The sequence below is a fragment of the Zootoca vivipara genome, chromosome 7, assembly GCF_965207765.1.
Source record: "Zootoca vivipara chromosome 7, rZooViv2.hap1.1, whole genome shotgun sequence".
NCBI lineage: Eukaryota > Metazoa > Chordata > Lepidosauria > Squamata > Lacertidae > Zootoca > Zootoca vivipara.
Genome location: NC_142590.1, coordinates 82,589,085 through 82,733,263, shown reverse-complemented (window position 1 = coordinate 82,733,263; position 144,179 = coordinate 82,589,085). Strand labels below are relative to the sequence as shown.

The 144,179-nt window shown below is 45.7% G+C and overlaps 2 protein-coding genes across 2 annotated transcripts; one reads left to right on the top strand and one right to left on the bottom strand.

The window, feature by feature from the left end:
* The first annotated feature begins 40,968 nt into the window (after positions 1-40,968).
* Positions 40,969-85,147, top strand: APCDD1L (APC down-regulated 1 like). Its single transcript, XM_035122457.3, has 4 exons — positions 40,969-41,386; positions 74,354-74,528; positions 76,834-77,392; positions 81,694-85,147. Exons 1-4 carry the CDS (start codon positions 41,350-41,352, stop codon positions 82,462-82,464), a joined length of 1,542 nt encoding a protein of 513 aa, XP_034978348.3. The 5' UTR covers positions 40,969-41,349; the 3' UTR covers positions 82,465-85,147.
* Positions 85,148-89,708: 4,561 nt separating this feature from the next.
* Positions 89,709-138,725, bottom strand: VAPB (VAMP associated protein B and C). The gene is made up of 6 exons (XM_035122520.3): positions 138,095-138,725; positions 112,059-112,211; positions 100,149-100,252; positions 96,158-96,238; positions 93,739-93,915; positions 89,709-92,461 (listed from the first exon to the last, which is right to left on the bottom strand). Exons 1-6 carry the CDS (start codon positions 138,150-138,152, stop codon positions 92,303-92,305), a joined length of 732 nt encoding a protein of 243 aa, XP_034978411.1. The 5' UTR covers positions 138,153-138,725; the 3' UTR covers positions 89,709-92,302.
* Between the last annotated feature and the right edge of the window lie 5,454 nt (positions 138,726-144,179).

The following is a 144,179-nucleotide window of genomic DNA, read 5'->3' as shown; positions in this document are numbered from 1 at the left end:
TTTGTTGCTGTTGTTTAAAATGGGGTTGTATAATTTTGTAATGGTTGCACTGCTTAAGCTGCTGAAGGGATTTTGGAACTGTAACAAGAGATTCCAAAGACACCTAGGGAGCTCATGATGCAATCCATGGTGTATGCAAACCCCTCTAAGGAAGACATCTGTATTGCTGCAGGAGAAACATTTACAGAAGTGAATGCTCACTGTGGTTTTCCAAGATCCGCCCTGTCTGGAGGAACCCACACCTCCAGAAGACTTTGATATTTTGAATATAAATGACAGGCACTTTATATATAATTTTTGGCAGCACAAAGAGCTGGAAGAGGCTGTTTCTGGCTGGCAACCCTTAATCCCAATGTAGTTTGATTGGCACTTCCTGTTTCCATTTGAACGCAGCCATGGGACAGCAACTGGTGCCATACCCAAAAGGTCTTGGCCATGCAGATTTGGGATAGAAATGTTTCACCCTACATGCATCATGGCCCTAACATCCAACCAGCAGCTTTCAAATGCGAAGAACACACAAGGGCTGCTTGTGTGTCCCTTTACTCTTAGACCCAAAACTTCTGGCCCAAACAACTCATGAACAGGAGGCAGATTTCCCTGGGCTGGACTGCTTGTTGACATTTCTGCTGGAAACAGAAATGAGACTGATTATGGAGGTTATGTTCATGCCCTACCTTTAAAGCACATTTGTAGCACACCCCCCCCCTCAAATAATTATGGGCACTTTGTTAAAGGGCTGCTGGGAATCCCATCTGTGGGAGGGTTAAACTAGAATGTCCAGAACATCTTGAGGGACAGAGTGTACAGGCGACTCTCAACTTACGCAGGGGTTACATTCTGGCGATAGGGCATAAAGCCAAAATCGTGTATAGTCAACAAAAAAAACCCCACTGGGTGCAATGGAGGGTGGGATTGCCAAAGCTTTCCCGCTCAGACACATGCCTCCTTTTTGCTCCCCACTTTTAAAAAATAATAATTTTTGCCAAGCACATAAAGCTGAATGTGCACAAGTTAAATTAGAGTTGCGAGCTACCTGTACTTCAAAGGTATAGCATGCACACAGACACATTTTGGAAATCATAGCAGGTTCAAGCAGAATACAGCAGTTATCAACTGACCTGAAAGCAGAAACACTGTGGAGTGGCAGGGACAGTTATCAACTAAATGGGACAAGGGTGGCAACTGTGTTTTAAACCACTGAGCCTCTTGGGCTTGCCGATCAAAAGTTTGGTGGTTCAAATCCCTATGATGGAGTGGGTTCCCCTTTGCTTTGTCCCAGCTCCTGCCAGCCTAGCAGTTCAAAAGCACACCAGTGCAAGTAGAAAAATAGGTACCACTGTGGTGAGAAGGTAAACAGCGTTTCTGTGCGCTCCGGCTTCCATCACAGTGTTCCGTTGCACCAGAAGCGGTTTAGTCATGCTGGCCACTTGACCTGGAAAGCTGTGTGCGGACAAATGCCAGCTCCCTTGGCCTGAAGCGAGATGAGCGCCGCACCTCATAGTCGCCTTTTATTGGACTCAACCATCCGGGGGTCCTTTTCCTTTTCCTTTTTTTTAACCTATCTGAAGCAGGATGTATGACTACATTGACCATAACAATTTCCTTACCTTTTTTTTTTTACAGCCACTTAAGGATGATTAATAGAAGGTTTAATCTCATAAAAGATCTGGTTCCACTTTCTAAAGTGCTGCAAGATTGTGGGTGGACAGGAGAGGGTTAATGGAGCCAAGAAGAGCTCTGCTGGCAGCTTTCTCCATGGTCCTAGCAGAGATTATGAGACCCTTCCTTTTATTAGGTAAATAAATAGCCTATCCATCCCTCTTGGTGGGGATGATGTGATCTAGAGGTTACAGGTAGGTAGCTGTGTTGGCCTGTGTGACGACCGGTCCCACTCTCTCTTACTATCACTGCGGCACAGGAATCCAGAGGGGAAAACACCCACCCTCTTCTCCTGCCGCCTCAAAAATAAACCCCTTTTACTAGTGGGTTTCTTAGTAAGGAGAGCCTTCCAGCTTACGTGGCCTGGTACCCTAGGGAACTCTAGGCTGTCCGATGGAATAACCTCTTGCCTACAGTAAAGGGTCTCCCTCAGTTGGATTCCCCACTGTAAAAGTTTGCCCTTTTCACTCTGGCAACTTCCTGGCGCCTCAGGTTACCCTACAAAGCCTCCCCCCGTGTAACCCCAGGACACAAACTGCCACCTCCCTGCCTGAGGTGAGTTTTGCCCTCTCTTGAGCCACCACGGCTGTGAGTCCTGGTACCTCACTGGACAAATAAAGACGGACCTTTTTGGCAAAACAGAGATGAAGTTTTATTGTGTTAAAAGCATAAGTGTTTCTTTAACATGTCATTTATTTATTTGCCTTGTTCCAGTTGTACAAGAAAAAAAACTCAGTCAAACATTTAACTTTAAGTTTTCCTAGCCTCTTCACTTTCTTCATACAAGCCACCACACCCTCCTCCCTCTCCCTCCTAACTGACCAAACACTCCCTCCTTTTGAACCGGGCACAGTCCCGCCCCCCATCAGAGTTCTATGTCAGTCAGGCTGGAGGTGGGTTAACTCTTTGCCAGCCGGGTAGGAATAAACATTCCAAAAGTGCTTCAATTTGTCACAGCCTGCCGTAGTCAAAACAAAATTAAAAAATTCCTTCCAGTAGCACCTTAGAGATCAACTAAGTTTGTCATTGGTATGAGCTTTCGTGTGCATGCACACTTCTTCAGAGATATTTGGTATAAGGAGACAACAATAATAGAATCATGGAGTTGGAAGAGACCACAAGGGCCATCCAGTCCAACCCCCTGCCAAGCAGGAAACACCATCAAAGCATTCTTGACATATGCCTGTCAAGCCTCTGCTTAAAGACCTCCAAAGAAGGAGACTCCACCACACTCCTTGGCAGCAGATTCCACTGCCGAACAGCTCTTACTGTCAGGAAGTTCTTCCTCATGTTTAGGTGGAATCTTCTTTCTTGTAGTTTGAATCCATTACTCCGTGTCCGCTTCTCTGGAGCAGCAGAAAACAATCTTTTCCCCTCCTCTATATGACATCCTTTTATATATTTGAACATGGCTATCATGTTCAAATGACAAAGGGAGACAGACTGCAGTTTGAGACAAGTCATGGCTGCCAGTCTGTTGCTGATTTCGGATGGGATTCAGTCGCACGCCAGCCAATTCAGATTGTGCAACAAAGGTTGATTTGGAGGTGTTGCTCTGAAGTTCTTGCACAAATAGCCCACTTTGCCACCCTACCCTCCTAAATCAGACATTTTGCAATAAGGAAAGGGATGAGAAACTGCCCTGCAGAGTTTAACACAATGCCATCTGCCTCCCCACAAACAGATCAGAATAAAAGCTCAGAAAACAGCTGATGTCCTCTCATCTCCCCGCAAACTGTGTGCAAGCAAATCAGGATGTTTGCTCAATAAACATGTTATCTGGAAGTGGCCATAGACAGGAAGAGATGAGAAGGCACGGAGAGATGGTTTTGAGCTCTGCAAGCATCTCAGTGTGTTGGCTGCCTTCCCAGAGGTCTGATATGGCAACAGTGAGCTTTGGCTACTTAGAACCTTAGAGTTGGAAGGGGACCCAAGGAATCTCAGCTAAGGCATCCACAACAGATACTTGTTAGGGCAGTTCAAGCTGTGCCTCTGCTTAACCGGGAAGATCAGACCGGGAAGATCAGAGATTAAGAAGACAGTAAATTTAATTAAGAATGGGAGAAATGTATAAGTTACTTAAAAAAACACTGGAAACAGTTAAAAACTATGGCAGGATTCTAAAAAACAACAACACTTGCAATGTAGTGAGAATTATAGTGAGAATTGAGTATTAAGAAAATAGGGAGAGCATCATAGGATGCAGTTGGAAAAGAATAACGATGGAAACCATGGAAGAGTGGAGGGAAATCCAGGGATTCAGAGAATCCTATGTGTACATGATTATGATTTATTTGTGGTGGTAATTGTTAAAGGTGAAAATGAATAATAATACTTTTTTTAAAAAAAGAAAACGCATTGATGTGAAGGCTTAGCCCTGAAAGATGTCTAATAAATAACTGGAATAAATAAGCAAATCACATCCACTAAAACAGGAGGATAGGGAAGCACCAGCTTGAAATTCCCTACTGGTCTCAAAGTTAGAAGTCACGTGAAAGGCCGCCTACGTGATCCTCTATAAATGGAGGTCTCTGAGCTTCCTGCTGTTCCAGTCATAATGAAGCCCAGCTTGAATTGGCTTTCAGTGGCGCAAACAGCAAGGGAACATGGGATATGCTGGGCTTATGGATGGATGGCCTTTTCCCACTGATTGCTGACACCCGGTTTATGAGCTATAAGGAAGCCGCAGTTCTTCCAAAAAACGTGCGCTTTTTTATTAAATCTGAACTGAAAGTCATTAGCAGCACTGCCAATGTGCAGACGGGGGGATGGAAGAAAGCAATAGAATTACGGCAGATTTTTTTTAACTTCGCAAAGCATGGCGTCGTAGGCTGGAAAGCCTGGAGCTGCTTCAGGACGACTGGAGCTGTGGTCATAACACTTGAGTCATAACTGCAGGTTGCAATAAAAGTGTCCAGAATGATATGCTGTGCTCCAGCTTGCCAGACGAGAAAGCAGAAGACAGTGACTTCCTGCTATCCAGCCCTGGGCTAGAGTTCAGATGCAAAATATTCCATATGACTGCAGGCGATTGCCTCGTAGCCGCTCAGGTCCAAGGGCTATCCAGTGTGCAAGCTGCTGCGGTGAAGTGGTAAGAGTGCATTTGAACTATGTCTGGTCCTCCTGAGTTCAACTCCTCACTCAACTCACTGAGTGACTGTGGGCCTGCCCCTCTTTCTCAGCCTAACGCCTAACCTACCCCACAGGTTTATTGTGAGGATATAGTGTGGGGTGGTGAAGAACAGAACCAAGTGTCCCTATTTTCCAGGGACAGTCCCGGATTTACAGAAGCCGCCCCGGTTTCTGATGTGAACCTGGAATGTCCCGCTTTTCCTATTTTCACTGGAGAAATGTGGGAGGGTATGAAATAGGACATCCCTAATTTCCTTGGGATGCGGGTGGCGCTGTGGGTTAAACCACTGTGCCACTTGGGCTTGCCAGTCGACAGGTTGGTGGTTCAGATCCCCGCAACGGGGTGAGCTCCCGTTGTTTGGTCCCAGCTCCTGCCAACCTAGCAGTTCAAAAGCACGCAGTGCAAGTAGATAAATAGGTATCGCCCCAGCAGGAAGGTAAACGGCGTTTCCGTGCGCTGCTCTGGTTTTGCCAGAAGCGGCTTAGTCATGCTGGCCACATGATCCAGAAAAACTGTCAATAGAAGCAGACAAACGCTGGCTCCCTTTGCCTGTAAAGCGAGGCCCCAGAGTCTTTCACAACTGGACTTAATTGTCAGGGGTCCCTTTACCTTTACCAATTTCATTGGAGAAATGTTGGAGGGGACTTCCCTAACTTTATCGGAGAAATGTTGGAGGGGACATCTCTATTTTCATTGGAGAGATGTTGGAGGGGTGTCCCTATTTTCATCAGAGAAATGTTGAAGGGGGCATGTACGCTGCCTTGAGCGTCTTAGACAGGGGTCAGCAAACTTTTCCAGCAGGGGGCCAGTCCACTGTCCCTCAGACCTTGTGGGGGGCCGGACTATATTTTGAAAAAAATATATAAACAAATTCCTATGCCCCACAAATAACCCAGAGGTGTATTTTCAATAAAAGGACACATTCTACTCATGTAAAAACATGCTGATTGCCGGACCGTCCGCGTGCCCGATTTAGAAGGCGGTTGGGCTGCATCCGGCCCCCGGGCCTTAGTTTGGGGACCCCTGGTCTTAGAGGAAGGGTGGAAGTATACATGCAATAAATAATAAGCACATCTAGCAAGTTAAGGGATCTCCCTCACAATTAAGTTCTCCCAGGATGAGGACATGCAACAGACATGGGTTATATATCAAACAGGGGACACTCCAGCCCAGGAGATTGCTTGAGGACTGTTGACTTTTCTAATATTTGCATGTATTTACAAATGTGCAGGCTGAGCATAGGGGGAGGCACAGCTTAAACACCCAAACAGGCAGCCTGCTGCTCCCACATCAGTTTTCTAGGGAGAGAGCCAGCACCCTAAGCCAGTTACAAAGTCTCAACTCAGCTCTCCGTGTCCTTCTCAAGACTCACTCAAGCTGCGGTTTCTCTTAGGTAGGCTTTACACCTACCCACTTCCTCTGCCGAGTTTACTTGGTGGGTTTCTCCCAGAGACAAGCATATTCAGTTGGCAAGGCAGAGCACCAGCGAAGAGCAGCCCAGGAGGCAATATCACCACCCCTGCTGTGAAATAAGTGGCAGCACTTTCCCCCTGCTTCACTACACCACTGAAGATGCCTTTGGATCAATACTTCTAGATCAAGCTCCAGAAATTTAATAACATCACACCTCTCTTTCGTTATCCTGTTAACAGTTATCATAACACGTAGTCTCAGACCCTTAGCCTTTTGCAGTGGAATCCTGAATGCATTGACTCAGAGGTGCCTCTGTGTTTCATAGGAATTGCTGCAATCCTTTCCAGGCTTGCCTGCGAGTAAGTCCCATTGATCTCACCAGGGATTCCTTCTGGGCAGGCAGGTGGGCAGGCAGGCACAGGCTCGCCCTGTTAGCCTTTGATTTGCTACTGCTTGTCTGCTGAGTTTGTATTTGTATTTATAAGCTGCTCTGATGTTTTAGCACCTTCCCGTATTTGGGTATTATTTTTGGCTTTTATTGAGCCTGTCTTGAAAAACTCGTGGAACTAGAAGATGTTGCTGGTGGCAGCAGCGGGGGTGGTGGTGTAAATAAATAAAGAAAACAGCAGATTTGCAGCAGAAATGTAGGAAAATGCCTTATACCAGGGATGTCCAACTCCCAATAGACTGCGATCTACTCACAGTATATAAAAACTAGCAGTGATCTACCCAAAGTTTTTGAGCTTTTTTGGGGAAGCAAAAGTTGTTGGAGCTTCTTTTAGGAAGCCACAGTTGCGGAGCTTTTTGGAGAAAGGCAAAGTTGTGGTTTATTTGCTTTTTTCTAAGGAGATCACTGGGGGGGGGGCAGAGATCAACCAGGATCTACCAGGAACACCAGTAGATCATGATCTACCTGTTGGATATGCCTGCCTTATACAGATGCAGATCATTGGTTGATCATTTTCAGCAGCGACTGGCAGCAGCTATCCAGGGGTTTACGTAGGGGACATTCGCAGCCCTGGCTGGAGGTGGTAGCAGCGGCGGAGCAAGCCAATCGGGCGCCTGGGGCGGCGTGCATGCCCTGCGCCCGGGGGCGGGGCCAGCCGTGGGGCCTCTGAGGAGCCTGCCTGCCTCCTCCCACTCAGCCACCCTACAGCTGGGGGGGCGGAGGCAGTGGGAGGACCGTTTGGGCAGCACGGAGCCTGCAGGCACTCAAACCACTGAGTCACTCCCAGGAGAGACTTGTGGCTCGGGCGCGCTACAAGTCCCGTGGTGAGTGCCGCCCACCATTTTGTCACCCCCCTCAGTGGGGATACCCAGGGTGGACCGCACCTACCGCACCCCCTTGCCATGGCCCTGGGTGGTAGGGATTGAACCTGGGGTTTTCTGCAAGCAAAGCAGATGCTGTACTGCGAAGATGCAGCAGAGGAACAAATCAGATTGGGAAACTAGCAAGGGGGGGAAGGATTAACACCCTCTCGCCTCCATCAGTGATCAGTGTTCTGAAAGTAGTTCAGCTACTTTTGAAAACAAGTAGGAAGGTTTTGAAAACAAGTAGGAAGGTGGTGCTATGGGATAAAAGAAAATCATATGAAAATGGTGCATAGGTTGTCTCTGACACCCAGAAAATGAGCAAAAATGTATAAGTCAACATCCAGTATCTGTTGGAAGTGTAAAGGAAGGTGCCTTTTTCCATATGTGGTAATCTTGTAAGGTTGTTGAAGTATTATGGGAAATGATACTGTATTGGCCTGAATATAAGTCTCACTTTTTCCCCAAATTCTGACCATGAAAAGTTAAAGTGTAGCTTAAATTCGTGACCTTACAACAACTTGCTTTTACGATATCGCTGCTGAAACAGACATGCGGTAAAACGGAATGGGTGCGAGTGCCTGCGGAATTTTAAGGGAACGGCTTATATTCAAGTATTGTCTTTTCTTTTCCCCCTTGAATTTTAAAGGTGCAGCTTATATTCGGGTACGGCTTATAATTGGGACAATACGGTATATATAATGAGTTGAAAAAATGTTTATTAACTTTTATTAAGAAACCAGAAGCTTTTCTTTTAGGAATAATAGGAACAGAGGTACAAAAAGAACAGAAAAAAATATTTATGTATTGCAACAACGGCCGTTCAAATGATATATGCCCAGAGATGGAAAGAAAAGAATTGGCAGCAAAAACTGTTGCAATATGCCTTAATGGGTAAACTTACCAGAAGAATAAGAAATCAAGAAGAGAGAATTTTTAATTTAGAATGGGGAGAATTTAAGGACTATTTGAATAATAGGAAGGTGAGATGCTCAACTCATATAGCTCCTCCATCATGGGCTGCCATCCTATATTCATTTACCTAAAAGATACAGGTGCCCTGTGTTCTTTTTCACTTGGCTATCCTACCTAAGGCCTCCAGCCTTAGCATCCTTTTGCAAGCAGTCAGGCGAGGGAGACAACATTACAGATGGCAGGGACACACATGATACAGGGGATAATAGCTTCAACTGAATAGCTCAGTGTCTTTATAAAAAAGAGGCTGGGAGGATATCATAGAATCATAGAGTTGGAAGAGACCACAAGGGCCATCCAGTCTAACCCCCTGCCAAGCAGGAAACACCATCAAAGCATTCCTGACATATGGCTGTCAAGCCTCTGCTTAAAGACCTCCAAAGAAGGAGACTCCACCACACTCCTTGGCAGCAAATTTCACTGTCGAACAGCTCTTACTGTCAGGAAGTTCTTCCTAATGTTTAGGTGGAATCTTCTTTCTTGTAGTTTGAATCCATTGCTCTGTCTCCGCTTCTCTGGAGCAGCAGAAAACAACCTTTCTCCCTCCTCTATATGACATCCTTTTATATATTTGAACATGGCTATCAAATCACCCCTTAACCTTCTCTTCTCCAGGCTAAACATACCCAGCTCCCTAAGCCGTTCCTCATAAGGCATCGTTTCCAAGCCTTTGACCATTTTTGTTGCCCTCCAGCATGGTGTAGTGGTTAAGAGTGGTAGACTCATAATCTGGGGAACCGGGTTCGCGTCTCCGCTCCTCCACATGCAGCTGCTGGGTGACATTGGGCTAGTCACACTTCTTTGAAGTCTCTCAGCCCCACTCACCTCACAGAGTGTTTGTTGTGGGGGAGGAAAGGAAAGGAGAATGTTAGCCGCTTTGAGACTCCTTTGGGTAGTGATAAAGCGGGATATCAAATCCAAACTCCTCTTCTTCCTCCTCCTCCTCCTCCTCTTTGTCAGGATCCTTCTTGAACTGTGGTGCCCAGAACTGGACACAGTACTCCAGGTGAGGTCTGACCAGAGCAGAATACAGTGGTACTATTACTTCCCTTGATCTAGATGCTATACTCCTATTGATGCAGCCCAGAATTGCATTGGCTTTTTTAGCTGCTGCATCACACTGTTGACTCATGTCAAGTTTGTGGTCTACCAAGACTCCTAGATCCTTTTCACATGTACATGTGTCTTTCATTTTTTAAAAAAAATTCCTTCAGTAGCACCTTAAAGACCAACTAAGTTTATATTTTGGTATGAGCTTTCGTGTGCATGCACACTTCTTCATTTTTTTATTACCCTAGTGTAGTATTTTACATTTCTCCCTCTTAAAATTCATCTTGTTTGCTTTGCCCCAGATGTCTAATCTGTTAAGGTCATTTTGAAGTACGATCCTGTCCTCTGGGGTATTAGCCACCCCTCCCAATTTGGTGTCGTCTGCAAACTTGCTCAGAATGCCCTCAAGCCCATCATCCAAGTCATTGATAAAGATGTTGAATAAGACTGGGCCCAAGATAGAACCCTGCGGCACTCCACCCTTTGGGTTTGGTCAGCCAGCCAGCCAGATATATGGTAGTCATCTTCAAATATCTATTTTTTAAAAAAATACTTTTTATTCAATTTTCCAATTAAACAATACAAAAACAAAACAACATACATACACACAAACACACACAAAAATAAAGCTACTTAATTATATCATAACTTTCTCATCTCATCTCTTTTTCCTCTGCCGAGCTGTGACCTCCCTCCCTCCCTCCCTTCACACGGCTTTGTTATTCTACTTCTATCTCGCAGTTCCTTTTACACATTCAATCTCAGTTCGTAGGATTTATTTTAGTCCTGCAAGTGTCTTTAAACTTGTACAGTTTTTCTCCATTTAGTCAATAAATTTACTCCACTCTCTCTGGAACTTTGTCTCTCCCTGGTTTCGTATCCCACAGGTCAACTTTGCCAGTTCAGCATAGTCCATCATTTTTGTCTGCCACTCCTCAATAGTTGGTACCTCTTGTGTTTTCCACTTTTGGGCTAATAACGTTCTCGCCGTGGTTGTGGCGTACATAAAAAGTCTCTGGTCCCCCTTAGCGATCTCATCTCCCGCCATTAGTCCCAACAAAAATGCTTCGGGTTTTTGGGTGAAAGTGTACTTAAACATCTTTTTCAACTCATTATATAACCTTTCCCAAAATCTTTTCACTATCTCGCATGACCACCCTCATCTTCAAATATCTAAAGGGCTGTTACATGGAAGATGGAGCAAGCTTGTTTTCTCCTGCTCTGGAGCGGAGGATTCTATCTAATGGATTCTAGTTACAAGAAAGGAGATTCCTTTTAAACAGAGGTTGGGTGGCTATCTGTCAAGGATGCTTTTGTTGAGATTCCTTCATTGCAGGCGGTTGGTCTAGAGATCAGACATAGGCAACCTTGGGTCTCCAGATGTTTTGGAACTACAACTCCCATGATCCCTAGCTAACAAGGCCAGTGGTCAGGGATCATGGGAGTTGTAGTTCCAAAACATCTGGAGAGCCAAGGTTGCCTATGACTGGTCTAGATGAACCTTGGAGTCCTTCCTACAATTCTATGATTCTATGAGGGAGGGAGAGTGGGGGGTGGGTTGGAGCCATCCTTTAAATGCAGGAGACATGAAAAGACAAGTAAATAACTATTTAAGCAAAGAGCGTGTGACACATCTTTTAGACCAATACTTCACAGAATGAGTGGGATGTTTCTATCACATGGACACAGCTTGTTTTAGCATGATTTGAGGCTTGCTTCACGTTGTTAGTAACAATGGCCTGCCTTATAGGCTTGTTGAAAGGATTGCTGAGATCATGTCTGCAAAGTTCTTTTTAGCGCTCAGAAATCACTATATAAATTGTAAGAATGCTGCAACCCTAATGCCCACATTCCTGAGAGTAAACTCAATGGGGCTTATTTTAATTTTGTATAGGATTGTGCTGTAACTATTTTGAAAAAAATAACAATAACAATGAAGTGTAGGTAGGTTCCGTGAGGCAAGACCCAGCGATAACAGCAAGAACCTTTTTTGAAAACTACATAACTGGGAAACAGGGGCAAAGCAACGGCTTATATACATTCCTGAAAGCCTGGGCCACTCTCACTCCCAACGTGATTGGCTGTCTAAACTTCCAAGCTGCGAATCACGACTCAGAATTCAAGGGTCAATGGCAGTGGCTCAAATCCTGAAATGTTCTGTGACTAGACATCATGTATCGAATCAGAACACAGGAGCTCAGAATTCTTAGTCCAGACTCAAGCTCAGGCAAATACAGACCACTGAATACATAACAAACAATAACAACAATAACAATAATGTTTATAATTGAGATTTGCTGCAAGTCAAGCTGCCTTCTTTTGAAGCTGCATTCATTTTTAATCCTTGCTCTCCCCAATTTTCCACTGGATTCTCTTTGCAGACAGAATACTGGCAATTTTTCAGATTAAACAACCCAAATAAATCTGCTTGGCTCACAAGGAACCATTTTTGTGTCAAAATGTAGTGGAGGATGCTATTTTTCCACCTGTTAATGTGAACAGAGACAGTTTCATTTTATATTTTTCCTGCTCTTGCCAAACCCATCAGCTTTTTTTTAAATGATCGTACTGAAGTGAGAAAGGCACAGCCAAATTATTTTGGTCATTACAGATGTCTCTGTCTTGTAAGTGCAAGCCTTCTTAGGGGGGAAAATGCTTGCACTTTCCTACAATTATCTCTCTCCTATAAATTTGTACAATATTGTCGTCACAGTATAATTTGCATGGCTGTCAACAGATGGTTCTGGCCCCGTGAACTACGACATGATGACAATAGCCCCCTTTGCTGATTTCAACTTCCAAAACTGGAATTTGGAAGAAGCTGTGTGGCTTGCAAAGAACTAAGTCTGGCTGCCCCTTTTCCTGTCAAGAATGGGTGAGGGTGGGAAAGCTTTGACTTCCCTCTCACAAGCTCACCATGCTTAGGTGGGATTGCCAAGCAAGGTTGATCTCCCTCCTACATTGGCTGAAAACCTTTCTTTCCCCCTATGCTCTGGGGATCCTATACCCACTTACCTGGAAGTAAGAACACTTCCACACTAGATGTTTTAATGTGGAATTGCCACCCTTCCCCCTGTGAAAAGGAAGGGAGAGCAGACATATTGGAGATTAGGGGGATGCACCTGCCTAAGCATGGAAAGTAATGTTGTTTACAGTAGGAGAACAAGGAGGTGGGTAGAGTTAAAACCTCCAGAACTCTTTGAACTTTGTAAGGATTGCACATGAGTAGACGTGTATAGCATTGCACTGTCTAAATCTGGTCTCTTATGAAGGCTGCAAACCTATGCATGGTTTCCACTGAATGCAGTGGGTGAAATTTGACATTGTTTCGACAGTGCTGGCTACCAATTAGTTTCCGGGCCCAATTCAAAGTGTTGGTTTTGACCTATAAAGCCTTAAACGGCTCAGGACCACAATACCTCAAGGACCGCCTCTTTCCATATGAACCTACCCGGACCCTGAGATCATCTACTGAGGCCCTTCTTTGTGTGCTGCCTCCTCCTCGAGAGGTCCGGAGGGTGGTAACACGAGCACAGGGCTTTCTCTGCAGTGGCTCCCCGTCTGTGGAATGCTTTCCCCAGGGAAGTACGCCTGGTGCCTTCATTATACACCTTTAGGCGCCAGGCAAAAACGTTCCTTTTTAACCAGGCTTTTGTTAGATTTGATTGACATCCTTTTAAAATGTGGGAGGTTTTCTTTGAGAGGGGTTTTTTGAGTTGTTGTTTTTATTTTGATTATATTTTTTGTGGTTTTATATTTTGATTTTGTTCTGTGAACCGCCCTGAGACCTCTGGGTATAGGGTGGGATATAAATTAAATGATGATGATGATGAATGCAAATGGACTTCCGCTCATGCAACAGGCCTTCACCTTCCTCACCTCCCCCTACAGCCCCCAAATCTGTTCCATAGGCTCTCACAAACCTCCCAATGAGGTTTTGAGGGGGCTTGGAGAGATGCAGGGGGCAGAGAGGAAGGTGAAGTCCTTTCATGCAAGAGAGAGTCCATTCTGTTCCCTCACAGACGGCACTGGGAACAGCCCGGTGGGATCTACTTCCAAGTCAAACATTGACTTTCAGTATTAATTTTTCAAGGCATAGGAGCCATGAAAACAACCAAACAGCGCACATCAATAGTCAACTGTTTGTTGCAGAGTTGATGAAAGCATGCAAATATCACATGAGTGCAGTGAAAACAGATTCATCTGATGTTTTAAAAGGGCTGTGCCAGAAAAGGATAAGAGTAGATGCCAGGCAAGTAAGAGTCAGGAGCATCTGAGGACGTTCCCCCAATGATAGGGAACAGACAGGTAACCTCATCCCAAGCTGTATGGGGATTTAACATTCGGTCCCGGCAGTACTTTGAATTGTGCTTGGAAATGGACTGGCAGCTGTTTGAGACGCTGTTTCAAAGCTGGCAAGATCTGCTCCCTTGTTGGGCCAGACCCATTTAGCAGCCAAGCAGCTGTACTCTGGACTAGATGAACTTTCCAAGATGTTTTTAAAGGCACCCTCGCATATAATGTATTGCAGCAATCTAACCTTTAGGTTAACAAAGGCATCGATCAGTGTGGCTAGGCTCAGAGAAGTTGCAGCAGGTGCACCGGGGTTTACTGGTGGAAAGGCCTGGGAAAACTTAGCGTTTAAATAAACAAAACCCTGCTCTATGGGGAGCTGGCTTCCGGCACCAGGCCAGTTGGCAGGCCAACTCTGTGTTACAACGAAGTCTGCAAACGTGACAGGAAGCCTGGCAATGTCAACCTAGAACCTAGTGCCCATAGACAGGCAGTCAGGTCATGTATTCATAGCAGTGACCAGAAGAGGGATGATCGCTGGGTGGGAGGGCAAAGGGAAGAAACGCCATGTGAAACTGCAGCAACACAGCTGGAAGTCTTCATCTGCTGCAGCTGCAATGACACATGTCTCTCCTGCATCGGTTTCCAGAGCAACAGCAGGTACTGCAACCTTTCAATAGCTTGACCTCACCCCAAAAGGCATAGAATCATAGAGTTGGAAGAGACCACAAGGGCCATCCAGTCCAACCCCCTGCCAAGCAGGAAACACCATCAAAGCATTCCTGACATATGGCTGTCAAGCCTCTGCTTAAAGACCTCCAAAGGAGGAGACTCCACCACACTACTTGGCAGCAAATTCCACTGTCGAACAGCTCTTACTGTCAGGAAGTTCTTCCTAATGTTTAGGTGGAATCTTCTTTCTTGTAGTTTGAATCCATTGCTCCGTGTCCGCTTCTCTGGAGCAGCAGAAAACAACCTTTTTCCCTCCTCTATATGACATCCTTTTATATATTTGAACATGGCTATCATATCACCCCTTAACCTTCTCTTCTCCAGGCTAAACATACCCAGCTCCCTAAGCCGTTCCTCATAAGGCATCATTTCCAGGACTTTGACCATTTTGGTTGCCCTCTTCTGGACACGTTCCAGCTTGTCAGTATCCTTCTTGAACTGTGGTGCCCAGAACTGGACACAGTACTCCAGGTGAGGTCTGACCAGAGCAGAATGCAGTGGTACTATTACTTTTCTTGATCTAGACGCTATACTCCTATTGATGCAGCCCAGAATTGCATTGGCTTTTTAGCTGCTGCATCACACTGTTGACTCATGTCAAGTTTGTGGTCTACCAAGACTCCTAGATCCTTTTCACATGTACTGCTCTCAAGCCAGGTGTCTCCCATCCTGTATTTGTGCCTTTCATGTTCCTCCATTGTCTCCCAAGACAGAAGGATGCCAGCTTATGAGTGCCTTGGATGTCAAGATTTCTTGCAAGGTGTCTTGCATGGGTAGAAAAGCTCCCACCCACCCCAATTCTTCAACTTTCTCTCTTTCTGCACACACACACACTCCACCACCACGCCACATCCCATGCCACTTCAGAAGGACTGGAGCTCAGTGAGAAAGCATTGCCCTTGCATGCAAAAGGTCTCGGGTTCAATTCCTGCCATGTTTTGGTAGTGCTGGGCAGGACCCCTGTCTGGAACCCTGGACAGCAGCTGTCAGTCAGTGCACTGCAGACAGTGCTGAGCTAGCTGGACCAACACTCTGATTTGGTATAAGGCAGACTCCTATGTTCTGTGCTCAGGTGTGACTTTTGGGGGCATACAGGGAGCTGCATTTGGGAAAGGAGTCAGGAAATCCCCATTGCGTGAGAGGAATTTCACTCAGTCTTCCCTGGATCCCCAACCCATTGTTTCAAGAATCACAAATAGATTCTTTATAAACAATTCAGGAATCTGGATTGTAGAATATATGCTATTTGTATATGTTCTTCTTATCAGGGCCAGAACTAAGAGTTTCCAAAAGAGCAGATTCAAATTCATTCATTTTCTATCCTCTGATTGATTGGGAGTGGATTGGTTTAAAACTGCAGGTAAAATGTTGTTAGATGAATCCACTAATTCATTCAAAGTTTGCAGCCCTATTTCAAACACCTTGTATTATTCCTAGGTAGAATTTGCAATTTTAGCATGCTCCATCATCATACATTTTTTAAATGGAGAGGTTTATTAACTTTAGGCTCGTTTCAGTCAAAATGACTTCTCCCCAACTTTAGCCTGAAATGATACAGTCTACACTTAGGACTATTTAATTGCTCATCTTCTAACATTGTGTATGCCATCAAATGCCAACAGTGCCCTTCAGCTCTCTATATTGGACAAACAGGCCAAACCCTACGCCAAAGGATAAATGGATATAAATCTGACATCAGGACTCCGCCCCCCCCTACGGTAGAAAAAGAAGGTTCCAGTTCTGCCCCCTCAAACCATTTGGCTGTAAATTCAAACCCGGGTTGGCACTTCCTCTCCTTGCAAACAGAGGATACAGAGAGGAGAGAGGAGAAGAAGTATGAACGGATGACTAGGAAAGGGGAGCAATATGCCACTGAGGCACTCCTATGAATAAAAATTGCTTCTGAATAAAACTAGAAGCAAGAAAGGTCCAAGATGTATTCACATAATCTCTGCTGTTCATCTAATATGCACGCTGGCTCAAATCCTCCATGTATTATCCTCTTGGTTTTGCTTGGTCTTTACACAGGAAAGCCTCCCACAGAAATAAAAACTGAGCAAGAAACCTCAAAACTGGATGCACTATTAATTTTCCTCAGATTTTCATACAACTTGAAAGATTGTTTTGTTTCAAGCCTGCTCTCTACCCACTTCCCCAACCCAGCGGGGCTTAAAAAAAATATTTTTAGCATGTGACAGCTAAGTTGAAATGCATTGATTCTTTTTTTAAAAGGAAAACCTGGGTCAATTTGCTACAATTATATTTATTTTCGTGTAATTGAGCAAATTGTGGTGTCCAACTGCTGGTTACTGATTAAAGCATGCAACTGGTCAGATGGCAGAGATCAGAGCAGCTAAGGAAGGATAAATGCTGGTGTTTGATCTTCTATTGCAGTGGTATTTTGAACTTTCGGGGACCCCTTTTTCACAGCTCAGAAATGAAACCCTGTGGAGGATTGTCAGAGAATGTTCCAGATGGGGACCACAGGATTGGCTCAACCATTTTTGTTGGTTAGAATGTAGCACCTCAGAATCCTCTTCAATATCTTTTAAAAGTCTGAGATGAACTTGTGAAATCATGTAGGCAGTGAGTGTGCCCTATCACTTGGTTCCTTATAGAGAGCTCCTGCACAGGTATCTATCTCCCTATTAACGTTTAGGGATCTTCCTGTCTGTTTCACTTCAGACTGATCACACAGGCACACACTTGTCCTCAGCAGTATCCCGAGAAGCCTCTCTCAGCAGCCATTCTCCTCACAAGGAACAGAAAGCAGTTAAAAAACAAGAGTTACTGGAATAACAGTCACAACAGAATGGAATGCCTCTCTCATGTGACTCACAGTCAGCCAATCACAGGAGAGCTACTGCCAAAGGAAAAAACCTCATGTTAAAAATACACAGCAGTTCAACATAAGCAAACATCCCCATTTCTGGAAATTAAACCATTTCCCTTAACATGATGTGCTTCCATTGCTGAACTTGGTTGAAAATGGCTTCTCCATGTGAACCAGGAAGTGATCTTGCCAGGCAATGGAATGACTCTTCTTTTCTTATCAGTGTGGCTGTGATCTTCTGGGTGGCATGGACACAATTAGGCAGTTGAATGTACATGTTTACATGTTTAATCCATCCGTTTCCCTCCCTTGCACCCCCACTTTGCGCAGCCCCGGGCTCCGGCAACCCACACTAAGCCACTGACTTGTAGTCCAACAACTTGTGCATAGCTTAGCTGCTTCTGCCTCCAAGGGAAGCCATTGGTATCTCCCAACAGAGAAGGGGCTGATAAGCTTCTGTGGGACCCTAACCTCCCACCCACCTCACCAGCCTTCCTTGAAAAACTCACTGTCCTTCCGGCTGCCTTCCAGGCGAAGCTTCCAACAACAGCAACTGCCTGGTGGGTTGTACGACAAGGGAGAAGGAGAGAGGGAGGACAATAAAATAAGCAAGACAAACATAAATGCACCACGGTAGTTGGGCCAAAATCAGACATGGACATCTGGACCACCCGGACCCTGCTTAAGAAATGCAGCATCAGTCACGCCTCCCGAGTGGGAAAAATCAATTCCATGTTGTCGCCTGCAGATCTAACATTAACTCGCCCATCCAATGTCTTGGTAAGATAATTCACTCTTCTCCGCGGAAGGGTGCATCAAGCCTTTCCCCTGAAAATTGATATTCTCCACCTGTCAAGGCTGTATTTATGATGAGGATAAAAATAATAATGTCTTCCTGCAGGGGAATAATGAGGTGTGGAGCATTCAGAAAAGCTGGCAGAGAAGTGCAATTTTGGAACAGTGGAGGGCACTTCTTCATTCGCTGTAATACCAGAAGCTGTAGCCCACTTTGCTGAGGTAAGCAACAGTGTTTTATCTGAACCCAGAAGGTTCGGGCTTCTTATTGTAGAACCAATGTGAGGTAGTGGTTCGAGCTATCGCATTAAGAGCTGAGGAAACTCTACCTGAGCTCTCCATTCAGCTTCAAAGCTTCCTGGATGCCCTTGGGCTAGTTACTATTTCTCAGCCTAAGCTGCCTCACAGGGTTGTTGTGAAGAAAGCATTGGGGAGAGAACCATGTACTCTGCCTTGAGTTCCTATGGGGAAAGGGGGATATATATTAGTTGAGGAAATCCGACAGAAATGTTTTAAGACAGATTCAGTTATGTGTCACACTGAAACAAGCAAGTGGACCTTGAAAACAGTAAATTCCACTTATCGCCGAAGAATTGATGCTTTTGAATTATGGTGCTGGAGGAGACTCTTGAGAGTCCCATGGACTGAAAGAAGATCAAACCTATCCATTCTGAAGGAAACCAGCCCTGAGTGCTCACTGGAAGGACAGATCGTGAAGCTGACGCTCCAATACTTTGGCCACCTCATGAGAAGAGAAGACTCCCTGGAAAAGACCCTGATGTTGGGAAAGATTGAGGGCACAAGGAGAAGGGGATGACAGAGGATGAGATGGTTGGACAGTGTTATCGAAGCTACAAACATGAGTCTGACCAAACTGCGGGAGGCAGTGGAAGACAGTGCCTGGCGTGCTCTGGTCAATAGGGTCACGAAGAGTCGGACACGACTAAACGACTAAACAACAACAACCAGGGTTGGAGAGAAATGAATGCAAGCCTACCTAATTTACTTTATGCATGAACCAAACGCAAACCAAAACACAGGTATCTCTCAGAATCTGTGCTTCTCTAAATTTTGCAGTTTTCTCCAACCAAAAATATGCATTAGGGAAACATGTGCACAAAAATACATGTGTGTGTGTGTGTGTGTGTGTAAATTTCCAACATGCAGTATATTAGATGAAAATGTGTATGTCAGAAGAAATATACACAAAAAGTACAAATTTGAATGTGGACTTTTTAAAGGAAATTCATATACTGATGCAGTAATGGGGGGTGGGGGTGGAGAACTGAAATAAAAAAACTGAAAAACTGAACGAACCCAAAATTGACAGATCTGTCCACCCCTAGAAAGAAAAAGACTTGGCAGCAGCGGAGTTATCTGACCATGGTCCTTTTCTTCTAGTGGGGAAATCTTGGGCTTCACAGTAAAAACAATCTCTCTCTTTCTCTTTGTCCCGTTGAGAGTTGCTCGAGGCCCCTATTAATGTGGTCCCACACTGCTTTTGGCTAAGACCCATCTCTGTAGGCCAATTCAGCAAAGGAAGGGGATTGAAAAGAGATCTGGGGAGGAGAAAGCTCAGAAGGCCTGCCAGGGGGAAGGAGGAGAACAGAGGCTTCTCTTCTGCCTTCGGGGGGCTGCTACCTGTGTGGGTGTTTTGTGTGTGAGAGCGTTTGAGCGCATTCAGATGCCAGCCCATGCATCTCACTGCAGGGAGGCGATCATATGCATAATGAGAGAGGCTGGCATTGCAAGCAGCTGAGTGAGAAAGAAAGGGCATCTGTGGGCACGGCCAGCGCCATTGCAGATCGGAATGCTCTCCGATATAGCAAGGGTTGCCATTTGTTGAAACAGTGAGGGGAATGAATAGGGCATCATATTATAGGACCCTACAATGGATCCCGAGTTCAGGTTGCAACCTTTTCATGGATAAATATGGAACTGGACAGCAGGAAACTGGTAAACTGGACACATTCACACCATAATTTTAAAGCACTTTGAACAGTCGTGTCTCCCACCAAAGGATTCTGGAAGCTGAGGTTTAAAGAGAGTGATGAAAGTTGTTAGGAGAGCCCTATTCCCCGCACAAAGCTACAATTCCCGGAGTCCCTGCGAAGAGGGATTGATGATGAAGCCACTCTGGGAATTGCAGCTCAGTGAGGGGAACTGGGGTCTCCTAGGGGACTAGAGCCAGTGTGGTGTAGTGGTTAAGAGCGGTAGACTCGTAATCTGGGGAACCGGGTTCGCGTCTCCGCTCCTCCACATGCAGCTGCTGGGTGACCTTGGGCTAGTCACACTTCTCTGAAGTCTCTCAGCCCCACTCACCTCACAGAGTGTTTGTTGTGGGGGAGGAAGGGAAAGGAGATTGTTAGCTGCTTTGAGACTCCTTCAGGTAGTGATAAAGCGGGATATCAAATCCAAATCCAAACTCTTCTTCACAGCAGCCTTACCAAACTACAGCTCCCGGAATTCTTTTGGGAGAAGCCATGAAGCCATGACTGTTTAAAGTGGTATAATAGGGCTTTAAATGTATGGTGTCAATGTGGCCTTGGTCTTCTACAAAGCAATTGCCCTGCTTAGCAATTGCAGTCTTCTTGGGGACTGGCAAACAAAATTACAACCTTATGCACTACCACCACAAAGCAACTTACCTTTCTTGGGCATTTCAAGCACATTTACAGTGCATAACATTCAATGAGTGTACAATCTATGTGCCTCTGTTCACAGATAGTGGAGCTGCAGAAATAAACACAAACGCTTGCACATGTGTAGAGACAGCTTGTACCTGTGTTTAGTGCAATGTGTGAACGAACCTTTACTGTTGTGCTTTGATGTCTGCAGAATTCCCCCTCCTTTTTGCTGTTGTTAAAAGCTATTAACCATGACAGTTGATAGAGCTGGCTCAGTTCGTAGATCAGGAGAATCTTAATCTCAGGGTTGTGGGTTCAAGCCCCACATTGGGCCAAAGAGTCCTGCATTGCAGGGGGTTGGACTAGATGACCCTTGTGGTCCCTTCCAACTCTATGATTCGATAATACTTGTAAGATACTTCCAATTTAAATGGAACTAACAGGCTCTGAGCAGTATATGTCAATTGCAAGTGACACACAAGTTGTACTTGTGTCCTGCTTCTGTCTGATCTACAGGGCCCTTATATTTTTGAAACTGGAGACTGCACAATTTTGCCTTCAGGGAGAATATGGATGAACTTCATCCACAGCTATCTCCATGTACTTGGACAAAACTCCTGAAACACAAGCAGACCATAATAATGATGAATGAGTTGGGGATATCCTATTTCAAGAGTAGAGAACCAGATGGTATTGGACTCCAGTTCCCATCAGTCCCTGCCAGCATGGCCAATGGTCAAGGATGATGGAAGCTGTAGTCCAGAAACATCTCGGCGGGGCAGAGTTTTCCCCATCCCAGCCCTAACTGGATCTATTTCACCTGCTTTAACCTGCAATCCTCTATCCACGTACTCAAGCATAAGCCCTACTTAATAAAACTTACTTCTGAGCAGACATGTCCAGGATTGCACCGTGAATTAGTTTACAAATTGAGAAGCAGCTCTTGCTGTTTGCTGCCATGGCTTATTGTTATGTCTATCAGGAAGGGGACCTGTGTGTTCCTAAACAAGGTGGGAAGAGATGTCCCTTCGTCCCAAGTGTCTGTTCAATTATAGAGATGACCTTTGAAAGCCCCGAGCAACCAAGCTGAACGGAAGAGGATGTGAAAGGTTTGGGATTCTGTTTATACAAATGATCACATTTCAGATCCCACATGAACCAGGAGGAGGAGGGAAATAGATGACGCAAGAGGAGACTGAGGGGAGATGTGATAGCCACCTTCAAATGTCTGATGGGCTGCTCCATGGAAGATGGAGCAAGCTTGTTTTCTCCTTCTCTGGAAAGGTAGGACTTGACCCAATGGCTTCAAGTTACAAGAGAAGAGATTCCGACTAAACATCCATTTAGTTCAGTATTGCCTGCACTGACTGGCAGGGGCTGTCCAGGATTTCAGGCAGGGGAAATTCTCACCAAGCTGAAAAACAACAGCATGGCAATAGATCTAGGACCACAGAAAGATTTGGATTTTTAATATATTTGGATCTGTTTTAACAGCTGCTTTATGGTTAAACACAGCCAAGGAGCAAACACGGAGAGTTATTTTACTGTTTCATTATTGATGGCTAGATTGCCTATGAATTCCTTTCTTTAGGCAGACTGGCAGTGGCAGCGCCTGGGACCACAGCTCAGCCCAGGCTCTTTCTGGCTAGCTGCACTGCAAAAAAAAAAAAAGTATTTCGCTGGAACGGTATGTCTGCATGATGCCAGCTCGAGCTGGGAAGGAGCAATGGAGTCGACTGATGGTCATCATTGGCAAAACATCCATCAAACTATTAAAAGGGAGCCAAGAAGGTGCCCTTTGTCCATGACACTGCCTTTCTTTGTCCTATGCCATAGTCCAGAAACAAGGCTTAAGCCCTCCCTCTGAGACTTGTCACTATCTGTCGGTGATATATAATTCTTTTTGATGCGCAATTCTCAAGTCAACCTACCAATGCTGTGTGTGTTAAGTATAATTGTTTACTTGACACTGAAATGGGGAATGACTAAATGTGTATGACTAAAGGCTTTAATGTGGGGAAATTCCACTGAAGTGTACTAAGTGGTCTCTCATTGATGGATTGATAACTAACTATTGTTGTTTTCTGCTAGCTAAAATGTGGGTGTTTAACCTTAGATCAGGTGACAAAGGTATTTGGTTGCAAATTGCCATCTTGGAAGAGTAGTGGCTAAGTCTTTGTTCTCAGGCTCTGTAAGAATAAGATGTGATAATGGAGTTCACTCAGGAGCACGCAGCCTCAGAAAAAATGGAGGATGCAAGGATAGAGATCTTTGATTCTAGGTCTGTTTGGAATGGTAGAATCATAGAATTACCTTTTATTTCTAAGAAGATGAACCTGTGCTGGACTTGCACAAGATATGGTATTATATGGATGTATCTATTTTTGATGTTTTTGTTCCATTTTGAAGACAGTTCTGCAAGTAAATCTTTGAATTCAACTTAAGGGCCTTCACAGTGTTTTATTTCCAAAAGGAGTCAGTTTTTATGCATACAGTCACTTCAAGCTGCACAATATTAATATCTGCAACAGTTTGGAATGAGATTTTGGAGTAGTTGGGTACAGTAGTGGTTTGTTGTTGTTGTTGTTTAGTTGTTTAGTCGTGTCCGACTCCCCGTGACCCCATGGACCAGAGCATGCCAGGTACTCCTGTCCTGCACCGCCTCCCGCAGTCTGGTCAAACCCATGTTCGTAGCTTCGAGAACACTGTCCAACCATCTCTGTCGTCCTAAGTATCACCAAATCTGCACAGTTAGATCCAGCACACACAGAAAGAGGGAAATCCAAAATGGGGCAGGCTAAAATTTATTATTTGAGAATCCAGATTTGGGTGAATTTTGAGCAAAGGGCTCTCTTCTTCAGATGAATAAACAAATCCTATACTCTTCTACAACGAAAGCTAATAAAAAGAAACATGCAGTTCTCAGTCACAGCCAGCATGGATTTTCAATGTTTTACCTGCTGGGTTTTCTGCCTCTCGTGCAGAAAGGCAGCAGTTAGGTGAAGTAGCATATCTGGATGCCATTTTTGTTTATGCATCTGAAATGTTTTTATACCCCTTTACTTTAAAAGGTGGCTAATACCACTGTCCAAACAATAACACCGTTAAAAAGCCATTTACAAAGCTAACAGTGCAATCTTACGCATAGCTACTCAGAAATAAATTGAGTTCAGTGGAGCTTATTCTTAAGTAAATGGATATTAGGATTGAAATCTAAACAACACAAAGCAGCAGGCTAAAGCCTATTTTATAAAAAAAAATAGCAGTGGAGGCAGGGGGGAAAGGCATCAATTAACATCAATTAACACCACGTGTTAACAACTTTAAGCAGTATTGACCAGTCTATCAAAGCAAGATGTAATCAGCAGGGCTGGCTGGTGCCCATTGTTAGGGTGGAACACTGGGAGGCAGACAGCAGGTGGCGCCAGAGCGAACAATTGTTGTTGTTTAGTCGTTTAGTCGTGTCCGATGTAACAAACCTCTCTTCTCTATTACTAACAGTGTGCTGAAGGAATTCAGTTGAGGATCAAACAAACCTCTATTCCTTCTTCCTCCCAAATAAACTCCCTGTTTATATATGGGTTTGCTAGTACATAGAGTTCACTTCCAGCATCACAGTTAACGTGGCCATATATCTTTAGAAACTCTAGGCTGATTTGAAGGAATAATCTTGTGTCCACGGTAAGGGTTTCCCTCTCAACTCAGGTTCCCCTCAGTCGCTGTTTGACTCCACACTTTGGCTACTTTGTGGCACCCTTTTCCTTCCCTTGCCTCCTCTGTGCGTGACCTTGAGATACAAACTATCCACCTGTCCCTCAGGTATAGTATTGTCTCCACTCTTCAGTCACCACCTTTTTGAGTTTAGATATATATCGCTGGATCAATGAAGACCATCCTTTTTTTGTTTTTGACACAACATAGATGCAATTTTTATTTCCTGGAGAACTTATAACTCTTTATATTTTCATTTGCTTAAACTGTTAGTTCATAATATTACTTAAAGCTGTAAAACTAGTACATTCGAATTTACTAGCATCACACTCAACCTCCCACTCTCCTGCTCTTTTTTTCTCTCTCTCTCAACTGTCATAACCTCATAGAATGTCAATAACCCCGCCCCCACAAGCATGTGCTGTCACTCAAGGTAGGAGGTGTATTAACCCTTTTACATCCAGGTTGTAACCAAATATATCATCTTAGGGTTATTTCATTACATCCGACTCTTCGTGACCCCATGGACCATAGCACGCCAGACACTCCTGTCTTCCACTGCCTCCCGCAGTTTGGTCAAACTCATGTTTGTAGCTTCAAGAAAACTGTCCAACCATCTCGTCCTCTGTCGTCCCCTTCTCCTAGTGCCCTCAATCTTTCCCAACATCAGGGTCTTTTCCAGGGAGTCTTCTCTTCTCATGAGGTGGCCAAAGTATTGGAGCCTCAGTTTCACGATCTGTCCTTCCAGTGAGCACTCAGGGCTGATTTCCTTCAGAATCAACAATAGGTGGAATCAACAATAGGCCAACAAGAGGTGGAGTCAACTCATTCTAGTTCCCCCCTCAACCTTCCTCCCTGCCAAATTCTACAAATGAAAAGGTGGTAGAGTGATCCGGTCACTCTAATCAACCAGCCTGCAGTGGTTCTTGGCCACAGACCTTGCTGAAGATCTTCGCCTTAAATGATTTCATAAGGGAGCGAGCAAGGCGAACTACGCTCAGAGACTTTGTGTGGCTAATGAATGCATCTCCCTCCTTGATCACAGACAGACAGACAGACAGACAGACAGACAGACAGACCTTGTAACACCTCAAAGGGCCTCCAGTGGTGATATTCTATGTGGGTCAGTTTTGCAGTGGTCAAGCTTGCAGTGTAAGAAGCGCTAACTAAGTGATTTGTCTGAATCCACTTCCATGAACACTATGGCAAAATCCTTTGCTCAACTGTGGGAAAGCACTTGCGAGAGAGATGTATTACTTGGAGCGATTTTCCCTGTCCCACTCCTGCCCCCCCCCCAAGCAGGAAGCAGAGGTGGTCTTGGACGTACCTCTGGAATAAACCAACTCGTGATTGTTATTCTTCTCTATGGACGGAGAGTGGGGAGCCGAAAGCAAAGACAAATGAAATTGCTGCCGACCTCAAAAATCCAGCCCAATGCATGAATTGAAATCAGAACTGCTCTTTGGAGTCTTGTAAGGAAAGAGGCTTTCTTAAAAAATGGGGGGGGGATCATTTCTAATTGCAGTTCTTTAAAAAGTTTTTTTTTTGAAGCACTTCAACTGAAAGCACTTTAGCTGAGTGTTCAGATGGGAACAGTGGAAAGCATTTTTAAAAGAAGAACCAACAGCACCCTTTCATCATTGGCCAAGAAGGGGACTTCATCACCCAGGCAGTTTCCCATTACACTTAGCATATATGTTTAGGCTAAATCCAGATGACATCCCCTCCCACAAGCTGATCTAGCACAGCAGTGCTAAACTGGAAATATGGGGTATGTGTGTGGGGGGAAAATATCTCATAAAAGGCTTCTCTTTCCTGTATAATATTTTTGAACAGCACACAATTTAAAAAGAGGAGGAGGGGAAAGCCTCATTAGTTTTCGATGGCTAAATTGGAGCAAACAGCAATCTGGGGGAAACCCAAATTGCCATTTGTTCCGATTCAGCGGGAAAGAGTGAGTTTTCCTAGGGAAAGCGCTGGGCAAAAGAAAGAGAAAGAAAGAAAGAAAGAAAGAAAGAAAGAAAGAAAGAAAGAAAGAAAGAAAGAAAGAAAGAAAGAAAGAAAGAAAGGTAGTCCAATGTGGAGCTTAAAGCACAGGGCAAAAGGTAAGTGGGAATGAGCCTGGGGTCTGCAGGAGCCCTCCACCGCCGCCGCAAAGCGCAGCGATCAGTTGGCTATTTCTTTATTTATTAAATTTGCACTTAAGGCATGCACAGCTACAGCCTTCAGCAATTCAGTTGGAGCTTTAACGCATGCAAAATAACCACAGCAAAATAACTGATGAGAACACATCAGCGGCTACAAGTCAAACCTCTGGCGTCCAGGGCAGTGTGTCTTTGAATACCAGTTGCTGCATAACAGGAGTGGGAGAGGGCTATCTCAGCTGTGCCCTGCTTGTGGGCTCCCCCTAGGCATCAGGGGTGGACACCGTGAGAACAGAGGGCTGGCCTACATGGGTCTTTTGGCCTGATCCAGCTTAATATACCGGAGTTTGGACTAGATGACCCTCAGGGGATACCCACCCCACTCTACGATTCCGAGATTCTAAGCACAACTAGAGCTTGAATGTAATCCCACAGAGTGGTTTTGTCCGAACTCTAAATCTGTTGGACGTAACACGGATTACTTCATTCAGTATGCTAATTTAGTACAATTTAGGGTACTACCCATGGCAGCTTGATGTCAACATATCTGCAGTAAAAGTAACGGCCTCTTTGGGGCTTGCACATAAACAGTGTGCTAGATCCCGCAGGCTGAAGTGCTGAGCACCTAGCGAGATGTTTGTCCAGCGTGAACATGGCGCTTAGCCCAAATTTGGACTGACATCTCCTCTGCCTCTCCAGCGCCTTGCTCCCTAGCACCAGACCACAAATATCTTTCCCACTCTCTGTTGCAGTGGAGGACGCTTCGGTTTTCGAGCTTGGAGAGATGTGGTGAGCTAAGGCCAGGAAGGATCTGTCATTCAGAAGAAAAACAAGGCTAGAGTTTCCAGATCTATTTTAATTTCAAATTAATTTTCTTAATATTGATTGGGGGGGACAGAAGAAACCCCCCCTCTCTCTCTGCTTGTTGCTTCCAAGCCAGGAATGTGCAGTTGACATTTTTTCCTTGCACAAAATGAACAACTTTAGTCCTTTTGCTAGGCATGCTTCCTCTCGCTTCCCAATAAGAGATGCATAGAAGTAATGCACACGCCAGATGAAAGCTGCAGTTTTCAAACAAACTGGGCCGCTTTCATGATGGCCAGCAAAGCCTGCAGCGTGTTTTTAAGCACAAGAAAGAGGCAAAGGGAAGAAGAGGAAAATTCGCTCCCTTTTACGTGGTAAGTCAATGCTGCAATTATCCCTGGAGATGCACATGAGTGATGAACTTCAACGGCTAGGAGGCCTTTTTCTTGCAATTATAAAATGTGCCAGCACTGGGGAGGGGAGAGCGAGCGAGCCGTTAACCTTTCCTTTGTGTGGTTTCGTTCCCCCTCATTGCATTTACATTGGCCTTGAAGAGCTGGGACATTCTGCAGATGGCTTAGGGTCTATAAATTCTTATTGAAACCAGGACAAGCCAAGTATAACAGGTAGCCATCCAGACTTGTCTAAGACGGGATAAACTCCAGCTAAGCATGTAAATAATATTTCAGGTCCTTTTAAGCATGTAAACACAAGACGTTGAGCCAGGTATCCTTCAAGCCCTACTCGCTTTCCCCCTATTGTTGTTCTGTAACGGCCTCACTCACAAATCACAGTAAACTGTAGTTAATGGCTTGCTGTGAACACATTGATCTGGCCATTTTGCTCCTCCCCACTCGCATGAGGGAGAAATAAACCATGATCCCTGGCTTAGTGTTATGTCTGAACTGGGAATCGTGGTTTGTTTCGCTCCAGACAAACTGCAACCTGTAGCCAAAGTTTGTTTTTGGCTTACAGTTCATAGTTTGAGTGAAGGAATCCCTGGTTTGGACATAAGGTTAAGCCAGGGATCATGGCCTGTTTCTCCAGTGCGCTGGCAGGGAGGAGCAACTTGGCTCAGATCAGCACGGAAAGCTATTAACTATGGTTTACTGCGATGTGGATTAATGCACAGAATCGTAGAGTTGGAAAGGACCCAAGGGTCATCTAGTCCAACCCCCAAACCTACAAGGAAGGAGAGTCCATGCTTGGAACGAGGGTGGGTTGCTTGAATCTATTTTTTTTTAAAAAAAACATAACATAATGTCAGAGGGTCATCGTGGCTACTCTAGAGTAACTCCGCTTGAGTCCAGTTTGTCTTTGAAGACTTTTATTGTGCAAGATATTTACAGTGCAGAGACAGCTTAAAACATGACCTCTCATTCCGAATCAGAATCTGGCAATGACGTACACCAGCAAAGTAGTTGGGGCACCCCAAAACGCCTCCCCCTTGACCTGCGTCGCGGTGCTCTCCTTAACTCTTGCGCCGGAAGGAGCGATGCCCTCTCAGTCTCATCCCTGTCAGGGTAGTGGAAGGGCTCTCCAGCATCCTTGAGCCCTTGTCTGCATCTCTCCTCCCCTGAGCCTTCCCCCTGGCTGCTTCAGACCCAATACTGCTCCCTGTGCTTGGAGAGGTGGACGTTAGGATGATGGGGGCTGGCTCCCTGTAGGGAGTCACCCTTACACATAACATGACATGACATGACATAACATGACAATGAAGAGGAAACTCTGACTTAAGAAATTAAGGGATTGATCCAGTGGACATCCCCCCTCTGCAGACACTATGCTTAAGAGCAGCTCCCATTCATTTCAATAGGATTTGCACGTCAGTTTCTTGATCAATTCTACGGAATAACAAATCCAAGATCGGGATTTGTTTGCTGCTCCTAAATCACAGGTTTGAGGCAAGAAACAGAGTAACTGGGACATGTGTCGAAACAAAATACAATTTAAAAATTCCTTCCAGTAGCACCTTAGAGACCAACTAAGTTTGTCATTGGTATGAGCTTTTGTGTGCATGCAGACTTCAGATATTCTTCAGGTATTTTGTTTCGACTATGGCAGACCAACACAGCTACCCACCTGTAACTGGGGCATGTGTGTCCAACTAAGATGCAATGCAGTGCTTAAATTGTTGGACTAGGTGGGCTTAAAACTCTGCTCAGCCATGAAGTTGCCCATTGGGCAGTCACTGCTTCTCTTAGCCTAACCTGCATCATTGGGTCGTTGTGACGACAGACTTCCCAGGTCACACTGGTTCGCTTAAGTGCATCTGAATACCACCCGCTGGAGAACGCATGGGGAAGGTTGCTATTGAACTTGTGTCTTGCTTCTGGAAATCTCAAATGCATCTAGTTGACCAAAGATGCTGGCCTGGGGGGGTGGGGCAGATCCACACCATGCAACCTGGGAGACCAGGGTCTGAATACCCACTCTGCCATTGGGCTCAGTGCTTGGCCTTGGGCCTCTCAGTGTTATTTACCTCACAGGGATGTTGTAAGGATGAAACGAGGAGGGTAGGACTCACCAGGAACAACTTTCTGACAGTAAGAGCTGTTCGACAGTGGAACAGACTCCCTCAGGAGGTTGTGGACCCTCCTTCCTATGAGGTTTTAAAGCAGAGGTTGTCATGGATGTTTTAGCTGAGATTCCTGCATTGCAGGGGGTTGGACTAGATGACCATCGGGTTCCCTTCCAACTCTACCATTGTATAGCAAGCTGCAGATTCTTTGGGGGAAGCCATGCACTATAAATGCAGTGTTAGGTGTGCTTTAAAAGTATGGTGCGGATCCGTCCCTAAATTCAGCAGGGCTTTTCTTATATTCCTACCATGACATTGGTGGGGGGGGGGGAGGAAGCGGTGTAATCTGAAACTTTCTGTGCGTGTGATATCTGTAGGGTCAGAAACGCAACCGTCCAAATTTGGGGACTTCCACACACCCACAATAGGGAGCCAACGATTTCACAGATTTCACGACCTGCGCTGCTACACCTGCTCGGGTGAGGCAGGTGCCGGATGAAATCCTCCATGCATCTGGAATAGGTTGGACCAGAAGTACAGGAGAAATAAGGAGGCAGAGTCCTCTAAATTAGAGCCACTGAAAGGCACAAAACCTGCTGCAATTGTGGATTCGGTGGCAATCTGCAAGGAGGGAACGGCAAAACGCTGCTGTCCTGGCATGTTTCCAGATGGGAAAGCTATATTCTCCTCAGTTAAATCCCTTCTCCAGTTTTAATTGGATGTGGAGTTCTTCTCAGCCGTCGGTCTGATGTGTTATGGGGCAGCTGGCATCCCTCAGTCAGACATATCAGCATTATATGGCGGGTCCGGGTTTGGGGGAGAGAGATGTTTTCCTCCTCATAAAATTTCCATATAGCTTTCTGTTATGTTTGCAAAGTCCTCTGGGGGTATCCCACGCGATGAAAGGACCCATGCAAATTAATTACCTTTTAGGCGTGTGCACGTTAAGTTTTTCGCTCCTTGTAATACAAAGCACACAGGCTGCCTTGCATGTGACGGCAACCATTTTCAAACACCTGCGGTTTTTTAACCACTTTGATTTTTGTCTTTGAGAATAATATAAATAATGGGAAAGGGGAGGGGTGGGGTGGTTGCAAGGAAATCTGACAACTGTGAGGCCCAATTAATGGAGGCTCACGGATCTTATTGGAAGCATTGTAGGGGGAGGATCAGACGCAGAACTTGAAAGTTAAGATTGTTGTTATTATAAAACCATTTACTCTGTAATGCTTCAAGTTGATGTGCTTATTTTCTGCTGCATGGATCCCATTAAAGCCTGGGAACACTCCAAGAGGAGAATGCTGTGCTTTCTTTTGAAAGCGACTCCATTTTCTAGTTATACTTTAAACGGGTATTTTGGGGGGGACAGGAAAAAGCAGGTAAAAACCCCAAATTTAGTTGCTTGGGAGAATGACTGCAGAAAATCAGCAAATTTCTGAGCATTTGGTTATTTTAACTCTGAGCATTTCAGCACAAGGTATTTACTATTATGTAGCAGTGGTGGGACTGATAGGGTAGGAGGCAGGGAGGCAAACAGTAGGTGGCGCCAGAGATAACGGCAGGCAGAGCCAACTAATTCTAGTTTTGTCGCCATCCTCCTGCCTGCTGAGGTCTACAAGGGCTTTATGAGATGGAGGAGGAAGCTGACAGGCAGAGACACTTGAGACCCGCAATCCATTCCAGCGACTTTGCTGCTAGCGCAGGCCTGTTGAGTGTGGCTCTCAAGCCAGCTAGTTGCAAAAATGTGGGGCTTTCATGTGTTTACTGGGGTCCTCAGTGACAAGATCGTGGTGGACAATGGTGAAAAATTTACCCTGACAGACAGCTTGTTCAACGCTAGCTGTCGTCCTCCAAAATGTGCAGCAGCAGGGGCTAGGTATTCTCCAGGGCAGGGCTGGGGGAGGTTTTCCATGCCTAAATCTACATACTCTTAGGGATAGTCTTCCAGGGTCTTCATGCAAGCAGAGGACAGGGCCAAAGCAAACACACACACAGTATATTGGTTTTCCCAGTAGTGATGTATGGAAGTGAGAGCTGGACCATAAAGAAGGCTGATCGCCGAAGAATGGATGCTTTTGAATTATGGTGCTGGAGGAGACTCTTGAGAGTCCCATGGACTGCAAGAAGATCAAACCTATCCATTCTGAAGGAAATCAGCCCTGAGTGCTCACTGGAAGGACAGATCGTGAAGCTGAGGCTCCAATACTTTGGCCACCTCATGAGAAGAGAAGACTCCCTGGAAAAGACCCTGATGTTGGGAAAGATGGAGGGCACAGTGTTCTCGAAGCTACGAACATGAGTCTGACCAAACTGCGGGAGGCAGTGGAAGACAGGGGTGCCTGGCATGCTCTGGTCCATGGGGTCACGAAGAGTCGGACATGACTAAACGACTAAACAACAACGACTGTATATAGAGGGGGCAAAGCCACCTCCACCCTCAAAGGACACACCCCAGTTTCACGCACATTTATATGCACAGGCATTCCCCTCCCTGCGACAAGGAAACAGGAAAAACCATCATTTTTGTTGTCGTTCAAACATCATAGGCAAATTGAATGCCATGTCTGCTAGAAAGTGTGCAGCCAAGGAAAGAGCCCCGGAATTCAGATTCAAAATGTTTTGCAAGCCACAGGTTTAAATGTGCTCTAAATATTCCCCAATGCAGCTCTAAGGTGCACTCATGGTTCACTCCCAGAGCAATGGCAAGGTCCAACAGACCTGTGAGTGGATGCATACAGCGCTTCCCACAATCCCTTGCAATACCCAGGGATTCCTTGGCCAACAAGCAAGGGGTTCCTAGGCAGCGGGGCAAGTCTGTGGCTGCGGGGTGGACCTGATCTGCATCTTACTCCAGATGAAAACATGCTGCTGCTGTTTTCCTAGTAGCTTGTGTCATAACTTACGCTGTGTATGCATTGCTGGCTGAAAGCACAGTGTGGTTCTCCACACACACGCACACCCCGAAAAACCCTAAACTGCATTTCCAGTCACATTTGCACTCTGCTGTACACATCAGTATGCCTGGGTGTGCTTCCAAGTCACCTGCTGCCTGTCCACACCAGTTGCTTACATTTTCAAATCGGATTAAAGCTGGTTTGTGGGGGAAATGTATCAAAATGCAGAATTTCTCAAGAAACTGTAGGGTAGATGTGGATTGTGGCTAACTGCTAGCTTTGTGGGTGTAAGAGAAGTTTTTAATGTTTGATGTTTTGCTGTGTTTGGTGTTTTCATTTGTTGGAAGTCTCCCAGAGTGGCTGGGGCAATGCAGCCAAATGGGCCTAATAATAATAATAATAATAATAATAATAATAATAATAATGTTGTGTGTACACTAAAAAAAAGCAGTAGGAGTGCCCTAGATTTTGCATAAAAGTAAAGGGTAAAGCGACCCCTGACCGTTAGGTCCCGTCGTGGACGACTCTGGGGTTGCGGTGCTCATCTCGCTTTGCTGGCCGAGGGAGTCGGCAGGTCATGTGGCCAACGTGACTAAGCTGCTTCTGGTGAACCAGAGCAGTGCATGGAAATGCCGTTTACTTTCCCGCCGGAGCGGTACCTATTTATCTACTTGCACTTTGACATGCTTTCGAACTGCTAGGTTGGCAGGAGCAGGGACCGAACAACGGGAGCTCACCCCGTTGTGGGGAATCGAGCCGCCGGCCTTCCGATCGGCAAGCCCTAGGCTCTGTGGTTTAACCCACAGCGCCACCCACATCCCTAGATTTTGGGTTCACAGTTTAAATAATGGTTTGAAAGATGTATAGTTTAACCTCAATAATCAATCTGACAAACATAATTTACTTTGTTTCAGGGGACGAAAGACCCCTCATTGTGAGGAGTGCTACTTAATTTTCAGCATTCTTACCAAACTTTCTGTGGCAAGGAAGAGAGTTTGCCACATAGATAGCCCCCCTGAAATAAATATATCTACCTCACTAAGTTTCTGTGAGAGCAAAAGACCAAAAATACAGGTTTTTTCCCTCTCCACACAAATTTCCAAGAAGCACAAAATTATTTTCCACCAAGTGATCCTCAGCATGTTTACGTGGAAGTAAATCCTGCCAAGTCCCACAGGACTTACTTTCTAGTACGTTAGCTTAGGGTTGTAACCTTAAGGTGCTGAATAATTTTTTAAATAGCAAATCCAGGATACCCAGTCAAGAGGTGGATAATTTTCAACAAAATGCTTCTTTTTATAGCATGTCTAAATCGATTTTTCACATACAGATGTCTGCCTATTTTTCTGCTTCAGAAGCCCCATTAAACTCAGCCTGTAGCTTAGACAGCCGAATGAGTATTAAACTATCAAAGTCATTATATTTTGGCATCCGCCCCTCTTCTCTCCAGCAGAAAACGTCGGGTATGAATTATGACACTAGCTGTTTTCCTTTATTTGAACAGTGGAAAATTGCTCCACATTCACCCTTTCGTCAACATTTTGTTTCTTGCTCATTGCCAATATGAGATATAAATGAGGAAATGCATTTATTCCTCTTTCCCTAGAGATCTTTTTCATTTCTTTTTTTATGATTAAAAAGCAGAGACACAGGGACCCGTTTAGCGTCATGCCTCTAGCCGGTGACAGTCAATCTATCAATCAGTTATCTTTTAAATGAGGCTGTCTTGGCAAAGAGGAAAGAAATGGAGAAAGCAAGCTCTGAATTTCTGTCCAGTTCAATTTGTCCATCAAAAGTGGCATTAGATGGTAATAGAGGATTTTGGAGGTGGCCAACGGGCAGGGCCCTATTTAGGTTTGATGAGGCCCTAAGCTACGGAAGGTAATGGGGCCCTTTATATGTCCAGCTGTCCTTTGTCAACAACAAATTGTTGCTGTTTTTTGTGTTGACTATATGCTATATGGAAATGTATGGAGCTAATAGGTACCAAAAACCATTTGCACATGCAGAATGTAGGCACCCTATATACAGAAATGAGCAAACCAGTGATATTTTACAGAGCAGGCTAGCAGGCGGGGCCCATTATTTACATCATAGGAGCCTACACAACACAAAACACTGTTGCTGTGTGTAGGTTTTATTTTAATTGTTTTTTATCTTATATTTTGAAAATGCACATCCAGTTTTTTCCCCTTTAAATTTTTTTGGGGGGCCCAAGAGAGTGGGGCCCTAAGCTATAGCTTGTTTAAGGTAAAGGGTAAAGGGGCCCCTGACCATCAGGTCCAGTTGTGTCCGACTCTGGGGTTGCGGCGCTCATCTCGCTCTATAGGCCGAGGGAGCCAGCGTTTGTCCGCAGACAGCTTCCAGGTCATGTGGCCAGCATGACAAAGTTGCTTCTGGCGTACCACGGAAACACCGTTTACCTTCCCGCCGGAGCGGTCCCTATTTATCTACTTGCACTTTGATGTGCTTTCGAACTGCTAGGTTGGCAGGAGCTGGGACCGAGCAACGGGAGCTCACCCCATTGCAGGGATTCGAACTGCCGACCTTCTGATCAGCAAGCCGTAGACTCTGTGGTTTAACCCACAGCGCCACCTGGGTCCCATAGCTTGTTTAGCTTATACATAAATCCATCACTGCCAATGGGACTCTCCACACATCTCCCATTCAAGCGTCAGCCTCGATTCAGCTCAGTGATAATATGCTGGGCAGACGAGGTCATGCAAGAGTTGCCTAGAATTGCCTACCCAATGCCAAGGTCAAAGCAGTCCAACTGGAAGGCTCATGGTAGGAAAACATATAATGCCCAAATGCCTCTGGAATGAATTAGCTTCCCCCAATACTGTTCCTATTTCCAGCCAGCCACCATTGTGGGGCTTACCAAGCTTCTCAGCATGTTTATTTGTCCGCCGTTGTTGCACAACAACGCCCGAATTGAGATTCGTAAGAGGAGAAACAGAGCCTGGGCTGGATCCTGTCCCAGGTGCCGTGGGCCCAGCCGAGAACACTGTGCATATTTTGTTGGGAATATTTTGAATAAATTTAAGGAGATCTGCTGATGCAGAGTGCTCTGTTCCTGCCAGAGTTATAGGGCTGCTGTGTTGCTGCACACCAAGTCCCAACGGAACAGCCGTCACCATTTTTGGAGCTGTTTTGGACTGCAACCCCTTAAAAGGGCAGCAGCCAAAGCAATCAAGGAAACATAGCAACTGCCCTATGAGGAAAGGTTACAGCGTTTGGGGCTAAGCTGGTCAGAGCTGATATTAAGATTTTGCTTCTTTTGATGGAAAAAAACATTGCCCAGTTATGCAAAAGTGTAATACATCTGTACCTTCTGTGCTAGAACTCTAAGGGCTTTTTCGTATAGGCACATAAATTTGTTTGTGCTTAATGTTGGCTAGAAATGTGTGCATGATTTCTCCTTTGTGGTCTATACCACATTGTGGACATTAACCAGGAGAGAGCCTGAGAAGTGAATCCTGTCATAACTTTCCTCAAAATTGCTGGATCTAGCTAGTGAAAGAATTAAACTAATGCTTAGATTGATAAAAATGTGCTAGACCTGTGGGTATTTAAACTGTGTATTAGACACTTCAAATCATCTGGAATCAGCACGTGTCAAAAGCTAATTAAGCCAGGACTAGCCTCCTGCATTAGGGACCCAGGTGGTGCTGTGATTAAACCACTGAGCCTAGGGCTTGCTGATCAGAAGGTCGGCGGTTCGAATCCCTGTGATGGGGTGAGCTCCCGTTGCTTGGTCCCAGCTCCTGCCAACCTAGCAGTTCGAAAGCACGTCAAAATGCAAGTAGATAAATAGGAACCGCTACAGCGGGAAGGTAAGCGGCGTTTCCATGTGCTGCTCTGGTTTGCCAGAAGCGGCTTTGTCATGCTGGCCACATGACCTGGAAGCTATACGCCGGCTCCCTCGGCCAATAATGCGAGATGAGCGCACAACCCCAGAGTCGGTCACGACTGGACCTAATGGTCAGGGGTCCCTTTACCTTTACCTTAGCCTCCTGCATAGGTGATAGCCTGGGGTCAATGAGGCATTAAGACATCAAAGAATCAAAGGAACTGGGGTGAGATGCCAAATGAGTAGACCCCCCCTCATCTACAGATAAAGAGAGCTTACAATAGAGAGGGTGGAGGCAATAGAAGCAATGGAGGCTGGAAGCTTAGAGTAGGTAACACATACAGTAAAGCAGCAGGCTGAGAAATAGGAAATTGTTTTCAATATATGCACATTTGAAATTGTGATGACCATGATCCTAGATCACTGGAGAAGACCAAGGTATGGTTTAAATGCTACATAACATACATAATGTGTGCTTGCTCACAGGCAAACACATAAATGTGCATAATGTTTGTCATGTACAAAAGGTTTTAGATTTGTTCATTCCAGTGATGCATCACTTTTTAAAAAATACAATACTTGTGGCCATAAATTTTGTGTTCTATCGTTGAAGATGCATGTTATTTTATAGAATTGCACACACCCCAACTTAGTTATTTCCCCCCATGAAGTTTTTGTTGTGGGTTTGATTTCCTTCATTCCTCCCTCACCCACCCCAAACTAGTAATCTACATTAACTCATCTTGACTAGTGTGCATTTAAAGGGTTGGCTAGCGATAACTACCAATACTGCCTGATAAATAAGTACAGTATGCAGCCTGTTTTAGAAGCGGTCATGATGCTACTTGGCTAATAAACAGCATATTTGCCCATATGTTCCCCAGTCTCCTATAGCTTCAGGAAGCTGTTGCTTTCAGAAAAAAAAATTAGGGGGGGAAACTGGCTCCCCCTTCCATGCACTTGCCCCAGTTCCCTGGAAACACAAACAAACCACACAACATACCCTCCGAAACACCAATTAATATATTAAGAGAAACTCTTGTCTAAGGCTTATGTCCCTGGCAGAAAACGCCACTTCTCGTTTATTGTCCTCAGGCCCCAGCTGGCTGCAGAAATGCTCCTTCTGGGAGATACGAAACTATTGAATAGTGGGTCTCTCAAAGCAGCCTTGGTGGGAAAGGCATGCAATGGCAGGAAAGTGAAGCAGGACGGGGAGGAGGTTTTCTTGGCAGTTTAGAGATGGCTGGTTTCCAAGCCCAAAGGGCACGCCACTTGGCTAGGGTGATGCTCAGCTGAAAAGCCCTTCCCTTGGGCAAACTCACAGCATCGTTTGCCTCAACACCCACGAGGGCTGATTCACACGACCCTGGAGCCTGCTTGTTTTCAGCCCAGAGGACACAAAAACGGTGCCAGCAGCAGCTGTATCGGCGGCTGCTCTCCTGCAAATCCTTGCAGTATCTGCCCCCGTTTTTAAAGTTCTGCTTGCACAGTCCCCTGGGTAGAAAGATGGTGGCATCAGGGAACACATTGATATGGATGCTGTCCCCCTCAGACCTTATCATCATGTGCAGAATTTGACTCTTAGCACACACAGTGTCTGTGGCACGCTTCCCAATGGATGCTGAAATCATACACATGCCAGGGACTTGCCCCATCAGGCAGAGGGAGGCAGCTGCTACAGGCAATATATTTTGGGTACTTTTAAAGAGCTACAAAGAACACAAACAGTTCCTCATTATATTTTTGCTTCGGGTACACACAGGACTGGTTGGTTTCTTTGCCTTGGGCACCAAAAAAATGCATTAGACTGCTTTGCACTCAGCACAGGCAAGAGACCACGAGTTTGCTATCAGGGTTGCAAAGGCTTTCCTTGATGGCGAAGCCTGTTCCTTATGTTCCAACAGCCACTGAGTGAGGTCACAGTTGATACCCCTTCTTATGAAAAATTGCCCCTAAAATGCGCAGCCTTTTAGGAAGGACAGACGCGGGTCGGAAGCTCCAAAATTTGCACTAAGTTCAGCTCCGCCGGGAAATGACAGAGACCACACGATGCTGTCAGGAAAAACAAACTGATCCTTTCATTACAGAAAGAAAGAACTACAGCTGTAGGGTCCCTGCCTCAAAGAATGTAGGAAGGACCCCCGGGAAATGGTGAATCTCCCTTTTATAACTTTCTGTCCCCACATGGAAATCCCTGGACTGGGAGGGACAGGAAAGACAAGGAAAATGGGTGCTGATGGGATTAACTGGGTGTTGATACGGCTATTTCTTCATAAGGTGAGATGTCAATCGCTCTCCTCCCGTTGTTGATGGGTTTCCCTTTGTTTTATCAGTCTAGATGGGAGTTGAGGTGGGGCCGTTCCTGGCGATTGCCAAGGGGTTGGGGTCCATCCGGCAGGTGTTTTCCCCCAGGTCACACAAGGATGATCCCTGGGATTATGTAAAAGGTGACACTTCTGGAGGTTTGAATAAACTGTCCCAGTTAATCCATCTTTGTCCATGTGTGTCTTTTGAATCAGGATGGCGATGGGGCAAGGTTCAGGTGGGCTGGGGTCATACACGGTCCATGCAGCGTTTCCTTTTACAGGAGACATATCTAATACAGAGAATTCTATGCAAAAGGTAGTAGTCCTGATATATAAAGGTTCTGAGACATAAAACAGCAATTCTAATACAGAGAGAATTATGGTGCTGGAGGAGACTCTTGAGAGTCCCATGGACTGCAAGAAGATCAAACCTCTCCATTCTGAAGCAAATCAACCCTGGGTGCTCACTGGAAGGACAGATCGTGAAGCTGAGGCTCCAATACTTTGGCCACCTCATGAGAAGAGAAGAATCCTTGGAAAAGACCCTGATGTTGGGAAAGATTGAGGGCACTAGGAGAAGGGGACGACAGAGGATGAGATGGTTGGACAGTGTTCTCGAAGCTACGAACATGAGTTTGACCAAACTGCGGGAGACAGTGCAAGACAGGAGTGCCTGGCGTGCTCTGGTCCATGGGGTCACGAAGAGTCGGACACGACTAAACAACAACAATACAGAGAGATCCTAGCATACGTCATGAATAAGACAGCAATTCTAATACAGAGAGAATCTAGCATAACGTAAGGCAAAAGGTTCTGTATTGATAATCTAAAGGAGTCTGGGGCGGAGGGGAAGGTGGAGAAGGGAAATGTGTGAGCTTATGCTAACGTTGAGATCCTTAAGCGTTCTTTCAGGCAAGGTCATGTCCTAGCGGGAGGGGTGAGGAGATGGGGAAGATGGCATTGAACAGGATTCTGGGTAGTTGCAGCTGTAAAATTCTGTCACCCCTCTCTGTTCATTAATAATGGTGTCCTGCTCCCCCCATATAATTTTTTATAACACCCCTCTTGCCTCATTCAGGTGAGGCAATCACATACCTGCAAATTCAGGTTGCACAATCAATAGTTGACTGGGAGGTTCTTGCTCCAGAAAACTGTGTCTCCAAAAGATCAGACTTCTTACTGTAAGGAAAGTGACGGGGAAATGCACTGGAACACCATCTAACTGTCCTGCAAAGAAATCGGGATGAATGCTCAATAAAGAAGTCATCTGGAAGTGAGCGCAGAGGCCTGATTTTGCTCCGTGCCCAAAGCTATGGCAGTGAGGAAACTGAATTTGAGAGTGGCAGAGCGCAAACTAGTAATAATAATAACCATAATAATAATAACCTAATATTTATATGGATACCAACTGAGAACACCCATAAAAAGCAATCATGCAAAAAATGGATTTTTTGTGAAAATAAGAAATATTTAGTGGCGCCAAATTATGTCCTTGCTCAGGGCCCCATATTACCAAGCTCACTTATCTTTGAGCTCTTTGGAGGAAAAGCTGGGCTATAAATGTAATTATCAATAATAAAATAAAAGAGCCAGCCGCTGGCATTAGAGAGGCAGGCTGCCTCTGACAGTGCGCAAAGCCATCGTGGCTAGCAGCCCTCGCCTTCCACGAATTTCTCCTCTAATCCTCTTTTAAAGTGATTTTGGTCTGTGAATGGTGGCGTGGGGGGAAAGACCGCAAATAATTTCTGCTGGGGGTGGAGTGGGGAAGTCGGCGAAGGGACTCGGCCAGGGCTGGGCGTGACCGAAATGTGCGTGGAGGGACGTGGGGACACCCCTCTCCTCCCGGCCCTCCCTCGCTCCCCCCCCCACACCACTTCCCCAGTCTCCACCTCTTCTGGCTGGCGAACCTGGGATCTGCCGAACTCCCTTAAAACTATCGGCAGCCAGGCGCTGCGGCTCCGAAGAAGCGAACGCGCCGTGCGCTGCGGGAGCGGCAGCAGGAGAGAGGAGCGCGGCGTGTTTCTCTCTCGATCTCTGAAGCAGCAGCCACCGCCAAACTCAGCCCGTCGGGGCCTCCTTTGCCCGTGGGCTGCCTCTCCCCGCTTGCCCGGGACTTTCGCTTCTCAGCAGCACATGGATCCCCGGGGATTCCCCGGCACAGGCGGTGCGCGCTGAGCCAAACAGCACCGGAGTTGCCTCCTCTCCGTGCGCGCTTTGGTTTTTTCCCTCCCCGGCTGTTTCCCAGGGACAGGTTGTTGCAAAGGCACCTCCGCGTGGGGCTTGGACCTGGCCATGTTCGGCTCCTGGTGGCTCGTGGGGCTCTTCGTAGGTAAGCAGTCGCGCGATATTTTTATTTTTTAATGGGCGCGTGGGTTTGGGCTTGCATCTGCGCCTGGGGTCCCTGACTGCCGCTTTGGAGCGTGGAGACTCGCAACTCCCTCGGCTATGCCCTGCTGCTGCTGGTCTCCAAGGAGCTGGGTTGGCCGCGGCACCGTTGCACCCATAGAGCGTCAAGGGGTAAAGCGGATTCCCACGTTTAAAATCAAAGCGCGGCTGCAGTCGGGAACGTCTGAACGGCTGGGGATGGGGAGTTGCGTGGGCAAGAGGATTTAGTGCGCGCCGAACACCCTCGCAGAGGCGACAACGCTTAAAATGGATTCGCAATGCCCTTTAATTGCTCTGTTGGCCTCGAAGTCAGAATAATTAGGATAGTAGTAGTAGTAGTAGTAGTAGTAGTAGTAATAAAATAAAAAAATAAGGAGTGCAATCCTACACGTGCCTACTCAAACGCAAGCCCCGTCAGTATGCAGCAGTCCCATACATGAGTGTAAGCTGCACTGAAACCAGCGGGATTTGCTGAATAGGCACCCGTAACAATTGCGCTGTAAGGGTTATTGAGTGTGAATGATTAATAGGAAGCGGTGGCTACTCCAGATTAATGCGGAGTTCACGGTTGTGACGTTTTATGTGTGAGTTTGTGTATTTAAGTACAGTCGAAACTGGAAGAAGTTGAACCCTCCCATGCAGCAATATTGATTCTGATTGGTATTTACACCATATACACAAATGTGCATGATTGTGGCACCACTTACTCCAGTGTCCCGAACCTCCGACACCCATCAGTATGGATTGAAAAGCGGTTGGTGAGGGGAGGGCTGAAGTCTTTCTGAATAGGTCAGGGCAGTAAAGTTGCATTAATGGGACAGAACAGAACAACCAAGATGGAAGTTTAATCCGCCCAGAACACGAGGGATTGATATTGTGTGAGCATTTTCCAGAGCGGATCTTCTTTTGGGGATTCCTAAAACTTACACTTCCCTGCTGGGTCGTGTCCCCCCAGATCCTGGTACTGTGGCTCCCTGTCTTTCAGTGCTTGAGCCTGTTTTGAAAGGATGCAATTTTGCACCAATGTGGGGAGCCAAAGTTGCAAGTTGCAGAGGATTTTTTAAAAAATAAATCTGTCTCCTATGTAGACTCAGCCACCTGGTCTTCCTTCTGTAATGAAAGGATAGGGGAAATAATTAGGGGTTGTGTACAGGCATCCAACCCAACCCCCCAATAAATGTGCTGTGTGTGTAAAAAGACTTGCCCCTTGTGCCAGATGCACAGTTACATGAGGAACAGGCACTGCCACACACAAAGGAAGCCCTTCTCTCCTTGCTTCCCATGTCCTGGGGACGGGCAGCAGGTTCTCCTGCTAAGCCCCAATGAGCCCTGGCTCAGTTTTAAGTCCAAATGGTTCCCCTGAGCTTGCCTGGCTCATCTGGGACAAATTCCAGAGAAGTGCTTGCAGTAGCCCATTGCAGCTAACGCGGCAATAGTCTCCTGCAGCAGCTTAAAAGCTAAGCCAATATATTGCGGCCTGATTTTTATTTTATTTTATTTTTGGGTGGAGAAGAGCCTGCTTTGCCAGATGTGTGTCTCTCAGCTCACTCAGTTGAGGAGGGTGAACATGTGGGTTTGTGCATGCGTGCACACACTCTTTTGTCAATTTTGGTGTGGTGTCGTCCCCCGTCCCCCCCCAGAAGTCCCAGGTTGCCGATCTGTCAGCTTGCAGATATTTTGCTGCAGCGAGAAAGGGTTACACACAGACATGTACATGTGTTTGGGATCTGCTTCTGTTTGCCATGGCAGGGAGCTTGCCTGGAGGAGCCAGCACCAGTCTCTGACAGCTAATAAAAGATCACAGCTAATAATGAAGAAGAGACTTTGCTGGCTTCAGCCAAGCACCTGAAGGTGGTGGTGCCGATCTCGATTGCAAAAGGAAGGCGGCTGGGAGGGAAGGGTTTTTCTTGGCTCTGCTAGCCTCCCCCTTGATTGTCCAATATTGGTCAAGCTTAACTCGCCGGGCAGTAATCTTCAGGAACTGGAAAACTTCCATCCCGTTTGATTTCGGGATTCGTTCCACCCTCTCCCTTCGCTTGAAATGCTTTCCACAGCTATTTGCAGCATGGTAGCTTTTTTTTTTACTATATTTTATTAATATTCATGTGGCACATATTAAATACAGAGGGAATGGCCACGATCTGCAAACAGTGGGCCAGACCTGTAAGGAGCGCTTGTTCTCTTTTGCATATCTTAACAGGGAAATGTGCACCTATTGAGGAGTGCAAGTTCTGTGATCGTCTGAGAAGTTGCTTACAGGTGTTAAGTCTGGAAAAATGGGGAAATGCATTTTCGAGCCCTTGTGAAATTTGACGCCTTTCCCACCTTGAACGACAGCCGACATTTGCCACATTTTCAGAAGTTATAGTTCAGGGGTCTGCAACCTGCAGCTCCGGAGCCGCATGTGGCTCTTTTACACCTTTGCTGCGGCTCCGGAGCGGATACGAGGGGAGGAGGCATCCGAGCCATGCGCCGCCTGAGCCATGCGGCGGCGGCCGCCACACCCGCCAGACACTCGCGCGGTGCCCACCGCCGCCGGAGCACACAGCTGCGGCGGCGCGCTGTGCGCCTGCACCCCGCACGGCGCCCGCCGGAGTCCACAACTCCGCTGTGCAAAAAGGACGCAAGGTGACGTTAGCAGCCCGGGGAGCGTGGTCGGCCCCCTCCCTGCATCAGCCCCTCCCCGCCGCATTTCTGCAGCCAATAGGCTCACGGGGGCGGGGGCGGAGTTATTTATTTTTTAAAACGGGCGCGCTTCTTCCCGCCCAGCAGCAGAAAAGGCTTGCGGGCTCGGAGCGCGTGTTTGCTGCTGCTGCTGCTCCTGCCTGCGGCCTGCCTGTGGCCTCCTGCCGGCCTGGTCAGGAGATTGAGGTAGATGTATTAATCAATGGGTTGATTCAATATGAGGAAATTTTATAAGTTCACTTGATGGGAGCAACACACATGAAACCATACAGGTGTCCTAATGAGGGAGCCAGAGTTTTGCCCATTCCCAGTAATCAAGGCAGCCCAAACTCAAAGTTATTTTTATAATGACGAGGATGACATTGGGCCCTCATTATTAATTATTATTTACATCAGGCACTGATTATGATTTATGGTACACTGGGGCCCTGATTAATTTTCTATGGCATTTTGGGGCATTGATTATTGGGCATAGCAAATTTTGCTATGGGGCCCTCTGATTTCTAATTACGTCCCTGTTTTGCGGCTCCCAGTTTATTTTTTTTCTTCGGAAACGGGTCCAAGTGGCTCTTTTTGTCTTAAAGGTTGCAGACCCCTGTTATAGTTAATGTGTCCTATAGCGTAGGATGTTTTGGACTACAGCTCCCATCAACCTCAGCCGGGACAAACAATGATTGAGAACAATGGGAATTGTAACCCAGAACATCTGGAGGGCAGCCGTTGGCAAACACTGATATAGTGAGAGAAGCCATAGTTTGGCTGCACCCTAAAGTATGGAACCCCTTTCCCCATTAAGAAAGGTTGGCTGCTAGACTGTTTTATTCCAGCAGGTTTTTGCTGCATACAAGTAACTCACAGTTCATACACATTCAACTTCTGCATATTCAACTTTACATGCTAGGCAAAAAAAAGTTTTTTAATTAAAAATGGGGCTGAGCATCGGGGGGGGGGACTTGGGGAATCCCACCTGCCATTGCACCCGGTATGTTTTGACTATACACGATTTTGGCTTTATCCCTGGAACGCAACCTCTCTGCAAGTTGAGAGTCACCCATATGTGGCAGATAGCATTTTTATGCTTGACTTTAAACTGCAGGTGCTGTCTCCTTGGTTGATAGTTTTATACTGTTGTTTTAATGAAATGGCGAAGGTAAAGGTTGCAAGCTGCCCTGAGTGCCGTTTTTGCCCCAGGACAGTAGGATAGAAATTACATTTGTAGCTGAAATGACATTTGTAGCGGGTGGCGCTGTGAGTTAAACCACAGAGCCTAGGGCTTGCTGATCAGAAGGTCGGTGGTTTGAAGCCCCGCGATGGGGTGAGCTCCCGTTGCTCGGTCCCAGCTCCTGCCAACCTAGCAGTTTGAAAGCACATCAAAGTGCAAGTAGATAAATAGGTTCTGCTCCGGCGGAAAGGTAAACGGCGTTTCCGTGCGCTGCTCTGGTTTGCCAGAAGTGGCTTTGTCATGCTGGCCACATGACCTAGAAGCTGTACGCTGGCTCCCTCGGCCAATAACGCGAGATGAGCGCTGCAACCCCAGAGTCAGTCACAACTGGACCTAATGGTCAGGGGTTCCTTTACCTTTAGCTGAAGAAACATGACAGGCGAAAAGCTGAAATTGTCCCAAATGGAAAGGGCATAGTACGGGAAGAAGGATATGGAGGCATGAGAGCAATTTTTATTGCATTGCTGTGGCCTAGTTCTCGCAAATGGAAGATGACTCAGTAAACCTGTATCTCAATTGGATCACTTAGAACACGGTTGTCAAACCCAAGGCCCGCGGGCCAAATGCGGCCCGCCAGACCTTGTCATGCGGCCCGCGCAGGCCCAGAGCGAGGAAATGGAAGAGGCGCTGGACAGCCCGCCCGCCGCCGCCGGCAGGGCTGTCTCTGGGCCCGGGCTGGGGAAGGAGGACGACGCGGGAGGCGATCCTCCTCTGAGGCCGACGCTGCTCCGCAGGAAGGAAGGGGCGGCGCCCAGAGGCGCCCGCAGTTTCTAATTGGCTGCAGGAGATTCCTGCAGCCAATTAGAAGCTGCGGGTGCCCCTGGGGGCCGCCCCTTCCAGCACAGCTTCTGATTGGCTACAGAAATCTCCTGCGGCCAATCAGAAGCTCTGGGCGCCGCCCCCTCCTTCCCGCTGAGCAGCAGCGGCCTCAGAGGAGGATCCCTCCTGCGTCGTCCTCCTCCCCCAGCCCGGGCCCAGAGACGGCCCTGCAGGCGGCACTGGGCGGCGGCGGGCGGGCTGGCCAGCGCTGCTCAGCGGGAAGGAAGGGGTGGCGCCCAGAGGCTCCTGCAGCCAATCAGAAGCTGCGGGCGCCTCTGGGCGCCGCCCCCTCCAGCACGGCTTCTGATTGGCCACAGAAATCTCCTGCAGCCAATCAGAAGCTGCGCAAAGAGCAAGAGAAGTTTTCCCATCCCTCGCGCTTTCACTAGCTTTGCGGGCCTCGCGCGCCCAGATTTGCTCCCCTCCACCTCGCTCAACTCCAGGAACATTCAATTCTGCCCAAACAACCTTGCAAAGCAAGCCCGCTTTCCTTGCTCCCGGCTTCAAGGCCAGAGCGCGAGGGTTGCCTTTGTTGCCGCTCCAGGTTACACACAAGCAACCTCGTGCGCGCACGATCCAACAAACCCCCGGGGCCCAGAGCCGGCGCAGACCTTTTTCCTCGCGATTACGGTGGTCTTCTCTGTTCTCGGCGAGAATCCGTTTCCAGGCAGCGCGCCGAGCTAGAATGCAAAGCAAGTAGCTACTACTCCGGAGACCCCTCCCAGTTCTCGGCCCCTGCGGCTAACGGAATATTTTTAACTGTTTGAATAAACTCTGATCTTTCTCTGCGACGAGTCTGGGTTGCCTAGCGGGAGAAGGCGATCATTGCCCTTCAGTTAGGCGGGGCAGAGAAGGCTTGAATTCTAGTCCTCAATCAGGACTAGGATTGTAGGAGCGACTGTTCTGAATGGAGGCGGGTTCCTAGTATAACTGGATTCTCCAAGGGCGTGGCTTGTCAATTATTTTTAAAATTGCTTTCTAAGCCCACCTCTTTAGGGTGCATATACCCAAGGTGAGTTACAGCAACTCACATGAAACACAACATTTAAATTCTAACATTTAAAATAGCAGTAAAAACATTAAAGCAGACAAAAAAAATATGTGGCAGACAAAAAAAATATTCCAGCACGGCTTCTGATTGGCCACAGAAATCTCCTGCAGCCAATCAGAAGCTGCAGGCGCCTCTAGGCGCCGCCCCTTCCCGCTGAGCGGCCGAGAGCGGGAAGGAAGCGGCAGCGGCATGGAGACTGCCTTCACCGCCCATGCCAATTAGCTACCTCCGCAAGGTAAAAAAGGGGAAGCCCCTTTTCTTTCTTCCCCCTTCCCCGAAGCTGCTGGCGTGTGTGCGTGCGTGTGTCAGGCCCCGTTTCTTCGGCTTCAAGAGGTTGGATAGGAATCTGTCGTTGATGCTTTAGCTGAGATTCTTGCATTGCAGGGGGTTTGACTAGATTACCCTTGGGGTTCCTTCCAGCTTTACAACTGTATGATTTTATGCTCATTTAAATACCAGGGAAGCCACACATGTGATGTATCAACAGCAATCAAATGTGGGAGTTACAAAAGCATGGATGATGGTCTCCAAATCTTAGTACTGTACTGCAACTTGTATTGTTTAATGGTGGTTTTACGCAGACTTTTGTACTGGTGCTGCTTTCATATTGATTGTATTTAGTTGTTAATTGCATCTGTGTTTTATTGTTTCTAATTTGCAAACTGCCCAGGGAACATGGTTAATTAGGAGGTATATAAATGCCACAGATATCTGAATAAATAAAGCAATGAAAATATGGAGTTGATAACTGCACTTGTGCCTTTGGCTATTATCTGGCAGCAAGCCATGGCCCTAGAGAATGCTAGCCTGTAAAAAAATATTCACAAATTGGAGCAAATAATATCCATGCATCTTTATTAATTTATGATAATAAAGAGTGGACACATAGTCCTACAGATACAATCGGCCCTTTGAGGGTGACCAAACTGCTGATGCGGCCCCCGATGAATTTGAGTTTGACACCCCTGACTTAGAACTACAGGCAGGGACTCCCAATGACTGCCAGGATTATATTTTACCGTCTCCCCAACCTTGCCACACATGGGAAACTGTCATGCCAGGTGGAAGGGTTTAGCTTAGCTAGGCTAGCTAGACCCTTCCTGGTGGCTTTCTCTCCATAGTTTTTTTTAAGCATAGCCTTCTGTGCTGTGTGACAGAGCGCATGGCACTTTGAGCAACCCAGATTCAGGTTCTTCCTCTTATTCTCCTGCTTGTGCAAACTAGACATGTGTTTAGGGTACTAGGAGGAGGCCATAGGAACACTGCCTTCTATTTGAGTGGTCAGTTCAGCTTAGTATGTTCAACACTGACTGACAGCAGCTTTCCAAAGTTCAGACAGGAGTCTCTCCCAGCCCTACTTGGGACCTACTATATTTAAAGCACATGCTCTGCCACTGAACTATGGTCACCTTACTTCTGAAAATAAGTCCTGAAGTTTTCTGTTGTTTTTTGTATGTAATTCTTTCTCTGGTGGGCAGATGCACCACAGCTGCATTCCGCCTCCTTCAGCCGAAAGCTTGCATTTTGGATTCCTAATTTTGAGCTCCTGGTCTTTTCGGTCTTGTTTCTTATGCACAATAACACAGCAAGTGTCTTATGGTGGGATGGGGGCTGCAGTAGTCTCCCTATAGATGGGGCACTTGCCACTTTAAGCACAGTCTGTGACGATGGGCTAACAGAGAGCAAAGTTTGGTTGTTGGCCAGCTAGAGCGAATAGCTAAATGCTGTTGCTAAGCCTGCTCTGGTAGAAAGCTACAAAATAAGAATTGCCTTTGTTCTGAAAAAAAGGGGGCATCATTTAGGAAATTGTGCTGTTGTTATCCAGATCATTTAAAAATAATAATGGGACTGTTTGAAAAGCTGTGAGTATTCTAAAACAGGGTACCTAAGTTTTGCTTGAAGTGTAGAGCTTCATAGCTGCGCTGCAAAATTTGAGAGGCTGGGAGGACTGAGACCCTCCCAACTGTTGATGCTCCAGAACACATATAGTGCAGAAACAGTCTGAGTTAATGAGGATTACTGGAAGGCAGATATGAGATGAAGAGTTCTGCATAGTCTGAAAGCTTGCATAATCCGACTTGACTAGAAGTTACTGTGATAAACTATTGCCATATACCGTATACAACTGTTCAAGCTGTTTGACAGTGGAACAGAGTCCTTCGGGGAAGGTTGTGGACTCTTTCCTTGGAGGTTTGTAAGCAGAGGTTGGATGGCCATCTGTTGTGGATGCTTTAGTTGATATTCCTGCATTGCAGAGGGTTGGGCTAGATGACCCCAAGGGTCCCTTCCAACACTATGATTCTATCTTTCTATGTATTAACGAATCTCAGGGAACAAGACAGAAATAGCCTTAAGGTAAGAGAGAAAATTGATTGAAAATGTAAAATAGCCCTACTACGCCATAATCATCACAGTTACAACAAATGAAGGCTTGACATATCTCGCTTTGCAGGTCATGAGTCTATCCCCTATATTGGTTTCACCTTTTAAGTTGAATTACTGAAATAAATGAACTTTTCGATGATATTCTAATTTTCCGAGTTTCACCTGTATTTAAGTACAAAACAAATTCAAAACAATAAATTTAAGTAACACAATCCTATCCTATATAATAATGTCCATGTTGTCCCTGCGTCCAGATGTCCCGTGTGTCCCTGGGTCACTGCGCATGTCCCCCAGAGACACAGGGATTGGACGGAGGGACAACCAGGGACACAGGGATTGGACCCGTGCTCTCGGGACACAGGGAACAGCCAACTGCCGCTCTGCCAACCGCCGCTCCGAAGCCCAGTCTCATGCTGGAGGTGCGCGGTGAGGCGGCGGGGGAGAGAAGCGCTCCCCCCCCCGGCAGCCTTGCCGCACACCTCCGGCATGGGACGGCGCTTCCTCGGGGAACCCGAGGAAGCCGAAGCGGCAGCGGGCGCGGAGGGAGGCCCGCTTTGGCTTGGCAGCGGCGGGAAGAAGGGGAGGAATTCCTCCCCTTTTTCCCGCCGCCGCCAAGCCAGTCCCGGAGCCGAATTGCGGCGCGGCGGGGTTTTTCGCCGTTTGCCTCCCCCTCGAGGGAAGGCAAACGGCGAAAAGCCCCCGCTGCGGACTGGCTTGGCGGTGGCGGGAAGACCCGCCACCGCCAAGCCAGTCCCGGAGCCGAATTGCGGCGCGGCGGGGTTTTTCGCCGTTTGCCTCCCCCAGGGGAAGGCAAACGGCGAAAAGCCCCCGCTGCGGACTGGCTTGGCGGTGGGGGGAACATCCCGCCACCGCCAAGCCAGTCCCGGAGCCGAATTGCGGCGCGGCGGGGTTTTTCGCTGTTTGCCTCCCCCAGGGGAAGGCAAACGGCGAAAACCCCCCGCTGCGGACTGGCTTGGCGGTGGCGGGAAGACCCGCCACCGCCAAGCCAGTCCCGGAGCCGATTTGCGGCGCGGCGGGGTTTTTCGCCGTTTGCCTCCCCCAGGGGAAGGCAAACGGCGAAAAGCCCCCGCTGCGGACTGGCTTGGCGGTGGCGGGAAGACCCGCCACCGCCAAGCCAGTCCCGGAGCCGAATTGCGGCGCGGCGGGGTTTTTCGCCGTTTGCCTCCCCCAGGGGAAGGCAAACGGCGAAAAGCCCCCGCTGCGGACTGGCTTGGCGGTGGCGGGAAGACCCGCCACCGCCAAGCCAGTCCCGGAGCCGAATTGCGGCGCGGCGAGGTTTTTCGCCGTTTGCCTCCCCCAGGGGAAGGCAAACGGCGAAAAGCCCCCGCTGCGGACTGGCTTGGCGGTGGCGGGAAGACCCGCCACCGCCAAGCCAGTCCCGGAGCCGAATTGCGGCGCGGCGGGGTTTTTCGCCGTTTGCCTCCCCCTCAGGGGAAGGCAAACGGCGAAAAGCCCCCGCTGCGAACTGGCTTGGTGGTGGCGGGAAGACCCGCCACCGCCAAGCCAGTCCCGGCAGGCCGCTTCCTCTAGCGCCCGTTTTTAAACGGGCTAAAATCCACTAGTTAAGTAATAAGCGGCCTTGGGAAGAGACATTCAGTTGGTAGTGCAGGGGTTAAGGAGCCTCTCCCTTTTGCCCCTGTCATTTCCAGGACTGGACCTTCCTTTCTGGGCTTGATGCCACAATAGGACTGAGCTCAGTTGACATTCTTAGTTTGATGACACATGTGGATTTTTACATCAATTAAAAACCGATTTCACTCTTAAGGATTTTTTTAAAAAATGCAATTAGTGTAACCAGTTTGGCACGGGTTTGGGGGCACTCAGAAAGAATGATAAAACTTGTGGAATGTGTATGCTTCAGGTTTCCTGTGTGTCCCAGCTTCTCAATGCGATTTTTAAAGGTTGCAGAAGGTTATATACCCAAAGAGAAACGTGTGTGGACCCACAAGATCAAAGACTCCACTCCACTCAGCCAAATGCATGGCTTGGACAGTATTGATGGGGGCTGAGGCCTCATTTTGAGCTTTAGATTTCTATTGGATTTTAAGGCAAACATTTTTTTTTGAGAGTAGCAGCTTACTGGCCTTCTCTGCCTGCACATATGCTAACCCTAGAGGAAAAAAAACAACCTTGGTTCCCAGGACCTCCATCTTCCTGCTAAGCCTGCTTGGAGGGTCTTTGATTTGTACGGCTTGGAACTTAACATTTTCCATCTTGGCTGAAGGCTCTTACAATCTTCTCCAAGTTTGGCGAAGGAGTTGTTGGGACACCATGACCTGTTTTCAGTTATTTTGCAGACTCAACTCACCCGCCACCCCCAGCTTTACAGATTGTTGTCTGTGACAGAGTAAGTAGATGGCAGGTCTTCAAACCAGGTTCTAGGACGAAGACGAATGGGTTGTAGAAAGCTCCTTGGTCCATTGGAAGGGGAGGTGTAGTGGTCGAAGACCCATTACAGTTTCCGTGACAGGTTTTCCGTCTCCAGTGTCCCAGAGCCACCCACTCAGCATGGAAAGGGGTCTCTTTAGCCGCTGAGAAAGAGTCTCTACCTTTGTGCTTCTTGGAGCTAATAAAATCCAAACTCAAAAGGGAAAGGAAGCGAGTCAGCCATTGTGGGCCTTCTTCCATGGTCACTCTGGACTCGCAACACTGGGGAGTTGGTGCTTCGGTTCCAAAAACGGTGTGCAAGTTACGTAAAACTTAAGTCACACTGAAAGATGTTATTGGTGCACTTGGCACTCCCCCCCCCCCCGGAAAAATAGGTGCCGGAACTTACTCGCAGTAAGTCGCTGGGCAACTCGGGGCAGCCCTGAACAGATGCCGGGTTAACAACAGCCACGTTCATCGCCCGCAGAAGCACTAAAAACTATGGCAAACTGCTCCCTAGCTGGTTTTGGGGTTGCCCCTGGTTCTGGTGCAGGTCAAATAAATGTGCCCCCATCTCCCTCATCATCTTAGATACAGGAGGATGGCTAGGGCAGCTCGGAAAAGCCCTTGTGCAAACACGCATGTGTGCAATGGGAGAGGCCTGGCTGGAAAGCTTAAAGCCCGCCTCTTCTACATGGGAGATGGATTCAAGAAAATACAAATTAGTCCAGCCCCGTAGCTTGACCAGTCGCGACTAGGAGCTAGGTGAAGTCATAGATCTAAAAAACGTGTAGACTGATACAGGCTGGCCAGCTTCCGTTTTGACTTGAAATAATTCGTTTGGGGCTTCTCAGAAGTACGTAAATGCAAGAAGCGGTTGGGGGGGGCACCGGCCCACAGTGGCACTCACCTGAGAGGTGCCAGAATTGCGCCCCGGCGTATTCTGGCTGCAAAAATGCACTGGGCATGCTCCAAATCGTACGCCCTTGTATGTGCTCAGAATACAGTGGAACCTCGGTTTACGAACACCTCGGTTTATGAGTTTTTGGTTTACGAACGCCGCAGACCCATCTGGAACGGATTAATTCACTTCCCATTACTTTCAATGGGAAAGTTTGCTTCAGTTTATGAACACTTCAGTTTATGAACAGACTTCCGGAACCAATTACACCCATGCTTCGGGTTAAGTACGCTTCAGGTTGAGTACTCCGCGGACCCGTCTGGAACGGATTAATCCACTTTCCATTACTTACTTCAGTTTATGAATGCTTCAGTTTATGAACAGACTTCCGGAACCAATTGTGTTCATAAACCGAGGTACCACTGTATAGTAGATCTAGCTAAAGGCTTGGAAAGCTTGAAACAGAAGCTTGAAAGCTTATGTTAGCAAAGCTTGGAGAGATAAAAGGAATTACAGTAAATAAAAAAATGTTCTGTGTAGCCAAGGAGGATGGGATTATTCCTTGAATAGCTTCTTGTCCATCCCCATACCCACCAGGAGCTAAGTAAGTCAAAAATTCCCCTGATTTGCATTAACTGGTATAGGTTACAGAATTAAGCTTTCCTTGGTGGAAGATTTGGAATATCCCGTTGCAGAATGTGGAGTGGTTTTTTTTAAAAAAAAAATTAAATACTTTTTTCAACACCGATAATACGCAATCTTAGCCTCTTGGTTAACACACAAATTGCAGATGATTTAAGAACTGGCTGGAGCTGGTGGGAGAGTTGTTTAAAACATCTGGAGGGCACCGGGCTGGGGAAGGCTGCGAAGAATCCTCTCAGCTGTTTTTCTGATCCCAGGCATGTGCATTTCATTTTCAAGTGCTGGCAACACCACCAGCTTCAAAGAAGCAGATCATAGAACAGATACACTTTATTGGCTGTGAATCTCTCGGTTTCATTGAAACGCTAGTACATTTTATTAGAATTTGGAGACTGGAGATGTTGTTGTCATCGGCATCCTTCCTTCGCGAGAGAGCAGGCAAAATTTAGGGGGTGCGTCATTTGGGATGCCTCTCAGCCTGGGATTAATTTGTGCAGCAGTTGTCTTCTCTCCTGGCATTCCCAGTCCAATTTATTGGTTTAATAATCAATTAAACTGTTGCAGAAGTCCTGCTTTGTTTTGTTTTTTAATTATATTTCATTGAATTATCCAAAAATTAACACATACACTCCAATACATCATGAATTTTTATTTTGTTTCATCAACTTTCCACACCATTTCCCACAGTGTTTTTTAATTTCTCCCCCTTTGCTGTACCCTAACACCTGTCTCTTAATACCATAGCAACAATTCAATGATCTCTAATTCCTTCCATTGCTCATAGTTCAAATCCTGCTCACGAGTTCATCATACTTCTAGTGTTTCTTTTAAGTAATCCGAAAAAGGCTTCTGTTCTAGAAGTCCTGTTTCATGTGGTCTGATTTTGCTCAGGTTGTCTGGAAAATGGTTTTCTTGCTTTAGCACGGGGTGGAGAACCTCAGGGACCAGATGTGGCCCTCCAGGAATTTCTATGCGGCCCTTGGCACTCTCCCCCAGACCACACCCCTTCTCCACCCACATCCTCCTTGAGCGTTTCTGCTGGGCTGGGCCATATCCTTGAACTCTGATAAAACCGCTTGCTTGGCTGGATGGAGGATAAAGAGGGATGTGTTCCATCCTATTTTGTTCCATTCTCTTTTCCCTCTGGTTCTGCCCTCCAGTCTACTTCAGAAGCTTGCCCTGAAAAGAATTCTGCCTTTTAGCTGAAAAAGTTCCCCTACGAACTGCTGCAAAGATATCCCAGGGCTTTGAGGATCAAAAATTGCATAGTGGAAGTTGCCTTATACAGAATCAGACCATTGGTCCATCTTGCTCAGTGTTGTCTACACTGCAGCATCTTTCCCGGGTTTCAGGTAGGGAATCTTGCCCAGTTCTACCTGAAGATGCTTGGCATGGAGCCTGGGACCTTCTGCGTGCAAAGAAGATGCTCGGTCACTAAGCTATTGCCCTTCCCTGTTGGAGTGGGGAGAAGCCTGTCTCCACTTGAGTAGTGCAGTGGCCTTCGAAGGCACAGCTCTATGTGCTCGCGAACTAATTGGAAGTTCTGGTCACGAGTCTCCCAAGTAGACAAACTGTATTTTTTTGCCACTGCTAGGACCCGTGTTTGATTTCGTCAGCTGTGTGTATCTGAAAGCACAGCTGCTCACAGGAGGAGGAGTGCAACAGTCTGATTCCAATTAAATGGCACTTAGGTGGAAATAGGAACGGCACATTCAGCAAAACTTGAGGCTGATCACATTCAGCAAAAATGAAAATTAAATGGTAGAATCCCCCTAGGACTATACCATTTCAGGCTGCCGATGGGAGAATTGCATTTCCAAATGCTAGCTACCCCTTTTTTTCAACCCTCCCTGCATGTAGAAAACTGACACATAAGGGGAGATAATTCCCTTTCCTCTGATATGCTAGTTTTCTACAAGCAAGGAGATCTTTCTTTGTAGGGGCGATGCTCCAAACGGAAAATTCCCACTTGCGTTCTGAGATTCTATAGTCCTGAAAAGGCACCTTTGATGTACATGATCAGCCAGCTCCCACAGATTTTATTGGAACTTCTGCAACACTATATAAATGACATGTGGTACCTGCAGCAAAATGTTACGGTGTGGGGTGGCCCATGTTTATCAGCGTGCTAGCCAACCACGCCCTCTTCCAAGACACTCCATTCCATTCCATTCTCCTCCCTTTCCCATTCCCCCTCCCAACTCACAGTCTGCATTTTGTGACTACTGAGCATGCTAATTTCTCACAGGGAAGTTTGTCCCCCCCCCCTTATCTAAAACAGAAAAATGCTTCTGCGCACCTTGAAGTTTTTTCCTGAGGTTGCCAACATTTTCTTCTTCAATGATGATGGTGCCGTTTTGGTTATATAAGCGACAGTGCTCACTGTCAAGCTGTACTGTTGGGGGGTGGGGAGGAGATTAAGAAAATCACTGCATGCCAAACCTGTTTCCAAACTTTGTTCTGCCAGACACAGCCTCCCGTAGAATAGGGTCCCAGCGCTGTTTTTCTTCCTAGCAATTTCTGGCTTTTGAAAATCTCCTTACTCATCAATTTGCGCTTGTGGAGAAAATATAGAAACCACAATATATTTCATTTCACTTGCATCTCCCTCCATCTATTTTATCTGAATCCTGTTTTTATCTGGATCCATGTACTTTGTACTATCCAAAAGCTATCATTAGAGTAAAGAACAAACGGCTTCAGATCACAGGATCCAAAAAATACATTAATCATTGGTATTTTTCTCTACTTGATTTTTTTTTAAAGTACTGTACAGAATATATGAATAAAAAAAAGACCTCGTCCAAATTAAACATGACCGGCAGCTGGAAAGTATGCATTTTGCTTATTAAGTATGATGTGTTTGTTCAGCATTGTTTCATTAAACTCTTCCCCACATGAAATAATTATGCGCAACTGTTAATCTTAAGTCGAGTTTGACCCAAATTGTTTTCAGACACAAAACTTTTAAGCGTCGTCAAGCAGCCAGTATGGATCCTTTGAAGTTAAAACAGTCTGGATTGCATCAAAAAACATTGGTGCAGTCCATTGGAATTTCAATACTTTAATGAAAGGGTAGGTAAGATTTTTGACCATGTCGTGGATGACATTTCCAAGAAATGGTGGTTACTTGGTGAGTGAGGGACCCCAAATCAGTGGCGGTAGCTTGGTGTTCAGAGAAATGAGAGTTGTTATTACTATTATATAGAATGTGTGTGCATGTAGTTTTTCCATCCATCATCAGAGAAATCCAGTACAACTCTGTCATTCTTTACCACATTCCCTCGTGAGGCTTAAAATTTGTCAATGATAAATGGGTATTTGGATTTCCAGGAGACGTAGCACAGATACGTGTTCGACTTAAACAGAAGTTAATGACTCGAGATTAGCGGTCAAAAGGAGAGGTCCTTTTCTGTGGGTCTGGTACCCCCACTTGCAGGACCAGGGCAGACAAAGGGGTGGGGGTGTAAGTCCTTGCAGGGTCCTCCGTCCTTGGAGGATGGGCAGGATGAGAAAGCAGGAATACCTGTGTAGGCATCCCCGGGCGAAATACGGCCAATATTGGGGTGCTCTTGCTCCTCCAGATGTTATTGGACTCCCAACTCCCACCAGCCCCAGCCTGCTTGGCAAATGTTCAGGGATCACAGGAGTTGTAGGCCAGCAACATCTGGAAGGCTGCAGGTTCCATATTCCTGGACTGCAGCATCTTCTTGAGATGTTAAACGGGTTTGGGATTGAGCAGACAAGTGCAAAACTGTTCCCTGAGAACAATTGTTGTTGGCTGGTGGGTGGGTGGGTGGAGGGAGAGCTCTAGCAGCACCAGGAAGCAAGACTGGAGCAGCCAAGCATAGTTTCTTTATTACTTCATAGTATCACAGAGCTGGATGGACCCATGGAGGCCATCTAGTCCAACCCCTGCAATGCAGGAATCTTTTGCCCAAGGTGGGGAATTGAACCCAAGACCCTGAGACGAAGTGTCTCATGCTCTACCTGACTGAGCTGAGGGGAGATACCGGGAAAGCTCTGACCCTGTTTTGCAAGCTCTTTACTTGCAGGGAGTTGTTAGCTGCCTGTTTATGGTCTTCTGCTTGAAAGATGGAGTCAGCTGGGTGCCCCTTAGTTTCCGAGTGCGATTCAGGTGCAGTTGTCATTTTCAAAGTCCTAAATAGCTTGCGGCCAAGCTACTTAAAGCACCATCGCCTCCTGTGTGACTCAGCCCATCCTTTCAGATCAGCCATTGCGGCCCACTTGCCTGCGCCATTCCTGTCGGACGCATGGTTGATGGCATGTGGTAGTGATCTGTTGTGGAACTCCCTGCTCCAAAGGGAAGGTCAGTGGGTCCCCAAACTCCCCACACATATGAGCCACTTGAAAATTTCTGAGGGTTTTGTTGTAGCAATTGCAATGTGCTATGCTAGATGCCTCTGGGTTTTGATTTGGGCCATTTTAAAATGAGGCTGCTTTTTAAAACAATTTTAAAATATAAATGGTATTTTAATCTGCAATTTAATCAAATGTTTTTCTTTCTTTTACGTTTTATTGTAACTTTATTGATGTCAGCCGCCCTGAGCCCAGCTCTCACTGGGGAGGGTGGGGTATAAATAAAATTTTATTATTATTATTATTATTATTATTATTATTATTATTATTATTATATGCTGTATGGTCTTTTTCAAATTGCATTTTTACTGACACAGCACAGACCGCCTGAATGAAGCTTGTGGCCGCTGGTGGTCTGTGGTCTGCAGTTTGGGTAGCCCTGAGTTAGGCTATCTTCCTTCCCATTTGTTTTCCACCAGGAACTGAAGACCTTTATCCTCTTGAAATGAGATTTTGATTCCTTTTGCAACTTAATTTAATGTATACTGTAGTTTTTTTAAAAAAAAAGAAGAAGAAGAAGAAGAAGTATTTTTTTATTTATTAAAACTTATAAGCTGCTTGGTGTCACCTAAGAGACCTCCAGGCAGCTTCACTGAAGAACATTTACAAACCTATAAAAGAAAACGGAAAAGAAAAAGAGTCTTACAAAATGTTAACATTCCATACAGAGTGTAAATAAAACACAAGGAGCAGCTTCTGCCCAGTAGCAGGGACAACAACATGGGCAGCGAAGTAGCAAAAATAAATAAATAAATAAATAGAGTGGTACCTCTACTTATGAATTTAATGCGTTCCAAACACACATTTGTAAGTCAAAAAAAAATGTAAGTCAAATCCCATAGGAATGCATTGGGAGAAAAAAATTGTAAGTCGAAGCAACCCTATCTAAAAATTCATAAGTAGAAAAAATCTAAACCGCATCCAAGATGGCGGATGGAGCTCCATTCGTAAGTAGAAACATTCGTAAGTAGAGTTATTCATAAGTAGAGGTACCACTGTAAATAAAATCCAAAATGATGCTCCCACCCACTAAGCAGCAGGTACAAGTAAAAGCTCAAACACTGACACACACCCCTCCCTAGCCCAGAAGTCAGCCGCATCAACATAGTGTTTTTTCTTTGTCTGTTTTTATCTCCCCACACCACCCAGAAGTCCAGGCAATTTGTGTGTTTGTTTTTGTGTTTGTGTGTGTGTTTGTGTGTGTGTTTGTATTTGTGTGATCCTCCAGGGATGAACTTGTGGCTCACCTCTCATGCAGAGATAGCAGCAGCAAATGCAGAGCAGGAAGAGGAAGTTTCACCTGCTCTGCAGTTGTTCCAGCTGCAGAGTCTCTCCTGTGTGTGTGTGTGTGTGTGTGTGTGTCCAGTTTCGACCTCTTGAGTTCTTGCTCTATAGACCCAGCACTATTATAGGCCTTGTTCCGTTCGGCATTACCCAGTGCACCATCGTGACTTAATAAATATTATTTTGTGTGATTTATCCTGCTAGAGTTGGGTGTGCCCGATCCAGTTCTTTCAGTGCGGAGGGTGCTGTGCTGGCACAGGCGGATGATATCACCAGCCTACATAAGCTGCTATGAGTGTCTCCTCTGGCTAGGTCAGAGGTATCTCTCTCTTGCTGCTGTACATGCCACCGCGTGAGCTGGTGTTGTTAATTGGCGGCGGCGGCATTTCCAGGCGAATGGCATCCCATTAAATCTGGACACCTCGGCTGGTTGGAAGCATTCCACTGGCATGAAGTCCGCATTCAACATATTGACATTGACTCCTCTATTTTGCCATTCAAACCACACCCTGGACGCTCGGCTGAAGTCATGCTTGGCAGATGCCAGTTGAGATCATGGCTCAGCTGCTTGGGATTCATCCGCCATAATAAAGCTTTAAACTGAACGTTGGTGGGCAAGACGTCAGGTGGAGGGTGGTCAGGGACATAGGTTGGAATCTCCAACCTGAGTCTTTCGGATCGTTTTGCACCTGCCACGGCAAGAGCTTTTCTGCACTGGTTCTCTCGAGCCTGGGTGAGAGAAGAAAACAAGGCGCGTTAAATGAGGAGTGTTGCATTCGTGTTAACGGCTCGGAATGTCGCGGATAATGCCACTTCCAAAATGTGGAGGGGTTGCTCAGGTTCAAGTTGAATGTGCTGCTCCCTCCCAGCAGAGTAATGATCGGATGGGAGGAATTGCTGTGAAGAAGCCCTGCCCATGGGATTCTGGTAACCACACAAGCACATACCACACTCCCCTCTTTCATGGGGAGGAACCCGATCCCATGTCAAAGGATGCAAGAGTGAAGGGGGGGTCCTGGTACCTCTCACCTGAGAAACTGATGGATGGGTTAAGCGCCAGGCAAACCCACATAAACCCCAGGAAAAGAGGTTAATAAAACAGTTCCCTGTAGACCCAGGAATTGAGAATACCTTATCTACCTTCCTATTATTGTACTGTAAGCAATGTGCACACGGATGGTCCAGTATACAACACCAGTAACAACACCCTTATAATGAAGGGTGGTACAGTTGTACCTTGGTTCTTGAACGTAATCCATTCGACTTCTGAAACGTTCGAAAACCAAGGCGTGGCTTCCGATTGGCTGCAAGTGCTTCCTGGACTCAAGCGGAAGCCGCGTCAAATGTTCGGCTTCCGAAAAACATTCGAAAACCAGAACACTTACTTCCGGGTTTTCGGCATTTGGGAGCCAAAAGATACGTGTACCAAGGCGTTCGAGAACCAAGGTAGGACTGTATATAAATCTAATAAAAATAAATTAAATAAATAACAACAATTTACCTTCTGTTAACATTCTCGAGATTAGAATACATGGTATTTGTGAATGTTCAGTTTCTGGTGCAACGGCAGAGCTCGCTGGAATAAAGTGCATTTTAGGTGATAAAAAAACCTCCACTTTTATTATAAGAAACAAGTAATATTCCAAAGTAACTTGCACAGCATAAGCACATCTAAACGGTATAACCATGTTTAACAATGCACGATAACATCAGATCCCAGGGGCAGGCAGGGAGAAGGATTTCTGTATTGTGTTTGTGCATTTCCTCGAGATGACGTAAAAATAGCATATCCCAACTCTGGAAAAAGCTCCCAGGTTCAGTCCCTAGAAGCTTTAGGTAGGTCTTGTGTCCCCCTTTGGGCTTCCTGGAAGCATTTAGTTGGCCACTGTGGGAACAAAGTGCAGGATGTTGATGGAATTTGTATCCTGCTCTTCCTCCCGAAGGAGCCCAGGGCAGCAAATATCAAAATGTTAAAACAGTACAAATTAAAATAAATGAAAAGTGTCATGGGTCAACACCAATGGGGCAGCAGTCGGAGGCAGTGGTGGACCTACATTTTTGAACCCTGAATCTTGAACCGTCATGGGGGTGCCTTCACAACCAGCAACAAGTTCTGAGTAACCACTGTTACCTTCTTCAATAGAGTTGTTCCATGACAGATCACTGCAATGTTTTTACAAAAAATGAACTGCTACATCTCAGATTTAGAATAAAATTGCTGTGCTGTACTGGATTATCTTACACGTCAAAGTCACTGGTGTGAATTAAAATTTCCTATGCCTTATATTTTTGTGAGTTATGGGAGGGAGGATGAGAATTAGGGAAATGTTATATACAGTTATACCTCGGTTTAAGTACGCTTCGGTTTGAGTACTTTCAGTTTAAGTACCCTACGGACCCGTCTGGAACGGATTAATCCACTTCCCATTACTTTCAATGGGAAAGTTTGCTTCAGGTTAAGTACGCTTCAGGTTAAGTACGGACTTCCAGAACCAATTACACTCATACCTCGGGTTAAGTACGCTTCAGGTTGAGTACTCCGCGGACTGTCTGGAACGGATTAATCCACTTTCCATTACTTCCAATGGGAAAGTTTGCTTCAGGTTAAGTACGCTTCAGGTTAAGTACAGACTTCCGGAACCAATTGTGTTTGTAAACCGAGGTCCCACTGTACACGCATTATACATCATAGACTGATTTGAGTTGTGTGACTCTAATTGGGTCTAAAATTTTAAACATGATGGACTAAAGTCACTTCTGAGATTAGGGTCCCTGAAGCTTAAACTTCATTAGTTTCATAGTAGATCTGCCCCTGGTCAGAGGCAGGGAGGGGAATTATTGGTTTGTTTTGCTTTTGTTTTCTTAGGTGTTTTACATTTACGTTCTGTATTTTTATGTTGGGAAGCACCCTGTGAATGCCCTTCGGAAGAACGGCGGCATGCAGATTTAATAAAGAACAATATATTGTCTCATGTGAAGAGTTTTTGTTGATTAAGTGGAATATAAATCTTGCCAGGTAAATAGATAAAATAAAGTTGGGTGCTGAGGGGTGGAGAAGAAAAAAGCTTGGTTATCTCTTCTGACAGCAGAACCCCATGGTGGCCGCACCAAAAAGGGGCATCCAGGATACGGAGCAATACATTGCCATGATTTACTGAAGTTCTTTCTTCTCTGGTACGAAATTTTGATGTGGAGACCTGGGAAGCGTATTCTGGGTGTTCATTTTCAGCGCCATTTCCCCTTAACACGAAACGGGGCCTTCTATTCTTCATGTTACTAAAATCAAGCTTGCCCTCCCCACTCCCCAAATTAGGCCACCTGGATACGTCAAATGAAAAATCTAAACGACAGCCTGCATTTGTGGCGAGGAAGTCCTAAGCTTTGTTATAATTTGAAGGAACACAAGCCCTGTTATTAGATTATGCAGAGGGCAGGTTGAACGTCAGCTTTAATTTGAGCGTCTGTCGGCTGCGTTCAAGGGAGCTGGAATGCATCAAACGTTGGCCCATGTTGGCAGGCAAAACGGTAGGCTGAAATTTCAGACTATCTAGAAACCACACCCTAAGAGATTGCCCCCCCTCCCCCTCCCCGAAACAGTCTGTCTATTGAAACAATGCCAATTCTATGCTTTGACTGGACAAGCCATTTTTCTCCTTCTAGGCTAGCCACTTGCAAAGTTAAACATGTTGCCTTTCTTCCTTTATTTTGGTTTGTGTCATTGGTGCTGTGTGGCATGCATCACTTTAATAGCCTTCCAAGCTCGTGTTTTTTTCCTTTCGAGGTGCCTTCTGCCATGACAGCATCTAATGCACTTTCTGGATTGGGGGGGGGGGGGAATCTCTCTTTCCATATTCCCTTGCCATGCGAGCCGTACTCCTGGGACACTCTCGGGGCACATTAATCCAATTTGCAAGCTGCTTGGGGAATCTTTCAAATTATCTCTAGCAACATAAAAGCAAGCGCCATGCCCTTGGAGGGTTTTTTTCGGGGGGGGGGGGAGGGTTCATGAAGCATGGACATGTAATCGTAGAAGGGCTGGGAGCCAGTGAGTTCACAGCTGAAACACATTTCCATAACCATCTGCAGTACATTCAATTAGTCAATAAAGCTGCTGTCTTGTGACCCCCTCAGAATGTGTCCCTGGGGCCATAGGATAATGTCAGAGGGTTGTCGTGGCTACTCTAGAGTAACTCCGCCTGAGTCCAGTTTGTCTTCAAAGACGTTTATTGTGCTATTTAGTTACAGTGTAGAGACAGCTTAAAACATGACCTCTCGTCCCGAATCAGAATCCGGCAATGGCGTACGTCTGTTCCTATGTCAGCAAAGTAGTCTGGGCACCCCAAAACGCCGCCCCCTTGACCTGCGTTGCGGTGCTCTCCTTACTTCTGGCGCCGGAAGGAGTGATGCCCTTTCAGCTTCCTCCTTCAGCGGTTGGTGCCCTGGCTCTGCAGCATCCCTAAGCATTTTCCTGCATCCCTCCGCCCCCGAGCTTTCCCATTGTTCCTCCCTCTGATTTCTCTTCTCCTCCGAGTCTCTCCCTCCCCCTCTGGCTGCTTCAGAACCACTGGTGCTCTCTGTACTTGACGAGGGAGGTGGACGTCAGGATGATGGGGGCTGGCTCCCTGTAGGGAGTCACCCTTACAGATAACATCAGGCTCCCCCTCTGCGATCCAACCTCAAGTGGGGGATCCAAAGAGAGATCCTTTCCCCCGTTGTTTTGGCAACGTCTACCATACCCACCCTGTATGTACTGATGTTGGAGCTCCTATATGGGTTGTGGGCTATTTGAAAAGATGCAGACATAATAACAGCGCTCTCTTTACACTTGTGATTCCTAGCAACTGGCATTCAGAGGTATACTGTCTCTGACGGTACAACATAGGAATATGCATCTGTCCCATACAGGGATCGAACCTGCGACCTTGGCATTATCAGCACCATGCTCTTATTTAGCATACAGGTTGGAATCAGAAACCACGTGGCATAAAGCAAGGGTGGGTGACCTGTGGGCCTTCCTGTTGCATTCGGTGTGTTTTACAACGCCTTGGTATTTCATGGAAAACGAGAAGCGGTATTTAAAAATCCCTTTCAGTGAATATAAATTCGAATAATGTTTTTAAGGTCCCATGGATCATCATGGCAAAGTTAAGCAAATACTCTGTGCCATAGCTGCCAAGTCTCCCGTATTCCCCGGGAAATCCCCGTATTCCCCGGGAAATCTCCCGTATTCGTGGGAAATCCCCAGGAAATCCTAGCTGAAAAAATGGATTTTTTCCCGGTTTATTCTGGCGCGGTGGCCATTTTGGAACTGGGCGGAGCATGCTCAGAAGCGACTTTTGATGCTGCTCTGCCCAGTTCCAAAATGGCTGCAGCGCGACTTCTGGCGCGGCGGCCATTTTGGAACTGGGCAAAGCAGCATCAAAAGTCACTTCCAAGCATGCTCCGCCCAGTTCCAAAATGGTGGCAGCGCTACTTCCGGTCGGCTACTTCCACCCAGTCCCTTATTTCTCCGACAGCAACTTGGCAGGTATGCTCTGTGCGGGAAAATGAGAAGCTGCTCATGGTCACTTTACCTGTTCCCTGAACACTTTATGTGGCTGCGTTCCTCTCTGAATTGTACCACAGGGGACCGAACACTCTTGAGACCAGAGCCATCTCAAGCAGGTCAGGCGCCCTGGCGCTGAGACGCGGAGATCGCTCCGGTGCCCCCGCCCTCACAGCGCACAGCACTCCGCGCCACCGGGACTACACCTAGAGCCGGGCCTGCTTGAGACCTTTCCCTGCAGTCTCTGGCAGAGTTGAAGTGTCTAATATTTTCCCCCTGCTTTCCCCACAGTGTATTGCCTTTTGCAGTTCCACCCTGGAGTGGTCACTTTCTCTTTACCTTTACAAAATTCCCACTCTTCCATGCCTGTACCCTTTGAATATTTATCGGTTTCTATCATTTCCCTACTATTCGCTTGTCATGCAGCCAGCCTGTATGTTACTAAGCTCTTTTTATCATACCTCATAACAAAAACCTCTAATAATTCCTTTGGCTGGACCTTCGAGTCTTGCCAGTACCCCTGTTTTGTGTTGCTTGGGATGAAGCCCCTATTTATTTTACTATTATGTGGTAGGTGGTCCTTTTGCTTCCAGGCCTGAGATCACTATTAATTACTTAGACCCTGGAAATACTTCTGGCAACCTAATTAATAGTTGTGTTCTTCAGAAAGCGCCATAGGAGATGAAGAACGAGGGAGGGCAAGTCCTTATGTATCAGTGTGGAAGAGACCACAAGGGCTGCTAATATTGAACTTTCTTGCTTGGGTATGCAAGGATAACATACATCTTCTATAGGCTTGGAAGGGATACATATAATTTTAACTTCAAAAACAGTCTGTCTTGCTTCCTGCTATAGCTCCGTTTCTTTTAAACTTAGAAACATGGAAACCTGCCTTGTGCAGAGTCTGACCTATCTAGTTCTGTATTGTCCATGCTTAAGAACAGAGTTTAAACCTTGAAATCTTTGCAGTTAAGCTACTGCCGGTGCAATAAATCTGTTGCTACCGTATCCCTGACAGCTGGCCAGTCAGCCACTGCTTAGAAGCCTCTCTGGAGTCTCAACAGGATCTTAGCCTACTGGTTAAGCTGGGGTTGGAAGCCTGTTCCAGTTGTTCATGCATTGGCAACCTCGCTGCAATGCACTCGTATGTGGGGCTATTCCTGGGGTTGGTTATACTTCCAGGGTATAACAACTTCCATGTGGTATTTGCACTGACTGGCAGTCTGCTACAGGGACAAGTTCAAGGTGTTGAAGAAGGCTCTAGGCAGCTCAGGAACAGGTTCCTTGAGGACAATGCTGTTTTTCTAGAAAAAGAGGTGCCGGAGCTCATGACAATCTCCTCACCCTTGTCTGTGGGAATAACTTCTCCTACAAGCTCCAAAGATCTCATAGGTTCTCTCTGCAGTAACTCAGAGCAAGGTTTTTAGTGTGCCCGCCTCCGTTCTCTGGAATAGCATTTCTGTCAAGATACAAGCAGGTGCCCACTGCCAGAATTTTCCGGAAACAGTCGGAAGACATTTTTTTTTTATCTGCAGACTTTCCCAGCCAGATAAATAGGCCCTTGTCACAAATGTCCATTTTGTATGGTAATAATAATAATAATAATAATAATAATAATAATAATAATAATAATAAATAATACACCATCTGTCTGGGTTTCCCTTCTGGGCAGCTCCCATCATCATCATCATCATCACCATCGTCGTAAAGCGATAAAACATCAAATATTTAAAACTCCTCTAAACAGGGCTGTTTTCAGATGTCTTCTAAAAGTCAGATAGTTGTTTATTTCCTTGACATCTGATGGGAGGGTTTTCCACAGGGAGGGTGCCACTACCAAGAAGGCCCTCTTTAACTTTGCTTTAAACGTAACTGCTGTTTTAGGTTTTCTAAAAACTGTTTCGCTGTTTTCATTTCACATTGCCTTGAGATGGTTGCGTAGAAAGCGATTTATAAGTTAAAGTGATCAGTTCAAAAACAACAACAGTTTTGCGCAAAAACATCCTGTTCCTAATTGCCAGCAGAATTGCTGTTGATCCGTGGTTACTTTTCTTTTAGTTATTTAGGCCCATGTCTGAACTTTAGTTAGGAAGCAGGGCCACCTCCCCACCTCAGTTATTTTTCCTTCACAGACATTGCAGCCCCTTTTCTCAGCCTTTCTTGTGCCGCACACTTCTCCCACATATTGTTATGGTGGCCTGGCTCCCCCCTGCTCCCCCCCCCAATAAAATTAAATTAAAAATGGGGCTCTGAACATTTTCCTTGCCCCAGGGGTCAACCTAAGTTTACTGCACAGTTTCCCACTGTGGAACAGCCGTCCAATTCCCAGCCACCCTATGGAGTGTGGAGTGGCAAAAGAACAATATTTTTAGTTACATAAATATACATTGTCACAGCCACTAGCCGGAGTAGTACAGTACATAACAACTGGATATGTTTCCTGGTGGTTCTGTGGGTTATCTAAGGCTTTAACTTCTGTGCCAATTTTTAAATGCCCGCTGAAAACTTTTCTATTCCTCCAGGCCTATGCAGGCAGTTAAGAGTACATCCGTCACAGTGGACTATTGATCATTGTTTTAATCTTGTTTTTAACTTTTTGTGATTTTATTGTTTTGTTTTAGGGGTATTATACTGTTGTAAACTGCTGTGATGTGGTTTTAATGATACAGCGGTACATAGTAAATATCTTTAATCAATAACATAAGCTGCATGCTTCATACTTGCGTGTGACAAGCCTGCTAGCTGGTTTTCCACATAAAGAAAAGCAGCTTTGGAAAGGGTCAGGTTGGAGGAGGGAGATTACAGTTTACGATTTCCCCTGCTTTTCCACTCAAAATGTCAGCCTACACACCCACAATGCTGTCTTTTCCCCCCTGTGGGGATTCAAAATGCATGTTTGTGGTGGGGTATGTCCACGACGTGTAATTATTCCCTCAGACTTTGTGTTTGTTTGCGTGCTTAGCACTGAAAGAACTGGTCTCAAATCTGTGCCTGCACAGTTTTTAACAGCAATTTTAAAAAGTCAATAGGTACAAGTGGGGCCCTGCAACAAAATGTTGCAGCATGGAGTGCTTTTGTTCAGGATTTCAAATAATCCATTCCATTCAATCCCCAGCACCCAATAATAATTTTATTATTTATTGCTAAACTAGGTGGAACATTGGCCTGATTAGGTATGTTAGGGCAAAATTCTGGGTGTGAGAATGCTCAGCCACCCAGCTCATCAGGCAAGGGCCTGTGGTCGTTGCGGAGTATAAAAGGAAGGAGTCCAGCCATGATCCGGAGCAAACAGCAAGGTTCATTACTGCGCAGCAGGTTCAATGCCAGACTGAACACCGTGAACAGGGCTGCAAGAACTTTTAAGAGTTCCCACCACCATCCCATAATGCACATTGAAAGCATCATACATACATCACTTGTGACAGGGTAAAACGTCAGAAAAGGGGAAGGTGCAAGGGGCATTAGCATACAGGTAAACAGGAGGTAAACAGGATTAACATAAGGTAACAATGCATGATGTCCCAGGACATTGTTAAGCAAGTACCAGTAAGTATCTGGGAGGGGATCCTTGAGTACCTGGTGGGGGAAAACAATGGGTCCAGGTGTGTGTATTGCCTCTGGCTTTGGAGGTTCGGAAATGGCAGGAGATGGTACCTGAATGGATTATGGATATGCAGAGGAGCACCACCCTGGCTACCTGACCTCTTGCTTAAAGGATTATGGCTGTTCCCTGCATCCCTGAGAGCCCTTGGCCAGAGTCGCAAAAGGGGGTTTCATTTAGAAATAAAGATACACTGTATTCATTCATAAAGAAATATGGTTACATAGAGTCTCAGGCAACAGAGAAAGGGTAGGAAAGGGAGTCTTTATTACACAGGGCTTGACCTTGAGGGGTTCGTGTTGGTGCGATACTAGAGTGGTGTTGTAGGATCAGACGGGGTCCCCTTGAGGGCATTTGTGTCAATCTTGATTCCCAAATGAAGCCTCGTTTGGGTGCCCCCCCTATAAAATTCCCTAACAAGGTATAATCAGCACTTAGGGTTGCCAGACTCAATAGAGGACAGGACTTCTGTGCCTTTAATTGCCCTGCTCTCTTTTGAGCCTGGAAACCTTAAAGAGAAACCAGCAGACCCTTTGCTTGGAAATTAAACAAAGGGTCTGCTGGTTTCTCTTTAAGGTTTCCAGACTCAAAAGAGAGCAGGGCAATTAAAGGCACAGAAGTCCTGTCCACTATTGAGCCTGGCAACCCTATCAGCACTCAAAGGTCTTTATGATCACCTTCAATCAGATATCCTCCTTTCCTTTATATTCATTTTTGGAGTGCTAAAAGTCACGCTCATTGTGACCTTTGGCCATCACAGTTGCCTGGTGAGCATTTCTCCTTAAACTGCCCCCTTGTGGCGAAGTCTGGAAGACCAACATGGATTTATACTATCACTTCAGTACAGTAGTTTGTATCAGAGAGCTGTATGCTTAGAACTCCTCTATCCTATCAAAGGGACTTTTTCCTTTGAGAATTCTCAGGATTCTTTCTGACTTTCCCCAGGAATTCTCCAAACCCGCATTGCCATCATTTCCCATACTTAATCTGGTTAAGGGACGGTGTTAGTTAAAGGTGTCTAAAGCTCTCTCTACATTGCCAGCTCACCGAAATGAAAGCTTTCAAACATGGTTGAACCCCCCCAGATCTAGGAACCATTGTTTTTTTTATAAAATTATTCCTTCTGGAAAATGAGTCTTGGGCTCAAAAGTCATTACTGACTGCAGAAAAACAGACAATGGCCCTTAGCTTAAATTTGAGATGTTGTTCTTTATTTAATTCCTCCTAGCTAATGAGAAGGGAGGGTTTATTTGTTTTTTAAGCCCCCCGTGTTCATGTTGTGGGGAAGGGAAGGGCCCCAAGTTCAATCGACAGCACCTCTAGGAAGACCTGTCTAAAACCACTTCTCTTCAGTCCTGAGCTAGATGGACCAATGGTCTGATCTGGTATAAGGCAGCTTCCAGATCTTGGCTCAACAGCTCCTCAGCTGCTGTTATTTCTTCCCCCAGTAGAAGGAGGGAAATTGGAAAGCAAGAAGGCTGGGGCTGAACCATTAGGAGCCGAGGTTGGACCTGGCTCTTAATGGCCTGGTGATTTCTGAAATTGGAGGAGTTCGTTTCCAACTCTCCCATTTGCAAAATTATTCTCCATCCCTAGCACTTCCGTATTTGTGAAATGGAGCTCCTTAACCCCGCCTTTCATTGTTTCTTGGAACGCGTTGCCTTTGTTAATATGGCCAGGCCCATACTAACTGCACTTTGTTTCCTGGCCTTCCATCCGAAGGGCACAAAAAGAGCCTGCTGGATCAGGCCAAAGGCCCATCCAGTCCAACATCTTGTTCTCACAACAGGATGTACTCTCTTCACTTGTGCTTCACTGCCTCTGGCAGTGGATTTGAACTAAATCTACCCTTGCTAGAAGCCATTGATAGCCTTGTTCTCTCAGTCCATTGTCTGCTCTGTTCCCTTCCTGCAGCCACCTTGCCTCTGGACTCCTTGCCTCTCCTGTCCCTTTAGCTTACCTGAAGATTCAATCCCAGCCAAACTGACAGTCCCCCCCCCCACCCGGAAAGAATTTGGTCTGCAAATATTCTCTGAGCTTTGTTCTTTGACCAGTTGGGATTTTTATGAGCCTTCTCACTTCAGTCAGTCGATGTTAGAAGCTTCACTGCCACAAGCACAATGCAATACAGATTCTCCCAGAAGTAAAAACATCTTAGCCGGTTGCGCTTTCACTTTTTTCCCTTTGCCAAGTCTTATCTCCTATTAGGAAAGAAAGAAAACACAACCTTTTCCCTTTTTTAATGTGTCGGAGCCCTGTGATTATCTTGCCAAAGTGTCTGCGATGCAAAACAATGCAGGCTTGCTGCTTCTGCCAAGGAGACATAATAAGGATTCAATCAAAGCGCAGCACCACACATTGGCTCAGAAATGTTAGCATGCACAAACATTTGGGCGCTAAGCCATCACTAGTAAACATCTGGAATAACTATGGTACACTGATTCAACTGTGTATACAGTGATGTAAACAGTAAGTGATTCTGGTCCATTAGCGCTGCACATTGAGACTTTTTTTTTTTTTACTGTTTGTAGTATTTTTACTCTTTTAAGTAAAATAAAGTCTTTGTTTGGGTTTACAACCTGTGGCAGGATCTAGCATCTTGGGACAGGCTGCTGGACCTCCAAAACCCCAAGAGGGCCCACGGCGGTTGCCACCCCCCACTTGTTCCCTATAAAGGTTGCTGGCCGCTGTGAGCTGCCCACCAGTTTAATTTCCCACAATGTTCCAACACGGTGTCCCTCCAGGGAGCTCAAGCCAATATGTATGGTTCTCCCCTGATTTCATCTGCACCACAACTCTGTGGTGCTAGGTTAGGCTGAGAGGCAGTGACTGGCCCAAGGTTACCCGGTGAACTTCATGGCCGAGTGGGGTTTTGAACCCTGGTCTATCGTGCAACACTCTAACCACTACACCACACTGGACTGGCAATGTCAAGGCTCTTTCTTATGGTTCTCTGTCTTTTAACTGGACTTGGACCAGACAGCCCTTCAAATAACAGAGGGCTGTCCTTTAACAGCACTTCAAAGGGAGTCCTAGGCATAGTAGGAAATGTGGCCAACCTACAGGAAGTGCCCATCAAAATAGCATTTGTTTGTTTATTATTTACAGTATTTCTCACCCACTCGTCACTGAATATTTTCAATCCCAGAGCAGGGTGTGTGTGTGTGTGTTTGTGCGGAGTAGTAAAAATAAACAGAAAACCAACAATATACAAAAGTTCAAAAAACCATACAAACAGGTACAATAAGTGGCATATTAACACTCCATTCATAAGGCAAACAAGCCAAACCATGAGAAAAATTATTTCTATACATATGTATGTATAATCAGATACCTACTGGAGGTAAAGAAACAAACGCAAGACATTCAAATAGATTACAGAACTCATGGTTTTAGCAACAGCTCCCACCTCAATTTTTCAGAATCCTAACCAGCAGGTGGTATATGGCAGAGAGAAATCAATACCGTTAATGCCCCCATTTTACAGATGGGCAAATTGAAGCTGAAAGAGAAATACTTCCGAAATGTGGTCTGGGGCCACCTTGAAAGGTTTATTGCCGGAAAGGAATGTGAAAACCAGCTGCCTTGGTCCTGGTCTATAGTTTGTCCATTATTCTACATTGATTCAAACTTAGAGAATAATAATAATGAATAATAATAATAATAATAATAATAATAATAAAGAGGAGGAGGAGGAAGAGGAGGAGTGGCGAGGGGTTAGCTCAAATGATTAAAAACGTGGAGCAAAAGCTTATTCAGAAAAAGACACAGGTGTTGGAAACTAGGACACTATCTATCTCTCTTCTGCTAGTAGAAGCCCCACCGACTTCAGTTGTGTATTCCCCCCACCCCCCCAAAAAACTATCAAGTTAAAGACTTGGTTTGGCTGCATATTCTCCCATTGCCTAAGCCAGTAACATCCGCTGCTACAGGAAATTAGGTAAGTGACAAGATTACTGTCCTTGTAAAAGGGGACCAGGAAAGGCTTTATGTTCCTGTGTTGCAATTCAGCTGTTGCCCATCAGCAGTAAATTTGGCAAGGGTGAGAGGACGCAGGGTTGGGAGGAGGGGGGGAGTGTCTAGTGATCGGGCAGGCTAGAAACCTATTAAATTAAAATGGGATTGTTTATTGGACACGTTTCAAAGTGGTGCTGTTTGTACGCGCGCTGAGCTTTTAATAGTTCCACTCTGGCCGCTCCGGAACTTTGTGTTACTCGGAATCTTGATTTGGTTAGCACACCAAAATAGTCAGCCTTTTAAAATGTCTTGCTGCATCCAATGGCTGACAGAGCCATATGTTCCCAGAAACCTGGGGGTCTCCCTAGACCTCGCTTTGGGAAGTGAACAAATGAGGCAACAGACATTAACTGTAAGAACATAAGAAGAGCTATGCTGGATCACACCAGAGCCCCACCTGGTCCAGCATCCTGTTCTCACAGTGGCTAAGCCAATGCTTACGGGAAACCCACAAGTAGGGCCTGATTGCAACAGTCCTCTCCTGCTCACGAGCCCCAGCAACAGATCCCCAAAGACACAGACGGGTTTATTTAATCTCTTTCATATAAAATACTTATATCTCACCTTTCCACTTGATAAACTTTCAGAGAGAGAAAGGGTATACCAAAAACGCAAACTGAACATAAACCATGAAAACCTATAATGGGGCTTCTGCCTAGCTGAAGAAACCTGAAACCAATCAGTTTATTAAATTAACACACAAATGCACATATGCATTAAAACAGAGTGCAAAAAAAAATGTGTGTGGGTGAAATGTACTCGGAGTCGAGAGTGAATTTCATGCTCTTTATTCAGCTCATAGTCATCAAGGAGAAGAGGAGAAGAAGAATGGCTCTTTTCCCAAAACCATCTGCTTATATACATTATTTACACAATGGGCCTTGCGTGATTGGCTGCTTCAGGGCTACACCTGTGGGCCAATTATATTGTGGATTGACTTCTGCCTGCAGCCTGATTGGCTGCTCCTACAGGCCAATCAGGTAGCAGATTCACTTCTGCCAGCCGCCTGATTGGCTGCTCCAGCAGGCCAATCAGGTTGCGGATTCACTTCCACCTGGAGTTGGATTGGGTAGCTCCCGCTGTTTCTGAATCCTATTGTTCTAGGATTCAGCTCAGTACATAACAGTGGGAGAAGTTTTTCAAATAGAATTATTAAACAAGTCTGCCATTTGGCTTTCACAGATGACTTCCTCATCTTCTCCCCTCAAACAGTCCTGGTAAGAGTAGTTTGTTAAGGGTCCTGGGGGTTGTTAAGAGACACCCCCATGCCCCTCACAGAGCTATACTTCCCAGAGTTGTCTGTGATGATGAGGGATCGACTGTTCAACCACGCTGGGAATTGTAGCTCTGGGAGGAGAATAGGGATCTCCTAACAATTCCCAGCATCCTCCACAAACTACAGCTCCCAGAGTTCTTTGGGAGAAGCCATGAGTGCTTAAAGTAGTAGCATGATGCTTTAAACGCACAGTGCAAACATGGCCGCTTGGTTGTGCACAAGGAGGGGAGGGGGAAAGTCTTCTTGTGGAAGTGAAACTCTGCTCGTGCAGCGCTAATTGCAACCCACCTTTTTTTTAGTAATATTTAAAAAATGATTAAAAGTTGCAGTCCTAACACCTGCTGCAAGCAAGCCAGTTTCTCTCTTTTTCTCTCTCTCGTTCATTCTCTCTCAGACTCCGCTTCCCATTTGTAAAATGGGCGCACAACAGTGACATCATCTTACGAGCTTTTCATCACTGCAGCCAAGACAGAGAGCGCAGTGTATTTTGCAGCTAAAATTATAAAATCTATAAATTTTGCATCTATAAATTACCAGAGAGGCAAAGAATGCCTGCAGGCAGATGCTGTGATGAGTGGGCTTTTGATTAGGTGAAATGCTGTGACTGAAAGCATCTATATGTGTGTCTTTAAAAAAAAATCTGAACACTCTCTCTCTCTCTCTCTCTCTCTCTCTCTCTCTCTCTCTCTCTCTCTCTCTCTCTCTCTCTCTCTAGCTTACACATCTGGGAAGAAGCGGTGGGATGTCCCAACATCTCACACAGACCAGCTCGGTCCAGGAAAACTGCGATGGGAGCCGCAGTGCCAGCATCAATTGCGCCACCTCCAGGATGGTGCTAGAATTTCGGCTGTCCTGCCTCCCAGGCTGGAAGGTCATTGGATTTCAACAGGGTAAGGAGTTTGCAGCAGTGTAAAGGGTAAATGTGCTGCTGTTGAATACACCATCTCTTGTGCATTTAATTGCGGGTGGGGAATTTTGACTAATGGAAAGCATGTCTTTCTTTTGTTGCTTATTCCAGTTTGAAAGGAAGTCAACGTCTGAGCTCCAAATTGCTTTGCCTTCTTTGGCAATTGCACAGAGCCCCAAATCTGACATGGCCATTCGTACACTAAAGCAGAGTTCTGTGTTAGAGGGTGGTCTATTAGGAATATTTCCAGTGTGTACTTTGTACATCACTTCTCTTCAAGTGGCCTGTGCATGACTCCTTGCAGCCAGGGGACTTTATTTTCTGTTTCTCTTTATAGAAAAAGTAATCCTTAACTTGCAAACAGAGAATTTGGAAATCTTAAATCAGGAGTGGGAGTTCTGTGGCTCTCCAGTTGTTGCTTTTTTAAAAAAATTAATTGATCAAAAGATGTACAAAAGTTTTTATAATATACCAAAATAAAAAGAAATACTTTAAAAATCTAAAAAGAAACAGGGGCAAAGAGAAGGAAAATAATAAGAGAAATAGAAAAGGGAAAAAGAAAAGAAAGAGAGGGGGAAATGGATTTTTTTAAATAAAAAAACCACAACTTCCAATTCTGTCTGTCAGCTAAATATAGCAACTTATGCATTGTATTCACTCAATTTGACATCCAACTATTCTATTTTCTATAAGCCAATATTTTTCATGCATAAAGGGTTTCCAATTCTTAATAAATGTCAATAATGATTTCTCATCGATTACATACATTAACTTTGCCATCTCAGCTAAGTCCAATAATTTTATCAACCATTCCTCAAGCCAGATGGGTGGAGCATAAATAATAAAATCATTATTATTATTATTATTAGTAGTAGTAGTAGGTAGGACGGTATCTGTCCATATTTATGCATATATCAATCTCGCCCTGGAACGGCACGCAAGTTGTGTGAAAAGGGCAGATTGTTCCATGAGGCAAGCAGAAATGCTGATGGAGCCATCTGTTTAGCACTATGTTGACTTCCTCTCTATCCTCTGGAGGGGGCCAATCTCTATAAGGTCTGCCCAAAGTGAAGCACCAGAACTTAATAAAACTCAGGCCCTGCCGAACTTGTAACTATCTGCTACTCACCAGCCATATGGGATTGCCCACTGGAGACTTGATAAACCTATTTGCTGCTGATATTGCCTACCTGGGGCTGTAAAAAAAAAACCTGGTAAGCCAAAATACATGGTCATTAGGCTGCATTCAAGTTTGGGATGGGGGACGATTTATATGGGTGGTATCCAATTAAACCGCTCCACTTGCGCAAGGAGTTTTAGCTTTGCAATGGAACTTCCCGGCCGTGCATGCCTTGTAAAATCTGCTCTGGAGGGTTGCGGGAAGCTCCATAACAGATTTAGGGGTTGCTGCTTTAAAAAAAGAAGAAGTTTGTGTACTTGAAATAAATATTGCATCCTTCCTCTAAGAAGCATAGGGGAGCACCCATGGGGTTAGTCTAGGCAGTGGTCCACATTGGCTCTCCTTTATGACCAAGGAGATTTAATTCAGATAATTAAATGCTGTTAGTTGAATTATATCAAATTAGATTTGGTACACCAATTTGCCTTGCCTTGTTTGTTAAATCATAGAATATGAATGTTCCGTTTGAAAGACATTTTTGAGATGCCCTGAATTCAAAATGCTAATGAAAACTTTGCGTATCATCAAGGAAAAATGCATAAAACATTTGTTAATTAATTGACCTTCATAGCCGGCCCTTCACCACACAGTCTAAGGGTAGGTTACATATAGGTCAGTTCAAATACACAATGTAACATTTATTTATGATCCCATCTTCCACCACCAGAGGTCTCTGCAAAAATGTATCCAATGGTGAACTGTATACATACAGTGTCAAAGCCAGACACATCTCAGAAGGGAAGCCACCACAGAAAAGGCCCTCTCACGCACCCATTCTGTTTCCCCATCCCAGTTCTTAAAATCTCCTTTGCAAAGTACAAGCTAAGATAGTAAGATGACCATATTTCATTCCAGTATGCCGCATATTTCAACCATTTGTTGGCATAACGTGATTCTTGAGCCATAGCAGCCCATGCCTATTGTGACAATCTGTCAGTGTTTTCCCAACTAGAATTCCCTTTGAGCTCCAAGTTATGCAACAACCAGAAAACACGTAATGAAGTTTCTGTTTTTCTAGCACATTCATCAATATAGTATACACAAGGGGAGCAGGGGAGATATATTGCAAGGGCTGTAATTTAACCAAAATGTCCCTCTTCATTCTCAGGTGTGAGGTACGTCCAGGACCTGAATTTCTCACCCGGTCCTATATGTTCTACGCCAACCGCCTCTTCAAAGCCTATCAGTTCTACTACCGGGACCCTTCCTGCCGGGACCCCTCTTACTCCCTGGTAATCAAAGGGAAGGTCAGGCTCCGCCAAGCCTCCTGGATCACCAGGGGAGCCACGGAGGCAGATTACCACCTCCACAAAGTTGGCATTGTCTTCCACAGCCAGAGGGCCATGCAGGAAACAGTGGCGCGCATCAACCAGACTTCGGGAGAGCACTGTAGCGGGTTCTCGCCGGCTGGGCGGACTTGGGCTCCCGGTGCCCTCTATGAGCTCCTGAGTGCCAAAGCAGAGCGGGATTGCACCGCGGGCCTTGGCTTCGCTATGCATGAACTCAGCCTTGTACGAGTGGAGAAGTACCACCAGCCCTTGTTCCTTCAGCAGAGCCAGGGGAGCAGGGAGGTGGAGGAGCTGTATCTGGGGGACATCCACACCGAGTGGTCGGAGAGGCTCCATTATCGGCCAACAGGATACCAGCGCCCCCTGCAGAATGCGATGGTAAGGGGTACATCTCACGTGGGATTGTGGCCAGGTGGGATCTTCCAGGCTAAAACATACCCAACTCCCTCATAAGGCTTGGTTCCCAAACCCTTGATCAGACCTGGCATCACAAAATTGCCCAGGAAGGACTGCACCTCTCAAATTTATGTTTCCGAGCACAATTCAAAGTGTTGGTGCTGACCTTTAACAAGGCCCTAAACGGCCTCGGCCCAGTATACCTGAAGGAGCGTCTCCACCCCCATCGTTCAGCCCGGACACACAGGTCCAGCTCCGAGGGCCTTCTGGCGGTTCCCTCACTGTGAGAAATGAGGAATTAGGGAACCAAGCAGAGCGCTTTCTCAGCAATGGCACGCTCCCTGTGGAACGACCTCCCATCCGATGCTAACGAAATGAACAACTATCCGACTTTTAGAAAACATCTGAAGGCAGCCCTGTTTAGGGAAGTTTTTAATGTTTGATGTTTTAATCGTGTTTTTAATATTCTGTTGGGGGCTGCCCAGAATGGCTGGGGCAACCCAGCCAGATGGGCGGGGTGTAAAATTAATTAATTAATTAACAATATAAAATGGTCCCCTAAACCCTGGCCTGGAGGGGGATGGCAGGCTCACTGGACACTGATGTTACCTTATGGGGTCTCTGTTCTGACTGGTTCTCCTCTATTTCATATGAAAAAAAAGAGGAGCAGGAAAAGGGTGGGGGGCAGAGAAACATTATCCAATAAACCATTATCCCTCAGCAGAGAATGCCATTACCAGAGGAAATAGCCCTGAATGTAATTATGGGTGGCAGGCCTGGGATATACAGAAACGCAACTTCCAGTGCGGCTGAAACAAGCCGGCCTTGGTTTCTTTCTCTCTCCACCCCACAATTTTTTGTCAGGAGCTTGGTTTCATGCCCAGAGCGTATTTTTAATCAAAATCATAACCAATCAATTGAGAAATGTGATTGAACTGCAAGATAGGACAAGGAGCAATGAGCGGTAAAAGGGCTCATGACCGTTGCCAGATGGGACCAAAGTCAGGGCTGAGGTGGAGAGAGGGGAGGAAAAGCAGTCCGCCCCCCACCTACACAATATTGCAGCCACTGGGATTCTTGAAGGACGAGGCGAAGGACGTAAAACAACCACCTTTCTGAGGCACATGCTCAGATTGGCATTAAAGCTAAGTTATCTCGGGCCAAAACCATATATGTATGAGCTAAACCAGATGGTAAACATGAATTGCTTTCTTAAAAAAAATTAAACAAATTAAAACCCAAGCTGAGGTGCGCTGAAATACAGTGACTTCACTGCAATGCTGCCATTAATCAGCTCACAGTTCTACGCGGCTTGTTGCTGGCGGATGATGTCACCGCCTGGGGAGAGTTAGACAGCGTCACTTGCCTCCTTCGAAAGAGTTTCACGTAAGTGGAAGTGAGAAAGGTTTTTTGGCAAGGAAGAGGAGTCTGCAGATTTTGGCTTGGTTTCGTGGCCACCCTTTATATATTTATTTGCTACCAATCTTTGGGGAAGGACAGTAGCTCCGGGGGGGAGGGGAATACTCTCTCTAGCACGCAAAAGGGTCCTGGGTTCATTTTCCGGTGGCTCCCGGGGAAGGGCTAGGAGAGGCAGGAGAGCTGCTGTCCGCGTCAGTCCAGACTATTCTGAGCCACATGGACTACGTAGTCCAACAGCATTTTATGTTCCCTCCTTGTATTTACTTGCATGTGCAGATAACTCAAAAGGAAGGGCACGGCAGTTTATGGTAAGCTTTGGAGAAGGGTCAGAACGAGCATAAATTATTTGAGGCCAGAACAAGATTGGAGAACAGCCAGTCTGTGTGCCAATCTTGGCCTGCCAAGGAGGTCCAGTTTCCATGAGGCAATTTTCCTCACACCCACCGGTGACATCAGACATCAGTGGGAGGAGAGGGTTTAACCCATCAGGGAACAGGATTTCATCTCCACTCATCAGCTGCCGAGCCTTTGTTTAATAAAGCCCTTTGCAAAAGTGCTCTTTGAAGCAGTTCCACGCTTCTCCTTTTATTTAGTGAGTGGTTGTGGGTAGTGGATCCGGATAAGAATCTCCAGAGGCTGAAATGGGAGCATAGGGGCTGCTTTAAAGGCCTTTGCAAACAGCAAAAGGGCTTTGAAGCCATTGCAGGTTCCCAAGTATCCAATCCTAACTGTTGCGCACTTGGAAACCCTACACAAGGTAAGTGAGACCACTCACGTGGTCAGTCATGTGATGTCATGTGATTGACAGGTGGGAGGCCTCACCCACCTGCCAAATTTGGCACACGATAAGGATCTGGCCTGTGAAGCCAAAAACGTTTCCACACATCCTGTCTCTTTTAAAAGGAAAAAAGTCTTGTTCAAGGTAGAAGATAACTTTCTTTTGTACACCGGTCTCAACTTCATTCCCAGGCATTTTGAGTTTAAAAATATTGGGTAGCAGGATTGGGAAAGACGGTAAGTTGAGATTGGCCTTTCCAACCTGGTACATTCCAGATGTGGGTGGCGCTGTGGGTTAAACCACAGAGCCTAGGGCTTGCCTATCAGGTCGGCAGTTCGAATCCCCGTGACGGGGTGAGCTCCTGTTGCTCGGTCCCTGCTTCTGCCAACCTAGCAGTTCAAAAGCACGTCAAAAGTGCAAGTAGATAAATAGGTACCGCTCTGGCGGGAAGGTAAACGGCATTTCCGTGCGCTGCTCTGGTTCGCCAGAAGCGGCTTAGTCATGGTGGCCACATGACCCGGAAGCTGTACACCGTCTCCCTCGGCCAATAGAGCGAGATGAGTGCCGCAACCCGAGTCGGTCACAACTGGACCTAATGGTCAGGGGTCCCTTTACCTTTACCTTCCAGATATTGGACTGCAGCTGCCATCAGCCTCAGCCACTGTGGCCTAAAGGGTGATGGGAACTAGAGTCTAAATAACATGGGATTCATAGCCCGGCCAGTATAATGCAGCATAATGCCTCTCTGTATTTTTCTTGCACTCCCCTAGAAGTTCAACTCGCTTACCGGCCTCGAGATCAGTCACCAAGTCAGCTGAATTGCTCCAGAGTCAGCGGCTGGTGGGTCAGAACCAATCACAAACCGCAGAGGTTTCTTCCAAGACCCCCGCTCTACCCAGAGGAACGTCTTTGATTTCCTCTTAAATATGTTTTAAAGAAAAACCACTCTTGGGAAATTATCTTCCAGTATTAAAGTATTTCCTGCTTTAAAAATAAAAAGGCTGGGAATATTTAGCTGCAATGCCCTGTGTACCGTCAACGCTCCTCAAGAGTGACAGTTGTGGTAAGGCGAGTTGAAAATGGCTTGGTTATTGCAGACTTCAGTCAGCGCACATGCAAATTGCCTGCTAAGTGCAGAGTTACTGAAATCTCATTCCCATGCAAAGACGGCTGGCGTCTTTCAGAAATCAACCGTATGTAGCAACCCAGGCTTATGAAAGCAGATACGGTTCACTGTAAATTGTTATGTTGCCCATTTCTATAATTAGTACAGGAACACGTTTTTAATGCTGACTTAGAAACATTTCGGGTTATATTCCCCCAGCGTACGTCAGATGAAAATATGTACGGTGCATTACTTCCACATTAAACGAGGCTAGCTCCTCATAGTGGGGTAGAGAGGAAATTGCTTTTATACCATTAAAGAAACTACCAGATTCCACTCTGAAATGTTAAACCTTTTCCCTGCCCTAAGAATTCTGACACAGGCTTCTGACATTTTGATATATAAAAAAATCTGTATTTCCCACCCTTCCCCTTGATGGCACCTATCTGGCATTCAAATACTAAAACCTGCAGGATTTCACAATTTAGCCTAGACCAGTAAAAGTAGCTGCATCTTATATTTTGCCAGATAATTTAAATAAGTCATTATGAGCCTCCTGTAAAGGATAGAGCTGGTGAGACCCGAATCACCATCTAAATTTGATGAGAGATCTAAATGTATATTTGTTGTTGTGGGTCTCTGCTTCCCCCTGCAGTCTTTTAAGCACCTTCCCACACCCCTGGTCTTTGGTATCCTTAAAATCTAAACTTATATGTTTGGTTTTAATTTTTTTGGTCGGAGAAGAAGAAAAAAACAGCAAAGATGTTTTACTACTAATAGTAGAGCAAAGAGGCTGGTACAACCAGGGAAAAGGACAGTTGCATTCTAGTCTTTCGTGCCCTAACAGAAGTTAACGTTTTCTGCAGAATCTCTTCCTTCCCCTTTGTGGAATGCAGCTTCCCTTGGTGAAGAACATGCCTATTTTTAAGCAAGCAGTGAAAAGCCTTGCTGACAACTTGTCTTTTCCTTCCCTTCCCGCAGCATCACATCCAGCCGTGCCCTGCCTGTGGGATTATATACCGAGCTGACGAACACCACCCGCCTGTATTACCCCTCAAGCCAGAGCTCCCCATGTTGCTCAGCGGCCGCTGGGTCAGCACTCGCTGCGAGGTCCGCCCAGCCGTGCTTTTCCTTACAAGGTACTTTATCTTCCATGCCAACAACCGCAGCTGGGAAGGCTACTACCGCCACTACTCTGACCCTCTCTGCAAGCAGCCAACGTTCACTGTCTATGCTCTCGGCCACTATACCCAGGGAGCGCCGTCCCTCATTGTGCGAGGAGGTACCGAGCTTGTCTTCAAGGTGACCCGCGCTCGGGTGACGCCAATGGATCCTGTAACTGTGGCGATGCTGAACTCCTCCAGCTTCGGGAGCTGCGGAGAAGCCGGTGCCTGGAGCGTCGGGCAAGAGCTGGATGTGACTCACACGAATGGCTGCGCTGCACTGGGAATCAGACTGCCCCACACCGAGTACGAACTCTTCCGAGTCGAGCAGGATGCCAAGGACCACAGCTTGCTCTTCATCGGGGAGAGGCCGACCGATGGGTCAAGCCCCAACACACCCAGCAAGCGACCCACGTCCTACCAGGCCCCTCTCGTCCAGTGCGGGGGCCCCTCAGGAGCCCTAGCGAGGCACATCAAGCCAAGTTACCTGGGAAGAATAGGCGAGGACAATAGCAGTGGGGCACTGAAGACATTGCCTTGGGCATCCCTGCTAGCATCTCTAGCTGTGCATCTTGTCCGGTGGGACTAGAAGCCCAGATGTTTTGGTCACTGAGCTGCTGCATGGAATCCAGACAGCCTTAGCATTCAGACTTACGTGTATGCACAACAGCACACTGGGGAAACCGTTTCATTTTCTACCTTGCCAATACACACTCTTTATTTTTTTCTTAATGATAGGTGAAGCCTGTTGGATGTGCTTTCCCCTTTCATACATGATGCCTAAGTATGGACACGGCCACCTGAATTGGGCTGCTTGGTCTCTGATGTAGAGGGCATCCTTCGGCTTCTGATCAGGTGGCTTAAATTGTACCTAACGCACCAGAACGGCTCGTTTCAATAGGTGTAGGATAGACCTGCACCCCACCCAAACAAAAAAAGTAATTCTCATGTATCGAGAAGCAATTCTGCTTTCATGGGACAATTTCAGTTTGGTTTGCTCTGGATTAGCGTCAGAGATACCGTTTACTATTTTGTTCGCAATGTAAACCAACTGTTCATAGTACAAAAGTTGTAATTAGGGAGCCTGCTATCCAGCTTCCGTATACTGTAATGTACCATGTGTGAGGAAATGTACCTGCATATTCAACTGTTTATCTTAAACAGGGGTGGTGAGGGTGTAGATTTGGTCAGCACAGAACCCCAGAGGCTGGGTTTGCACATAAAGTTATACCATAGCACAGTGTTATGTGCACAAGCAGGCAGGAGGACCTTGTTGGAGATTAGTTTTACTTCACGCTCATATTTCCTTGTTCTCTCAAGCAAACCAGGGATCATAGTTGTTGGTTTCTTTTGTTTCTTAAGACAGGCCAACTTCAAAACATTTCATTTCAAATATTTTTAGACCGCCTTTAATTCAAAAGTAAATTCCAATGCGGTATACAATTATCAATTATCCAAATACATTAGGCAGGGAAATACTGTAGCTACAACTGCATATCAATAGCCTGAAAATCCATGGGTTAATAAATACAGAGTTTTTAACACAGTTTTAAACAGTCATTACTAGCAGTACATGCCTTATCTCAGAGCAGAGACTTCCACAATCTAGAAGCCACCATGGAAATGCCCTTGCCTTTGGTTGCTGCGAGATGGATTAATAGGGGCCATGGCATTGGCAGGAGGACCTCCTCCAAATATCTTGGTGTGTAGAAAGGTTTAAATGGGATAAGGAGTCTTTTTCAGGTAGCCAAGTCTCAAGTTCCTTAGGGATGTTTAGGTCAAAAGAAGAAATTACGAAGCTGGCTTGCTTAACGGACCAGTTTCTTTCGAACCACCATTTCTCTTTGTATGGCCTGACAAGCCAGGATTATTGGAAGGCGAAACTAAGCACTAGCAAAAGCATTTTGCTGGTCATGTGGGAGGGGAGAGGAGAGCCCTGCCAAGCCTGATGCTTTGCCTGGGCTTCTTCCTGCTCATGCAGTGTAAACAATGGTTTTGCATTATGTGTGAACCAGGCCACAATGTCTGTTTTGTAGGTGTCGTGGATTTGTTTATATGACGTCCTGAGGCCCTTGGTTATTCTGATAAAAAGAGCGTGAATCTAGTCCTTAGGAATAAAGATAATAAAATGCTAAAGACAGCCACAGTTTAAAAGCCAGACCAGGTACAAGGTGCAATTCATTTAGCTATGTATGTGGAACTCTACCGAGGTGCTGGGATTGGAAGAAACCAGTTCACAATGAATTGTGCAAGCCAGATTTAAGCATAGGAAGCTGCCTTAGACAAAGTCAAACTATTGGTCCACCTAGCTCAGTAGCGTCTACACTACCTGGCAGGTGTTGCAATTCTAGATGAGGCATTCCCAGCCTCACCTGGATATGCTAGGGATTGTGCCTGGGACCTTTTGCATTCAAAGTGCATGTTCTACCACTGAGCTGCGGCCTTGGTTTTGTGAAGACTGACTTTTCCACCCTGCCCCACATACTTGATTATCCTCCTGCACCTGCAAAGAAAGGTAACAGCTATTGGTAAACAGAAAATGCTCAAAGGGCATTTGTTTACAGCCTCAGCTGTTCCACTCCACTGTGAAAAATAACCCAGTATGAGTTTTCTGGCATCCTTCATCTCACTTAATCAGTCAACAAAGCAACATCCAATTGAGTTAACTCTGAAACACACAGCTGCTGGCAACAGGCGAAAACTCGTGATTTCTCGTCTGATCAAAACTTGCTTGGCAGCTATTCCTTGGAGCTGTAGAGTTCCAGCCGTTGCATTCTATGAAATAATTTTTATTTTCTGGCAATAAGGAGCTATGCATTTTTTTTTAAAAAAAAAACCTAAAGGGAGAATGAACCACCATGACAATCTTCAGTAACTCAGGCTAATGTGCATGGCATTGTATAGTCTAAAAACCACTGGCTCCTTTTTAGCTATAGATTCCTAAAATAATCAGATCTCCTTGGAACTGTGTGCCTTCTCCAAATCACTGAACTACCCTGCCCCCCGCCAAAAAGAGAAAACCCTTCAGCTATGCAACAACAATTTACATGGTATATTTACAACATTTTTTGCTAATATGTAATTAATGATGGGTTTTTATACAAGTACCAGTGGGGAACTGTACATTAACTGATTCAGATGTAATGCTTATCTTAATGTACAAATTTTTAAAGCACAAAATGTATTACAGCATGTTAACTTTTTTTCTACACAGGGAACTTTTTTAAAAAAGAAAAGTCATGTATATAAAACAGCTGCCCAACTTCTAAAAATGGCTACGTTTTTTTATAGGCACTGACATAATTACATAAAGTCCTTTTACTTTTCCCTTTTGCTGGCCCATTTCTCTGCAATTCAAGATCTATTAGAATGTGGGTACCATTTCTGACTAGAGGGCCAGATCCTTATTTCCCCACCTGTGACAGGCCAAATTTGATCTGTCAGCCACCTGATGTCACTATGATTCTGATACTTCCATTTCTAAGCCCCGATTGCTAGGAATTCGAAATGCCGCTCAGGGCTATTTAAAAGCCCTTTTGCAATGAGCCCTACACTGCTTTTTAAACCTATGAAAACCAGTGTGGCAAGGAACATTGCAAAAGGACCTTCAAACAACCCTACACTGCATTTTGAAGCAGGACCCAGGATTGGACAGTTAAATTCTGTTGTTTTGGCTGCCCGCGAACTGCCTGTTCCCAGTAGGGGAAATAGGTGTATGCAATCAGAATTTAACCCCACCCAACTCGTCAACTGACCACCGGCTGACTGGACTAACACCAGCTGATTGGCATGTGGGTAAGACTGGGACGTAGGCTGGCGGTTTCCTGGAGGATCTTGTCACTTCCCATCAGCACAGCCAGCATGACCAATAGAGTCCAACATAATATGGAAGGATGTAGGTTTTCAAACTCTTGGGTTAGTGTGGTGTCTTAACACAGCTAGTGTCTGGTGCTTGGGGTCCATGTTTCTGTGTGTGAGAAAATCTATTTCAAGTATATGGAACCAGAAATAAGGGGAGAAGTCATTACTCAGTGGTGGGAACACATATTTTAACTATGAAAAGTCCAAGTTTTTAATTCTGGCCACCATCTATTGAGTTCAAGGTAACAGTAGTGCGGAGGGTCTCTACCAGAAACCTTGCAGTCACCATCTGGGGAAGATGAAACACTTGACTGGATTGGACCATGTATATTCATGGAAATGTAACATTATAGTGGGGGGCGAGAGAACCTTCAGCCCAATTCCATGTGGGTGAGGAACGTTCAGGAAGACGACAGGAGTGGGGAAGAAACCAAAATGTATGAAGCAATTAGCGACAGGATAAGAAAAAGGCCCCCTTGCAAGTGATCAGATCTTTGAGCAAAAAGCCACTTGTTTTCCTCTCTTCCGGCAGTGCACTGAGGGGGCAGGGGAAGCAAAAACAAGGCAGGCTACCTGTAGAATGCAGCCCTCAACAACGTCCTCACTGACTTATTGACACGATCAAAGACTTCAGAGTTGCATTTCTTCAGCAAATGTTCATTCGCTGCTCTCTGTGGCTGGTAACACCAAATAGTGGTTAAGAGGCTCCTCAAGCCACATAACTCAGTAGATTTTAAATGTGGTTTGTTTGTTGTGCTTATTGAAGGCATATCCCACCACTCTTCTTTAGTGACCTTGGGATGAGTCTCAACAATACAATAGCCAAGAGAAGACAGTTAAAAATCCTAGTTGCTAATAGGGTTGCCAGGCTCAATAGAGGACAGGACTTCTGTGCCTTTAATTGTCCTGCTCTCTTTTGAGTCTGGAGAGAAACCAGCAGACCCTTTGCTTGGGAATTAAACGAAGGGTCTGCTGGCTTCTCTTTAAGGTTTCCAGACTCAAAAAGAGAGCAGGGCAATTAAAGGCACAGAAGTCCTGTCCTCTATTGAGACTGGCAACCCTACCGTGTTTCCCCTTTTTAAAGACGTAGCCATAAAGTAAGCCATGGCAGCATTTTGTAGCAGTTGCTAAATTTAAGACACACCCCGAAAATAAGACATACCTCCATACCGTGTACAGCGGGACCGAGCCAGCCAGCGGGGCCTGGAACCGGCTGCTGCAGCGGCGAGCCACCTGCCAGAACAGGCGGCTGCAAAGTGGAGCGCTCGGAGCGCGCGCCAGGCGGAGCGCCCAGCCAGCGGCCTGGCCTCTTCCTCGCCCAGCCGAGGAGGCCTGCTGCCCCGCCGCTGGAACAGGCGGCTGCAAAATGGAGTGCTCCACAGCTCGGAGCGCCCAGCAGCGCCAGGCGAAGCACCCAGCCAGCGGCCTGACCTCTTCCTCGCCCGGCTGAGGAGGCCTGCTGCCCCGCCGCCGGAACAGGCGGCTGCAGAGCGGAGCGTTCTGCAGCGCCAGGCGGAGTGCCCAGCCGGAGTGGCGAGGCGGAGTGGCGAGGCAGAGCGGCGGCCGGAGGCTCGCTGGCCCTTCCGCACCGCCGGAACGTTGTGGGCTGTGTGGCCCGAGGCAGAGCGGCGGCCAGAGGCCCGCTGGCCCTTCCGCGCTGCCGGAACGTTGTGGGCTGCATGGCCTGAGGCAGAGCGGCGGCGGGAGGCCCGCTGGCCTTGTTAGGGCGCCGGACGGCGCCGGGAGCGCTGCTGGCCTCTTTCGCGGCGCCAGAGCATCGTGGGCTGCATGGCCGCTGCCGGAATTTTTTGGGCAGGGGAGTGGGAGGCAGGCGGGCTGGGCGATAGGCCCGTGGCTGTGCTCGGCGGGGCCAGTAGTGGGCTCCACGCTGGCCTGCGCCGGCCTGCGCCAGGGGCTCCGGCTCAGTCCACTGCTGGCGCACGGCACCTCGTTGTGGACGAGATCTGGATCGTGGTTGGGTGGGTGCCCTCCCCTTCCATAGCGGCGCCGGAACGAGGCTGCCTCTGAGCATGCACAGAGAGACACCCCCTTCCCATCCCCCAGTCCAGTGCCGGGGAAAAGGCGTCTTGGAAAGCCGGAGTGGGTTTATAGCTCAGGATGGGGTGGTCTCTGAGCATGCACAAAGTGCCTCCCTCACCACTGCCTTTGCACTGGTTGCCTTTGGACATGCACGGTGAATGCTCCTTACATAAACATCATCTCTCAGGGAGGATGTATTTTGCAAGGCTGGCGTTCTGGTGGCTAGGAGTGAGGGTGATGGTGGTGGTCTCTGGGCAGGTACAGAGTGCCCTCCCTCCTGCAGCCTAGGCAGCGTGTTGCAAAACAGAGGGCACTTTTTCCCTTGTCTCTTTTTAAAAGAAGTTGCTCCCCAGGGTGGGTCCATAATAAAAACCGTAATAAAAATCTAATAAAAAATTAAGACATCCCCTGAAAATAAGACACCTTGTGTTTTTTTTGAGGAAAAAAAGTTATAAGACGGTGTCTTAAAAAAGGGGAAACACGGTAGTTGCTAATCCTTCTTTATAGTCCCGCTTTGCTAACCTTTTGCCTGCTAGTTGTTTGCGGCTATAAGTCTACGTGTGCATCAAAAGCTTGCCAGGCCAAGGAGGAAGACATCAGAACCTGCTATTAGTGCTAGGATGGGTCTGTTTTCCTTCTTACGGGGCTGATGGCTAGGCTTCAGCAGTGTAATCAATTTCCACATGACCAAATCCTAAGTTCTCTAAAATTTAGACAAAATGTTTAGACAGAGCAATCAATGTCAAGGGTCTCAGTTCAATGTCCAAATGGATTAAAAACCAACAACCCCACAGCCAAAACCTAAAAACAGATTTGGTACTACAGATCTGAATGTGTGTGTTCAGTTTGTGAAACAGGCACCAGATGTGTGTAATTAGCTCTTGCTATTTATTCCATTCAAAATAAAGGCACACATCCTTCGTAGTTTCTTTCATTTTCCTTTCAGAAACAGTAGTAAGTCATAAATGCATAAGAGTTTTGATTGAAGCATCAAGCGGTGCTTGGAATCGGTTAACTCTACGTTGAAAAATAAAATCCACAGAATACTCATTGAACAGAAAATGCTGTGAGCAAACTCTTAGAATCATAGACACATAGAACTGTAGAGTTGGAAGGGACTTCCAAGGGTTAATCTAGTGCAACCCCCTGCAATGCAGGAATCTCAGTTAAAGGACCCATGGCAGATAGCCATTCAACCTGCTTTAAAATGTCCAAGGATGGAGAGTCCACAACCCCCTGTCCCACTGTCAAATAGCTCTTAGTCAGAAAGCTCTTCCTAATTTTGAGTCAGACCCCTAGATCCTTTTCACATGTACTACTGGCAAGCCAGACGCTCCCTACCTAATACTGGTGCAGCTAGTTTCCACATGACCAAATCCTCAGTTCATCTAGTCCAACCCTCCTGCAATGCAGGAATCTCAACTAAAGCACCCTTGATTTCTGTGGGTTAATCTCATGGCCTAGTTCTATATGGCTGCGGGCCTTTACTTGTGTGGTGGCTTGAACCCATAGAAAAATGCACTTCCCACAGCAGTACTGCAATGGTTAAAAGCACCCTAGGTATGATGGACAGCATGGTCAACTCCCGGAAGATGAAGGCTGTAAAAATCTGTGATTCAAACAGCAGAAGCATTTCTTAGTTGGCAGACTTTTATTTTAAAGTGGTGATGACTTGTAAGCAACTCAACGCTGTTCATCCATAACATCCATAACTTCCGTAGATAGGCTTCCCCCCCCCCCTATTTGTGCATGGCATGTCTTCTTCAAAAAAAGCTAAGTCACATTCTTACTTAAGTTGCTACTTGTTATGTGTTTCGAAATAAAATTAAGTTAGAAAAAGTGGTAATCAAAACTAGGCAACTTAACGTCTTGTTGCGGACAATTCACTTTCGCGGCACAAAATGAAGGAATCAAAACAGGGACAGGACTCCATTCATTTGGGGGTAGATTTATTTGATTTTTTTTTTTAAAGATGCTACATAGTCAAACAGGATTGGTCTTTTTGTTTTTAACAGCATAGAACTAATTCCTACTAATTTTCCCCCCTACATAGACTTATTTTTATATACAAAAACAGTTTTCCTGACCGCTGTTTCCCCCCAATGTTTAGATGGTCGAAAGTGAGAATTATGTCGTGCCCAAAAGCATCAGGAGGAGGAAGAGTCCATCGTTACTACAGCAACAAAGGGAAAGTTTAGTTCTATTCACCAACTTTGAACAGGTGCCCTTTCTTCTCTCTCTCTTTTTTTAACCATTTATAACAGTAGACAAACTTCTGTGACGGTAAAGGAAACATGAGATGAAATGCAGTCAACTTGCAACTTAACGTGCATTTAAACTTAAAAAAATTAAAGGGGGGGGGGCACCAGTAATCCCACCTGCCACTGCAATGAACTTGGGAGAGCATTTGGAGGTACAAGGACTGTATGTTTTGAGTATACGAGATTTTGGCTTCATGAGCTATCCCTGGAACATAAATTGAGAGTTGACTGTGTATTAAATAAGTTAAATATGCATTAAACATTTGGATATAAAGGACTTTAACTCAGCTACATGAACCAACAGCAAACAGTAGCTTGGTCCCCTTTTAGAACGAGGCATTGACTCTCCTCGCCCCGTGCAACCTGGCACACAGGTGACTGTCCAGTGGCATTTTTCACATCGTTCAGTGGGGCTACATTCAGCTCCTTTCAGCTTTCCGTTGAATGGTATGTTAATACCAGTAGTGCTAAACCAGACTTACCCAACCTGGTGCCCTGCGGGTGTTGCTGTTCTCCCAACTCCGCATCAGCCTGGCCATTGGTCAGGGATGAGGAAAGCTGGAATCTAGCAACATCTGGAGAGTGGTCAAAATGAAGGCTGGTCTAGACCTATCGTCCCACAAACGAGACAACCCGGTTGCTTAAGATTCATGACCTTTGCCCATGCACATGTCCCCCTTTCAGCCAGTTATAGTCCAAGAGACGCTTCTACCTTGGGTGCAGCACCATTCAAGAAAGTCAGCACTAAACAGCTGATGGGCAAAGGAGGAGCATGTCAATTCTCTCTCGAACTGAGCTGCTGAGAAACGGAGAATGCCACAGAGACTTAAGCTGTGCTACTGATGGGCACAGAACAGCAAGTCCCATTCCTTCTCAGGTCCAGAAGACGAAATCCCCGACAGCCTTTCGTCTAGTTCAGGACAGAAACCTGATCTCCAAAAGCTTCACGAGAAGGTGAATGGCAAAAGGCTGAAATAAGGTCATGTAAGCGGAAAGACACCCCCCCGCACCCACCATGTGCAATGCATTACGTGGCTAAGCTTGTGAGAGTCTGCCGAGGGTGCAAGCAGAGGAGGAAAGGTTTGCTGATGGATGCGACAAGCGGAGGATGCAAAAAGGACGCGATGGATGAGGCAAGAGGTGCATGGTCCCCATTAAACATGATGCCATCTGGACTGGAAACACAGATGGATAGGGAAGAAACTATTTTAACAAGACGGGAGGGTTCAGATACAAAATGCGATGGCTCATTGCAACGCTCCTCTTTCCTACAAAGCCTGGCTAAGAAAATCACACCCGCAGTTCAAATCGGAGCACATCTGGTGCAACACGTTGAGTTGACCACAGCTGGAAAGTAGGCTCCTTGTGTTTCCAAACCACTACTGGCAATTAGGTTTCCTCACTGCTACACTGACATGAGCAAAAAAGCATGTGGGTGACCCTCTCGCCTCCCACTCCTCCTGCTACAGCCTCCCAAATCTTTTGGTCGCCCCTTTTCTATACATAAAGACTGGCCAGGGCCAATTTCAGAACCCCGGTGCTGCTGGCACCCTTCTGGATCATGAACCTGCTCCAAGTCCTCTCTCCCCTCTCCTCCTCATCTTCCAAGCTGCCCAGTTAGTGGTTCACAGCTCCTGCGAATGACGCAGGACCTAGAGAGGATCACACTTAAAAGAGAGTTCAGGGTGAATAAACAGCTGCTTGGGGAGTTACACTGCTGAGACCCAAGTCACACCCACTTGACAGAACTGTTAAAATTTAAGAGGAGGAGGAATGGTGGGTTAGCATATTTTACAAAAACGCCATCAACCTCACCTGCCTGAACGCCAACCTCTAAATAACCAGAAGGACCTACTCTTTTTCAACGGAGGAACTTTTTTCTTTTCCCCCCTCCAAAGAAGAGAAGTCCAGTAATTGGTATGAAGGTCCAAGAACTCTTTGAAGTTTAACTTAAAAAAAAACAGAAAAACCCACACACACGCACACACACAATGCACCTTTATAGTGTTAAAATACATGATTTTGTCCTCACTGCTCGCAATCAAGATGTAACTCGCCTCTCTTCTCCTGCTCAACTCCTTGTACGTTTTATGCTTTCTGGAAGGTTATGTTATGTTAATGTTATATTTGTGCAGGGGGTAAAAATTTAAAAGGCAAGACCTGTGAGATGTCATACATTTTTTTTAAACATTTGTTATGAATAAATTTAATACCAATGATATGGCAAATCCATCAATCCAATTTACAACCCTCAGCATGCTGCCTCTACAAGGCGATTTTCCCTATAATGACGCCGATGATGAAGAACAATACCACCAGGGCAAGTAGTCTAGTGCTGAGCCCCTCTTCCTTCACAGCAGGTGCTGAAGCAAAGCCTGGGTGGTTTGTCTGGGGTGCCTTCCTCATCCGCAGTCCATCTTCTTCCTGCAGCAAGGATAATTTATGGAGATTTAAAAAATAAATAAATGCACTGAGCAGCAGTGTGCATCAGAAGCTCAGCCTCAATTCTGTGCTGAGATGTAAACAATCTGGGATGAGATAACGTGCTCCCCCTTTTCCAAGCAGAAAACTCCCCTATGCCAGGCCCACAACAGACCTAAAATGTAACCAGGGTTCCTGCTAAACCTGGGATCCGAAAACAGTTCCCCCCCCCACAAGCTGGATTGATCCAGGAACTGCAGTCGGCTCTAGTCTCTGCTAATGCAAGTGTCAATGCTATAAAGAAACCATGGGCAGCCAGGAGAAATTTGGACCAGAATGGAAGTGATGGGAAAAGACAGCACACGATCCTACAATCTGTTACTAACATATTAACCATGGTTTAAAAAACCCCCACGCCTTCTAGTTAAGCTTGCTAGTTATTCATTTTGCCATCATTCACTACTGCGGTAGATTATATGCATTAACCAAATTCATAGATTCACTCAAATAATTTATGCCCTGGCCAAAAGGCACCTAAAGTGGCTAACAACTGTCTAATACACAACAATAGATCAGTGTAAAGCAAGGTTAAAACAACAAAAGCTATTGTTTGTTTTAAAACCATGGCTTAATTGTGAATGTTCCTGCTGCTCACCTTCTCCCAATATGGCTTCCCAGAAAAAGCGTGGTATGGCTTATCGTGTGAACCCAGATTGTGGTTTATTTCAAACAAACCATGATCAGTTAACCAGAAGTAAGCGAAGGACAACGAACCTCGGCTTATTTCTGGCCTGCCGCTTGGGGTTTGTTGGAAACAAACAAGCCACAGTATCTGATGGCACAAACCATACTGTGTCTTGTTTGTACTGGGAAACACAGCATGGTAGCACCCAACATAATTAATGACTTAAAACAAACTATGGGTTGTGTTCTATGAAGGCTGCACCAGTGCAAGGATTCTCCTTGCAAGCTGGAAGCTTCTGCCCATCTCTTCCCCCCCCCCCCTGCACCCCCTAAATCTCTTCTTGGAGTTCATCCAGCCCTGGTGGAGAAGGAGAGGGCAGAATTCCTGTTGCACAAGCAGGAATCCTTGTACTGGCCTCCACCAGCACAACAATTTAGGTGATTGCACTTCTATTACTTAGGAGTCATGTGTGAACCAGCATGAAACAAATCCCCAGCTGTTATTAAACACCCAACAAAAACACAACTATGCCAGGCAGTTTGCAATACATGCCAATACTTTAACTTTGTCCCAAGTGTCTCTAGGTTGACCTTACCTTAAATTGTTTATTCTCCTCTCGTAACCTCTGAACTTCTAACTGAAGCCTCTTACATTCTTCCATTACTTTCTTAACTTCGCTGTCATCCAAAGAAGAACTTAATGATTTAGACATTACAGAAGTTTCTGTCTTCGTCGCAGCTGTGGATATAATTTTATTTATTTCTACATCATGCTGTTGAGACAAAAACAACAACAGAAAGTTTGTTTTCATTTAGGGCACTTCAAATCCTATCATTCCACTCTTTACAAAGCACTTAGGACAGTCAGCCTTCCCCAAACTGGTACATTCCAGATGTTTTGGACTACAACTCCCATCAGCCCCTGGGAGCCGGAAGGCTTTGCATACTGTATCTATGACTATTTTTAAAATCCCATCACCCCAACTACTGTTGCCTCATCTCTGGGTTGGTAGATGGGAGAGTTGTGTTTGTGTGTGAGACAGAGATTTCAAGAGCCTCCTACAGATACCTATTCTACTTGAAGTCTTACTGTTAGTGCTCTAGTAAAAGGAGTATTAAGTTTCTAGGGATATTTGTAATCACTGCCCATTACAACTGCCCAGACTCCTTCCTTATTCCCTCAATAGTTCCCAGTCTTCGTTATTCTTCACACAGTACACGAAGACCCAAGTTCTAAACATGGGTTTCTCATTGCACCCATTTTACAATGGGCGACAACTGGGATTACAAACAGGGCCAAAAGATCTGAGCAACCAGCCAGGCACAAGGGTATTTATGTGTTCAAAAAGCAAAGCCAGAAGTGTTCAGGAACACCTCTCAGATTGTTGGAAGTGTCAAGCTGGTGAGTAGCCCATCTAGAAGGAAAACTATGATCCTAGGATCCTCCACTGCGTTGTGCGACATCTTCAGGAGAAGAAAAGGCTAAGGAATAAGCTCTACACAAATCCAGAATGGAGCCCCTAAGGCGGTTGGATGGCGTCTTGTATGCCTCTTTCCGGCAACTCCTGCAGCCAAGCTGGTGCTAAATGTATTGCTCTGCTTTCCTTTGGACCACATCAGCGACACGTTCTCTGGGCAGCCCAGGACCTCCATACACATTGCCCAGGCTTGAGGTCACCTCAGTGCCACAAACACAGCAAAAACAGTGCAGGAGGCAGGAGTTACCTAAACACACCCTTCTTGGCAACTTATGGAACGTTCTATTTCTTATCTGACGCTGAGACCGCATCACAATCTGGAATACTAAGAGCAGTGGCTAAAGCTACTATTTGCTCCCTAGTCCCCTGCCATTACAACTTTTACAGATTAAAAGGGGAAAAGCAGAAACCTGGAATCCATAGGTTACTCTATTGCAATATGCTGTAATTCCACCTTTTACGTTGTTAGAGGACTAAGCGCCAGAAAAACAACAACCATATATCTAAAGCAGGGGTCCCCAGACTACGGCCCCCGGGCCGGATGCGGCCCAATTAGCCTCCCAATCCGGCCCGCGACGACCCCCGCCACCTGTTCTTACGGCGCGCGGCGCCGATCTTCAAAATCGGCAGAAAATCGCCGAAAATCCTTTGTGCGCATGCGTATGGGCCTCTCCCGACCCAGAAGAGGTCATTTCCGATGCACTTCCGGGTCGGGGGAGGCCCATACGCATGTGCACAAGCGATTTTCGGCGATTTTTTTCCCGACCGTGTGCGTGTGCGCATGCGCACGGGCGCGCACTCCCCCGCCCTCCGGCCCGCTGCGCGCGCACTCCCCTGCTCTCCGGCCCGAAGACCGGTAAGTCTGGGGACCCCTGATCTAAAGGCATGGCTGTGACTGCAGAATTGCAATGCACAATCCTATGTAAAGCACAGGTGCAGTTTTAGTAATGATGTGCCCATGACATGATTCTGTGTGAGAGAAGAAAAAGCAGGGAACATACTGAAGAAAACCAGCTTCATCCACAGTAAATTGATCATGTTTAAATCAATCTACGAAAATATTTTAAATTGACTATAAAAGTGCCTCTTTGCTGGGAAGATTTGTTTTGAACATTTAATATAGTTTCTGAATAAACAGCCTTATGTTTGGGCCTTGAAATATATAGTAGTAGTAGTAGAAGAAGAAGAAGAAGAAGAAGAGGAGGAGGAGGAGGAGGAGGAGGAGGAGGAGGAGGAGTTTGGACTTGATATCCCGCCTTTCACTCCCCTTAAGGAGTCTCAAAGCGGCTAACAATCTCCTTTCCCTTCCTCCCCCACAACAAACACTCTGTGAAGTGAGTGAGGCTGAGAGACTTCAGAGAAGCGTGACTAGCCCAAGGTCACCCATTAGCTGCTTGTGGAGGATCAGGAAGCGAACCCGGTTCACCAGATTACGAGTCCACCACTCTTAACCGCAACTCACCCTGGTTTAAGAGTCTAGATATTTTACTTATAAGCAGCAGCTGTGCCAAGTACAGAAAGTAACAATTGCACTCACGGGTTTATCGTTTTCTGCCGGCAGCTCAAACACACATCTAAGTTTTGAATCCATCAGTTCCTCTGGCTTTGCTTCTTTCCACTAAAACACACAGAACGGAAGAAAATGTTAATTTTAAAAGAATAAGTCTTCTTCAGTACTATGCAGTTTGTTTTCCCCGATGTCTCTCCAATGTCCAAGATACCTTCCAGAAGCAAAGTGAAATGGATCATTCGTAAAAAATATATGGGAATGTCTATCTAGCATTCTGAAACACTTCTGAGAAATATATATATAAAATAATAAAATTGTCCAGTAGCACCTTAGAGACCAATTTAAGTTTGTTCTTGGTATGAGCTTTCGTATGCATGCACATTAGGGTGGTGACTTTTTTACAACCTTCATTTCCCTGTATCATAATTTGATGAGCTTTCATTAAAGATTAGATAAAATCTTACTTTCAAAGAGATTTGATTTTAAAAAAAACCTCACGCACAAAATGATCTAACAAATTTTATTTATCAGTTTTTTGTCCATTTTTGAAGTCACTGTAAGCAGATATAAAATTGAACCCAAGCTTTAGAGTCACATATATACATTATATAGGGTCATCAAAAACACAAGGAAGCTTTTTTTAGCTGCAGTAACAGTATAGACGCCGCTAGAGGACGATATTTTGCTACCTCTCCTGTAGGTTCTTTTCCCAGCATGTCCGGCAGGGTCTGCTGGCTGAGTTTTGAGGTCCCAAAAAGGGGCTTTTACCTTGCGCAGGTGTGACATTTGTATGGCTTATGTTGCTAAGAACACTCCCCATTGTGGAATGCGGTGTTGTGTCCAAATTTGATACAAAATATATATAGAATTGTTAATACAATTTTATGAAATGGTAAAACGGCATACAAAAAAATTAAAAACGGTTTGTGCGTAACCTTTTTTTAGTATTTCAATGGAATATACCTCATTTTAGTCATTAATAGGCAAAAGGTCATCCATTTGTGCTACAGGAAATATTTTTTGAGGGGGGGGGAATTGAAAAAGTCATCACCCCAATGCACACTTTTTCAGATACCTGAAGATATCTGAAGAAGTGTGCATGCACACGAAAGCTCATACCAAGAACAAACTTAGTCGGTCTCTAAGGTGCTACAGGAAGGAATTTTATTATTTTTATATATATATTTCTACTGTGTCAAACCAACATGGCTACCTACCTGAATCTAGAACTTCTGAGAAAGTTTCAAAAGAGCCAATGACAGGCTTTAATGAATCTCACAGCCATGACAAGCATGGCGTCATCTTCTGCTGAATGTGATGAACAGCCGGCGCTTCCCTCTGACTGCGACACTGCAGAGATGGGCGAAGATAGCTGGGAAGTCGTGCGGTTGATGCCTGCTATCTTTCCACTTGAAGAGACTTGACTATGAAGTGCCATAGTCTTGAAGAGACTTGACTATGAAGTGCCCCCGCTCCCTAGCCCTTCTCTGCTTCGAAGCAGGAATGGTGGGGTGGTGTTGAATTAGTGCTGGCTAGTGCATGCCCACCGCTCCATGCAACTCCTTCACTCAGAAAACGCTGTCGGATTTGGGCAGGGGGAATAATGGAAGTGCAGGAATACGCAGTTGTCCCCATACGGGGATCAAACCTGCAGGCTTGCCGTTATCAGCGCCATGCTCTAACCAGCTAAGCTATCCACTTGGCTAAGAGGGATTTGCCTGGGGAGAAAGGGGTGAGGCTTGCTCCTACAGATTTTGGCTTGGCTTACTGGCAAACAGTGAGCATTCGGGTGGAACGTTCACACAGTGTGCTCCCAGATGGCCCAGGGCAAACTGCACAGGCTAGTTCTGCTTGCACAATGTTTTGTTTCCCACGAGGAGCACATGCCATTGAGCAAAAATGCAGTGGGACTGCTATTAGCTAAGCCAACTGGTTCCACCTATTGTGCTTGGTTGTGGGTTGCATGCAACGTGCCCCAGAAGCAATCTGAACATCGCAAACAGCAGGGCTGTTTGCTTCTGGCAAAGGGCAAAATTGTTCACAGATGCGAGCCCCTGGGATTAACCACAGCCTCCCACAGAGGTGGCACCCCCTAGATAGCAAGTTTGCAAATTAAAGAACAGGTAATACTGACATTTTCAATTTGTGTGTGTGAAAGAGGGTTATTAGGACACTGGCAATTGCCTTCCAGATTATTTCAAATGACTTTTACGGAATTCTGCTCAATTCAAAGGGTATTTTGGTTTGTCAACCAGTTGTCATAAGCAATGTTCATTCAAAGTTGATGGTCAGGACCATTCTTTCAAGAGTTAAATATATTTTAATGCTATGTAATATGGCCACCTCGCGAGAAGAGAAGACACCCTGGAAAAGACCCTGATGTTGGGAAAGATTGAGGGCACAAGGAGGGCACAAGGAGAAGGGGACGACAGAGGACGAGATGGTTGGACAGTGTTCTCGAAGCTACGAACATGAACATGAGTTTGACCAAACTGCGGGAGGCAGTGGAAGACAGGAGTGCCTGGCGTGCTATGGTCCATGAGGTCACGAAGAGTCGGACACAACTAAACAACAATATGCTACAATCTAGGGTCAAAGGGACACGCTATTTATACAACTGATCCACATATTCTTGGTTTTGTTCCCAAAAACATTTTAGCTTTTTAAATGTAATTGGCGTTCTTTTTACAATCTTAGGCTTTGCTGCTTGTTTTTATATTTGTACTGCTCTCCTGCTGCTATTAGAATATTTCGCAGAAGTTTTGGTGCTTTACAGATTGTGGATTGGTTGTTGGCAATTACATTATGAGTGAACATTATTGGTTGTGTGCAATGAAGTTGACCCATTATCAGGAGGGGTTCCACTTGTGTAACGGAACTTACCCTCCCTCTGATCTTCCCATGGCCTACAACCTGCTTGAGAGAATTGGGGGAACCCACAGAACAGATCTTTTTTTGGGGGGGGGGAATATGAGGGAGAAGAGGGAGGAAGTCTTGTTGTACAAGCAAGATATTCTTGCACTAACGGAATGACTTTGTTGGATATAACCCTATGCTAATACGTCCTGAGCCACTTTCGGAGCCTTAATCCCTGAAAAGCCATCCGTAAACATTGAAATAAATAAACGCACATAAACTGTAGACCTTGCTGCTGGGCAAGATTCATCTGTACCTTTCACGGCGATATCATCCAACTCTAGCAACAGATGCAAAACCCGTAGGTATTAACCACAACCTAATATGGATAAGGGTACCCTGAATTTTCCGAAGTGGCTCAGCCAGCACTGCCTTCCTCTGTGGAGAATACGAAGCCACACCATTCCTACATTATGCTGTAAGGGTATTCTAGATGTGGGAGTAACATTAGTGCACTTGCGGTATTCAAGCATGCCACAGGGCCAACATTATTTACAAATCCCTCTTGCTGGTTTGGTTCATGCTAGAGATGTAAAATGTCCAGAAATGTTGGAAGCCGTGGGGGAGGGAGGGGGGAATTAGTTTTGTTTCTTCGTCTTTTAAGGAAGGAAAAACCTGGGACCTGTTTTTGCAAAATCGGAAAAAAGCACACACACACCTGAACAGATTTAGGGTGCAGATGTGGGGATGAAGTTCCATTTCACCTGGGAAAATCCTTGCACCAAGATAACGTTAGCAGGATACAGCCCTAATATGCTTGCACAGTCCAGTTGCCTAACTTGTTTTCCTGAAGTGAATAGGCGAGCAAATAAGATTTCTCCTCAACAGACCTCTATGAATCTGGAGGCATCTGCACTCTCAGCAAGACTGCCAGTTCAATCAAAGGGATCCAGATCGTCTATTTCAATTTTCATTTCTTGAAGACTGCCTGACTTCCATTCCAAGCCCCCACCCCCTTTAATACCGCTAGGTGCTCCGCCTTGTCTCGCTGTTACACAGTGCACTTTAAACAACCCGTTGGCTCTTGTTAAAAGGATTTCTGCCATGTTATTGACATAGAAGAAGAACGCAGCACCTTGATAAGCCATTTCTCAATACTCACTACTGCTTCCATGTCTGAAGTATCGGGGGGTGCGAACATCGACTGAACCATGAACTTGTGTTTACTTTTTTCATTAGGGTCGTAATCAAAAGGCTGTAGCATCACTGAAAAGAGAAATCGTTGCCATTAGAACCGCAGCATTTATTGCAATGAGTGCATCTTTGCTCGTTCCCAGAAGCAATTCCTGGCAGCGTCGATAGATGTAAGGAAGCTGTAAGCGCCACAGCATTTGTTTCAGAAGCTTAACCCAAGTTGCACAATGAAAATGCTTGAACTTTTTAATGCTTATAAGCTACAGAGTTATGAAGGCTTGTGCAGCGCAAGGGCATTTGCCGTGACTGCTGAATGGGAGGAGGAAATGCCGTTAGAAATACATCCACTTTGTGTAGGAATGTTATTTCTTGGGTGGCATTTACTCAAATTACCCCAATAAGCTATTGTTTGCAGAGACCAGGTTCCCACCTCTGAAAAATGGAAAGCGGTTACTGTGTATTCTGGCGTAAAAGGCAACTGGGCGTATAAGACGACCCCCAAGTTTTCAAGTTAAAATATAGAATTTGGGATATTCTCTATATTTTAACTCGAAAATGTCTGCAGCGATTTCTGGTGCCGTGCGGTCCGCACATGCTCAGAAGCGATTTCTGGCGCTGCGGACATTTTGGATATGGGCAGCGCTGCCCATATCCAAAATGTCCGCAGCGCCAGAAATCGCTTCTGAGCATGCCCGCATGTCCACACATGCTCAGAAGCGATTTCTGGCGCTGCTCGGCGAGTCCCCGGTTTAGCGCAGTGCATGGGGGACTTGCCGAGCGGGCAGTACCTGGCGTATAAGACGACCCCCGAATTTCGAGACTATTTTCTGGGGTTAAAAAGTCGTCTTATACGCCAGAATATACGGTACTTCATTTTACAAACCAGATGTTTCATGTATCCTCTCCTCATGCATGGAGGAGAGCGCACAAATGCTTTGCTGCAAGGATAATCAAACAAACAAACAAATCCCCTCTCCTCTTCAATGAGCGCATGAGCAGCAACTCTCCTGTTGACTGCACCCCTCCCACAGTGACACACCTTCGACAGAGTCCTCCCTAGCAGACAAAAACAGTGCTTCTGTGTCCACATCAAGGAAAAATGTGATTGCATGCACCTGGAGTTCATACACAAAATGTCCTTATCTACCTGCAATTTCCAGGGTGACTACCTTGCATCCCTCCAGATGCTGCTAAACTATAACTTCCACGAGCCCCACCCAACATGGCCAATGTAGTTTAGTTGTAGTTTATAGAGTTGTAATTTAGTGACCTAGATAGTCAAATGTTAGTCATCCCTGAAGGAAAGTAACTTCTTCAATTTCACATTTTTCACTATTATCTGGTTTATATCACTTCTTTTCTCCCTTATAAATCCTGGTCTAATCCTCATTTCCAGTTACAAGCATCCACGGGTGATTACATCTGAGGGCATAATAGCTTTTCTGTTTGAGGTCTCCGGTAAAATTATCTGCCTTCCCCACACCCAAAAATCGGGAGGTCTTTGGAGTCAAACGTAAGTGTGGCTACAGGTTTGTGTGTTGTTTCCACTACAGTCAGGGCCAATGTGTAAAGCAGGCATCCCCAAACTGCGGCCCTCCAGATGTTTTGGCCTACAACTCCCATGATCCCTAGCTAACAGGACCAGTGGTCGGGGAAGATGGGAATTGTAGTCCAAAACATCTGGAGGGCCGAAGTTTGGGGATGCCTGGTGTAAAGCATTTGAGTTGTCAGCATAAGCAGTTGTCGCAACCTCAGGCATCAGGCACAAACCACGGCTAAGGGAATTCTACAAAACATCCAGAATGGAAAATTTAGGAACTTGTCCGTACAGCGTGGTATGATGAACTATGGCATAGTGTGCTGTCTGAACCCAGCGTCCTGGTTCATCTCTCCCCTCGCTAACCATAAGCTGTAGCCCAGAACCTGCATGGTCAAGTCATGCTAGCAAGTCACAGCAAGGCTTACCATGTCCAGCAACCCAGGGCCATAATTGTCTACAGCAGCTTAGTGTTTTGTTCACGTAAAAAGAATGTGCGGTAATGCAGCAAGGAAAAGCCAAAGCTAGGAAAGAGAACAAGGCCAAGTCTGCGCTACTATGTGAAGGGGTGCACACATACTAAGTTGTTGCTAATAGCAACAGACTACATTTTGTTTAAAGGAAAAAAACAAAAACATGTTTTAAGAGCACAGAACATTCAGCTATTCCAAAGCTGAATCTAGGCTTGCAACAAGCACGTCGCAATGAGACGTTTGGCCAAGCCCTGCCTGAAAATCTATGCAATGCTCTATAGTCAAGGGCACATTCCAGATCAGCGTGCCTTTTCTACTTCCTGCAGATCAGATATGCCCGCTCGCTTATTAGACCTTGCGCACCAGTCTCCACACAGCAAGCGGCATTTAAACGGATGTGAGCCCATCGCCCAACTCCTGCTGCAAATCGCCAGGCCCTAATCCACTTCTACTCCGATGCACCTATGACAGGAGGAAACCCCTGCTGCGTTCTTGTATTGGAAGCATTCGAGAGATTTCCACGCCAACAGGAAGTGAGAAGAGATGCGTGGCTGCCGGGAGTCTATGCAGGGAAGAAGGACCGGGTAGAGGCAAGGAGCTATGCAGGGACAAAGTGTGGGGCAGCCCCGACTTTAAGCAGCAGGGCAGTCATTTGCACCCATCCAAAGACGTCTTTTGAAAGCATAAGCTGGTTCCTCACGTTCTGCAATTTCACAGGGGGATCCCAAGATATGCAAGTCAGTAAGCTTTTGAGTTCTGAAGAATTCTTCATCAGCAGGCAAAATCATAGGATTGTAGAGTTGGAAGGGACCCCCGAGAACCATCTAGTCCAGCTCCCTACGATGCAGGAACATGCAGCTGTCCCTTGCGGGGATCGAACCTGCAACCATGGCGTTATCAGCACCACGTGATACCAACCAAGTGAGCTTGCATGCTACTTTTAAGCACAAGGTGGTCGGGGCTGCAGCACACGCTCTACGCTAGCATCCTTGGCAATGCTGCGGTTCAGGCTGGGGTGCCCTTTAAGGACTTCGGCACCATAGCCTTGCATAGCTTATCAGGACTGAAAGTGGCTTTCCTTTGGATTTCTCCTAGTCAAGAGGAGGCACCACAGATCAAAGCAGAGGACCACAAACAGACTGAGAGGGAGGGTGACTGTCGAACTTTGCCGGTTGTAGCAACATCCTAAGTAGTTTTTTAAAAGCAGGTATTTAAACATTTATCTACCCCCCCCTCTCCAGTTCAACCAAAGCAGCAGAACCAGTAAAATCCATAACTGTTAGCGAAACCTGGCAACTGAAGGACCAGGGCAAATAAACAGGTTGCCACCAGATGCTTTTTTTGGGGGGGAGAAGATGTTTGGTGGCAGGTGAGTCTCTGGGGTGTCCCAGCCTGAAAAGGCTCTTCTATTAAAGGGAGACCTGTCTGCAGTCATCCTTGTCAGCACTCAAGGAATCCAATGAGGACTGAGCGTAAGGGTGTGAGAAACAGAAAACAGGATGTGGGGAGGGAGCTGCCTGGAGGGTCCTGCCTGGAGGCACCCTGGCCAGAAGGACTCCACACTGCTTTTTTTTTTTTACTGCAGGTTCCACTTGTATTCTTTCATTCTGGAATCCAAAGGCTCCCAGTCTTCTTAAGACCCCACCCTTCCTTGCATCAGGGGAACTTGAGAAGAGACAATTACAGCAAGAGCAGCGCAGCGAAACACTCTGAAAGGGAAAAAGGGCTGAGTTAAGCAATTCCGTGACAAATCACAAGAACATGCACGGCGGATGTGCTGACAGTGCTGTTAAAGCACACACCAGCCATTTCCTAAGAAACTGAAGTGCAGGCATGCAATGGACTCCGGAGTCCCAACAGATAGGGATAATCTCCAGTTAAGGATAGCTTTAAGGGAGCGAAGGAAGAGCGAGCTGCATTTCTAAGCGGCATCGTCTAAATTTATTGCATAATTTCTGCTGCTAACCATCACGATGGCTAAGGAACCCTAGTGCATGTCAGCTCACACCGAGGACATAAACAAGAAGATCACATGTGAGCCCCGTGATGACTCAGTAAGGGGGACTCAGACCTTAGGGCAGCATCCAAATAACACATCCTGTCCATGCAAGGTTTTATGTTCATGCAACAGAACTCCCGCCCCAGCGGGTCCTGAGCCCTCCTCAAATCTGCTCCAAAGGGCTGAGGGAACCTCTAGAAACGGATTTAGGGAATGCGGGGATGGGAAGGACAGGGAGAAATTCCATTGCACCAGCATAAATCCTGACAAGATACGTTACTTGGATGGCACCCTTACTTTTCCCTATTCATGGCTAACATTTATTCTATTTCTTAATCAAACTAACCAAAAAGGAGCCCAGGACCACATACAAGATAAAACAAGAGTAAATCAAATAAATGCTTATAAATCACCACAAACATCTATAAAATATCAGAACCTTCAAAATACAGAAATAACAGCTGCTGCTTGGAAAATCTGTCAGTAGAGCACGAGACTCTTAATCTCTGAGTCGTGGGTTCGAACCCCACGTTGGGCAACAAATTCCTGCATTGCAGGGGGTTAGACTAGATGGCCCCCGGGGTCCCTTCCAGCTCTATTGATTCCGTGATCGAAACAGTGAAATCCCAAGTGGTAACGGCCTGGGTACAATATTTGGCTTGCCAGCTGCATGGCAAGCTGACATCTGATCAACCTGACATTAAGATGGATTCTGGTTTTAGCCACTCCAGATGCACACAGTTCCTTGCATGCTAAATGCTTAACTGGGCTCCTGCCATCGGGGTAATACACTCCCCTCCCTCCATTTTTAAGGAACAGGTATTTCCATGCTAGACCTAACCGTTAAGCCATTACATCCGCACTCATATGCTAACTTATGGCGAGGACTGACCATCGTTTGCACTTTAATCCTGCGTCTGAAGCCATTAACTTTCGTCATGAATGTCCTGTTCCTTTATTGTGTTTATCCTCGATTAAGCAACCGCGAGCGGTATCTTCCTGCAGTTTTGTGGAGGCAAGAGTCTCGCTATACATCATAGCTGCCAAGTTTTCGCTTTTCTCGCGAGGAAGCCTATTCAGCATAAGGGAAAATCCCTGTAAAAAAGGGATAACTTGGCAGCTATGCTATACATGCAAGCTCTCGGTAGATCTCTAGAGGTTGTCCCTTAATAAAAACAAGCGCTCTCCTTGGAGTCTGCTTTTACCACTGTCTGTAAGGAGATATGCAACGGATAACACCCTGTCGTGTTGTGACATAATCTCCAGCACTGAGGTTTACCCCATTCCTGTCTGCTGATCTGCACAGAGGCATTCTCGATAGCTGCTCCAGTTATGGAACTCCCTTCCCTTGGAATCTCACCAGAGCCTAGGCAACTTCATGCAGCGCTGTTAAAAAATAATAATAATAAAGTCTTCTCCTGGGCTGGCTCTTGGTGGCTCTGGTCCAGCTAGGAGAAGGGTGGAGGCAGTAGCTGGAATCCGGTATTCGGAAGAGCTTTCAATTAGATGCTTTGTCATCCCAAGTTTATTTTATGGTCTTAGCTACGAGCCCTCGGGGGCTGTGCAGGACAAAAAGTAAACAAGTATTAATTAAAGTGTGCTTTGTAGAAGGCCGTGCACGAAATTAAGACCACACACTCCCAAGGACGCTAGAAATAAGCTGCTTAAAGATGCAGCACAGGTGGGAGATATGGGGAGCCAAGAAGCAGAATTAAACCAGCAAACACCAGAAGGAGATGGAAATGGTCGTGCTAGCTTTGAGGGGTTCAGCCGCCCTTTGCTTGGCTGAAAGTGTATTGATTTATCATTGCATCCTGCAGTTTGAGTCCTGGAAATGGACTAATTTAAGTGCATTACTGATTCAGCCAGCTAACAATTAAATGCCACGTCATTCTGTGAAAGACAAAGCACGCGAAACCCACCCCCCCACCCCCTTCACTTTTGCGGCAGAACCGAGAACTCCCATGTGAAAAACCTGACAAGGCGGCTGAAACTCTGGTTTCTCAGGCCTTCTTCCATTAACGCATGTGCAATTGGAGGAGGAACGTTCAGAACAGGGGTGGGAACATTCTTTTTTTTTTCTGCCGGAGGGCCATCATTTCCTTCTGGTTATTTTTCAGGGGAGTGGGTCACATGGCTAGTGGGGAACAGAAAAAGGGGAGGGGAGGGGGCATCAGCGCCCCGAAAGGGCTACTTTGGGGGGCGCTTAGAGATGTGAAGGCCCGGAAAAAAAACAGAAAAATTCAGGGGAAAAAGATTTTTTCCCGTTTTTTTCCTGAAGCCTCTCCCCCCCCCCCCCAATTTTTTTTGGGGAAAATAAAAATTATGGAATGTTTTATTTTAACATGAATAAAATATTTTAAGATAAGGAGTTCAAATATTTTATGAATCATTTAAAAAAATATGTATGGTATCAGATTATTCTAATTTCTGTGAGGATAACAACAACAACAACAACATATTATTTATACCCCGCCCATCTGGCAGGGTTTCCCCAGTCACTCTGGGCAGCTTCCAACCGAACATTAAAATACAATAATTAAACATTAAAAGCTTCCCTAAACACGGCTGCCTTCAGATGTCTTCTAAAAGTCTGGTAGTTGTTTTTCTCTTTGACATCTGGTGAGAGGGCATTCCACAGGGTGGGTGCCACTACCGAGAAGGCCCTCTGCCTGGTTCCCTGTAACTTGTATTCTCGCAGCGAGGGAACTGCCAGAAGGCCCTTGGCACTGGACCCCAGTGTCCGGGCAGAATGATGGAGGTGGAGAACGCTCCTTCAGGTATACTGGGCCGAGGGGGTTTAGGGCTTTAAAGGTCAGCACCAACACTTTGAATTGTGCTCAGAAATGTACTGAGGGCCAATGTAGGTCTTTCAAGACCGGTGTTATGTGGTCTCGGCGGCCACTCCCAGTCACTAGTCTAGCTGTCGCATTCTGGATTAATTGTAGTTTCTGGGTCACCTTCACAGGTAGCCCCACATAGAGCGCATTGCAGTAGTCTAAGCGAGAGATAACTAGAGCATGCACCACTCTGGCGAGACAGTCTGCAGGCAGGTAGGGTCTCAGCCTGCGTACCAGATGGACCTGATAAACAGCTGCCCTGGACACAGAATTGACCTGTGCCTCCATGGACATCTGTGAGTCCAGAATGACTCCCAGGCTGTGTACCTGGTCCTTCAGAGGCACAGTTACCCCATTCAGGACCAGGGAGTCCTCCACACCTGCCCGCCTCCTAAACTTTTTTTTGTTCCACTTAAACTAGTAAACAGTTCAGGAGATTGTTGCTTCATTTGTTACAAATACAAATAAATATTATTTTAAAAGTAAATTCTGTTTGTAATAATTGTTTGGATACACTATATTTTAATATGCTAATTGTGGTAATTTTATGCCCATTAAAATCCTCCATAGTTGTATTTTATGTTTCTAAAGTAACAGAATGACTTTCGATCTGGAAAAGAAAAAAGAAGTGCTAATGTAGGATGTTTTTTCAATTTTTCTGAAAATTTCCGTTTTTTCTGAGCTTCAAAATTTCCAGAAATTTTACATCTCTAGGGGTGCTGATCCCGCTGGCTCTTGCAAGAGCATGCTTGGTAGCTGCCGTTGGGAGAGACGCAGCGCCTGCTTGCTTTGCGGTGAGCCTCCTCCCAGCTTCCATCCTTCCTTCCTTCCCTCCCTCTCTCACTCCCTTCCTCTCTTTCCCTCTCTCACCCCCTTCCTTCCTTCCTTCCTTCCTTCCTTCCTTCCTTCCTTCCTTCCTTCCTTCCTTCCTTCCTTCCCCCTCTCTCTTCCTCTCTCTCACCCACCCCTTCCTTCCTTCCTGTCTCTCTTTCCCTCCCCCCCTTTCCCTCTCTCACCCCTTCCTTCCCTCCCTCTCTCTTTCACCCCTTCCTTCGTCTCTCTCTCTCTCTTTCTTTCTTTCTTTCTTTCTTTCTCTCTCCCCTTCCTCCTTCCTTCCTTCTGAGCCATTGAAGGCTTTCTCCATTAAAAGCAGCCATTGGAATTGGGCCCAGCTGGTGCTGTCAAGCCAGGATCCTTGTCAGATGCTCAACCTGCCTTGCCCCAATGAGCAATCTGGCTGCCAACTTCTGCACTGGCTGAAGTGTCCGAAGCGTCTTTGGAGGCAACCCTCCATAGAACGCATGGCAGGATGCGGACCTTGAGGCTGTCCTCGAGGTCTGCTTGCTTTACAGCGAGGCGAGAGGAGGGACGGACGGGAGCCCCTTCTGCCCCTCCTCCCAGCTCACTGTAAAGCAAGCAAAGAGAGCCGCTTACATGCTCTGTGCGGCTCTCGCTAGAAAAGAATATTTTTTCCCTTGATTTCCTTCTCTAAAAACTAGGTGCATCTTATGGAGCAAAAAATACGGTATCCAAACGACAGCAGAAATGAGGTGACCATTGTCTATTCCAAGCGTGCTTTTTTGGGGGTGGGGGGTCCTAAAGTGAAAGACATTTGGATGACAAGGAACACAAATAATGGCCTATTCAATCTCATTTGGTGCTGATGGTAGTCTGGAACACACTGAGGAACATCTGCCAAATCAGGTTGTCTTAAGACACTCATTTTAATTTATATAACAGGGCTCATGTTTTTAATTTCTGTGTAAACTTGCTGTCATATATAATGGAGATGGAGATGCTCAAACTAAAGTACATGAGAGCATTTACCCACAGTAAATTTTCCACTGCTCTATTTTGTTGGGGATTTTTTTTACTGCTTCGTAATGTTCAGTATCACCAAGGAATGGGTGCCAATCACAAATTTGGCATTAGGCAAGCTTGGCAGCATTACATTTTTAGTTTTGTTTACTAAGTGCAAGTAAAACTGACACGATAAATTAGATCAGAAAGTTTTCGGTATGCTATGGAAATTATCCTAATTTGCATAGGAAATTTCCTGGAACATTTTCCGATTCAAAATTTTTTGGAAAACCCGCTTCACTGCCCGCAGGGAACAGATTATAAACGCTTAAGTCTGCTGAAGTTTTAATGAGTTTCTGCTAAGCAGAGAAACAGTCTGCTGCGGGCATCTGGTGGTAGGGACAGAGCAGGGGTGAGAAACCTCCAGATGTTGTTGGTCTCCATTTTCCTGCATTTCAGGGGGTTGGACTAGATGACCCTTGGGGTCACTTCTAACTCTACAATTCTATGATTCCATCTCCCTATCAGCCTAAGATGGTCAGTTGTCTGGGATGAAGGGAGCTGCAGTTCATCATCATCAAAAGTCACAGATTATCTATTCCTGAAGTAGACAAAAGGACTGGAAATATTCAGGGGGAGGGCGATTTCTTTGTTTCCTCCCTCCCAGGCTCCCTCCCATTTTTACACTGTAAAAGCGGGGAAAATCTGAAGGAACATTGAAGAACATCGTATGGAAATATCTTCTCCTTTGGAATGAGTGAAATGCCTTTGCTAGACAAGGTCTTACTCTTCCAAAATGTTCAGTATGAAGATAGTTGTGCAAGACAATCTACTGTATTACAGGGTAATTTCTGTGTAAACTTGCAGTCATATATCTGATCTAGGCCCCATCTAAACTATACATTTAAAACAGTATTATACTACTTTTAACAGTTACGGATTCCCTCAAAGAATCCTAGGAAATCTAGTTTAAGGGGAATAGCCACCTCCTTTCAACTCCCAGCACTACAAAATCCCCATAGTTCCATGTCAAGAGGGACTGCCTGTTAAAGTGATTGCAGGTGTAAGAAAAATCTGCTATCCTCCTGACCAGGTACCTCCCTCCCTTGGGGGTCAATCTTGTCACCTCTCCTCCCCACATACCTTTCGAGAAGGCATTTATACTTTTGAGGTTGCAATTCTACCTGGGAGTAAGTCCACAAAACACAACACCTATTATTTCTGGATAAGCATGCATAGGATTGCTCAGTAAATTCCATAAATATGCCCACCAGTACAGTTCTGTAGATGCCATCTAAGTCTCCTTTGGCCAAAAACAGTTGTATTTGTTAGTGATATTCACAATGCAGCTATCAGCCAGGTTTAAACAAGCATTCGGGTGAAGCCTTCCCTTTCAATAGAGAAACAGCCAACAAGGCTTAAAGGTGGTCATCACAGTCTGACAGACAATGCTTGCTGAAAGGTACATTACCCAGGAGACAAACAGACCTAGTTTAAAACTCAGGTTTAAAAGCTGCCTATTTTATGCACTGGGTAGAAAGGAGTTTTACAATATCGAAGAAAAATTAAATAACCTTTTTTTGCAGCCAATCAGAGTAATACCCACAGCTGAGGAGAAAGACCCTGCGTGCATTTGTTCGTAAGAAATAATTGCAGTAAAGCGCACCAAGAACTAGCCTTTTGCAGTGCAAAATAAGGCTCTAGTTGCAATGAGATATTTGAGAACCAAGGAACTAGTGGCAATTCTCATGCATATGAAAGTGTAGCTGAAGAGAACATTTTCAATAGAGCTGATGGTTTAATTAAGGCAGACATTAACCCAATTGATTTAGTATTTCCATCTGCCCTATTGAGCATTTGAAGTCTACAGACTTAGCATGCTTAAAAGGCCATATATATATCTATACCTGTTTTATTCTACAAGTAAAACTGCTCTTGAAATAAACTGATAATGGTTAAGAGATGAACGGGCCTATATTAAGCTAAAAGCACAAACCTGCCCCAAATCTGGCACTTTTAAAATCCTCCTGAAATCAAGGAGATTAATTTAAGCATGTGTTTAATCTTCCACTCAAGTCACTACTAAGTTCACCTAAAGGTAAAGGGACCCCTGACCGTTAGGTCCAGTCACTGACGACTCTGGGGTTGCGACGCTCATCTCGCTTTATTGGCCAAGGGAGCCGGCGTACAGCTTCCGGGTCAGGTGGCCAGCATGACTAAGCCGCTTCTGGCGAACCAGAGCAGCGCACAGAAACCTGGCCCTTTAAAACTACGGCTTGGCATCGCTTGAGAACCTGGCACCCTTTCTTAAACAGTTTGGACGCTCCGTCCTCTCCTAGGAAGGTTAACACGCTACAAGGGAATGAGACAAGAACAGCTGGGAAACAGAACAAACTTTGCATGCTGAAGGTTCCAGGTTCAACCTGGTATCTCTAGTTAACAGGATCACATAGGAAGTGATATGAAAAACCTCTTCCTAAAACCCCGAAGAGCTGCTTACAGTATGAGCAGATACAGTGGTGCCTCGCTAGACGAAATTAATTCGTTCCACGGGTCTTTTCTTATAGCGAAGAATCCCATAGGAATGCACTGATTTTTTTTTTTACTTTTTTTGCCCATAGGAACGCATTAATTGAATTTCAATGCATTCCTATGGGAAACCGCGATTCGCTAGACGAATTTTTCGTAAAACGCATTCGTCTAGCGAGGCAACCTCCGCTCGAAAAATCCTTTCGTTAAGCGGAAATTTCGTTAAGCAGGGCATTCGTTAAGCGAGGCACCAGTGTAGAAGCCTGACTGTCAGACAGCTTTCTGTATTCACCATTTACTACCGAGTCCTCCTCATTTGCTGACTGAACAATTATTTTATACTAATGATCTTTTTGTACCTCATTGTTTTCATTTAAGTTTTTAATTCCTTATTGGTTTTGTGTAGTATTTGTAATTCAGCAGATTTGCTCTAAATCGTTTTTAAATTCATGATCCAAAAATGGATTGCCTGCTTTGTGAAGTTCATTTTTCATTATTCCTTAATGAGTCGTTTCATAAATGAAACGACATAATTAATAAAAAACCGAGCTTTTACTTAACATCTCTTCCTTTCTCTATTTGACGTCCTACTATACCGGGGGGGCAAAGCAAGCACACCTGGGGAAATGGATGGGCTTCTTAAAATAAGAGATCACCATGCTCATCGCAATGTTGGGGCTCTTAGGTCAGAATAACTTACCAGACACATTAATTGACGTTCCTGCATCTATAATTCCACTGTTGGGTCTTACGCAGTATCTGCGTGGTGCTGTGGTCTTCACCTTGAAGCACACATTTCTGTCTGTAGGGTTGCCAAGTTTCAGATTCGTGGTGACGACGTCTGTGAATGGGCCTGCGGGATGGAACAAAGGACATGTCAAAACATTTCCCAAACAGTTCAGAAAGTACCTCGGCTTTTCTATTCCTACAGATGTGTGCACCTACCAGGACACAAAGAGAGGCTTGAGCTCAGAGTTCGAAATTAGCCAGGTGCCAAGAACGTTTTGCACCTGGATATCGCCTACCTGTGACCAAGGGAAGGTGCCCAGACTCCAGGATGGCACCTGACATCTCCACCATCTGTAGGTGCAGGCCTGGGAGGTCTATGGATCTTGACCGTTTTCGCACACTAGCAACACTTCCTTGGGGAATTCTATTTCTTATATTTTACCAGCACAATCAGAATGAATTTCAGGAAACAAAAAAAATATGACTTTCAAGCTGCCTGGCCCCAAAATGGCAACTAGGCATTCCATTTTGGAGGCTGCAACCCTGGTTTAAGGAGCCATATGGCGCCTAGCGTATACCGTATATCTGAGCTTCTAACACTGCCTCCAGTGTGCTGGGACCCCATGACAGACACACAAGAGACAAGCCAAGCATCATTCCTTCTATTTTTGTGGTTCGGACTGTGTGTGGCACTACTTATGTTGCCAAAATAGCACAAAGGTCTGCACGATCCAACATTTGCAGAGCTATTTTTTTAAAAAAAGAAAGAAAGAAAACCCTAAGGCAGGGGAGGAGGGCCAAAAAGACTAGGAAGGACTGAGCATGCAATGTGTGGTATAAAATGCTGGTTGGAGAAAACCAGGGATGTTGGGGGGGGGTAGAATTGAGTGACTTGAACCTGAACCGAAACACTCTGCAGCACAGCATTTTGTTGCAGGTCCCCCAGTTGCTGACCCCCTCCCAAACTGTAAAATGGGGATGAGGCCAGGGCACAGGGGCGTGTCTAGCTGCCACCCCAGGAAAAAAATAGCTAAGCTGACCTCTGGCCCCATAACTTCCTGGCTCACAACCCTTGCTCTCTACTGTGCAAAAGCAGCACTTGATTCCATCTGTCTATTGCTCCGGCAAATATATTCTAGAGCAGTGTTTAGACATATGAGGTTCCCAACTTTAAATAGCAGGGTATGCAAATCCTTGTTAGCACCAGTTATAAATAGCCGCCTAGTAAACTATATTGTAACTCGGCTTGCAGATTCTCAAAGTTTCTAAATGGGATGTTGCTATTATGGGCAGATATGAAAGGTCAGGAGTTAATTACTTCTCTGGTCAATAGCTGAAGGAAGCTGCCAGAGGATAGAATTTCAGGTATGACTTCTGACCGCAGTTGAGATTTTTATGAGTTCCCTTCTAGCCTAGAACTGTTTTGGTGTGTTTATTTTATTTTTGTTCTTCTTTATGAGAAGATGCACAAAATTTACACCAGACCACTGCAAGTTCATCTTATGTACTGTAAAAAAAAACTCAAAAAACCACAACTCATTATTTTCCCTACCATTGCAGAATTTTGATCAAGATTGGCCACTAAAAGGTATATTAAGAAGAAGAAGAAGCATACTCGCAGATAGATATGCTTTCTGCAAGTGGTTAACAGCTTCCCTAGGAAGAAAACAAAATGAAGCATTCTTCCTTTCCTTTTAAAAAGCTCCAAGGAGGCACATGGCAGAGGTTTATAAAATTATGAGCAGCATGGAAACAGCTGGTATTCTCTCCCCCCGCCCCTGGCAATACTTGAAGTTAGGGGAGGCACCCTATGAAAGCTATTTGCTTAAGAATCGGGTCAATTGACTTATGGAGCTCATTAACACAATATGTGGAAACAGTCGCTAGTTTCATATGGTTTAAGACTAGATGCTGGGATTAGATGAGAGCTGTTGCCTTCTTGACTTGTTTGTGCGGTTCCCAAAAACATATGGCCAAGTGGACTTATTTTTAGTCTCACCCAGCAAGACGAAGTCTTGTGTTCTTTAATCTGCAGCACTGACAGCACGCTAGGCGAGACAGGTTAGTCTTAACAACTAAGTAGTGTATATGAAGCCTTGCTGGGCTCACCACCACCGATGCTATTTTCTTTGCAGTAATTTATTGTATTAATAAAAAAAAGTATCCAGACTTCACCATAAGGTCCCAAGGTGGGTTTCAATAACATACAATTATAAACAAAATTAGAACTGTTCCACCCAGAAGAGAACGGTACAAATAATGGCTGTAAGTGTGTATTTAACGTAAATCATAATCCTCTGGACTTTTAATCGGATGTTATTGGACACAGTGGACCGATCTGTGTGTCACGCTAAACCGTGGTCAATAAGTGGAAGCCAGTTTTCAGTCTGCAGTGTGGATGCCATCAATTCTTACCTAGCAACAAAGATCAAATTGCACAGTGCAGCCTTCCTTCCAAACAGAAATAGGTAAACACACACACACACACACACACCCAAGTCCAAACAAAAATATGTTAAGTTTCTCCAGGAGAAAAAAATGTGGCTCTATGCATCCTTTATCTGAAGGCCCAGACTAATTCTAGAAAACTTGTTTTGCAGGAGGAATTTAAACAGCCATGGCTCACCCACTGCAAAGAATCCTGGGAACTGTAGCTTGATAAAAAGGGTGCTGAGAGTTGTTCTCAGATTCCTCTCACAGACCTACAATTCCCAGAGTTCCTTGGGAACACAGACTGGTTGTCAAACCTCTCTGAAAATGATGAGAGGGAACAAGGGTCTCTTAACAACTCTCAGCACCTTTAACAAACTGAAAGGGAAACTAAAATGAACACAATGCACTAAAAGTTAATAATGACACAGGGTTCTGTCTTGGGCCCAGTCTTATTCAACATCTTTATCAATGACTTGGATAATGGGCTTGAGGGCATCCTGAGCAAGTTTGCAGACGACACCAAATTGGGAGGGGTGGCTAATACCCCAGAGGACAGGATCACACTTCAAAATGACCTTAACAGATTAGACAACTGGGCCAAAGAAAACAAGATGAATTTTAACAAGGAGAAATGTAAAGTATAGTATTCACAAATTCACACCCTATTATATTGTTCTGAGAAATTTTACAGACTACAACAATAGTTAGCAGCCCGAAAGCCGGCAAACAATTCCTCCAAAAAGAACAAAGAATACTGCATAATTTACAAGTTTGCCACAGTTCATTTTGTACTTAATATACCAGCGGCACATCAATCTAAACTAACCACTTTGTGCAATGGCATTACAGAACTGCATATATTTTCAAGTAAAACATGTGCTAAAGGAACTATGGCAGAAGAACATGATGTCTATTTTAAAAGTTCAAAGTCAGCCACACAGCCCAGAGAGTTGAGGCCCTCACACTTGTTTAAATCCACACACACTTATAAGGGGGCTTGGGGAAGGACGAGGGGGTCTTTGTGGCAGCTGAGTCAATGTCCGCCAAGCTTGAAAGCTGCTACTCTGGATTACCTCTACTGACAACAGCACTAAAGCCATTTTTTAAAACCACCAGCGACAGGAGGTAGGCACAGAATTCGTAGCTAAATGCTTTCGTATTTTAAGTGAGGCACTTTCCGTATTTTAAAACAAAGGAGCAAGCTAACACATGAATATAGACAGACAGTACTTAATGCAACACACATTAAAAATAAGAAACCACATTATATACCTCTGCTGTAATTCTAGCCAATGGGTGGTATTCAAGTACAGTGTCCCAACTGTACAAGAATTTCCTCTTGCACAACAGGCCTCCCTCCCCCCCATCGCAGCTGGCACCCTCCCCAAGTCTTTTCCAGGGGGTATGGGGGAATCCCATGCAAGGGGAAAGGAGAGGTGGATAAGTAGAAATCGCCGCGCTGGTTAAATGTTCACTTAGAACTATTTTGGATTCCATCCAACCTGCCTCACTGTTGGATTGTCTTGCTAAAGATCAGCCTTTCATGAACTGATGCCTTCTTGCTTGTTGAGGCTCATGGAAGTTGTAGTCGAAATCACTGGGCTGGGAAAGGCTGGTACAGACTGTAGAAAGGCATCCCAGGAATGTATATATGGGAGGTTTTTTTGCACCTGCAACAGAGTGTTTGGCCCTTCCTTGTAATTTCCTGCAATGTATTGCAGGGAGGGTATATATGCATGGCAGAACTGCGACTGCATGTACAAAGGCAACCTTTTGCTATCGTTTCTACCAGTTAATAGAGCTCTCATGTCAGTTTCCATTTAGTCATCAATCTAGCCAGCATAGGCTTTGCATCCAAGGTTTTTAAACTAGAGAAAATGAGCAGGGACTGTGGGGAGGGGTAACACAACTCAGGTTTATGCAGGGCTCTGTGGCGCAATGGGTCAGTGCGCCTGGTTGTTAACAGGAAGCCTGGTGGTTCGAGCCAGCGGCGGGCAGGATTCCTGCATTGCAGGGGGTTGGACTAGATGAACCCCAGCGTCCCTTCCAACTCTTCAATTCTGATACTATGGACACACATCATCTTGCTAAGAGCAGCATTTCTAACGCTGTGTGTGACAACTTTTCACCTTCATCTTGCATCTCTGGAGACGCATGTAATTAAGCCGGCGTCAGCATAATCTTAGCCTAAGAATGTTGTGAAATGGGAAGCCAGGAGGATATGCAAAATAACAATGTCTGCAAGTCCTTTGTTGAGAAACGTTCGTTCGAAATATGAAAAGCTTAAAAAGGGAGAATGGTAGTCTGCCTCTGCCTTTATCATCTGCCACTGACTTAAAATTTCATACATTCTAGTTGCCAGGCGTATTTCAGAGCAACATGCAGATCCTACACCAGCGTTTCTCAACCGCTGTTCCGCGGCACACTAGTGTGCCGCGAGACGCTGGCTGGTGCCGCGATGTGCGGCGACGAGAAGGGCGATTTGCATTGTCACGTGCCTGGCGGCCGCCAATAAACACCACTAACCCGCCGGAAAGGAAGCCGGCCGGGTCACGACGCGGGGCGAGCGCAGCTCTCAACAGCCACCACCACGGGAGGGTGGTTTTAGACAAACTTAAAGAAGCTGGCTGGATGAGCTCAATCTGAAACTTGCTGAGCAAAGGATTGTGCTGGCAGAGAAATCAGCGGCTTGTGAGGCCTTATTACAGAAGGTTGCAACCAACACAGCAATTGGCAAGTGTTTCTTACAGTCATAAGTATATAGTCAATGTAGGGCGGCACAGAGTTACATTTTTTAACTTTTTTAATGGTGGTGTGCCTCGTGATTTTTTTCATGGAACAAGTGTGCCGTGGCCCAAAAAAGGTTGAGAAACACTGGACTACACCCACCTAAGTCTTATGTGGATCGGATCGTGGCTCGCCGCACAGCTCTCGAACACAAAAGCTGCATAATGAGAAGGCTAGGTGTCTGCCATCCCAGATAGTACATGAACCAGGTTTTGTTTGAACATATGGCCCATCATCCACTCTACAAGCCATGCAGCTACACCAGTCTTCACCAACATTCATGCTGACTGAGGCTGATGGGAGTTGTAGTCCAAAACAACTGAAGGGAATCAGGCTGGCAAAGGTTGAGCTACACCAGAGGAGTACAGTGGTGCCTCGCTAGACGAATTTAATTCGTTCCACAGGTCTTTTCTTATAACGAAAAATTCATCTAGTGAATCCCATAGGAATGCATCGAATTTTTTCTGATTTTTTTTTTTTGCCCATAGGAACGCATTAATTGAATTTCAATGCATTCCTATGGGAAACCGCAATTCGCTAGACAAATTTTTCGTAAAACGCATTCGTCTAGTGAGGCAACCTCCGCTAGAAACAACCTTTCGTTAAGCGGAAATTTCGTTAAGCAGGGCATTCGTTAAGCGAAGCACCACTGTACATGGGGAAATGCCGAACCACTTTCACTTAGAACACAGGAATTGTATTGCAAAGGCTATTTGCAAAAGGAAAAAAAGAGAAAGGACAGTGATTCATCAAAGAGAGTTCTTTCCAGTTAAACACAAGTAAACACTGCACAGGACAGAACCATGATTAAAAACGTAAGCCACAATTTCTACATTCAAACCGGGAAGGGAAAACATTAAAAAAAACAACTGAACATGATTAAAATGCCAAACTTGAAATGTTGTGCATTGTTCTGCAGTTTATTTACTCTGGATTGATTAATCCTGTTCCATTTACGGTAAGTCCGCTAGATGCACAGCCTCTGCTTGGTAGCAAAGCTTCCCACCCAGCCCAGCCCTCTCCCCCAGTTAAGACTTTCCTTTGGAAGAACACAATGGAAACTCCAATGGACTTTTCCTACATACTCAAAGAACAAACAAAACAAGTTTTGTAAGCTCAAAATTCCTCGGAGCAGGGGTGGGCAGACATAAAAGAGAATCTACATTGTTTGCATTAAAACTCAGGTCCACCAACCAAGGTAAAGGTAAAGGTAAAGGACCCCTGACAGCTAAGTCCAGTCGCAGACGACTCTGGGGTTGCAGCGCTCATCTCGCTTTACAGGCCGAGGGAGCCGACGTTTGTCCGCAGACAGTTTATCTGGATCATGTGGCCAGCATAACTTAGCTGCTTCTGGCGCAACGGAACACCGAAACCAGAGCAGTGCACAGAAACACCATTTACCTTCCCGCCGGAGTGGTATCTATTTATCTACTTGCACTTTTGGGCGTGCTTTCGAACTGCTAGGTTCGCAGGAGCTGGGACTGAGCAACGGGAGCTCACCCCGTTGCAGGGATTCGTACCGCCGACCTTCTGATCGGCAAGCCCAAGAGGCTCAGTGATTTAGACCACAGCGCCACCCGCGTCCCTACCCACCAACCAAAGGCAGATGCAAAAAATATGGGAGACACAGAAGTAAGGAACATATCCTGCCTTAGCACAGCCTCAAGACTTGGTTTTAGTACCAGAACCGGGCTCACCGTCTTTTCACCCAAACTTCCTCTCCCAATCGCTCTGTCCTGCCCCTACTTCAGATTTCGGTAATGTTATTTAGAAGCATTTCAGTTATTTCCATTTCTGGAATATAAAAATATGAGGATCAAAACCGCCTGGGAATTTACTGTAAATCATTCAGAAATTTACCAGTAGATCCTCGTTTGTCTTCTGCCCATCTCTGCCTTAGGGGGCTACTGGTTATTTGGCAACACCACTTTAGGGAGATAACGCAAAGGTGATGAGATGCCTCACTTGTCACCAAGGCGGAAGCAAACACTCCTAGGAAACTTGTCATGTGCAACTCAAAATGGCAAGCTCCCAATATAATTTATCTGGTACGTTATTGTTGGGTGCATTTTGGACCTGCAACAGAGCTGAGTGGGACTCTAACAACTCTGCAACACAGACAAAAATAGCCACCCACACAGCTAGTATGCACAAGCTTCAAAAGTCTTCCTTGCTTAGGTTTCGGTTTCAAACAAACATCTGTTTGGGGTTTGTATGTTTTTTTTAAAAAAGGATTAACGTTTCGGATTCCATAACTGGGCTCTCCTACTTGTTCACAGGATATGAACTGTATGTATGTGTAAGAGTTGGAGCAGAATTGTGTAGTCTCTCAGCGTTTAAGGTGTAAGTGAGACCTCAAGGCCCAGATAAACAGGCTGGGACATCCACCCTCCTATGTAACACAGACTTGCGAAAAAATGTGGAGCAGCTTTTCTGACCTTGGTACCCATCCGACGTTGTGGACTACAACTCCCATTAGTTCCAGCCTGTACAGTCTTGCTGCCAGGTGCTGATGGGAGTTGAAGACAAAGGTAAGGTAAAGGTAAGGTAAGGTAAAGGACCCCTGGACGGTTAAGTCCAGTCAAAGGCGACTATGGGGTTGCAGCGCTCATCTCAATTTCAGGCCGAGGGAGCCGGCATTTGTCCACAGACAGCTTTTCCGGGTCATATGGCCAGCCTGACTAAACCGCTACCGAGGACCGTGACAGAAACCAGAGTGCACAGAAATGCTGCCCCCCCCCCGGCAGCGGTATCGATTTATCTACTTGCACTTTTTGGCGTGCTTTTGAACTGTTAGGTTGGCAGGAGCTGGGACAGAGCAACGGGAGCTCACCCTGTCGCAGGGATTCGAACCACCAACCTTCCAATCAGTAAGCCCAAGAGAGGCTCAGTGGTTTAGATCACAGCGCCACCCACCCAGAGGGCACCAGGTTGAAGAAGGAATGGCCATAAACCCACCAAATCCCTGCCCTTTGCAACATTATTTATTAAGCATTAATCACAAGTAAATGTACAATACAGTGGTACCTCTACTTACGAATATCTCTACTTACGAATGGAGCTCCGTCCGCCATCTTGGATACGGTTTAGATAGGCTTTTTTCTACTTACGAATTTTTAGATAGGATTTTTTTCTCCCAATGCATTCCTATGGGATTCGGCTTACAAATTTTTTCTACTTACAAATGTGCGTTTGGAACGCATTAAATTCGTAAGTAGAGGTACCACTGTATAAGAGTTGGTGCGAGGCAGGCTTCCCTGGGGAGAGCATTTTTGGAGAGTGAAGGAATATATTGTTTAGAAAAGATTTCCTCACCCGTCACCAGATTCCTACTCAATAGCAGCAACCAGGCAAACTCGTGCTTACAAGTCTGATGTGGTAAAATCTTTCAAACACATCAAGTGCCCTGGACCACTTAGCTATAAAGTTATTGTCAGATAAGTAAGGCTCCATCTCCATTAGGCAGCACTGGGCCCAACATTACCTTTGTCTACTTCATAGTTGTGCAGCATGTTGTAGGATGGAGGGTATGTCCTGCTGGCTTTACTAAAACAGCTCCTCATCCATAAAAAGAGAGGCATTCTAGCATGCAATCTCATGGAAGCTCTTTGCACTCATCAGTGTGGCAAGCTGCGTCACCTGTCACCAAGAGGAACCTTGGTTCTCAAACAACTTAGAACCCAAACACTGCAAACCTGGAAGTAAGTGTTCTGGTTTGCGAACTTTTTTCAGAAGCCGAACACGCTCCGTTTTGAGTGCCACACTTCTCTTTTGAGTGTTACACTGAGGTCTGTCTGTTTTGGCTATTTCTTTTGCGTTTCTGCGGCTTTTTTGTTTTCGTGACTGTGTGGAACGTTCAGCTACTGATTGATTGATTGTGTGACTGCAGTACATTGTTTATCTCTTTCATTTTATGGATCAATGGTTAGATAGCAAAATTCATCTTAAATTGCTGTTTTAGGTGTTGTTTTGAAAAGTCTGGAACGGATTAATCCATTTTGCCCTACTTTCTATGAGAAAGCACGCCTTGGTTTTGGAATGCTTTGGTTTTGGAACGGACTTCCGGAACGGATTAAGTTTGAGAACCAAGGTACCACTGTATTTACGCTTAATTAAATTAAATGCTTAATTCACATAGACCCGGGGATGCCCTTGCACAGAGATATTTGGTGAACTGAAGTGGTTCAAAAACAATCCTTACACTACCTCTGGCAACTTCCAGACCTCGGGGAGGTGAATTCAACAGGCACCAAGAGCTTTATTTTATCCAGGTGGGTATTGCAAGAGGGCACCAAGGAATTTATATGCATGGGTCCCTTGTCCTTTTAGTTCTACATACCTAGAACTACATAGTTGCTTCTACTGTAAACACCTCTTTGAAAAGCATTTAAGATGTTGCTATAAACGTCCTGAGCTCAGAAAGCTGACCTACCGTACTCAGGTTTTCAAGCCCTGCAGAAACCGGAAATTAAGAAAAGTGTTTTTATGGTAAAGGTAAAGGGACCCCTGGCCATTAGGTCCAGTCGTGACCGACTCTGGGGGTGCACGCTCATCTCGCATTATTGGCCAAGGGAGCCGGCGTACAGCTTCCAGGTCATGTGGCCAGCATGCCAAAGCCGCTTCTGGAAAACCAGAGCAGCGCACGGAAACTCAGTTTACCTTCCCGCTGTAGCGGTCCCTATTTATCTACTTGCACTTTGACGTGCTTTCAAAGTGCTAGGTTGCAGGAGCTAGGACCGAGCAACAGGAGCTCACCCCGTCGCAGGGATTCGAACCACCGACCTTCTGATCAGCAAGCCCTAGGCTCTGTGGTTTAACCCACAGTGCCACCTGTGTCCCTGTTTTTATGGTACCGTATTCAAATTTCAGCTTTCCCGCCTTCCCATAATAAAACGAATCTGCAACCAAGAACACGCTGTTTATGGCAGGGACACTAGAGTCTTCCAGCAAATTCTTGTTGCACAAACCGCATGTGTTCGAGGGAAAAAACAGGGGGCTCAAAGTGATAGCACAAAAGAAACACTTGATGTGACTATCAGAGAGTGCACCACATACACAATAAGGATTCTGTCAACTGAGCAGAACTTATCAGCCGTATGACATACCTGTTGTCTGAATCCAATCTTAAGATTCTGCTACACAATCTAATTTCTGAAGGATGACACTGCTGCAATTCCCCAACACAGACAATTGTGCCTTTTAATAAATGTTAAGCTGAGGGACAAAAAATGGTTTCAACGTTTTGTCATTTCTGTGACAATCCCATTAACTGACAATATATATTTGATTTTGAATATTCATGGCAAGCAACAGAAGGGTTCTTGTCAATCCCAGGTAGGAAGAAGCAGTTGGTGAGAGAACAAACTGCAACTTTTTCTGTATTGCCTCATTAGAAATAAAGCTTCTGGCATTGCATTTGGCACTCAAAGACTGTTCTACGCAAAACCTTTGTATTAGACCTGGCCAAATTAAATGAGAAGCAAGTGATGTTGCAGTATTCAGAACTGTTTGTTTTGTAACACAACCACTGAAGTCAACAAGATGATTCTGGAGGAAATGAACAGCACTCACTGGGTATTTAGACATTTTACCCAAAGATGCGTATCCAGGGAGGGCAAAAGCAGTGTTAGAAACTCAGATATCTAACCTAGGCACCAAATGGCTCCTAGAACCAAGGTTGCAGTCGCCAAAAAGAGAATGTCTAGCTGCCATTTTGGAGCAAGAAGGCTCCAAAGTCCTATTCTTCAAATGATGGACTAACTAGGATTGATTCTCAGTTAAACATCTGGCTGGTTCAGATGACAACTTTGAGCTAGGTTAAGAACTTTGAGAACTTAAAGAAGAAAAGCCCCTTGATCCAGGGACAGTCCACACATATATTGGCCTATTCTGACCTCTTTTTTCTTAATGATGACTGCTCCTGCTCCTGCTCTCAGGCTGCACAGAAAAAGCAATCTTGTTCCAGAAATGCATTCTGATTGTGCAACTAAAATATAACTGATAGAATTATACAGGATGTGGTACAGTGGTATCTCTGGTTATGAACTTAATTCGTTCCGGAGGTCCATTCTCAACCTGAAACCGTTCTTAACCTGAGGTACCATTTTAGCTAATGGGGCTGCCCGCGGCCGCCGCGCAATTTCTGTTCTCATCCTGAGGTAAAGTTCTTAACCCGAGGTACTACTTCCGGGTTAGCAGAGTCTGTAACCCGAAGTGTTTGTAACCCGAGGTACCACTGTATTAGCACGTGAAAACAGTCCAGATCCAATGATCTCCAGATGGTGGAGATGTCAGGTGACGTCCTGGTGCCCAAAGATCTTCACTTGGCCACAAGCAGTCGAAAGCCGGGTGCAAAATGTGCCTGGCTAATTTCGAACACTGGGCAAAAAGTAGATGGAGCTGTACTGACGGATTGCTGGAGACAAACGTGAGGTTTCTAATTCCCAACTGTTTACCAATAGCAACAAAAACATGACCCCCTCTTCACCGAACTAAGCTGGGCTGTTAAAATCCCGAATCTCTAATTCTAATGTCCTCGCTCCAGTACATGGATCATGGAGCACAGCTAGTTACGGATTCTAGCCCATCTCCTACCAGTTTGCACGTTGGCCTACCCCCAGAGCCATTATTTGGGTTGCACATATCTGGTGTCTGCCCCACACCCAACAGCCTGCCCGCAGCCACAGACAGAATCAATTCAAAGAGCACTGCTCACCCCAAAACTGACAAAAACCAATTACTGATTTTCCTTTGCCAAAGAATCCCACACACAGACTCTATAGACATGCAAACTCCATGGGTGGGGTGACTTCTCAGCTTGTTCCTGCTTTCATTCAGGACAAAAATGCAAAAAAACTATTCTAAATTAAAATGGTCAAGTAAGCAGATCACAACCCAAAGAAAGGGACAAGGAAAATGCTGAACACTCCCCACCCCCAGAGCCATGCAGCTTTAACATTAAGACTATTGTTTGATGTTGCCAAGCCATGTTGGACGTGTCTGTGCACACACTCTGCTTCTTCAATTATGTTATATCTATCTATCCAACCAACCACCCATCCAAATAGTACTCTCTGGGTCTGACAGATTTGGGGGTGGCCCCAGCCACAGTCATATGCAGGCAAAATCTGAAGCACGCAAACAGAAAATTGGGGGTAAACGCCCATAAAATGCTTGCACGCTATTATCAGAAAGACCCCAGATTGGGAAGAAGCTATAGAATATAATGTAAAGTTTGCACTGCATGGATTTCCTGCCGTGGGTACCATTTAACACACCAGGCGACAAAAGATGTGGACCCTAAGTGACAAATGAGCCTGGGTGGATTAAACCTGCCCAAATTCAGATCAATACATGCAAAGCTGAAGGATATATGAGATAGGGGTTATATAAATATTTTATAAACAAATAATATACAAATAAATGGACTGTGCAATTTTATGTAAGAAGCCAACCAAATCTTAACAAGTCCCCGATCACAAGAATCTAAATTATCTACAAAGGAGGTTGTAAAACTTTCACTTCGCCGTATTTCTTTGTGGTCAAAATCAAAGGCATATCAAAAGGTTCGATTCTGCAGTCATGCCTTAGGTCAAACCAGGAACTGTACCCTGGCTGCTGCCCTAGGCACACTTAAAATAGGGTTGTGCATTGAGATTCTGATAAACCCCATTATCCCAAGAAATAGTTCTGGACACTTACTTAAAAAATAATAAACCAAAACTTCCACAAAAGTCTTTTTGGCATACTGATGTAAATGATTAATCAAATCATTTTGAGAGATCAACAGTAGATCTAACCTAAAGGGAATTTCTTCCAGCACCTCTGAAATCCAGGTACTAATGCTAATAATTTCATTATTTATACCCTGCCCATCTGGCTGGGTTGCCCCAGCCACAAATACTACATATTTGTTTACATTTTTGTATGACAAATCAGAGCTGCTTCAGTTGTATTTTCTGCAAGTTTTACTCCGCTAGACTTTTTTTAAAAATCTTTTTTTGCAATAATGTACCATATTTACTAAAATGGAATCACATCAAGAAGATCTCCTAAAAATTAAGTTTATCAAAGAGAATGCCCTCTTCAGAACACTGCAATTTTCTGAATTCTGAAACTTAATATGAAAGAAAACCCTGGAGTCCTATGGCTCAAGCAGGGTGGATTTGATTTAAATCAAACTGATTTAAATCACGATTTAAATCACTAGTCAGTAAGGCTTGATTTAAATCATAGTTGATTTAAATCATAAAGACTAATTCTTGCTGGTATAACTTTAATATGCAAGTAGATGAAGATTTTTAGAATAACAACTTTTCATATTAGTTTTTTTTATCCCCAGTTTAATAGGTTAATCATTCATATTTGGACAACTTTACTGTTGTACTTAGGAAGGAGAAAAATAATCATTACCTTAATAATAACAATTTAAATAGATTTATTCAACTGAAACAATAACATTTCAGCAAATGTTATTTGCTTAAACAAACATCCATGTTTGTTAACTAATTTGGCTAAACAAAAACAATATATATATATTTTAAGAAACTTAGACTGTCAGCCCAGCCTACACATGAAAAACCTAAATACTGTCCACTCCAAACAATCAGAAAAATATTGTTTCTATTCTATTCACTGAACTTCTTGAAACTTAGCACTGAAGGGGTTGCTTCTGTATTCATAGGTTTGTAGAACAATAGGATTAAGGTCTTTTTCTCAACCCTGTTCATGTTATAACATTTTTGCTGTGAAGAAGAGGCATGTGATCTCTGCTGAGTCAAATTCAGTTTTGAGAACTGCAAAAGTAAACCAAGCACCTGTGATAATATCTTGTAGGCAGAGAAACTGCCCAATAATCTTACAAAAACCTCTGGAAGAGCATGAATGGATTAATGGAATTGATTTACCCCCAAAATTAAACATATACAACCTTATACTACATAATTAAAAAACTAATCTTTATTTCATGATGGAATAACCTTTGGATGGTAATATGTTTTCCTCAAAAAGCATTTTATTAAAAAAAAATCCAATTTAAATAAAAAAAATCGATTTAAATCAAAAAAATCCGATTTAAATCAAAAAAATCCGATTTTTTTGATTTTTTTAAAAAAATCATTGATTTTTATCCACCCTGGGCTCAAGTATGTTTTCCACAAAGTCTTGGATACAGTCCCTTAGTCACTATACCCTACTGCAGTGTTTCTCAAGCAGTGTGCCTCCAGATGTTTTGGGACTACAACTCCCATCATCCCTAGCTAGCAAGACCAGTGGTCAGGAATGATGGGAGTTGTAGTCCCAAAACATCTGGAGGCACACTGCTTGAGAAACACTGCCCTACTGCAACCTAAGTGCTCTGGACTACAACACCCATGAGCCTCCGCCAACTCCAGGATCACATGGCTATGCTGAACAGATGTTGTCATTAAAGCAGCAAGTGTACCTGAAATAATAACATACTAGTCAGGGTGGATTTGATTTAAATCAAACTGATTTAAATCACGATTTAAATCACTAGTCATTAAGGCTTGATTTAAATCATAGTTTTCTACATAAAGACTAATTCTTGCTGGTATAACTTTAATATGCAAGTAGATGAAGATTTTTAGAATAACAACATTTCATATTAGTTTTTCATCCCCAGTTTAATAGGTTAATCATTCATATTTGGACAACTTTACTGTTGTACTTAGGAAGGAGAAAAATAATCATTACCTTAATAATAACAATTTAAATAGATTTATTCAACTGAAACAATAACATTACAGCATGTTATTTGCTTAAACAAACATCCATGCTTGTTAACTAATTTGGCTAAACAAAAACAAAATATATATATTTTAAGAAATTTAGACTGTCAGCCCAGCCTACACATGAAAAACCTAAATACTGTCCACTCTAAACAATCAAAAAAATATTGTTTCTATTCTATTCACTGAACTTCTTGAAACTTAGCACTGAAGGGGTTGTTTCTGTATTCATAGGTTTGTAGAAGAATAGGATTAAGGTCTTTTTCTCAACTCTGTTCATGTTATAACATTTTTGCTGTGAAGAAGAGGCATGTGATCTCTGTTGAGTCAAATTCAGTTTTGAGAACTGCAAAAGTCAACCAAGAATCTGTGATAATATCTTGTAGGCAGAGAAATTGTCCAATAATCTTACAAAAAGCTCTGGAAGAGCATGACATTGTGAATGGATTAATGGAATTTATTTACCCCAAAAATTAAACATATACAACCTTATTCTACATAATTAAAAAACTAATCTTTAATTAAAATAATTAAAAAACTAATCTGTATGGAAGTGAGAGCTGGACCATAAAGAAGGCTGATCGCCGAAGAATTGATGCTTTTGAATTGTGGTGCTGGAGGAGACTCTTGAGAGTCCCATGGACTGCAAGAAGATCAAACCTATCCATTCTGAAGGAAACCAGCCCTGAGTGCTCCCTGGAAGGACAGATCGTGAAGCTGAGGCTCCAATACTTTGGCCACCTCATGAGAAGAGAAGAATCCTTGGAAAAGACCCTGATGTTGGGAAAGATTGAGGGCACTAGGAGAAGGGGACGTCAGAGGACAAGATGGTTGGACAGTGTTCTCGAAGCTACGAACATGAGTTTGACCAAACTGCGGGAGGCAGTGCAAGACAGGAGTGCCTGGCGTGCTATGGTCCATGGGGTCACGAAGAGTCGGACACGACTAAACAACAACAAATCTTTATTTCATGATGGAATAACCTTTGGATGGTAATATATTTTCCTCAAAAAGCATTTTATTTAAAAAAATCTGATTTAAATCAAAAAAATCTGATTTAAATAAAAAAAAATTAAAAAAATCATTGATTTTTATCCACCCTGATACTAGTCTTCTTTCACCCTCGGCCCTTATGTCAATTTCTAGATCAGAGGCAGCCATGGTGGGGCAATGCAGAGGATGTTGGGCTATGATGTTCATTAGTCCTAGCCTGCAAGGCCATAGTCCCAAGAACACCAGCATGGCACCACCTTGCTCTAATCCAGATTGCTAGCCCCTTGGGGCAGGGACCAGAGCTCTCATTCTTTCTAAAGCACCACGTCTATGTTCCATGAGCAGTTACAACCTTCCTTAAAGGCTGTTGATGAATTCTGGGTGTTAAGAGTAAAGTAAGGTAAAGGTAAAGAGACCCCTGACCATTAGGTCCAGTCGCGGACGACTCTGGAGTTGCAGCGCTCATCTCGCTTTACTGGCCGAGGGAGCCGGCGTACAGCGTCCGGGTGATGTGGCCAGCATGACTAAGCCGTTTCTGGCGAACCAGAGCAGCGAATGGAAACGCCGTTTACCTTCCTGCTTGGAGCGGTACCTATTTCTCTACTTGCACTTTTGGGCGGGCTTTCGAACTGCTAGGTTGGCAGGAGCAGGGACCGAGCAACGGGAACTCACCCCCGTCGCGGGGATTTGAACCGCCAACCTTCTGATCAGCAAGCCCAAGGCTCAGTGGTTTAAGCCACAGCGCTACCCGCGTCCCTTTAAAGTAGAGCCCATTAAATCAATTGACTCAAGAGAGCTCCAACTAACTTCACTGAGCTCAATGGGCCTACTCTATCTGACTTAACCTATAGTTAAATTGCTACATATCCTGATACAGTGGTACCTCGGTTTATGAACACAATTGGTTCCGGAAGTCTGTTCATAAACTGAAGTGTTCATAAACTGAAGCGAACTTTCCCATTGAAAGTAATGGAAAGTGGATTAATCTGTTCCAGACGGTCTGTGGAGTACTTAAACTGAAGAGTTCATAAACTGAAGCAAACTTTCCCATTGTAAGTAATGCGAAGTGGATTAATCCGTTCCAAATGGGTCCGCGGAGTACTCAGCCTGAAGCATACTTAACCCGAAGCATGGGTGTAATTGGTTCCGGAAGTCTGTTCATAAACTGAAGCGTTCATAAACTGAAGCGAACTTTCCCATTGAAAGTAATGGAAAGTGAATTAATCCGTTCCAGACGGTCTGTGGAGTACTTAAACTGAAGAGTTCATAAACTGAAGCAAACTTTCCCATTGAAAGTAATGGGAAGTGGATTAATCCGTTCCAAATGGGTCCGCGGAGTACTCAGCCTGAAGCGTACTTAACCCGAAGCATGGGTGTACCGGTAATTGGTTCCGGAAGTCTGTTCATAAACTGAAGCGTTCATAAACTGACGCGAACTTTCCCATTGAAAGTAATGGAAAGTGAATTAATCCGTTCCAGATGGGTCCGCGGCGTTCGTAAACCGAAAATTCGTAAACAGAGGTGTTCATAAACCGAGGTTCCACTGTATCCAGCAGACTTGAGGGCCATTTTACACCTTCTGGAGAATCAACGTGGTATAGCTTTTCTGGGGCTGTATTACTCTGAGCTGTGGGTGAGGGGGAAATTTTGAATGCTCTGCCCTCCCCATCGGAAAAACTCCCTAAACACAGGTATGTCAGGGAGAAGGGCAGGATGACCCACTCTTACAACATTCACAGGAGGAGCGTTCCAATATGCAATCTCTGGCCTGAAGTGTTATGAAGCAGGAAAAGCTTTACTACTTGATATTTCTCAAGGTATAAAGTGGAAGGAATAGCACACTCATTTATCCTTTGTGCAGGATTCCCCCCCACCCCAAACTCATCATCAATGGTTAGTTACCTTTAACATCAGGGGGAAGGAATTTAAAACCCAACCTATACTATTGATTAGATCAGTGTTTCCCAACCTTGTGCCTCCAGCTGTTTTCGGACTACAATTCCCATCATTCCTGACCACTGGTCTTGCTAGCTAGGGATGATGGGAGTTGTAGTCCAAAAACATCTGGAGGCACAAGGTTGGGAAACACTGGATTAGATGACCCTGCTAAAAATGCAACACTCAAGTCTCTGGTTTATTTTCGTTCATCCAGGAAAGTTTAGTCGAGGATTTCCTAAACTTGGGTCTCCAGCTGTTTTTGGGACTAAAACTCCCATCATCCCTAGCTAGCAGAACCAGTGGTCAGGGATGATGGGAATTGTAGTCCAAAAGCAACTGGAGACCCAAGTTTGGGAAACCCTAGTGTAGACATTTTTGCTTTGTGAAACTTATGGGTGGTGGAAAGAGCCATGCTCACCTTCTCTACTAAGCAGAAAATTTTAGAACTCGTTTCAGTTCCCCACTCAATGACAAGCGATAGCTTGGAAGGAAGCACTGCTAAGCCTCAAGCTATTTCTGAAACACCATGCTTGATCTGGGAAAGAAAAGGCTGTTGGCAAGATATTTATATAAAAAATCCCAGGTTGAATGTATAAAGTCCCTTCCCCCCTTTTTGAAGGCAATGAGCTAAATCTCCAGACAGTGAGGTTAACGTATCCACTCAAAACAGGTACTTGTGTTCCACAAGTATTGACATTGCCAACTGTAGAACCCTAAGAAATTTAAGTCTTCTATAGCCACAACACACCAGAATGTCTCTCTTAAGCAAGCTATAGAAGTTAACATGCTCTCAGTAGACAAAGATTGTGCCATTAAATGAAAAGCAAAAAGCAAATCTGACCTAAAGCTGCACAAAGGATGCATTTCAAAGGAAGTAGTGCTGGCAAGTAATGGAAAATTCATGTTCTGCATGCAGAAAACCTGAGGTACCATCCACAGCAGCTCCAGGTACAGCTGAGACAGCCCTCATTCTGAAACCGTGGAAAGATCCTGCCCAAACAGCACAACAATGCTGAGCTAAATGGACCAATGGTCTAACTCAGCACAAGGCAGCTTCTTGTACTCCTAACACCCAGCAGTTCCCAAACTTTTTTCTCTGGATCACACTTTTAGAATAAAGATTTGCTCCGGCCACACTGAATGTTTTTCTTGATAAGACTGTAAAGCAAAAAGAAACAACTCCCAGCAGTGCTTGGTTTTGAAAAGGTATCCATCCATATCCAAATAAATATATATATATATTGATACTATACTATACCACACTGAAATGTTTTATTGAATCTTCCTGCTACACTTCCCATCATCTCCAGTCACAACTCATGAGAACCACTGTCCTAACCTGTTTATGAACGGGGGGGGGGGGGCGGGTTAAAATAGCTTCACCACAGATATTTGTTTACTGCCTATCTAATTCCATTTGGGGCATGTTTTGTCTACATCACGGGTGTCAAACACAAGGCCCGGGGGCCAAATCCGGCCCGCCAGACCTCATCATGTGGCCCGCCGGGCGCCCCAGCCAGCGGGACCCAGCAGTGGGACCTTGCTGCTGAAGCGCCGCGCCAACAAAGCGCCGACAAACAGCTGGGGCCGGGAAAATGCTTTTTGCCCCTGGGTCCCTTCGCGCTCTTTTCTGGCGCTGAATCAAGGCGGCGACCCACCCCCCTTCCCTTTCTTTCTTCCTCTCTCTCGTTCTTATTCTTTCTTTCCCTCTCCTTCCTTCCTTCTTTATCTCTGTCTTCTCTCCCTCTTTCTCTTTCCTTCTTTATTCCTTCTTTCCTACTCTTCTTTCTCTCACCTCTTTCCTTCCTCTCTCCCTCCTGCTCCCTCTTTTCTTTCTTCCTTTCTTCCTTCCTTCCTTCCTTTCTTCCTTCCGTCCTTACCAACTTTCTTCCTCTCCCTCATTCTTATTCTTTCTTTCCCTCTCTACTTCCTTCCTTCTTTCTCCCTTTCCGTCTTTTCTCCCTCTTTCTTTTTCTTTCCTTCTTTATTCCCTTCCTTATTTCCTACTCTTCTTTCTCTCCCCTCTTTCCTTCCTTCCTTCCCCTCTCCCTCCCACTCCCTCTTTCCTTCCTTCCTTCCTTCCTTCCTTCCTTCCTCCCTCTCCCTCTCCCTCTCCCTCTCCCTCTCCTCAGAAACATAGGATGCTGCTTTATACTTCTGGCCCTTAAACCCTGGAACCAGGAGAGCAGCTTCAGTGAGTCAACCTCAGCCAGTCCCTTTGGTGAAAGGTGGTGGCTCACTGGCAGAACATCTGTCCTGCATGCAGAAGGATCCCCAACATTTCATGCAGGACCTTTGCAGGGCTGCTTGCAAGCTCTGCAAAGGTCCTGCATGAAACCCTAGCGAGCCTCCACCACCCAGTGCAGTTACCAAAAATCATTTTTCAATAAATTGTACAATAATTGTACATTTGAATATCTACTTGCCATTATTATGACTATGTTTCTGCTTTCAGAGCTAGTTATTACTTACATTATTACAAAAACAGTAATAATTGAATGCAGTGACAATAATTTATGTTAATAAAGAGTGGACACATAGTCCTACAGATACATCCGGCCCTTTGAGGGTGACCAAACTGCTGATGCGGCCCCCGATGAATTTGAGTTTGACACCCCTGGTCTACATGAACAGGAAGAGGATCTGGTGCTGTTTTGATAGTTGCACATCAGAATTAGCAGAAAGAGGCTCCAATCCCTGCTGAATCATCTCACTGGTTTTTCCAAATTAACATTCTTCCATCTCCACTGCGTGCATGGAATAAACTTTAGGACTTGGTACCAGACAGCTCTTGATTAAGCAGAAAGACATTTAGCCAGTGATTTCAATGGAAGGGAGCAAAGAGAAATAGCAGCCATATGATAAACTGTCCTAATAAAAATAGCAAACAATTGCACAATCCAAGCTTTTCCCAATTCTAGTAAAAACCCACTTGGGAAAACCCACTTGGAGAAAGGATGAAGAGGATATGCCAAAAGATCAAAGGCTGTGCCAATTTTCTTCTTTCTCTCCTCCCCTGACATGCAGGTTTCTGTCAGTCATGTGCAATTGAAATACGTTAGTGTGCTCCCACTGAACTTTCAGCAAACTAGCTCATCGTACCATGGTAGAACATGACAATTTTCAATACAGAGCACATGTCTCAGGAGAGCCTGCCTCCTCCGTTTTTCAGGATGAATGAGAACCTAGTAAACCTGGAACTGCTACATGGTGCGTTATTCTTTGACGAGGAACACCGCGTACTAAGCAAAGGTAACACAAGAAGTTTGGGGATGTACAACTAAGGATGAGGCTCCGTGCCACACCTGGAATACAATGTCTCCTAGGTAAAAGGTAAAGGGACCCCTGACCATTAGGTCCAGTCGCGGACGACTGGGGTTGCGGCGCTCATCTTACTTTATTGGCGGAGGGAGCCGGCGTACAGCTTCCGGGTCATGTGGCCAGCATGACTAAACCACTTCTGGCAAACCAGAGCAGCGCACAGAAACGCCGTTTACCTTCCCGCCGGAGCAGTACCTATTTATCTACTTGCACTTTGACGTGCTTTTGAACTGCTAGGTTGGCAGGAGCTGGGACAGAGCAACAGGAGCTCACCCCATCAAGGGGATTCGAACCGCCAACCTTCTGATCGGCAAGCCCTAGGCTCTGTGCTTTGACCCACAGCACCACCCGCGTCGCCTACAACCCAGGAAAAGAAGAGGCGGGGATCTTCAGTCATACAACTGGAACTCAGGTGTTCTCAAAGTACCATAATAACCACTCCGGTCTGCCCAAACAGGAAAATCACAGCCTCAGCACCATCTACAGCTCTGGAAATACCAGCCTGCAATCATTTCCAGTAAGTGCTAATAGCTGTTCTACAACCTGCTGACAATGGTTGCATACCAGTTTCCTATCAACAGGGTGGAAGAAAATTATCTTCCAATTTACAAAATATTCTGTGACATTATCATCTAGCAGCAATTATTCATTGCCAAAGGTTGCCACGCAAACAGCTATGTGGAAGCCTATGCTGCCTTGTCGAGGACAGGGGATGTCGGTCCAACTGCATTTGGAAGGCCACATGTCACTCAGCCTTGAACTAGATGCAGCTGTTCACTTACCTCCATGTCAGGAAGACCTTTCCCCTGTTTCAACATCTGCATATGAGCTACTAGAAAGTACAGGAGCAGGACAAGCAGAAGGAATAACTTAGCAACCGTATTCACAGGTCTCTGTACTTATCCAAGAACTAGTAACTTGAACCATCAGAGAGAATCACCCTGCTTATGTTAACGTAACTGCTAGTCTCGAGGGCAAGATTTGTTTTCTCTTCCGGCTCACTTCTAATGTATATTAACCAGAACCTCAAGTGTGTTCAAGGACTTCCAATGGTACTTGCTGTGCTTTTTTCTCTGCATGCAACGCAGGCATAAGCAGACAAGTTTGCAGCAGGCTGTTTGGTGAAAGGACAGGACCATATTCTCTGTGGTGGCACCTAGACTTTGGAATGCCCTCACTTGTGTGGGTCAAGAAGTGAACAGAATCTTTAAATGCTAGCTTTAAATGCTTCTTAAAGACACATAAGTTTATCCCAAGCTTTCCTGGCTTATGATTCCTAACTCAAAACTTATTTTTTTCTTTTGCTGCGCTGTTCACTTTTTGTCTATGGCCTACAGTTATGTTTTTTTTAAAGTTTTATCTGATTATTGAAATTATATGAATTTTAATCATATTATATGCCAATCACTGAAGAGGGATTATATATATATATATATATATATATATATATATATATATATATATATATATATATAGCGGTTTATAAATTAAACTTTATGGAGTCCATCAATAACTGCACTGTCATTCAGAGAACATCTTGCATGGTGCCTCCCCAAGAGATTCTGAAAGCACACCTTCTTCTGACCTTACAGCTGCTTCTGACCTTACAGGGACTGTCTACAAACCTGTAGGAGAAGGAACAGAAGAGGCTTCCTTATCAGACCACCAGTCTATCAAGTTTAGTACTGTCTACAATGCCTGGGAGATCCCCAGGGTTTCAGGCAGAAGTTTCTCCCTGAAGATGACATGGGACCTTCTGCATGCAAACTGTAATATGCTCTAGCAAACTCTCCTCCCTGTAAGAAGCTTCTTCACAGCTCCCAGAGCACCCTAATTTTGTCTTCTACTTTCTTAATTCCTGCCCGAGCAAGACTTGAGTAAAGACTTGTTGGCCACCCAAGCACTTATATATTTAGCAATGCCACCAAGGAAACCTGAATCACTTTTCCAGCTCTCATTCCCTTGGAGTCTCAAGCCCTTTTTCTCCTCTTATTATTTATTTACTGTTTTGCAATTAGGACAGAAGTACCTGCTGAAGCACTGGTGACATCTACCTTCAAAGATATGCCGCAATCCTAAGCATTCTTACTTAGAGAAGCCAGATTAAATCCATCCTTCTAAACCTGAATGTGTGGGTGCAAATCTAAACAAATATGCATGGCGTAATAATGTTCACTTTATCTTCTATGTTACAGAGTTGAGTGCTTTTGCTTGCAGTAACAACATGTTTTTGCTTACTCTTTTTTTTACCCCCAGTAAACAGCAGTTTACTTCCAGCAGAGACCACAGCTTACATATTACGGAAGTGGATGAGGTCTCACCTATTAATTTTTATACCTCCCAAAGTTAAAAACAAGGCCTTAAACTAAATTAGAAAAAAGGTACTGTCAATACATGAGAATACTATGACTGTACAAAGCTATAAACTGCCCATCTATGGGCAAATAGGACAAACAGGGAAAATAGCTATAGAAGAAAATTAATGTGCCAGAAACAGCAACACAAAAAACCCAGTTTTCCAATACCCCAGGAAATTTTATTTCTGTTGCCAAGGTCAAAGTAAAAATGAAAAAAGGTGGATACAGCATGGGATTGGAGTTCATTTGCCAGTTTCACTCAACTCAAACAGGCCTTAATCATTTAGGGTGGCTGTCTTACTAGAGATGGCCATGAGATCATGCGCAAATTAAGCTCTAACCCAGAATTATTAGGTATGCCAACACTGATCTATGGCCTTCAGGTCCCTTATGACTGAACCTTATTTACTTCAATTGAGTGCCTAATGAGTCATATAAAGATGGAATCTCCAAGTTCAGTGTGTGTCTATTTTTAATCTCACCTTACACCAACAGTTCCATCACATATTCATTAGATTTGTGCGCACACAGGTGTGTCTATATGTACATGCCATGTTTAATGAAGCAGGATTGAGTCTGGACTTGCCTCCATAATTAAACCAGTGTTTTCATATTCCTCAGATACATATTATAATGGCTGCTGTCTCACATGCATATGTACAGCTAATGTTTCATCTACATGTTTATTACTGAACTGCAGCGTTCGGTAAAGTGACAACTCTTTTCCTGCAAGGAGACCAAGTATATGCATGAGGCAATTAGACAAAACAATTCGGTGTTGGAGTCTTGGAACCGGAACAACACCGCTGCAAGCAGAAACGCTTCTGATCCACTTTATAAATAAGCCTGCTGGTTGCTGCTGTGTAATCTCACCGTATTGTATTACCAGCAGCCCTGTCCATGAAAACATCAGCGTTTGATTTCTAAAGTATAAAACCTTGAAGTATAACACCTTGAATCAGAGGCACGTATTAAAAGGCGTATTTAGTAAGGATTCCAAAAATAGCAGATGTTTTTATCTTAACATGCAAAAGGAGGGGGGGGAAAAGGAGGAGTCAGCCGTTTACTGTTACACACTGGGCTAAAGGTCTTAGAATTTATTGCCACACAAAGTGAAAGCCGTTCCACACTTTCAGGCAGTTTTCAGGCAGCTATAAGGTTGCTGCAGGCAGTAAGAGCAACGTGACTCAACCCCAGCAAGATAAAAATTCCAGTTGTCATTCAGCTACCATCAATTGACAACACATGCCCACACTGACTTACCTGGGACTCACTGGACAGAGTGGGGCTTCTGAGTTAGCATGCACAGGATTGCGCTGTAAACCCTTAATCTGTTGCAAATGTTAGGCATGCTTGCTTGTTTCCTACTGAACTCAATGGGACTTATTTCCGAGTGAACATAATTGGGATCAGGCCGATCAACGCACCTTACAAGCGTGACACGTCATGAAGCGTTATTTGTTGCTGCTGTGCTTTTTCTTCACATCCACAGTACACGCTTCCCTGGGGAGCCGACCTCACTGTCCCGACCCCCCACTAGCGCGCGATTGTGCAACAACCGTAATTGCATTTACTGTACGAGTTTGCAAATGTTTGTTTTTCATAATAATCGGGGAGCCTGTCAAGTTTCCAGAGGCGGATATTCTGTGCCCTTCTGCAAACGCAGATCAGCCCCGTCACTGCCGCCGTCAACTAGGGTTTCGTAGGCCCCCGCCCAAACCAAGGATCGAGAGATGTCCCCTCTCCCCATTGCACCGCGGAGCACTTACAGGCTTAAAACTGGGGAAATATATCCCATTCTGATCCCTCTTGGTGGGATCGAGCCAAGGGTTGCTCCCGCTTCTGAAAGGCTGCTGCGCCTAGGAAGGTTTTTCTTCCCCGGGCATCCAGGGATCGAAGCGGAGGAGTAGCGCCAGGGCCCAAGCAGGCCCGAGCAGAGGGGGAAAGCGCAAATGCAAAAAGAAAAACACCCCTCTCTCCGCCTTCTTTTGCACCCGAAGGAGAGAAACGCTTCGAGGGCTCCTCTCGCATCCCCAGCGCCTCGAGCGAGGGAGGATTGCGCAGCAGCAGCCGGGCGATGCAGGCGCCCTGGGGACCCCGGGGAAGGAGAAGGCGCGCCCGCCGCGCGCGGTTCCTTTCGTCGACCACGAAGGACATTTGAGCAAGCCCTGCGAGCTGAGCCCGGCCGCTGCTGCTGCTGCCCAACCCCGGCGGCCCCCGGAAAATGGCTGCCGCTGGAGCTGAGCCCTTTCTGGCAAAGCGGCTGCAGCAGAGCGCGCCGCCGGAGGAGCCACCTTGCCTGTTTCTGAAAATGAATAATAATACTAATAAAATGGGAGGAAGAAACAGGCGGGGGGAGGAAGGGGAAGGCGAGGAAGCGTCGCATGGCTGCTGCATGGGCGGCCGCCCCCTCCCCGCGCCCTCCTTACCTTTGAATTTCAGCTCGTGCTGCGGTTCCAGACTCAGGACCTGCTCGGTTTTCGCCATGTTGTTGCCGCTGCTGCTGCCGCTCCTCCTCCTCGGCGGTGGAGGCACCAAGCAGGGTTGAACAGCAATATATATATATAATAGATTATGAGATATATATATTTATATAAGATTGCGATTTGGAGGCGGAGGGAAGGAGAAGAATACACACACGCCACGGACGCACCCGCGGCTGGTTGGGTAAGAGCTCCTTCCTTAGAGGAGGCTGGGAAGGGAAATAACCGCGGTGGAGGAGGGAGGCGGCGGCGGCGGCTCCGGTTCTAGGGCGGAGGGAGGTGGGGGCGAGAGGCGGCAGCACCCACCGGAGGCTGTTGCACACACAGCGAGGGGAATAAGCCGCCGAGCGCGCCCCCAACGCGCACACTCGCTCGCCGACGCTGCTGCTTCCCTCCCTGGCAAGGAGGCGGGGAGGACGATGCAGCAATGGCAAAGGGGGAGGGCGAAGAGGGAAGCTGCAAGCTGACGTCTCCAGCCGGCACGGACGGAGCGGGGGGGCGGCGGCGGCAAGAGGCAAACCCAGCGCTCGGGGAGGCGAAAGGAACGGCGCGCGTCATGCTGGGCGCGGCTTAAAAGGGAGTCGGGAGGAAGCGAGGGCGCACGCGCCGCGTAGGAAGCGCGCAAGGAGCAGCGCACAGGGGGCGGGGAAGAGGCGCAGAGATGAAGGGGGCTTACTCGGGAGAAAGCAGTAGGGGGCCTAGCTGGCATTCGAGTAAATGAGTTGGCACACTTTGGGTTTTGTTACATGCTCTCAAAAGCGGGGACGCGTCTTATGTCGTTGTTGTTGTTGTTGTTGCTGCAGGGCCGTCTTAAGCAAATCCAGTGCCGTGGCGCAAAGGTCCCTCCGGCGCCCCCTCCCTTTCCCCAAGCTGCTCTCTCTCGCCCTGGCTCAGGGTCCCCAGCGCCACCAGCCCAGGCTTCCCGCTACCCCTCACCTGCTGTGCGGTGTCCCGCTGCCAGCCCAGGTCACCCCGACAACCCCTCTCCGCCCCAGCCAGGGCGCAGGCAGCTCCCCAGCTCCCGCCACCTCCCCGGCCCGGAGGCCGCGTGGCCTAGCAGCCGCCATCCGCACCGGAGGAAACAAGCGTGAGCGGTGAATTCCGGGTCCCGCAGTGCACCGCTTGTTCCCCGGCCGGCTGACCAGTCCACCGCTGCCTCCACCTGTGCTCTCTCGTTGCGCTCCCAGCAGCCCAAGGAGCAGGCGGCGGTTGCTACACCGCCACCTGTGCTCCGGGAGTGGTGATGGTGGGGCGGCAGGCAGCAGATGTGGAGGAGGCCCCTCGGTAGCCGCTTAGGCCACCACCACTCCCGCAGGCGGCAGCGGGCAGCGGCTGAGGGGATTCCCACGGGCCGAAGGAGAGGAGGAGGAGGCGGAGCCATAGGGCCCAGACATCAGCTGTCTGGCGGGTGCAGCAGCGCCCCTGGTGGCCAGGCGCCCTGGCGCATTGCGCCACCCAGCCCAGGCCTAAAGACGGCCCTGGTTAACTGTTCCTTTTCCCTTATGGGGTATCCAAGAGCCCGTATAAGTGGGTCTCCTATCGGTAGGAGAAAATAACAGAGGCCAACCAGAAAATATTGAGAAGCAAAGTGGTTAGTAAACCTGATCTTTATTAAATTGTTGCAACAGGGTCCCCACTCACCACAGGCAGGAGGGAGGAGGAACCCAGAACAATGCAAAGCCGCGCAAGCCCTTACATAGACTTTTGCAATGCTTATATATACCCTGTTTCTCCGAAAATAAGATGTAGCCATAAAATAAGCCATAGCAGGATTTTTAAGCATTCAAGGAATATAAGCCATACCTCGAAAATAAGACATAGTGATAGGCGCAGCAGCAATGCCGGCTGCAGCAGGAGGAGGAAAAAAACAAGGCATCCCCTGAAAATAAGCCATAGTGTGCTTTTTTGAGGAAAAATAAATATAAGACCGTGTCTTATTTTCGGAGAAACACGACACACATGTTTAGGGGTACTCTCATTTTCCAACTCATAAACCGCTTCAGGCACAACGGGACACCGTGGTGAAAACCAGAGCACACGGAAACGCCATTTACTTTTCCACCACAGCGGTACACCTATTTATCTACTTGCACTGGTGTGCTTTCAAATGGTTAGCTTGGCAGGAGCTGAGACAAAGCAATGGGAGCTCACCCGGTCACAGGGATTTGAAGCACCAAGCTTCCGATAGGCAAGCTGAAGAGGCGCTGTGGTCTAACCAGCATTTCGAATTATGCCTGGAAATGGGTCCGTAGCTAGTGAAACTGTTTCAACAAGGGAGTAACATACTCTCTGTAATTGGCCCCAGTCTCCATTCTGGCTGCAGGATTCTGGATCCGCTGAAGCTTCCGAACACATTACATAGATGTAACGAAGGCATGTGACACCATGGCCAGATCCTGCATCCCAAGGAGCTGGTGCAGTAAAGCACTGTGCAAACTGGTGGAATAGTGATGATAAGGCAAAGAAGCAACTTTGCCTTAAAAAAATTTCCTCACCCCCCAAAAACCTTTGAAGTTTCAGACCTTAACTAGGAGATGAACTGGAGCCTTAAATCATAGTATATTAAATGAAATAGAAAATACCATTTACAACAAGGCACCATGCTCCTTATTCTATTCAGAAGGAAAGCAATATACTTTATTCCTTCCATCTCGTGGCAGCTTTATCACACCCATTTATTTTCCAGCTGGTTTTGCAGAAGAGAGGTTGCAAAACCAGATTCTTAGAATGATTTGGGTTTTCCTTGTTTCCTAAATGATTGGCAATTGCTGGTGAGGTTACGGTAATTACAGTGTCCCATTGCCATTTCCTGTAAGAACAAACTCTGAAGTTTGGCTATCAGGTTGGATGTGAAACTGGGCCAGTGGTGTCTGTATTCTCAGGGGAACGATTTGGGGGGACCCCCCTGAACCCTAGAATTTAATATTTGGGATGTGAAGGTAGAAATACAAGCAGCACGGGTATTCTTTTGCTAGCCTGTGCAAGGCGACCTGGCCAAGCTAGGGCCATTAAGAAACAACAGAGGGCTGTTGAGGGCTTGCCAGGCCAACTGGTTGTGAGGTGACAGGAAAAGAGAGTTTTTAGCAAGGGGTGCTGGGAAGAAGGAAGACTGGGATCCAGCCTGGGCAGGCTGGGTGAAGGCTGGTTGAAGCTTGACGGCAGCAGCAGTGGCAGGGAAAATAGGGATATTCTGGGCACTGTTTCTGGAAAATCAGAACACTTGGAGGGTATGCTACAGACTGCCTGAAGCCCTGAACCAAAGCAAAATACTGTGGAGATGCGCTGCAAGCTTATGTTGCAGAGCCCACGTCGTAGAAAAACCTCAGCTTTTAACCAAGGTCTAGAAGACTATTTAATTTTCTAGTGCAATGTGATGTATAAAAATAGCCACTGGTCTTAAAAACATTTGAATGCAATTGGGCTCATTTAGTATGGGAGCCATGTTTTTCCAGAACTGGCTGCAAACAGAATTAAAGCAGTGATTTCATATGGCACATTAATGTAAGTGCGATGTAACTCATCAGTGCCCAGCCCCATGGCTCAGAAACATCCTGTTACAGGTCTTCCTCCCCCTCCTCCAGAGAGATTTATTATTGTTATTATGCTGTCCTTTGGAATTACAAACACACTTGTGTGACGCTGTGACCTGGCAAGTGCTCCCTCCCTACGTACAGGATGTTAGCATGACACAAAAATCACTGTGGGAAGGGCAAACAATTTCCCTGATAAAACTGAACCGTTCATAAAGCAGTTGCCACAGGAAAAGCTTGAAGCACACCATCTGATGGGGAAATTTCACACATACCCTCCAACATTTCCCTGATGAAAAGAGGGACGTCCCATTCCCTAATGATAATTTTAGTATTTTCGGCAGGGTTCCCCAAACTAAGGCCCAGGGGCCAGATGCGGCCCAATCACCTTCTAAATCCGGCCCACAGACGGTCCGGGAATCAGCATGTTTTTACATGAGTAGAATGTGTCCTTTTATTTAAAATACATCCCTGGGTTATTTGTGGGGCATAGGAATTCGTTCATTGTTTTTCCCCCCCAAAATATAGTCCGGCCCCCCACAAGTTCTGAGGGACAGTGGACCAGCCCCCTGCTGAAAAAGTTTGCTGACCCCTGATTTACGGTATACGCCACACATCTTACTGGGTTGCCCCAGCCATTTTGGGCAGCTTCCAACATATATAGAAACATAAAAAAGGCATTTTAAAAAACCTTCCCTATGCAGGACTGCCTTCAGGCCACTTTTTTTTGGGGGGGGGGGTCAGATAACTCCATACCCTTCAACATTTCTCCAATGGAAATAGGGACGTCCTAAGGAAAAGTGGGTTGAAATCACAAACAGGGACTGCTTCTCTAAATCGGGGATGTCCCTGGAAAATAGGGACACTTGGAGGGTCTGTTCTCACCCAGGGTGCCCTCTGCCTGCCCCATATCTGGTGTGTCAACACAGGGCTGGCCTCAGCTGTAGTAGCGTCTCCAGCAGCTACTCTGAACTGCCCAAGGGAGGCGACCAGCATCAGCCTCCTAACCATAGATACTCTTATGCCATGGGCTTTAGGAAACATTAACATTTTTGAGTGCTAAATCTCAGACTCTGATCAGGCATCACTTTAAGGCAAAGCCCGGGCGATAGCCTGTTAATAGCAATCAGATAGTAAACCCACAACAACACTATTTTAAAAATCTAGCTTTGGAAAAACGATCGGTTCAACATTCTCTGCAACCCAAGGACCTCCCTTGCATGATTTTGACTTGCGGTTATATTTCCTGGGACCTCTTTCCGGCAGGAAAATAAAACTTCTCTGATTTTATCTATTTATTTATTTAGTCTTTCCACTGCTGAATGTCTTCCATTTGTTTCAGTAGTTCAAGGGTCCCTCATGATCAATGAAATGAATGGTGGTTGCACAGCTGCTTTGAGCAATAAATCCTGCCCCCCCCAACACACCATGACAAAATTGGACTTTTCATTGCTCTTCAAGTCAGAAAAGCTGCCGTTCTGCAACATTGGATGTTTATCGTTTTGTAATGCAAGTAGAGAAAGTTCCGGAAAGCGGCGAGATATTAACAGGACAATAGTTTCTACGATGAGGCAGTTTGGAAGAATGTTTGATGGCTCCTTGCAGAGCAAATGCCGACTTAATGAAATTGTCAACGGGACACATTTCTACTGGCTACCCTTTGGTTTGGTTGTCATTCCTCAAGGCATCCGGCTTTATTGGTGTGGGAACTGTTCACTTCTAATAATATTTTATAGCCAGGTCCTAAGATCTGCTGGGCCAGCAATCTGTGTAGGATGCACTGCTGAAATATTTCAAGCAACATAATAGTTTGCAAACAAATATTTTAAGCCTACCACCATAGTTTAAAATAAAAATATCATGGATTACTAATTACTTTCTGCAGTACATGCTGTAAATAAAGTTATCTATTCTAGTTGTCTATACTAGTCTATATCATTACATGCTAGTGGCCAAGAAACCAAAGCTTGGGCTCTGAAGAGGACACACAACCTACTCTTTTCACACAAGACACTGAGGGCACCAAAGGCTGGTGTCAGGGACTGGATGATGAGGAGCGGTGGGAGATTCCAGATGGAGAACCCCCCCCCCCCGCATGGAAGTCCCAGAGGAGGAAAGCTCAGAGCCAGGGAAGTGGTGGTGGGACACTGAGGACAGGTCAGAGGATGAATTGGGGGCAGAATGGTTGGATGCTGCAGAAGCAACAGGCTTGAGTGAGAGAGAAGAGCCAGAGGCAGGAAGCAGTTCAGATTCAGGACATGAAGCTGAGAATGAAGGGCTAGAGGCTTCAGAAGCATCCACAGAGCTTGCCTTTCTGACTGTAGTAAGTTCTCCTCCCCACATGTCTCCAAGGACATGAAGAACCATTGCGTGTAGCAGAACAAAGGGCTCAGATGGTTCCTACCAGGTGTAGCTTAAGGCTGCTGGGGAGACATCCAGCTGGAGGGGAGACTTAGCAGGAAGCAGGAGGCACATATATCATCAGTCCTGGCAACTGTATT

What these genes read in the sequence shown, in the direction of transcription:
- APCDD1L (XM_035122457.3), top strand. Translation starts at nt 41,350, where the DNA reads ATGTTCGGCTCCTGGTGGCTCGTGGGGCTCTTCGTAG. An exon ending in GCTCGTGGGGCTCTTCGTAG is followed by an intron (nt 41,387 to 74,353) that starts GTAAGCAGTCGC and finishes CTCTCTCTCTAG; the next exon opens with CTTACACATCTGGGAAGAAG. An exon ending in GCCCCCTGCAGAATGCGATG is followed by an intron (nt 77,393 to 81,693) that starts GTAAGGGGTACA and finishes CCCTTCCCGCAG; the next exon opens with CATCACATCCAGCCGTGCCC.
- VAPB (XM_035122520.3), bottom strand. Translation starts at nt 138,152, where the DNA reads ATGGCGAAAACCGAGCAGGTCCTGAGTCTGGAACCGCAGCACGAGCTG. An exon ending in GCACGAGCTGAAATTCAAAG is followed by an intron (nt 112,212 to 138,094) that starts GTAAGGAGGGCG and finishes TCCATCCCGCAG; the next exon opens with GCCCATTCACAGACGTCGTC. An exon ending in CGGCAGAAAACGATAAACCC is followed by an intron (nt 93,916 to 96,157) that starts GTGAGTGCAATT and finishes TTGTCTCAACAG; the next exon opens with CATGATGTAGAAATAAATAA.